The sequence below is a fragment of the Sminthopsis crassicaudata genome, chromosome 2 (genome assembly GCF_048593235.1).
Source record: "Sminthopsis crassicaudata isolate SCR6 chromosome 2, ASM4859323v1, whole genome shotgun sequence".
Taxonomy (NCBI): domain Eukaryota; kingdom Metazoa; phylum Chordata; class Mammalia; order Dasyuromorphia; family Dasyuridae; genus Sminthopsis; species Sminthopsis crassicaudata.
The window spans coordinates 437,105,610-437,249,788 of NC_133618.1; the positions used below are offsets into that span (position 1 = coordinate 437,105,610).

General features: G+C 37.4%; 3 protein-coding genes across 9 annotated transcripts in view; all 3 read right to left on the bottom strand.

The window, feature by feature from the left end:
- The window catches only part of LTC4S (leukotriene C4 synthase), a 2,465-nt gene extending 1,017 nt beyond the window's left edge, over positions 1 to 1,448 (bottom strand). The window contains exons 1-2 of the mRNA XM_074292364.1: positions 1,339 to 1,448; positions 119 to 218 (exon numbers count right to left, since the gene is read on the bottom strand). Of these exons, the coding sequence (XP_074148465.1) occupies positions 119 to 218; positions 1,339 to 1,405 (167 nt within the window). The 5' untranslated portion in view covers positions 1,406 to 1,448. The remainder of the gene's footprint in view (positions 1 to 118; positions 219 to 1,338) is intronic.
- A 20,113-nt stretch (positions 1,449 to 21,561) lies between these two features.
- MAML1 (mastermind like transcriptional coactivator 1) lies at positions 21,562 to 70,874 on the bottom strand. The gene is made up of 5 exons (XM_074292365.1): positions 70,377 to 70,874; positions 35,928 to 37,331; positions 31,656 to 31,925; positions 30,332 to 30,437; positions 21,562 to 22,889 (listed from the first exon to the last, which is right to left on the bottom strand). The coding sequence occupies exons 1-5, from the start codon at positions 70,734 to 70,736 to the stop codon at positions 21,913 to 21,915; spliced, it is 3,117 nt and encodes a 1,038-aa protein (XP_074148466.1). The 5' UTR covers positions 70,737 to 70,874; the 3' UTR covers positions 21,562 to 21,912.
- Positions 70,875 to 72,243: 1,369 nt separating this feature from the next.
- Positions 72,244 to 98,759, bottom strand: CANX (calnexin). Of its 7 annotated transcripts, XM_074292368.1 has the most exons (16): positions 98,283 to 98,327; positions 97,513 to 97,632; positions 88,301 to 88,504; positions 87,949 to 88,022; positions 87,399 to 87,457; positions 86,628 to 86,769; positions 84,871 to 84,952; positions 84,161 to 84,353; positions 82,797 to 82,986; positions 80,474 to 80,587; positions 80,080 to 80,236; positions 78,622 to 78,837; positions 77,713 to 77,832; positions 77,390 to 77,516; positions 76,684 to 76,763; positions 72,244 to 75,682 (listed from the first exon to the last, which is right to left on the bottom strand). In XM_074292368.1, exons 3-16 carry the CDS (start codon positions 88,499 to 88,501, stop codon positions 75,629 to 75,631), a joined length of 1,809 nt encoding a protein of 602 aa, XP_074148469.1. In that variant the 5' UTR covers positions 88,502 to 88,504; positions 97,513 to 97,632; positions 98,283 to 98,327; the 3' UTR covers positions 72,244 to 75,628. The 7 variants fall into 7 exon arrangements, with proteins under 7 accessions (XP_074148469.1, XP_074148468.1, XP_074148474.1 ...); XM_074292367.1 differs by lacking the exons at positions 97,513 to 97,632; positions 98,283 to 98,327 and adding an exon at positions 98,437 to 98,759; XM_074292373.1 differs by lacking the exons at positions 97,513 to 97,632; positions 98,283 to 98,327 and adding an exon at positions 98,335 to 98,429.
- Between the last annotated feature and the right edge of the window lie 45,420 nt (positions 98,760 to 144,179).

The window sequence follows — 144,179 nt, forward strand, 5'->3', positions numbered from 1 at the left end:
CAGAAGACCAGGAGCACGAGGTGCCGGAGCAGGATGAGATGCTCCTCAGGCCTCCAGGGCCAGCCAGCAGAAGGCTAGGGACATCTCCCTGGTTGTGCCCCAGGCCCTGTGGTCTTACTGAGCTCGGAAGACTCTCTCAAACTCGGGGGGGCCAGTGGTGGCGGGGGGTGAGACCCTGAACCTCCTCCTCGCTGTGATCACCTGCCAGGAGAAGTAGGCTGAGGAGGAGAGGAAGAGCTGGTCAGTTTTCCACCTCCCCCCTTCCCCACAGCGGGCCGGCTCTCGGCCTTGTCACCATCTCCAGGGGCCGCGGGAGAGAAGCCGGCTTCTGTTCTAGAGATGCCATTGTAAAGTGGGTTATGTGGCACTTCTGCTTTCTGGGGAAGCTTACACAATGGTACAGAGATAGGAGCTGCTCTTACTGAGTGTAATCAAGCTATCTCGGGGTCCCGCTCCCTCCCCCTGCCCGCAGACTGGTGGAGGGCCTTCCTGAGGAGCTACGAGCACTTTCCTGATGGTAGCCAGGTATAAAAACACTGAACACCCCCCTTCCCCCGCACAGGTAAGCTCCGGAGTCTGCACTTTGCCCTTCATTTGGTTTGCAAATATTTGCTAGGCCAGAACACCTGCAGCCTGCCGACATGTTTGGGGATGGTTGACAATATGGATTTCAGCCTGGTTCCTGATTCCTTCCACTGTAAGGAAGTCTCTAAGGTCTCTCCCCGTTCTGAAATTCCTTGGAAAATTGAAGATTTCTCTCCTTTGGGTGCATTTAGAAACACTCTCAATATCATGAATGGCAAAGGGATAGGAGGCAGGAAGACCTGCCTGGATTCAAATCCTGCCTCTGATACGGCGGCAAGTCAAGCTCAAGAGAACTACACAAGAGAGCATCCTCCCTGAGGATTCCCTAGAGCCAGGGTCTCTGGACCAGCGCCCCTTCCCAGTGTCCCCAAGAAAACAGAATAAAGACCCACCTCATTCAGGGGAGGAGGTGGCTGTTCTTGCCCCTAGCACTGTCCTGGGACATCCTCCCCCCACCCAGGGCACCAAATCTTGGAGGCTCTGAATGGGGCTCAAGCTAAAAGGGGAACTGAATCAGACTGAAGTTGTTGCCCTCAGACAGCCGTGAGCCCCCTCCCTGGCTGCAGCCTCCCCCCACCTGCTGCAGACGCATCCCCAGTGATTGCAGCCTCCTCTCCTCCAGGAGGCTCTGGGGGCTCCTTCCCCGTGGAGGCCCTGGCTTCTGCGTGGGGGAAGCTGGCTCTGGCGGGATTCTGCAGCTCAGTCTTTCTGGACTTGTGGGAAGTGGAGCTGGACCTTGGGGCTGGGCCTTACCTTGGAGCAGGACTCCACAGAGGGTGACTGTGGCCAGCAGGGCCACTTCCTCATGGGCCCCGTGCATGGTGGCGGCGGGCGAGAGCCTGCTTCTCTGCTGCCCTCCTGGCAGCTGGTTCTTAAGGGCCAGCAGGGCCCCACCCAGCCACCTCTGTTCTCCACCCCCAGCATTCGTTTCATCATGGAACAACCACCCACTCCTGTCCCTTCCTCCCCCTCCCATCTTCCTCGGAACCCCCGGCTCCTCTGCCAGGAAGGCCGTCCTGGGGAGGGTTTGAGGGAGGACAGAAGTTGGGACCAGCTCCCTCGGGTCTGCTTCCAAGCAGACACCTCTTTACGGAGTAAGCCCCTTACACAGGGCTTCCTGGATTGCACCCCTCACCTGGTGGAGCCCACGACGGAGGCATCTCCCTATTCAACTCACTAGTGCCCTTTTCAGAGCCCCTAGGCCTCCATGTGCGACCTCTGCCTGGACACTGCCTTGGGATGACGGGCCCAAAATAGACAAGGACCTTCAGGCTCGAGCCTTTTGAAGTAAATGTGCAAGATCCAAATCCCCATCAGACAGATGGGGGGTCCTCCCCCACAAATAAGGAGGATGCTAGATGGGGGAGGAGAGCACCTTACAGCATCCCATTCCCTCATCCCACTCAGCCTGGAAAATTTGCCTCAGAAGTGATAGATAGACAAACTCCTTGGGGGGGAGGGCTGTCAATCAATCTATCAACCATTACTAAAATCCAAATGCCAGGCATTGCATTATATGCTAGGCCTGGGGTGCAGTGAACACATGCCAACGTGCTTTGTTATTATTATTGGTGAGGCAGTCCAGGACTTGTCTAGGGTCACATAGCTAGTCTGAAGCTGTATCTGAACTCAGGTCCTTCTCTAACGCCAGGACTGGTGCTCTATCCACTGACCACCTAGGGGCCCTTAATCGTTCCTTATCTTTTAAAAAATGAACTTAATTTTATTTTCAAAATACTTGCAGAGATAGTTTCCAACATTCACCCTGCAAAATCTTGAGTTCCAAATTCTCTTTCTCCCCACTCCATAATTTAAACACATGCAATTCTTCTAAAGATATTTCCACATTTATCATGCAGCATAAGAAAAATGAGATCAAAAAGGAAAAAATAAAAAAAAGCAAAAAATAAAAAAAAGGAAAATACTATATTGTCACCCACATTCAGTCCCCATAATTTTCTTTCTGGATGTGGATAGCTCTCTTCAAAACAAGTCTATTGGAATTGGCCTGAATCACCTCATTGTTGAAAAGAGCTAAGGCCATCACAGGTGATCAGAGGAATTTAACTTAAAACACCCCTGCCCAGCAAGGACACCCCTTCCATAATTATTTGTGGGCTGCCCACTGTTAATCCTCTGACCAACAAACTCCCAGCATTTCTTTCTCTTCTTCCCTCTATTATGGAATCACAGGCTGCTGTGCCCTTTGTCTGTGTACAAACTTCCCTTCATTCCTTTGTCTCTCTCTGTATTCCTTCTACTAGCACAAGTCTGGCTTCCTCAGATAATTAATCGGCATACGTGACCGTGTTCTCCAGCACTGTGGTACCTTCTCTTCCCCTTCACACAGTTCATGTTCTTGGAGGGAGAATATATTCCCCTTGGTCACTTTCAGACTGTCCTTACTCAGCAATCTGTCCTGTGAAGTACCAAGAAATACCAAGTTGGTACCAAGTTCTTGGTACCAAGAAGTACCAAGTTTCCATTCAATTCACATCTCGGTGGCTGTTCTGTACTGCCTCCTTCTCTTTTTCCCAAGAGGTTCAATATCTAGCTCAGTCTCCCTCTCCTAATCCACTTCCTACTCCTATGCTAGGAGACCTCCACGTTACATTGATGTTGCTTCAAGCTCCCCAACTTTCCAATTCTTAGGCTTCCTTATATCTCATGACCTTCTCTTTTATTCAACCCCAGCCACACATAAATGTTTCCTAGACCGCATCACTAACCACAAGTGTTCCATTTCTTTCATCCCCAATTCTGACAATTCTCTATTGTAACTTCCTGTCATTCTACTTCTCCCTCTGCTTAAACCTATTCCCTCAGTACATCCTCAGGCCTTTACCCCTCCTCCGACTATACTTTTCTCCTTGCCAATTCAGCCTGAAATCCCTGATGTGTCTTAGCCCTGCTCATCCCTTGTCAAATCTCAGCCCCAAATTCCTCCTCCTATCTGATCCCTCTGCTTTTCAGCTGCTCTGGAAGAAGTCACATAACTGGGTCAATTGAGTATATTATAAATTCATGTTTTCCAACTTCATTTGGGTCCTCCTTGAAGCAAGAATCCGTTTATTTTCCCCCAATAATAGACTCCCTGTTTCTTCCCCTATAGAAGCTATTGCAAATTTTTTCTTAAGCCTCCCCAAATCCCTCCCTTCCTCTCTCTTTCTTACTCTCTTCTCTCTATCCCTCCCTTCTCTCCCTCTGTTTCCTCTATTCTCTGTCTTGCTGTCTATCTCTGTCTCTCTCTCCCCGCTCTCTTTCTGACTGCCTTCTCTCTATCCCTCCCTTCTGTCCCTGTTTCTTCTACTCTCTATATTTCCCTCTCTTTTCCTCTCTTCTCTCTCCATTCCTCCCTTTTCTCCTTCTCTGTCTCCGTATCTGTCTCTGTTTTTCTGTCTCTCTCCTAGTCTCTGTCTCCTTCACCTCTCCTCTCTCTCTTCATTTCTTTCCTCCAGTTTCTTTACCAATGCCAACCTCTGAACATGTGCTTTTCCTCCAAATCCCTTCCACTTCCCTTTTTTTAAAAAATTATTTTTATTCTTAACCTAACAACTACCAAATAAAATGAAAATTTCCATATACATAGTAAAACAGAAAAAGAGGATCACTATATGGAACCCCATTTCTATTATGCATAGCTTTCTCTTCTTAAGTATTTAGGAAGTTCCATCTGTAGTTTTCAAAGCTGTCCTTCCTGTTTGTGCTTCTTTGTATAAAATGCCTCTTTTCCTTTTCATTTCTTTTCTTCTTTCCTTTCATTAAAAAAAAAAAAAAAAAAAGGATTACTCTGTCCCTGTTCCTCTTTTCCCTTCCACCAGCACTCCTCCCTACACACTGGAAAAAGAAAAGAGAACCCTTGAAACAAATATGCATAGTCAAAACAAATTCTCACATTGTTTCCCCAAAGATTACATCTTATTCTCTGTCTAGAGTACAAAATCTGTCAAGAGGTAATAGTCTGTTTCATTATGAGTCCTTTGGTGTCATACTTGGTCATGACATTGTTTAGACTTCTTAAGCACTTCAAAGTTGTTTTTCCTTATAGAATCACAGATCCAAGTTAATTTGCATAAGCTTCTCCTTGGTGGAGATAATTGATTTCTTGATCCTCTGGGCTGGGTTGGTGAGTAATTAGGAAGGGAGATGACTTAGACTTCTGGCATCTAGTTTGAGAGAGAAGTCATTTTTTCATATTACAGATTCTCTGCAAGAAGTTCATGAAGGATTCAAAACTATCAGTAAAAATCATATGTAATGGGGATAAACTGGAACAATTCCTAATAAGATGAGAAACAAGGGTGCCCACTATCATCATTATTATTCAATATTGTATTAGAAATGCTAGCTTCAGCAATAAGAGATGAAAAAGAGATTAAAGGAATTAGAAAAGATAATGAGGAAACAAAATTATGACTCTTTGCAGAGGATATGATGGTATACTTAGAGAACGCTAGAGAACAACTAAAAAAACTATTAGAAATAATCCACAACTTTTTTTAAAATTTTTTTATTAATTTTATAATTATAACTTTTTTTGACAGTGCATATGTATAGGTAATTTTTTACAACATTATCCTTTGTACTCCCTTCTGTTCCGAATTTTTCCCCTCCTTCCCTCCACCCCCTCCCCTAGATGGCAGGCATTCCCATACATATTAAATATCTTATAGTATATCCTAGGTACAATATATATATGCAGAACCTAATTTTGTTGTTGTTGTTGTTGTTGTTGCAAAGGAAGAATTGTATTCAGAAGGTAAAAATAATCTGGGGAGAAAAACAAAAAATGCTAACAGTTTACACTCATTTCCCAGTGTTCCTTTTCTGGGTGTAGCTGATTCTGTCCATCATTGATCAATTGGAATTGGATTAGCTCTTCTCTATGTTGAAGATTTCCACTTCCATCAGAATACGTTCCCATACAGTATCGTTGTTGAAGTGTATAATGATCCCCTAGTTCTGCTCGTTTCACTCAGCATCAGTTCACATAAGTCTCTCCAAGCCTCTCTGTATTCTTCCTGTTGGTCATTTCTTACAGAACAATAATATTCCATAACCTTCATAGACCATAATTTATCCAACCATTCTCCAATTGATGGGCATCCATTCAGTTTCCAGTTTCAGGCCACCACAAAGAGGGCTGCCACAAACATTATTGCATATACAGGTCCCTTTCCCTTCTTTAGTATTTCCTTGGGATATAAGCCCAGTAGTAGCACTGCTGGATCAAAGGGTATGCACAGTTTGATAACTTTTGGGGCATAATTCCAGATTGCTCTCCAGAATGGTTGGATTATTTCACAACTCCACCAACAATGTATCAATGTCCCAGTATTCCCACAGCCCCTCCAACATTCATTGTTATCTTTTCCTGTCATTGTAGCCAATATGACAGGTATGTAGTAGTATCTCAGAGTTGTCTTAGTTTGCATTTCTCTGATCAACAATAATTTGGAACACAAAAGGTGAAGAATTACAAAGGAACTAATGAAAAAAAATCAAATGAAGGTGGCCTAGCTGTTCCTGATCTAAAACTATATTATAAAGCAATGGTTACCAAAACCATTTGGTACTGGCTAAGAAATAGATTAGTTGATCAGTGGAATAAGTTAGGTTCAAAAGACAAAATAGTCAATAACTATAGCAATCTAGTGTTTGACAAACCCAAAGACCCCAGGTTTGGGGATAAGAATTCACTATTTGACAAAAATTGCTGGGAAAACTGGAAATGAGTATGGCAGAAACTAGGCATTGACCCACACTTAACACCATATGCTAGATAAGGTCAAAATGGATTCATGATCTAGACATAAAGAATAAGATTATAAATAAATTAGAAGAACATAGGATAGTTTACTTCTCAAACCTGTTGAGGAAGAAGGAATTTGTAACCAAAAAGAACTAGAAATCATTATTGATCACAAAATAGAAAATTTCGATTATATTAAGTTAAAAAGTTTTTGTACAAACAAAACTAATGCAGACAAAATTAGAAGAGAAGCAACAAACTGGGAAAACATTTTTACAGTTAAAGGTTCTGATAAAGGCTTCATCTCCAAAATTTATAGAGAATTAACTCTAATTTATAAGAAATCAAGCCATTCTCCAATTGATAAATGGTCAAAGGATATGAACAATTTTCAGATGAAGAAATTGAAAGTATTACTAGTCATATGAAAAGATGCTCCAAATCACTATTGATCAGAGAAATGCAAATTAAGACAACTCTGAGATATTACTACACACCTGTCAGATTGGCTAAGATGACAGGAAAAGATAATGATGAATGTTGGAGGGGGTGTGGGGAAACTGGGACACTGATGCATTGTTGGTGGAGTTGTGAACAGATCCAACCATTCTGGAGAGCAATTTGGAACTATGCCCAAAAAGTTATCAACCTGTGCATACCCTTTGATCCAGCAGTGCTACTACTGGGCTTGTATCCCAAGGAAATACTAAAGAAGGGAAAGGGACTTGTATGTGCAAGAATGTTTGTGGCAGCCCTCTTTCTAGTGGCAAGAAACTGGAAATTGAATGGATGCCCATCAATTGGAGAATGGCTGAATAAATTGTGGTATATGAATGTTATGGAATATTATTGTTCTGTAAGAAATGACCAACAGGATGATTTCAGAGTGGCCTGGAGAGACTTACATGAACTGATGCAAAGTGAAATGAGCAGAACTGGGAGATCATTATACACTTCAACAATACTATATGATGATCAACTCTGATGGAAGTGGCTCTCTTCAACAATGAGAGGATCCAAATCAATCCCAATTGAACAGTGATGAAGAGAACCTTCTACACCCAGAGAGAGAACTGTGGGAAATGAATATGGACCACAACATAGCATTTCCACTCCTGTTATTGTTTGTTGGCATTTTTGTTTTCCTTCTCAGATTTTTTTTCTTTCTTTCTAGATCCAATTTTCCTTATGCATCAAGAAAATTGTATAAATATATATGCACATATATTGGATTTAACATTTAACATGTATAGGACTACCTGCCATCTAGGGGAGAGAGTGGGGGGAAGGAGGGGAAAATTTGGAAGAGAAGGTTGGCAAGGGTCATTGTTGAAAAATTACCCATGCATATATTTTGTAAATTAAAAGCTATAATAATGAGGAAAAAAAGTTCATAAAGAAAAAAAAAAAGAATGGGAAAAAGCCGGTATATATAGGAGCTAAATTCCTATGCTCAGCTTACTACACTAGAAACTTTGGGAAATTTCTTTTTGGGTGAGAGTTGGGACTTTTCCTTCAGGTTGAGCTGAAATTTCTCATTCTTTTTTTTTTTTTTTTTTTCCCCTGAGGCTGGGGTTAAGTGACTTGCCCAGGTCACACAGCTAGGAAGTGTTAAGTGTCTGAGATCAGATTTGAACTCGGGTCCTCCTGACTTTGGGGCTGATATTCTATCTACTACACCACCTAGCTGCCTCATATTCCATTTTATTTATAGAACAATTTATTTAGTCATTGTCCATTTGATGGGCATCCCTTAGTTTCCAGTTCTTTGTCATTACAGAAAGAGTTGTTATAAACATTTTTGTACATATAAATCCTTTTCTTCTTTGATCTTTTTGGGGAATAGGCCTAGTAGCTGCTGCATCAAAAGTGACTTTCTGGACATAATTCCAAATTGCTTTTCAGAATGTCTGGACCAATTCGCAGCTCTATCAACACTATATTAGTGTACCTGAAGCTCTTCCAACAATTGTCATTTTAATTTTTTGCCATTTTTGTCAATCTGGTGGCTGTGAAGAGAAATCTCAGTCCTTTAATTTGAATTTCTCTAATTATTAGTGATTTCAAATATTTTTATATGTCTATGGATAGCTTGGATTTTTTTTCCTTGGAAAACTGCTTGATAATAACCTTAATTATCTATTTATTGTGAAATGACTTTTGTTCATATAAATATGAAATAGTTCTTTATATATCTTAGAAATTAGATTTAAATGAGAGAAATTTTCTGCAAATATATTTTTCTATTGCCATTTTCATTTTAAGTGCATAAGAAGTTTATAAAAAGGCATTAAGAATTTTGTGTAACATGTAAAATGTATGGTATTGCCTGTCGTCGGGGGGAGGGAATAGAGGGAGGGGGGGTAATTTGGAAAAATGAATACAAGGGATAATATTATAAAATATATATATATATATATAATTAAAAAAAAAAAAAGAATTTTGTGTAATCAGTATTATCTTCTTTATCCTATTTCCTCTATCCACAGTTCTGAAAGGTAATTTCTTCCTTGCTCCATTAATTTGTTTATGTATAATTCATGTATTCATTTGGAATTTATCTTGATACAGTATATAAAATCTTGGTCTATAACCATTTTCTATCAAGCTGCTTTCATTTTCTCATCAGTCTTTGTTGAATAATGAATACTTGTCCCAGGAGGTAGGATCTTTGGATTTATTCAACATTACGCTGCTGTAGTCATTGACTTTTGTATGTTATGTACCTAATTTGTTCCACTGATTGCCCTCTCTATTTTTAGCCATTATATGTTTATTTTGGAAACTACTAGTTTTTCAAGACCTGGTAACTGCTGGAATTCCATGCTTTAAAAATTTTTTTTTAAAATTATTTTTCTGAGATCCTTCATCTCTTATTCCTTCAGGTGAATTTCATTATTATTTTTTCTAGTGGTACAAAATAATCCTTTGATACACTAATTGATATGACACTAAAAAGAAAATAATTTAGGTAGCCTAGTCAATTTCATTATAATGCTATGACCATTCATAAGCAATTAATATTTCATTTAAATTTTAAAATAACATATTATCTTTCTAATTCATGCAAAGATAGCTTTCAACATTCACCTTTGCAAAACCTTGGGTTCCAAATTTTTCTTTTCTCTCCTTGCCGTCCCCAAAGATAGCAAGCAATCCAATATAAGTTAAACATAGGTAATTTTTTTTTTACATTTTTAAAAATTAATTTTATAATTATAACTTTTTTTGACAGTAAATATGCATGGGTAATTTTTTACATTATCCCTTGCACTCACCTCTATTCTGAATTTTCCCTCCTTCCCTCCACCCCCTCCCCTAGATGGCAGGCATTCCCATACATATTAAATATCTTATAGTATATCCTAGGTACAATATATGTGTGCAGAACCAAATTTCTTGTTGCACAGGAAGAATTGGATTCAGAAGGTAAAAATAACCTGAGAAGAAAAACAAAAAATGCTAACAGTTTACACTCATTTCCCAGTGTTCCTTCTCTGGGTGTAGCTGATTCTGTCCATCACTGATCAATTGGAACTGAATTAGATCTTCTCTTTGTTGAAGATATCCACTTCCATCAGAATACATCCTCATATAGTATTGTTATTGCTGTGCATAATGATCTCCTGGTCCTCCTCATTTCACTCAGCATCAGTTCATGTAAGTCTCTCCAAGCCTCTCTGTATTTATCCTGCTGGTCATTTCTTACAGAACAATAATATTCCATAACCTTCATATACCATAATTTACCCAACCAATCTCCAATTGATGGGCATCCACTCAGTTTCCAGTTTCTAGCCACTACAAAAAGAGCTGCCACAAACATTTTGGCACATACAGGTCCCTTTCCGCTCTTTAGTATTTCTTTGGGATATAAGCCCAGTAGTAGCACTGCTGGATCAAAGAGTATGCAGAGTTTGATAACTTTTTGGGCATAATTCCAGATTGCTCTCCAGAATGGCCGGATCCTTTCACAACTCCACCAGCAATGTATCAGTGTCCCAGTTTTCTCACATCCCCTCCAACATTCATCATTATTTTTCCCTGTCATCTTAGCCAATCTGACAGGTGTGTAGTGGTATCTCAGAGTAAACATAGGCAATTCTTTTAAACATATTTCCATATTCATTATGCTGCACAAGAAAAATCAGATCAAAAGGAGAAAAAAAAAACAAGAAAGGAAAAAACAAGCAAATAAATAGCAACAAAAGTGGAAAATACTATGCTTTGATCTACATTTAGTCTCCATTGTTCTCTCTCTGGATGTACATGGTACTTTCTATCACAAGCCTTTTGGAATTGCTTTGAATTACTGAATTATTGAAAAGAGCCAAGTCCATTACAGTTGATCATCACATAATTTTCTTGTTCTTGGGTACAGTATTATCCTGGTTCTGCTTACTTCACAGAACATCAGTTCATGTAAGTCTCTCCAGGCTTTTCTGAAATCTGATTGCTGGTCAATTCTTATAAAATAATAATATTCCATTACATTCATATATCACAACTTATTCAGACATTCCCCAACTGAGGGATATGCACTCAATTTCCATTTCCTTACCAATACAAAAAGAGCTGCTACAAACATTTAGTAATTAATATTTCTATAATATTTAGATCTCTCAGTTTGTGTAAAAATCATTTGGTAGCGTATTCATTCTTTTGTGTGATTTGGTAGATAAGACTCTCAAGTATTTTATACATTGTGTGGTTATCTTGAATGGAATATATCTATCTCTTCTTGTTGGGCTTTGTTGGTAATAAACAACAATACTGATGATTTATGTGGATTTATTTACATTTTGCACCTTTGCAACACATAAAATAGTTTAGTTTTTAGTTGACTCTTTAGAGTTGACTCAATAGATTATCATATCATTTGCAAAAAGTGATGGCTTTTTATGCCATAGCTAGCATTAATAACAGTAATAATAAATACCCATGTTTTACCCCAGATCTTATTGGAAAGGTTTCTAGGATTTTGTTTTGTTTTATTTATATAAAATATTGACATTTGGTTTTACCAATTTTTTTTTTATCATTTTTGGAAAAAGTCCAATTTTTTTCTGTTTTACTAGAAAAGAGTGTTGGATTTTAATCAAAAGCTTTTCAAGAATCAACTGAAATAAAATAACTAAAATAATTAACCTGAAAAAATCAGGGGTTTGGGGCATTTTTTGTCATTAATACATTCTGTTATGTTTATATTCTTTCTTCTGTTGAACCAACCCTGCATTCTTGGTATAAATCCAACCTGTTCATAGTTGATAATATTTTTAATAGTTTGTTGTAACTTATTTGCTATTATTTTATTTAATTTTTTTGTACTGATATTCGTTGAATATATTGGGCTAGTTTCTTTTCTCTGTTTTGTCTCTCCTTAGTTTGGGTATCAAAACTATATTTGAAATAAAAAACAAAACAAAACAAAGACCATATTTGTACCACAAAAAGAGACTGGAACGATTCTTTTCCTAATGTTACAAATAGTATATATAATGCTAGAATTACTTGTTCCTTGAATACCTTATAGAATTGACTTACATATCCTTCTGGTTCTAGAGTTTGTGGGATTTTTTTCCCTTTCTTTTTGGGAGTTCATTTATTCCTTGTTCATTTTATCCTTTGATTTTTGTTCTTTAAATAACATATTTCTTTTCCTGTCAATCTGAGTATTTTATAATTTTGTAATTATCCATCTACTTGATAGATATTATTGGTTTTTCTGCATATTATTGACATAACTTTTGGTAGTTTTTTTGTTTCCTCTTTAGATGTTATGAATTATTCTTTTTAAATTTGGAATCCTTTGATTTTACTTTTTAAAAATGCAATTACCTAACCTTTTTAATGTTTTAAATAAGTGCTAGTTTTATTTATCAATTCAGCAGAACTTTTTTTGCTTTCTATTTTATTAATCTCTTACTTTTCCAGAATTTCTACTTTAGTGTTTAATTTGTAGATTATAATCTGTTGATTTTCTAAGTTTTTTTTTAAAGTTATATACCCACTTCATTGTCTTGTTCTTTGTTTTTTCATCAACAAAAACACATATAGATATACAATTTCCCCCATTTCCCCTAAGAATTGACTTAGTTATGTTTCATAATATGGTACATATTTGACGTGTTGTCTCAGTTGATAAAATTTCCTGTGATTTGTTCATTGATGTTAGTTTTCATTTATGATGATATCCAAGTCTTTTCTAGTCATGATTTTCAAGGAATACAATAACTCCTAATTTATTTCTCTTCAACCTGTTTTTTAAATTGTTTTTAAAACTGTAGATATTATATTTTCTTTTTTCTTTCTTTTTTGGGAGGTGGTAGTGATCATGGTGCCAGTCTTTTAATTTTGTTTTCATATTTCTTATTGTTTCATGGAATTTTTGTTTTCTATTTGATCCATTCTAAATTTCTGGGAATTCAATTTGTGGATAAAGTTTACTAAGTTTGAGTACTATTCCATATGACATATGATATTGTCCTTCATATTTTCTCCTTCCTAGCTATTCTGTTTTGTATTTGTTTCTGTTAGCCTTTATGATCAGGACACTTTCTTTCTCAGAGGCTCTGGTGAAGTTAATTATTTTCTTCTGGGTTTATCTCTTGGGCTTCTCTCAGTCCAAGGTATTTCTTCATAATATTTCATGTTCTCTCATGTTTATTCGTCTTGTCAGCTTAAGTTGTTGAATTGAAGGGTTATGTTTGGGTCAAACTCCACTTCAGTACATCTGAATGGTCTGTCTGGGCCTTGCTTGATCCTGTGTTTGGTGGGTAATAGTAGGCATAACCTTCTTTGGGAATAACCTGGCTTTGTCTTCTCTGGTGGCTAAGCCCAAACTGCTTGGATGCTATGTTTTCCTAGGGCTTCTTGGGTTCTGGGCTAGGTATATGCTGCCTAAAAGCTGCTCTGAACTAGTCTCTTACAGTGCATTGGACCCTTCCTTGTAAATACTCCAAACTAAACGTCTGCTCTGGTCTTGTCTCTACTGCTTTCAAGGATACCCAATTCTCCCCTATCTTGGAAAAAGCAAATAACCTTTTACTGACTTCTATTATCTGCTCAAAATATTGCCCTAGATTTCTTTTCCTTCTCTCAGCCCAAATCCTTGAAAAAGCTGTCTGCACTTAATGTACTCCTCCACTAATTCATCAGTTCTTTGCAATCTGGTTTCTGATCTCATCTCTCAACTGAAACTGCTCTTTGAAATTATCAGGGATCTCTTAATAAATTTGATGAGTCATCCTCAGTTCTCATCCTTCTTGATCTATTGTTGTCAACACTATTACCAATCTCTCTTTCTGAATATACTCTTTTTTTTCTGGATTTTCAAGACTCTTTTCTCCTTCTATCTATCTGCTCTTTATCCATCTTCTTTACTGGTTCATTATTTTTTTTACACTAACAGTGAGTATTCCCCAAGACTCTGTCCTTAGATCCTTCTCTTTGTCTCTGTCTTCCTTTCTTCTCTTTTTCCTTCCTTCCTTTCTTTCTTTCTCTTTCTTTCTTTCTTTCTTTCTTTCTTTCTTTCTTTCTTTCTTTCTTTCTTTCTTTCTTTCTTTCTTTCTTTCTTTCTTTCTTTCTTTCTTTCTTTCTTTCTTTCTTTCTTTCTTTCTTTCTTTCTTTCTTTCTTTCTTTCTTTCTTTCTTTCTCCTCTTCTCGCTTTATTTTTATTTTTTAGTGCCCACCTTCTCTAAATACCCTGTACTTTCCATACCAAAGAATAAATGTAAGAGTGGCATAAAAATGCAGAAATACTATGAGTAATATTAAAGTCAAGATTTAGCTGACATCCACCAAAAATGCTAAGAATAAAAACAATTCTTTTGGATATGTTATGAGCAAGAATAAGGAAGGGAGAGGCCAGCTGTTTGGTGCAATTTTAAATAAATGACAGAGGAAGCAGAACAATTCAAGTCTTTTCCTTCTCTCTCAACATTCTGATAACTGTTAAACTGTTATCTCACAACTCTCTTTCCTTCCTCAAATGACTTTAGCCTGCCCAGTCTTTCTTTCCTCTCCAACTATTCCCCCATACCAAAGTACCTGAATGTACATATTGATACTCCATCAAACACCCTAACTTTTCAGTTCTTCAACTTATTTATTTCCTTCTCCTTCCCACCTCAGCTATATATAGCAATGGTCATACCTTTGATCCTTGCCTCCTCCACCCTTGTGTTCCATTTCCATGTTCATAAACTTTAGAAGTTCTCTATCTGAGCATGATTCCATCTTCCCCTCTGCCTTATAGCCCTTAATCCTATTTTTCATTGTCACCATGACCTCCAATTCCTCCATTCCTGCTGGCTATACTTTCCATTATTCCTTAACTTGACCCCATCATGAACCACTCAACTCCACACCATCTTTTTTCTCTCAAATCCCTTTTCTCCTTATTCTATCATTGATCTTGCCCTGCCAAGTCTTAGCCTTGCTTGCTCCTATTATAACCTGCCTTCCCTTTTATTCATGTACTGCTGAACAAAACTGGAAAAAATCAAGAAGCTAATTTTTGCTACATAATCTGTTAGGCGTTCATTGCAGGAAAGCAATCCTTTTATATCTCCCTAATCAACATTATCCTATTCTCCACAATGACTCTTTCAAATTTTTTTTATCCTTCTCATGATTTCCCCTCTAACCATGCTCTCAGTGGAGGATGTTTTACTGAAAAAAAAAAAAAAATTTATGAGGCCATTCCCTGAGAGCTCCCTCTTCTCCCCATCCTTCCATCACCTCCTGCCATTTCCTGTCTCCCTGTCTCACCTGGAGAGCTAGCCCTTCTCCTTGCCATGAAAATCCTTCTGCATTTAGGCACAAGTGATCCAGTGATCCTATTTCCTTCAGCAGATTTATCATTCCCACTCTATCACATCTTTTCAATCTCTCCTAGACTCCTAATTCCTAGAGACACACATCTCCTTTGTGTATCCCCCCAAACCTCACTTGATCCACCCATTCTTGGTAGCTATTTATTGTCCTATGTCTCATCTCCCTGTTAGAGCGAAACATTCTTGAGAAGGCTGCTTAAAACCGATGACTGCATTCTTTTTAATTCTCTATAATCTGGTTTCTGTCTTCATTCAACTGGAAATGCTCTCTCCAAGGTTAGTGATCTTCATCATTGCTTCTTAATCCTTATGTTTTGTGACCTCTCTGCAGCTTTGACACTAGTAGATGCTGTTTTCTCTCTAGGTTTCTGGGACTACTGCTTTCTCCTACCTGTGTCAGGTCCTCCTTTGTTGCCTGTATTGGATCTTCATCCAGATCACATATACTAAAAGTGCTCTCTCCTGGGCTCTCTTCTCTTTCCCTTTATACTCTCTAATGATCTTTAGTTCTCTCAGATTCAATAATCATCTCTAAGCAGATATTTCTCAGATATTTATTCATCTCTAACTTCTTTCTTGACCTCCAGTCTTGCATCTCTAATTGTCTATTGGACGCTTCAAATTTGTCCAGACATCCTACACTCAACAAGTTTAAAAGTGAATTCACTGTCCTCCTTCCTAAGCTCTTCCTCCTCCTAACTTGTGTAGTGCTGTTGGAGTACCATCTTGCTCCATCTTCAGGGCTTGCATCTTAGATGTCCTACCCTTCCTCTCTCCATGTCTGATCTGTTGCCAAGTCTTGCAGAATGGACCTTTAACACATCTCTCAAATATGCCTCCTTTTCTTCTTCGATATAGGCTCTCACCCTCTCATAGAGCCTGGACCATGGCAATCACCAGCTGCCAGGTTTCTCTGCTTTAAGTCTCTTTGTTCCAATTCATCTTCCAATTGATAACCAATGTGTTTTTTCTAAAGTTCTTAAGTCAGACCATGTTATGTCAGCCTTCCACTTCATTATTAATCTAGGGACTCCCCATTATCTCTGGGATCAGTTAAAAAAATAATTTGTTTGGATTTCAAAGCCCTTTATAAACCTGGCTCCCTCTCTGCCTTTCTGGTCTTCTTAAACGTATTCCCATGGACTCAGAATTAGGGACATTGGCTTCCACGCTATTCCTTGAACATGACATTTTGTCTTGCGTTCTGTGCAGTTTCAATGGTTATCCTTCCTCCTCCTGTTTCTTTCCTGTTTTCATCCTTAGAATCTTCTCTCCTGGTTTCCTCCTGGTCTCAACTAAAATCGCACTTTCAGCAAGAAGCCTTTCCTGGTTTCCCTTAATGTCAGTCTCTTCATCAGATTTGTCCTGTATGTGTCTTTTTTGTATGTAGTTACTCCCATGTCTCTGTTAGATATATTGTGAACCGAGGACATGGACTCTATGTAGCAGTATCTGGCAGGTTACAAGCTTGGTGGCTTTGTGCCAGGGAAAATGGTTTTCAAATTGGACAGGCCAGAATAAGCAGAGGGAGTTTATGATAAGGTAGGTGTGGAGGCAAAACTCTTTTAAATTAATTTATATCTCCAGAGCCAGAATAATCTCATCCCAGGATCCAGAAAGGTTGGAAGTGACTGAACAGTTAAGTGAGGAATTTTGGTCGGTAGCCACCTGACAGTGGCTGCTGGAGATCCAACCCAGAATGGATCTCCTCTTGTGAGAGGGTGACACAAGGAGGCAGGTGCTGTTCTCTGACTTCTCTGACTGAGAGGCAGTTGCATTGTCTGACCTCTCTCCTCCTCTTCCCTCTGCTTCCAATTTATCTCGTTCTCAGTCTGCACAACCTGTGTCAGCAAAAGCTCCCTGAAACTCCTTCAGATGTTATGATCCACAGCTGTGGAGGCTCTCGGAGAATTGACCTGCCCCTTAACATTGTGGGAAGGAGAGATGATGGAAGATTGAATACAGAAATACTTGTTCCAATTTTCAGAAACGGAGACAGTGAAAGTAACACAACATTTTGAACTCTCTAAAAGCTGCTGACCTCAGGAGTCTCTTATAGCTTTGTGGATGATGGATGAAATGTGGGCTGGATAATAGTACAATTGAATGGATCCAGAGCTGCTCCAAATACCTGACAGAGGGATGATTAATAACAATTGTCAATCTGGAAGGAGTTCTCATTTAGTCTCCGGAAATGAATCTTCCCAACTTGCCCCTTTCCACATTTTATAACTATTTTGAATAGAAGGTAGATGTTCCATATCTGTGGGCAACTTGAAGCTGGAACAGCTATCCAAACCACGATCCAAAAAGGACTAATAGACTGAATAGTGAAGATAATAGCTGACACTTCCCCAGTGTGGATGGTGCTTTTTTTTTTTTTTTTTTAAAGCAAACTCTCTCATTTGTTTCTCCTAAAAGTTCTCAGTTTGATTACTACTGATATTATTCTATTTCGCAGATGAAAGTAAACAGTTCCAGAGGGATTAAGTGATCATGGAGCAGCTAAATGGCTCATGGGGTAGTGTCAAGCCTGAAGTCAGAAATACTCATAGTCCTTAGTTAAAATCTGACCTCAGGCATTTGGTAGCTGTGATCCTGGGCAAATCAATTAACCTCATTTGCCTCCGTTTCCCCAACTGCAAAATTACCTGGTGAAGAAAATGGTAAACTACTCTAATATCTCTGTCAGGAAAACCTCAAATGGAGTCATGAAGAATTGGATAAGACTGAACAAGCAGGTGTTAAGCAATGGAAGCAGGACTGTCCAGGTCTGATCTGACTCAAGTCCTGAGTTCCTTTCATTTTTATCATCCTGCCAAAATTCCTACATTTGGGTGCAAAAAAAGAAAAAAAAAAAAAATGTCCCCAGAGCACCAAACAAGCCGTAACTGGGGGCAGTTGTATAGGGAAGGTTTTCATGTCTTTCACTGCAGATCCCGAAGCAGAAGTTGCCACAGGGATGCCAGGCCCATCTTGGGCCTGGGGAAGTCCCCCCCCAGCACAGCAATGTGGCCATTCAGGTTCTGCTAGGAGATCCTCAGCAGGGGGAGCTTGCCACGCCCTAGACACTGTCTCCCCTTTGCCATGGCTTGGTTGGGGAGCTTTTCCTAGTCTACCTCCGACTACCCCACGGCCCCCTGGGGCCCAGTGGACAGTGTCTAATTCTCTTTGACCTGGAGGCCCTTCCAATGCTGAAAGCCCCCATTTCATCTCTCCCCATCTACCTTGTCATTGCTTCCAACTCAGTCTCCATTTGTCTATTAGTTTGCCTTCTTTTCTTTTCTTTTTTTCCTGAGGCTGGGGTTAAATGACTTGCCCAGGTCACACAGCTAGGAAGTGTTAGGTGTCTGAGACCAGATTTGAACTCTGGTCCTCCTGAATTCAGGGCTGGTGCTCTATCCACTGCGCCACCTAGCTGCCCCGCCTGCTTTTCTGTAAGACCTGGTTCAACCATTAATTTAGCACGGGGGCTTCTGAGATGGCCGGCAAACGCCCTGCAGATCCACTTCTAGGCCCCTAATTTTGACTTGGAACCCGATATTAGAGCACAAGGGAAAACTTGGCTCGGCTTACAGTCCTGCGGGCCAGGCCGCTGCCAAAACCTCGGGGGACACGTTCAGGCAACAGCACAACCAATTTTCATACTAGTAAAATACTTTTATTATTTCATATAATGATAAAACAGGAAAAGTGAAGGTTTCTTTTTGGTGTGTGCCAGAGTTAAGTGAAGTGGAAGAATTGGGGATTAATAGGATCTTTATACAAAAAACAGGGCATAAAAGGTTAGCATCAATTTCAACTGTTCTCCATTTACAGGCATAAAACCATACTCCCACCTCCCCCCCATATATAAAGAATTATACAGTTTTAAAATCTATAAAAAGTAAAAAATATACAGTCAAAAGATCTAACTCTTATTCCATCTTCAATATAAAACTGTAAACATTTATTTACACAAAGGAAGTGTGTATAACAAAAGTCTAAGCACCGTTTTATTCGAGTCTTGGTTTCTGGCAGGTGAGGATGTTACCTCTTCCTACCTCCTGACGAGAGTTCATAAATAAAGCCATGGGTAGTTCCCTGGGAGTTCCAGGAGTTGCATCTTATTGCTATGAAGCTAAAGCAAACGGGAAGCCCGACTGCATATTTGACAGCCACATGTCTAAGAACCAAGGGCAGCGAGCCGGCCGGTCAGCAGCGCCGTGCCCCAGACAGGGGCCCTTTGGCGGAAGGAGAGAGGGCACAAGCTGCTCAGCTCTGCTCAGTGCCAGGTACAGACACAGACTGCTCTATTTTTGGTAGTAAGGGGGCCAAAGCAGCCCATCTAGCCTTTCAGTTTATGGAAATAAACTGGGGGGCAGCTTCTTGGCTGTTCTGGCTGATTTGGCATTTTAAGAGCCAAATATACTTAATGAAGAATTCAGGAGGGACAGAAAAGCCGGAAGGCCCTGGACCTTCCGACTCCTTCCCCACTTAGGGCATTTCAAAGGGAAAATGGTGAATATCACCCTATAAAGGGTCATGGCTATTGCTGAATTTCTGAGGTCCCAAGCATCCCTAATGACAAAGGCACTGCTGGTGTGAAACCATTTCCACCACATTTACATGCTACAATCTTTTCTTCTAAACCCTGTCCTGGAAAGAGACGGAGATTTTTTACATTAAAGTTTTCCTTTGAAAGTAACCTTCAACCACATCTACTGGAGTTAACAAAAACAAAACAAAACAAAACAAAAAAGATAAACAATAATGCTAAGAGAGCCCAGAGAAACAAAGATTAGGCTTAATGTTGGATCACCTTTATAAATGCCTTCTTTGGCTCCTAATTCTATAACCAGCACTCCATTACTGGTTTCTAAGACAATGAATGGGGGCACAGAACAGTCTGTAAGGTCTGTTGTTAGCAGCTGGATGTGGTGGGAGGTGAGCATTCACCTTCATTTTACAAGTATAGCCCCATCAGGCAACAACCAAAAATCTGTCAAAAGGACCTGAAGTCATAGAAATCTATCTGATGCATGTTTGTGGGACTTAAAAGAAAAATTCATATGCATATATAGAAAGGGTTAAAGAAAATAGTAGTGTTAAAAAGCAGTTTTTTTTTTTAAAGTGCAACTTGTCTGATAAAAGGAACTGTAGATACAGCAATAAAATATAATTGTATTATCACATCTGTGCCATTCCTCCCACACACAGCTCCCAAACCAGCCTTTCTTTGTATTTTCCTCTGGTCCCACATCTCTGGGAGGCAGCCCTCCTCCATTCAGAGTTGTGTAGTTGGGCCAGGAGCATCTTCAGGAGTTTTTATTCCAATTTGAATATTTATCCAAAAGATTTTTTTGCTTTTGGAGCTGGAAGTTTACAGATCTTGGGAAATCTAAAATGATTATATGTTTAATGAGAAACATTTTCAAGAAGATTAAAGGAGGGAGGTTTTGATAACACAAGAGAACTTAGGAATCCTCAACACCTAATACTATCACTGTTTCTTTTACCCTGAATGAACCAAACCCTCACTAATCACACTGGTGATTTCTGCTATGCTTATGCTATTACACTGGCAGCATTTGTTGCAAAGGAATTTAGATTTTCTTGGGGACTGGTAAGTCCTCAGTCTTCCAGCCAAGAAGTGTTTAAAGGGAGACTTTTAAAGATAAGATAAGAGCCAAAAAAATAAACGCCAAATGTATTTCCGTAGCACAGGCAGCTGTTATTTGGACTATGCTTTGCTTTTGTTTAGCAGAGAAAGCTTCTTTCCTGGGCTTGGCCCCCAAAATGGGACTTTCACACCTGAGGCACAGGAGCTCCCTTTTAGGAGGGCAAGCCTTAAAAAACAATGGCAATAACAAAAAACAAAAACAAAACAAAAAACCCCTTTTCCCTCTCAAAATAAAGTTTCTCTTTAAACAAGTGAGAGAAGGGCTTGGCGTCCTTCAAGAGTGGTTACTGGCAACATCATTTGGCTACTGAAGGAAGTCCAAGGGCAATCCATCAGTGAGTTGATGCTAAACCTCCTTTTTGTCTCAACAATGAGCAGAAACTTCCTACCATCAGATACTCAAATGCACCATTCTTAGCCAGAAAAGAGGTGGATTTGGGGATGCTGGTGGACTAAGGTAAAATGATGATTTTCTCTTATATGCATCTCATCCCACTCCTTTCTAAAAATGAAAATAAAGGTTTGCCATTAATGACAGGATGACAAGTCTCCAGACTTGCTAAAACCACAAGTGACTTAACCTAACATTTGACAAAATACCTTTTACCAAATTTATGAAACAAATCGCATAAAGTCTGGCTACAAAACAATTTTTAAAAAAAAAGCATCTAAAAATATGGAAAATGGAGGGGGAAATTGGGGTTAGTCAACAAAATGGCACTGACTTTTTTTCTTCAATTTGATACTACATTTTTGGTCTTTTCAATATAAATGTACATTTAAAAGCCTTCTGTTTTTCTCTCTACCTTGTGATATAACTAACAGAATAGGCTCACTGCAATGGGCCCCACCTGTCTAGATGTACAACCTCATCCTACATGCATCCCATGAGATGTGGACTATGCATCAGAACAGGGCATTCAAGCTCAGTGGGAAGCAACAAGGGTCCATTTCCTGGCTATTTCCAATATATTTTCAAAGCTCTTCAATGCCACAGGTTTTTTTGGTCCAGTGGTTCTTGATGTTAAGAACCAAAATGTAGGTTGTAGCGAAACCAGGATACCCTGAACCCTATGTTAATGTGTTCCTAACAACTCATCCAAGTCATTTATCCACTCTTCTGAAGTCCTATTTTTCAGCAGAGAGTCTATGAGATCTGTATCTCCGGTTATGTTCTGTAAGCCACTGTTGCCCGGGGGAGCGCTGTAGGTAAAAGGGAGCTCTTGGTTTGCTGTCCTCACCTGGTAGCCCTGGCCACAATGCATGCTGGCTCGGTTTGCCAGCTGCTGGCTTGGATTCTGGCTGAATGCAGTCAGGTCTGGGACAGCTGAGCTCATCCCGGGCAGGACTTGCTGATTGGGCACCTGTGGCTGGGCAGATGTATTTGTCCTCTGCTGGGTGCTCATGGAGGACATCATGGGCCCTGACACAGCAGAGTTGATGGATGTCATTGGCCGGCTGGTGCCCAGGTTCACCTGGGGCCCTCCCTGGGGGAACTGCTGGCCGGGCATCTTAAGGTGGGGCTGCTGCATGTGGAAAGTGGAGGTGGCAGGAAAAGGCCCCGCCCCGCTGCCCGCCTGTGGCTGGCTGTTCATGCTGGGCACGCCTTGGTGCTGCCAGGATGGATTTTGGGGTCCCACAGCAGCCGGCACTCTGGGTAGTGACGGCTTCGATAGAGTGGGATTCAGGGCCCCTTTACTGTGCTGTGGAGGAAGCCCAGCATTGCCCAGGGCATTCTGGCTGTAGCTAGCAGACACGGCACTGCTCTGGCCAACGCTGGCCTGCCGTGGCATGTGGGCGTGCCCATTGGAGGCTTGGGGCGCATGCTGGGAGACCATTGGAGCCATGCCAGGGGCCACATTGTATAGGCTTCCTCTCTGAAGGCTCTGGGTGCCGCTGTACTGAGCCACACTGCGATCCTGTTGACTGGGATTCGAAGGAATGGAGGAAACAGAACCATGTCCTGGTCCAATCTGCATCTGAGGAAACATCCGGGGACTACCGGAGTTGGATGGACCCAAGTTACTCACTCCGGCCATGGCAGCTGGTGACCCTGAAAGACAAAATGGATGGTTCTCTTCATTAACTCTTCCAGTCAATGACTAATCCTTTACTGAATATCTAATACGTGACTCTGCACTTCAGGAGCTTACTCTTTATTGGGAAAAGAAGATAAAATAACCAGAGACAGCAGGCTTGTGCAGAGGCCACAGGCTCCTGGGCACTTAAAACAGGAAGAGAATGGTTCCTGTGCAGGGAGGCAGCCAAGATACAGGAGGCCAAATGCAGAGGAATCATTCCAGATGATGGAAATAATGCCATGATTCTTTGAGGACTGATAATATAAATCATTTGTGATTTTACAGACCAAATTTCCAAAATTTCCCACCAGCTACGCTGCTTCTGGATCTCTCTGGACCTTCCCAATGTGCATTCCTTCTTCAGAAAATTCACCATTAAGAAATCTTCATTATCTTTGAAACTGCATATTCTATCAAGTTAAATATTTTTGAAAAACCATGTAATAGCAGGGAGGGAACTCCTATTCTCTTGGTATTTCAATTAGATGGAAGACTAAAAATGTGGTGTTCTATAGGACATCAAATGATTGTTTTCTGTCACAACATGTTTTTATCAAAGATATCTATGATTGTGTATATAGACCATTCTCATGAAAAATTAATAGAATTGTGAAAATAAGCATGCAAGTATGTTGTTATTGAAACATACCCAACTGCTTTTTTTAAAAGTACCTCCCATGAATCCTTGTGTTTTCTCCAAATTTGCAATTTGAGACATTTTGTTGGGCATAGACTTCCCTATTTTTTGGTTAGGTCCAACTGTATTTTTGGACTTCATTTTTGCTATCTTTTCTACTCCCTTATTTGTTCTTCATATAGCAGCATCCCAAATTTTTTTTTTTTTTTTTTTTTTTTTCTGTATTTTTCTGTTTCTTTTGTTCCAGGTCAATCTTCCTTTTTTTTTTTTTTTTAATTTATTTATTTTTTTTAATTTTTTATTTTATTTTATAATTATAACATTTTTTGACAGTACATATGCATGGGTAATTTTTTACAACATTATCCCTTGCACTTACTTCTATTCAGATTTTTTCCCTTCCTCCCCCAACCCCTTCCCCCAGATGGCAAGCAGTCTTATATATGTTAAATATATTACAGTATAATTTAGATACAATATATGTGTGTAGAACCGAATTTTTTTGTTGCACAGGAAGAATTGGATTCAGAAGGTAAAAATAACAGTTTACATTCATTTCCCAGTGTTCCTTTTCTGGATGTAGCTGGTTCTGTCCATCATTAATCAATTGGAATTGGATTAGCTCTTCTCTATGTTGAAGAAATCCACTTCCATCAGCATACATCCTCGTACAGTATCATTGTTGAAGTGTATAATGATCTTCTGGTTCTGCTCGTTTCACTCAGCATCAGTTGATGTAAGTCTCTCCAAGCCTCTCTGTATTTCTCCTGTTGGTCATTTCTTATAGAACAATAATATTCCATAACATTCATATACCATAGTTTACCTAACCATTCTCCAATTGATGGACATCCATTCATCTTCCAGCTTCTAGCCACTATGAAAAGGGCTGCCACAAACATTTTGGCACATACAGAACCCTTTCCCTTCTCTAGTAGTTCCTTGGGGTATAAGCCCAGTAGTAATATGGCTGGGTCAAAGGGTATGCACATTTTGATAACTTTTTGGGCATAATTCCAGATTGCTCTCCAGAATGGTTGGATTCTTTCACAACTCCACCAACAATGCATCAGTGTCCCAGTTTTCCCACAGCCCCTCCAACATTCATCGTTATTTGTTCCTGTCATCTTAGCCAATCTGACAGGTGTGTAATGATACCTCAGAGTTGTCTTAATTTCATTTCTCTGATCAATAGTGATTTGGAACACTCTTACATATGAGTGGAAATAGTTTTAATTTCATCATCTGAAAATTGTCTGTTCATATCCTTTGACCATTTATCAATTGGAGAATGGCTTGATTTCTTATAAATTAAAGTCAATTCTCTGTATATTTTGGAGATGAGGCCTTTATCAGAACCTTTAACTGTAAAAATTTTTTCCCAATTTGTTACTTCCCTTCTAATCTTGTTTGCATTAGTTTTGTTTGTGCAGAAACTTTTTAATTTGGTGTAATCAAAATGTTCTATTTTGTGATCAATAATGGTCTCTAGTTCTCCCTTGGATACAAACTCCTTCCTCCTCCACAAGTCTGAGAGGTAAACCATCCCATGTTCCTCCAATTTATTTATGATTTCGTTCTTTATGCCTAAATCTTGGACCCATTTTGATCTAATCTTAGTATGTGGTGTTAAATGTGGGTCCATGCCTAGTTTCTGCCATACTAATTTCCAGTTTTCCCAGCAGTTTTTGTCAAATAATGAATTCTTATCCCAAAATTTGGGATCTTTGGGTTTGTCAAAGATTAGATTGCTATTTTTATTCACTATCTTGCCCTGTGAACCTAACCTATGCCACTGATCAACTAGTCTATTTCTTAGCCAATACCAAATGGTTTTGGTGATTGTTGCTTTATAATATAGCTTTAAATCAGGTACACTTAGACCACCTTCCTCTGACTTTTTTTTCATTAGTTCCCTTGCAATTCTCGACCTTTTATTCTTCCATATGAATTTTGTTGTTATTTTTTCTAGGTCATTAAAATAGTTTCTTGGGAGTCTGATTGGTATAGCACTAAATAAATAGATTAGTTTGGGGAGTATTGTCATCTTTATTATATTCGCTCGGCCTATCCAAGAACACTGAATGTCTTTCCAATTATTTAAATCTGACTTTATTTTTGTGGCAAGTGTTTTGTAATTTTGCTCATATAATTCCTGACTCTCCTTTGGTAGATATATTCCCAAATATTTGATACTATCGACTGTTATTTTGAATGGAATTTCTTTTTGTATCTGTTGCTGTTGGATTGTGTTGGTAATGTATAAAAATCCTGAGGATTTATGTGGATTTATTTTGTATCCTGCGACTTTGCTAAAATTCTGAATTATTTCTAATAGCTTTTTAGCAGAGTCTTTGGGGTTCTCTAAGTATACCATCATGTCATCTGCGAAAAGTGACAATTTGATTTCTTCATTTCCTACTCTAATTCCTTGGATCTCTTTCTCGGCTCTTATTGTCAAGGCTAGAGTTTCTAGTACTATATTGAATAGTAATGGTGATAGTGGGCAACCTTGTTTCACTCCTGATCTTACAGGGAAAGGTTCTAGTTTATCACCATTACATATGATGTTTACTGAAGGTTTTAAATATATGCTCCTTATTATTTTAAGGAATAGTCCATTTATTCCTATACTCTCAAGCGTTTTTAGTAGGAATGGATGTTGGATTTTATCAAATGCCTTTTCTGCATCTATTGAGATGATCATATGGTTTTTATTAATTTGATTATTAATATGGTCAATTATACTAATAGTTTTCCTAATATTAAACCAGCCCTGCATTCCTGGTATAAATCCCACTTGGTCATAGTGTATTATCCTGGGGATGATTTTCTGAAGTCTATTTGCTAATATCTTATTTAAGATTTTAGCATCACTATTCATTAAGGAAATTGGTCTATAGTTTTCTTTCTCAGTTTTTGATCTACCTGGTTTAGGTATCAGTACCATGTCTGTGTCATAGAAGGAATTTGGTAGGACTCCTTCAATCCCTATTTTTTCAAATAGTTTACATAGCATTGGAGTTAGTTGTTCTTTAAATGTTTGGTAGAATTCACCTGTAAATCCATCTGGTCCTGGGGACTTTTTCTTAGGAAGTTGGTTAATAGCTTGGTCTATTTCTTTTTCTGAGATGGGACTATTTAGACTACTTACTTCTTCCTCTGTTAATCTGGGCAAGCTATATTTTTGAAGGTATTCTTCCATTTCATTTAAGTTATCGAATTTATCGGCATAAAGTTGAGCAAAGTAGCTCCTAAGTATTGTTCTAATTTCCTCTTCATTAGTGGTGAGTTCACCCTTTTCATTTTCAAGACTATCAATTTGCTTTTTCTCTTTCCTTTTTTTAATCAGATTTACTAAGGGTTTGTCTATTTTGTTGGTTTTTTCATAAAACCAACTCTTAGTTTTATTAATTAATTCAATAGTTTTTTTACTTTCAATTTTATTAATCTCACCTTTTATTTTTTGAATTTCAAGTTTTGTGTTTGTCTGGGGGTTTTTAATTTGTTCCTTTTCTAGCAATTTTAGTTGTAAACCCAATTCGTTGGCCCTCTCTTTTTCTATTTTATGCAAGTAGGCCTGTAGAGATATAAAACTTCCCCTAATTACTGCTTTGGCTGTATCCCACACATTTTGGTATGATGTCTCATTATTGTCATTTTCTTGGGTGAAGTTATTAATTATGTCTATGATTTGCTGTTTTACCCAATCATTCTTTAGTATAAGATTATTTAGTTTCCAATTATTTTTTGGTCTATTTTCCCCTGGCTTTTTATTAAATGTTATTTTGATTGCATTATGGTCTGAAAAGGAGCAGCATCCCAAATTTGAATTTCTATTTCTATTACCATCACTTATGGGAATTAATTACAACAAAAACACAATCAAATCTATTAAATTTCATATCTATTTACTTCTTTCTTTCCCAATTCTTCTAAAAAAATTCTCAGGTTAATCTGGTTTAGGAGTACCATTCTTACTGAAAGTGTATTTTTTCCCTAACTTTATTTTTTTAATAAATTATCTTGTTTGCAGTTAATGAATCTCATTTTCCATCACAATCTGTAAGGTTTTCCAAAAGAAATCATAGATTAAGCCAGTGTTTTACTTGATTGCTACATTTTTGCTTGATAAAATGATTGTTGGTTGGGGAAGTTTTCAAGTTATTTTTATCTCCTGATTATGGCAATTGGTTTGTAATGGTTAATTGTGTTGTTATCTCCTTCATTTTCTTGTGTTCAATATAATCACTTAAAGGTGGAAAAAAAAAAAAAGAAATCTTCATTATCCTGCAAGACTGGACTAATATGGAAATATGTTTTACATGACTGCACATAAGCAAACTGCTTGGTGAATTGGGGAGGGGGAAGGAGAGGGAGAGAAAAGAGGATGTGGAATCACATGAAATTGGAAAAAAAAAAAGACTGAACCTGCCTGGTTGTTATATGTCTGACAGAGGGCAAGGCCAGCCACTCTGGGGACTCTCTATAAGAAGTCTCAGCCCATCTTTTTGCTATCTCCCAGAAGCTACATTGTGTTTGGATTCTTCTGAATTTACCACCATGTGAGATTCTTTCCCTTTGTCTCATTTTCAGCTTCTTTTTGTGTCTAAATGACACAAATAGATAGATGAACAGACAGATAATTCTGTGTGCATGTGAGAGAGAGAGAGAGACTGTGATTGTAAGTTCCATGAGGGAAGGAACCATAGTATTTGGATTTGGCTTCTCAGAACTTAGCATAATACCTGGCACACAGAATGAACTTAATAAAACTTTCCTGACTCGTTGACAGAGAGGAGATAAAACTGACTAACTTTCTTGTTTGCCATCTATGAGAGAAGTTTTAATAAAATTTTAAAAAGAAAATATACCCTCAATTGAGGCTTCATAAGTAGCTACAGTTAATAGATTCATTTTTAAACACTAGTACCAATTATTAAGAGCTGACCACACAAATTTCTCCACTGGCGCTCAATATTAAGTCAATAGAGAAAGACAATTTCTCTGGGACATTTTACAATGATGGATATCCAATGAAAGAAATAGGTTAGTGGATCAAAGAAATTATCAAAAAAAGCATATATAGGAAAAATACTACAAATATCAATATAAACTGCCATCCATATTGTAAAGTTTAACAAGTTCAATATTGACAATGCAAATCACACCTTGGTCAAGATGAGAGGCTATCAAATCATCAACAAATATTTACCAATTCTGTTAGGTGCCAGACACTTCTGGGTACTGGGGAATACATCCCTACTTTCAGGGAACTTATATTCCATAGAGGAGACATGTTCTATACAAATACATATGAGTATATATAAAATAAATTCAATATAATTTTCAAGGAGTGGCATTAGCAGCTGGAGGAGATCAGGAAAGGCTAATAGGAGAACAAGTATGGGTTGAACTTTGAAGGAAACTATTCTACGAGGCAGAAGGAAGAGCATGTGAGGAACAGTGACAATTAGCTGGCTAAATAAGAGAAAGGATGTGAAGCAAAATGTATTAGGGAATACACTTTCTTAAGTCTCTCCTCATCTTGGCAACAGAAACAAGTTATTGGCAGGTGGCTGTAGAAGCAAAGCAACTTCCTTAGGCTCCAGTTTCTTTTGGTTACAGGAAGGCACTAGACTTTAGCAAGAAAGAGCTCAGAGGAGAATACCAGAAACTTGTTAAAAATTCTTCATATATGTAGATACCGATCTCCCCCCATTTTTATTACAATAGCCTCTTCACAACTTCTGGAATTATAAGCTTCATACAGGAAATATTTTTCGAGATTAGAAATTCCATAATAATTACTATGTATTAATAAGGAACTACTATGTGCATGGTACTAGAGTTACAAAGACATAACAAAGATTCTTTCCCCCAATGAGATTATAATCTAATGAAGACAAATGTTGTCCTAGGGATAGGGAAAAATGAGATAAACAGAAAAGAGAAGCAAGAAAAGTAGAATGAAGAATATGAGATGGGTCCATGGCTTTCATGGGGTATGCTTATTAAGGAAGGCTTTACAGAAATGAGGTATGAAGAGAGCCTTGAGGAGAGGGAGGGCCTTTGGAAGATGGAAAAGGAGAGCTTGAGGGGGGATGGACATTGCTTTATAGGCATCTGCAAAGGGAGAGAGAGCAGGAGGAGAATGCAGGATGTTGTTTTACTATTGAATAATTATAAAGGAATAGTATATAACAAGCTTGGAAAGGTAGGCTAGAGTCAGACCATGGATAGGCTTGAATGCCAGGAAGTCTATACTTTATTTAGTCAGCAGTGGAGAGTCACTGGAAGTTTTTATGGTAAGTGAAATGATCAGTAGTATCCTAGGAAAATCATTAAAGGTCTCAACAGGAAAAAGGGCTGGCTCAGAAGTCAGAGGAACCCAAGATTATAGTTTTAGAGCCAGAAGATATGTCAGAGAGCATCTAATCTGCCTTATTTTACAGATGGAGAAACTGAGAATTACAGGTCACACGAGCAGTAAACATCAGTGGTAAGATTTGGACCTAGGAATCAGTGCTCTTTACACTGAACCATGACCCCATCTGGAATCTCTTCTGATGCTTACTATCACTGCAATTTTGGTTAAGTCACCTACCATCCAAGGACCTCAATTTCTTCATCTGTAAATAGAATAAAGTCTCTCGAGGTTTTAGCCAGCTCTGAATTTATAATATTATGAGGAAACAAACACATCCAGAGAATTCTAGTTTCTACTAAACACAGCATAGAATTTGTTTTTGTTAACAACAATAAGTCTCTTTTTACCTGTAAACTGTCCAACCTGCTGGTAAGTGGTTTGGTTCTGCTCTTGGTACTGAGGGGGTGGCCGGGTCAGGTGTCTTTGAAACTGCTGTTCCTGACGCTGCTTCTCCTAAGAAAAAAAGAAAAACAACAATAAACAGAATTGGGCAGGGGAAAAAGCAGAAAGTGAACATCCTCTGGGTTCTTTCAGACTAGAAGCTCTGGGCCACTTTGGCTGATGTGACAAAAGTTTATTCCTTTCACTTTTATGTTGGCTGTAGAAGGGAAGTTATATTTGGGGAACAGTGAGCTACAGGCTAGGCAGTCAGAACTGTAACAATAAAAGTAAATCGCATCTGTGTGTACACTAGTTAAAACCTTGGAAAACCCAAATCTGGAACTGTTGCAGTAAGTATAGGTTCCTAAATCACTCCCATAGATTACCTATCACTTCTGGGTTAAAATATAAATTTGTTTATTTTTTAAAGTTCTCTACAATCTGATGCCAACCTAACTTTGTCTCATCAGACATCACCAGCCACCCAGCTAGAGCTCTTTGATTTAGCCTAACTGGCCTGCTCTCTATTCCTTACACCCAAACCTCTGCCTCTGTAATAGCTCCTCCTCATACTTGGGATTCACACTTTCTCATTCCTCATTTTCGTTCTCCATAAAACCTTTGCTGATTCTGTCCAACTGCTAATGCCCTCCCTCTCAAACTACTTTGAATTTAATTATTTTTATATATTTGTATTTATTCATTTCATATTATATTTATATATTTACACTGTGGGGCTCCCCACCTAAGGATTCTTTCATTCTTCGTACTTTTCTCCTCTAACACAGTGCCAATAATAAATGCTTTCTAACTGAATGAATAATTACAAAAGTTGAACTCTTCTAAAACAAGGACATTTAGTTCATTTAAATGTCTTAGTGACATATAACACCTTGAAAAATGTCCATTTACATAGCCTGAGAATAGTAGATGACCACAGGGATTATCAAGAGAGTGGGTTGGGAGGACACTAACCCTCAGGTTCAAATGGCCTATTTTTAGATCATTCAGAATGCCTGGAACCTTCAAAAGTGTAAAAAGCCTAAAGAAACCACTGGACAAAATGACTGATAATATGTGGTATGACATAAGCCACCATTTCCATAGATTCCACGTGATGGGCTTGGTGAATAAGGGCAGGAAACTCAGTTAAGGAAATGATAGATTTGACCATGGCAGCTTATATTCAAAACACTATTATCTCAGTAAGTGATAAATAGTTGGCCCTAGTTTTGAAAGTGAAGCTGGGGAACCATATTAAGGAGTCAAAGCACAGTCCCTCTTACTGACCTGCTCAGCCAGAAGCTGTTGCTGTCTCTGTCCCATCAGGAAATGCTGCTGCTGCTGCTGCAACTGCTTCTGTTGCTGTTCCCGCTGCTTCTGCTGGTCGAGTAACAGCTGGTGCTGCTTCATTGCTGCTGCTGCTGCTGCTTGTTGTTGGGTGTTGAGATAGGCAGCAGTGCCATGGGTATTTGCCATGGATACAGCTGGTGGCTGGGTGCCAACACTCGATGCTGGCACAGAGACTGGGGCACGAGGAACATTAGAAGGGTTCTGGTCCTGCCAAACAGATGGCACTTAGAAGTTAGTCAGGGATACTGCAGAATTTAGAAATTCTGTTCAAAACAGATAACCTTTAATCAAATACAAGCACCTTTGGTATTATGAAGGAAGACTTAGTTCCCAACTTAGAGAAGAACTGATTTTAAAGGCTGTTTTTTAAAAACAAAGTTATTAAGCATTCAGCTGTATATCTGATACTTTTATTTATGTATAGAATGAGGTTTCATTAGGTTGACCATAAATAAGCCAATAAAAGTGCCACTTTGTAATGGATTTGCATCAAATATTGTTTAATGGCAATTTTCTGTTAACCTCTTGGACTGCAAATAAAATAAATGCTGAAGGGAGCCAAAAAATTTTAGCTTTTAAAGTTACTGTTTAAAAGAAGTTCTGTAGAAACTCAGAAGGTTTCCATCTTAGTTTTTATCAATGTGACTTTGCTATTAAAATTACAATAACAAAAATTTGTGAAGTAGCCCCAAATTCATGGATTAATTTGAAGTAAGCTCTATCAAGTTTAGACTAAGATCGGATTCTGTTCATTAGAGTCAGAGTACGCTTTTAAAAAAACAGGCTAAGAAACATATTTGTGGCATGAGAGAATAATTTACTTTCCTAATAATCATGAGAGGAGGACCCAAATTAATGGAGTTGATAAAAACATCAATAAAAGCAATGGTTTGTCTCCCTCCCAAAAAAACCCAAATCCTTGATTCAAGATAAACTGAGTCTTGCAAATAAGAAGAAACTTTGAAAGGCCTCCATTCAAAGGACATCTTAAGTTTTAAATGCCTACTTTGTACAAAACACTGCAGAGAAATAAAGTGTAGATAAAAGTCCTTGCATTCATAAGGCTTGTCAATTAGTGAGAAATGTACTGAAGAGATGCAAAACAATGTGGCAGGTGAGGCCTGATAAGGAAGTTTCAATTTTTAAAATGTGAAATATCCTAGTCAGTTTGCTTTTAAAGGTTTTTTTTAACTATCTAGGGAAAAGAACTAGCTTTCACATAGTGCCTACTTTGTGCCGGGCACTATATTAAATGCTTTTTACAAATATTATCTCATTTGAACCTCAATTCTTACAGCAATACTGCTAGGAAGATGCTGTTATTAGATTCTTTTTTTACAGTTAAGGAACCTGAAGCAAAGAGCGGTCAATTGACTTGCTCAGAGTAGTTTCTCAGGCTAGATGTGAATTCAGGTCTTCTTCCAAGCCCAGACTCTCTCCAATGTGCCCCAACTGTCCAACTGAGTCTTGGCTATTAATTTAATTAATATATTAATTTTACAGATATAAAAATGCTCAATTACGAGTGTTTACATGATGCTTGCTTCTCTCTTCCCTAGGTCACAGGAAAGGCAAGGATGATACAAACACACACAATTTCATGAGGAAAGGTTCCTCGAATAATGAAAAGTTGAAATTGTTTGTTTACTAAAAAATCAGGGACCATGTGCCTAGAGACGAAGAAACACTAAGATAAACTGAAGCAATGAAGGAAGCAAGTTAGTATTTACCAGTTTCTATAAAGAGCCACAACCACAATTACTGAAGTGGAAACCACAGAACATGTGAAACGCCAATGATGTGACACAACAGTTGTGTTTTTGAAATGATTATGGCCAATTTGAATCACATTTTAAATAAATGAAGAAGGTTCCTATTTAAAGGAGTTGCATTTTATCAGTGGCATAGGTTAGGTTCACAGGGCAAGATAGTGAATAAAAATAGCAATCTAGTGTTTGATAAACCCAAAGATCCCAACTTTTGGGATAAGAATTCACTATTTGACAAAAACTGCTGGGAAAACTGGAAATTAGTATGGCAGAAACTAGGCATGGACCCACATTTAACACCACATACTAAGATAAGATCAAAATGGGTCCATGATTTAGGCATAAAGAACGAAATCATAAATAAATTGGAGGAACAGGGGATGGTTTACCTCTCAGACTTGTGGAGGAGGAAGGAGTTTGTGTCCAAGGGAGAACAAGAGACCATTATTGATCACAAAATAGAAGATTTTGATTACATCAAATTAAAAAGTTTTTGCACAAACAAAACTAATGCAAACAAGATTAAAAGGGAAGCAACAAATTGGGAAAACATTTTTACAGTTAAAGGTTCTGATAAAGGCCTCATCTCCAATATACAGAGAATTGACTTTAATTTATAAGAAATCAAGCCATTCTCCAATTGGAAAATGGTCAAAGGATACGAACAGACAATTTTCAGATAATGAAATTAAAACTATTTCCACTCATATGAAAGAGTGTTCCAAATCACTACTGATCAGAGAAATGCAAATTAAGACAACTCTGAGATATCATTACACACCTGTCACATTGGCTAAGATGACAGGAACAAATAATGATGAATGTTGGAGGGGCTGTGGGAAAACTGGGACACTGATGCATTGTTGGTGGAGTTGTGAAAGAATCCAGCCATTCTGGAGAGCAATCTGGAATTATGCCCAAAAAGTTATCAAAATGTGCATACCCTTTGACCCAACAGTGCTACTACTGGGCTTATATCCCAAGGAAATACTAAAGAAGGGAAAGGGACCTGTATGTGCCAAAATGTTTGTGGCAGCCCTTTTCATAGTGGCTAGAAGCTGGAAAATGAATGGATGTCCATCAATTGGAGAATGGTTGGGTAAATTATGGTATATGAATGTTATGGAATATTATTGCTCTGTAAGAAATGACCAACAGGATGAATTCAGAAAGGCTTGGAGAGACTTACATCAACTGATGCTTAGTGAAATGAGCAGAACTAGGAGATCATTATACACTTCAACAATGATACTATATGAGGATATATATATATATTTTTTAATTTTTATTTATTTACTTATTTTTAAATAATGTTATCCCTTGTATTCATTTTTCCAAATTACCACCCCCTCCCTCCCCTTCCTCCCCCCAATGATAGGCAATCCCATACATTTTACATGTGTTACAATATAACCTAGATACAATATATGTGTGTAAATACCATTTTCTTGTTGCACATTAAGTATTAGATTCCGAAGGTATAAGTAACCTGGGTAGATAGACAGTAGTGCTAACAATTTACATTCACTTCCCAGTGTTCCTTCTCTGGGTGTAGTTATTTCTGTCCATCATTGATCAACTGGAAGTGAGTTGGATCTTCTTTATGTTGAAGATATCCACTTCCATCAGAATACATCCTCATAGAATACAGAGAGGTTTGGAGAGACTTACATCAACTGATGCTGAGTGAAATGAACAGAACCAGAAGATCGCTGTACACTTCAATGCTGTATGAAGATGTATTCTGATGGAAGTGGATATCTTCAACATAAAGAAGATCCAACTCACTTCCAGTTGATCAATGATGGACAGAATCAGCTATACCCAGAAAAGGAACACTGGGAAATGAGTATAAACTGTGAGCATTTTTTTTTTGTTGTTGTTGTTTGTTTGTTTTTCTTCCCAGATTATTTTTACCTTCTAAATCCAATTCTTCCTTTGCAACAACAACAACAACAACAACAAATTTCGGTTCTGCACATATATATTGTACCTAGGATTTACTATAAAATATTTAATATGTATGGGAATGCCTGCCATCTAGGGGAGGCGATGGAGGGAAGGAGGGGAAAAATTCAGAACAGAAGGGAGTAAAGGGATAATGTTTAAAAAAAAAAAAAATTACCTAGGCATATGTATTGTCAAAAAAAAAGTTATAATTATAAAATTAATTTAAAAAAAAAAAAAGAAAAGAAAAGAAAAAAAAAAAAAGTTGCATTTTTAAAAGTTAGGGTATTATTCCCCAGTTTATCTGTTTCCCAAGTTGGGATTTTTATATATTGGATTTCCTTTAACTAGATACACCTTCAGTATGTAATAAACTGATAGTAGTTACTAACTTCCTTTTATTCCCACAGCTTTCTCAGAAGCCTAGATTTTCCCACTATTTACTTCAATAGTTGATCCTATTACAGAGGAACACAAATCCAAATCTGTTTACCTGGCTATGGGGAACCAGTGGTCTGTAGGGAATATTTCCAGGCTTCGGTTTCAACATATACAATGCGTTTTGTTCTTCATTCATATGAGGCAGCTGCTGTGGCAGATAAGCTAACATGGGTGCCTTATTTTGGCCAGATACTTGTCCACAATCAGCTTTGTAATGGGAAAGAGGTTTGGTGTTGCCATAGTCAAGCATAGACCCTTGGCCAGCCACAGAGTTTTGGTTCAAGGTGTTTGGCTGGTGAGTCAGAAGGCCTACGTGGCTTGGTTGGAGATAATTACCTCCAGTTCTAGGTGAACTCTTATTGGTCATGGTGGACATCATGAGTTTCTGGTTATTGAAATCTTGCTGGTAAACTGAAGGGCTAGTTGGGTTTTCCACAGAGTATGGGACGGCTAATGGACTATGAGAAGGACCAGATGGTGGCCAGTTGGCCATTTGCCCAGGTTGGTGAACTTGCTGAGTTTGCTGTTGGTTTTGAAGCATTTGATCTCTCTTCTGTTTGGCAGCTATCTGCTGGAGCTGATGGGCAGAGGACATTTCTTTGCCCCCTCCAGAGCCCTGACCAGGTAATAATACATTGGCTAGAGGCCGCTGTACATTCTGAGACTGGCTTGCTGCCTGCATCATGGTCTGATTGGGATTTTCAGCCCCTGGCTGACTAGAAGCTTGGAACCCAGTCTGAGAGGTCCCTATAACTGGGGAGGCTGTACTCACAGCTACAGAGGAGGACCCAATGAAGGTCTGTCCTGAAGATGTGGATCTTACTTGCGGAGACCCTAATTGCTCCTGCTCAAAGGTTGCTGGTGAAAATTCAGTCTTAATATTGATGTCTTGTGGTAATGGGGTTTGTGTAGTTGAACTTGAAGTCTCTGTATCCTTTTTCTCCTCAAAATCTTCATTAAATAGATCCTTCATGTCTTCATCAGGTACTGATCTATTAAGTTCATCAATAAGCTCCTTCCACTCCTGCTCATTAAGGTTTAGGTCAGGCATTAAATTGTTTTGAGACATAGAGCCGCCTGTTCCAGAGATCATACAAGGGAGGTCATCTACAGGCTCTTGTTTCATTTCTTTATTCAAACTTATTTGAAACGAATCATTTGCATTACTGCTGCCATTTGAATGTAGATTAGTATCTGGAAGACACTTTTTGTTGATGGAATCTAGACCCAGTGAATGTTTTCCATTGGGCTGTAAGGCATCTCCTCCAGATGACTTGTCAAGATGAGGCAGTGGAGACAACGGAGGCATCCCATTGGAAGAGACACCAACCCCAAGAGTATCGTCATGGCGTGGTTTCTTGTGCACAGAAAACATTTCTCCATACCCATTCTGTTGTTCTCCATTCTGAGGGGAGCCAGCACTATCACGATTCCTCTTCACTGATTCATGGAGTTGCTGAAAGAGATTTTAAATAACTGAGTTACATATTTAATATCTAGTGCCAAGTCCCTCCTGCTTTTGTTAGTAATCCAGCACAGTGGCAACATTTCCCCCCCTATCAATGAACACCAGATATTAATGACGATCTTGCTAAGTTTCAAACTAACAAAATTTGTATTTTTGTGTTACCCTAATCCCAGTTCTTCCCTTTCCTTGTACTCCATTCCGTTAATCTGTTCATTATCCCTTTTCCCCATTCCATACTTGTTTCTTCTCTTGTTCAAATGTCTTGTTCTACTGTCATCTTTTATAACCTAGCTCAAATCCTGTATCTTCTTTAAGTCATTCACTCCACTCCATTATTCTCCTGATCCATTAGAATCTTTCTTTCCTTTGAAATACTACATGTCTGCCCCATAAATTTAACACTTAGTCATATTGTTCTGTTGTAATAACTCAACTGCTTCCCCAATTAGTTGTTCTCTACAAAATTCACAATAATTACTTATGGAGCTCCACCTAAGTAGAGGGAGAGCTCTGAATAAGGGTTCAAGGTGAGTATAGATCAATGGACAGTCTAGAAATAGAAATTCAAGGGTGAGGTCACTGTCAAATCAAGAGGCAAGACATAATGAATATGATTTAGATATTTGTCTGACTCAAATAATCTCCTTGAAGCTTCAGGCTTTTATGGAAGTGGGATAGATATATTTCTTCCTCTGTGATGAAGTACCTACATGGTCATGTGTCAGTTAATCTGCTGTTAACACCTCCTGACTCAGCTATGCTTTATGAAGCTATGGGTTTCAAATAACAAATTTAGGTTAAATGCCACATAAGTGAGTACAGTATAAACTATGTACTAACTAGGAAAGAAACCTGAGGAGTAAGAGATATATGTAAATTGTGATGGGGGGGCATGTTTCATGAAAAGAAAAATATGAGCTCAACTTTGAAGTTGATTTCCACAGGGAGAGATAACTGGGAAAGGCATTTACTGACCTGAACAACATATGTTTTAGAACTCAGGAAAAGGAATAGGAGGAAAAAAATGGTAAAAAGATACTCTGAAAGTGGAAATAATAATCTTTGTTTTAATAATATTCCAACTTTCTTTACAAGATTGTTGTAAAGATTAAAAGGACAGATACAAAAGACCTTGAAAAAGTACTATAGGATAAAAGTGTATAACACTAATGAAAATCCCTATTAAAATGTGAGATATTATGGTACCTCGTGATATAAACTTCAATCTTTCAAAAAAGACCCACAAGATGGAAGTTAAATTCAGCATCTGGCACTCCTCATTTTCATCTTCTTTTCCACAATTTATGTTGACCCACACATAAATTCTTGTCCAGCAGATTGCTAGTACTTTCAAGACCTGTTGCCTACGTTTTGAGGTCAATTCTGGGATACAGTGAAACAATAATTTAGGACACTGATTTGCTTGCAACTCTAAGTTAACTGGTCCAGCCTCTGCATACACATATTATAAATAGTGAGGGTGGAGTCAAGATGAAGGGGAAAGGTAGGGAATTGCAGGCTGTATCAGTAAGACAGCAGGAGGCCTTAGAGGTGTTCTGAATCAATGATGGAACTCCTAGAACTCTCAGTTCACAGATGGTGGGGGGGAGGACTCAAAAGGGGACCCTTTGCTGGCAATGGGTATAGGACTCTGCTGCACGACTCACATTTGGTTCTGGGTTGCAGTCCCAATGTAAGGAAGAGGACCAATACACCAGAGCAGAGACCAGGAAAGTAGTAAGCACACTTCTTTGATTATGCTACTTTAGAAGAACTAAAAACTTATAGAACCCAGAACTAGGTCAGAAAATAATTGCACAAAAGGCCTGAAACTTGGGTAATTTTAACATAAAGTTAGAAGTCAATATATGAAATGATGCTAAATGAAGTGAGTAAAACCAAGGAGAAGAGCAATAACAAGATTATGTGATGATCAAATAGGTTGGGTTTTGCTCTTTTCAACAACACAGTAATTCAAGGCAATTCTAATAGCCTTGTTTTGGAAAGTGCCATCTACATCCAGAGAGGGAAGGATGGAGAATTTGTGGATCAAATCACAGTATATTCAACCTTTTTGGTTGTTTGCTTGTTTTTTTTTTTTTCTTTATCTTTTCTTTTTTTCTTTTCTGATTTGTGCTACATGACAAATATGGAAATGTTTAGAAGAATTGCACATGTTTAACCTATATTGATTTGCTTACTGTACAGGAAGAAGAGAGGGGGAAAAGGGAGGAAGAAAAATTTGGAATAAGGTTTTAGAAAGATGAATACTAAAAACTGTCTTTGCATGTATTTGGAAAAATAAAAAAAAATGTCAACATTAAAAAACAAAGTTAGAAATCAAGAAGTAGACTCCAAAAATGAACAAACAACAAAATAGGGAACCTAATATTATAAAATTACTATGATGACAGGGAAGCTCAAAAGACAACAAAGTCAAAACAGCTACATGCAAAGCTTCAAAGAAAAGATGTAAATTGGTCTCAGGTTTTCCCTACTTCCCGCCAATGAGAATTCCTAAAAGAATACAGAAAGGATTTTAAAAATAAGATGAGAGGCAGAGGTAAAAATGGGAAAAGAAATGAGTGATGCAAGAAAAGCAGGAAAAGAGAGTTAACAGTTCGGTAAAAGAAATTAAAAAAAAAAAAATAGTGAAGAAAATAATGCCTTCACAAACAAAATAGGCCAAATGGTAAAAAGAGGTATAAAAATTCACTGAAGAAAATAATTCTTTAAAAATCAAAATTGGACAAGTAAAAGCTAATGAACCATGAGACATCAAAAAAGCAAAATCAAAAGAATAAAAGAAAATATAAAAAATGTGAAATATCTCATTGGAAAAACAAATAACAAAAAAAGGGAAATACTTTTGAAAATACCAAAAGCCATGATTAAAAAAAAAAAACCTAGAAATCATATTTCATTAAATTATCAAAGAATACTAGACTGTTTTCTAGAACCAGAGGAAAAACTATAAATGGAAAGAATCCACCAATCACCTCCTGAGAGATATCTCAAAATGAAAACTTCTAGGAATATTATGGCCAAATTCCACAGCTTCTAGATCAAGGAGAAAATATTGCAAGCAGCCAGAAAGAAACAACTGAAATATGAACTAGGAATACACAACATTTCTACATTAAAGTACTGGAGGGCTTGGAATATGTTAGTCCAAAGGCAAAGGAACTAGAATTATAACAACCAAGCATCATCTTTCCAATAAAACTGAATATAATCTTTTTTTTTTTTGGGGAAAAAGATGTTCAATGAAAAGAGGCCTTTTAAGCATTCCTGATGAAAAGACCAGAGGCTGAATAGAAAGTATAACTTTCAAATACAAGTATAACTTTAGAAAGGGAAATAAAAGAGAAATCATAAGGGATTTAAATAAGCAGCTTAGTAACCAGGGGATAGATGCCAGGCTGGGTATCAGGAAGATATGGGTTCAAATATGGCCTCAGACTCTGGGAAAGCCTGTTTTCCTCATCTGTCAAATGGCCAAACTACTCTGGTACCTCTTCCAAGAAAACAGGGTTGTGAAGACTTGGACAAGACTGAAATGACATAACAAACTGTAACAATATCACTTTGGGGGCAGTTGGGTGGCAGGGTGAATAGAATGCTGGGACTGGAGTCAGGATGACTCATCTCCCTGAATTTAAATTTGACACTATGTGATCCTGGGTAAGTCACTTAACCCTATTTACCTCGGTTTCCTCATCTGTCAAATGAACTAGAGAAGAAACTGGCAAACTACTCCAGTATCTCTGCCAAATAGGGTCACAAAGAGTTGGAATGAATGAAAAACTGTTGAATAACAAAGAATTAAATAAAAAGATATAATTAAGAAACAATTGCAGGAAAAAAGAAACAATTACAGGTTCCCCCAATTTCAAAAGCTAATTTTTGTTTCAGTTTCCTTAAAGAGCTTTTGTTACAAAAGAGCAACCAATCTGCACTGCTAGAAGGATTTTCCTATCCTTATGAAATCACATATCTGAACTTTAAGAAATAAAATACCAAGTAAAGTTCAAACTTGTTTTCCTGGAATAATCTGGCACTGTTTATTTCATATTCTCTTCTATAGAGTCTAGTTTCAAATTAGATGCCTCAAAATTCTGTTAACTATTGTTTACTGAGCTCCAGGACACTTCCCTTCTCTGCTCAATGAATTCAATGCTTGGCTGGCTCACCTCTTCCACAACTCCTGCCCTCAGACATTGGACTTCAACATGCTGATACTCCTTTAACATCTTAATACCATAGTTCCTCAACTCATTTTCCATGGCCTACTCCTCTATCACTCACAAAGATACCACACTTCCATGTTTATGAACTTTGAAATTCCACGGAGTTTCTCTCTCTACTATCTCTACCTCTGGGCTTTCAAATCTTAGCTAAAATTCCACCCTTTAGAAGAAGCCGTTCTTGATTTCCTTTAGTTCTGGTGTCTGCAATCTGTTGATTATTTCAAATTTATATATAGCTTCACTGCACAGAGTTGCTTGTATGTTGTCTCCTTCATTAGGCTGAAGGACAGGGACTCTCTTTGTATCTCTAGTACATATATTGCATAGTAAACACTTAATATCTATTGGCTTTATTACCCCACATTAAAAAAAAACCCAAAACCTCTAGATTAAAAAACAAATCAATTTTAAGACAAAGGGAAGCATGGCTTGAGTGTAATTCAACTTAAAAAGATATGTCAGTTTCAGATGAATTCATGCTTAGCTAAAAGCTCAACATGAATCAACAGTGAGATGCAGCTGTCAAAAATACATAAGGTAATCTTTTTTTTTCCCCTGAGGCAATTGAGGTTAAGTGACTTGCCCAGGGTCACACAGCTAGGCAGTGTTAAGTGTCTGAGACCAGATTTGAACTCAGGTCCTCCCGACTTCAGGGCTGGTGCTCTATCCATTGTACCAACTAGCTGCCCCTACCTAAGGTAATCTTAAGTTGAATTGAGAGATATGATGTATGTATGCCTAATCAGGACATGAAAGCCTCAAAATACTCTGGGATCAGATCATCTTATGAGTACTATGTTTAACACTGTGACATGTCACAGTAAATGTCCTGAACAGGGCAACCATTCATTTAATACACATTTATTAAGCACCTATTATGTATTTGATGGGTAGCTTAAGTGGCCTAGTGATAGAGTGTGGGGTCTATAGTCACAAAGATCCAAGTTACCTAATGTTATTGTTTGCCTTAATTCACTAGAGAAGTAAATGACAAAGCACTCCAGTCTCTTTGCCAAGAAAATCCCTTGGATAATACTGGTTCGTTAGGATCCATGGGGTCCTGAAGAGTTAGACATGATTGAATCACAACAATGTCCCAGGCACTGGGGGAGACAACATACAAAGTAACCTATCTACAGGATAAATAGGAAGTGATTAAAAGAGGGAAAGCACTGGAATAAAGAAGGGTTGAGGAAAGCATCCTATAGAGAGTGGGATTTTAGCTGGGACTTTTAAGGGATAACCAGAGAGAAATGCCCACAGTGGAGAGTCTGCTCATGGAACCACAATGGTATATTGTCTGAGATCATAACACGAGAATCCATAAGCTGAACAAAGCAGAAGAACTGCATCTTGGAAGAGGGATTTGTCTCCTATCCAATGGATAGAAATCACAAACAAGAGTTATGTTTGAGCTAAATAAAAACTTCCTAGTAATTAGAACTATTTGTTGTTCAGTTGTGCCCAACTTTTTGTAACCTCACTTAGGGCTTCCTTGGTTTGTTACTTCCCTCTCTAGATCATCTGACAGATGAGGAAACTGAGGCAGATGGGGTAAAGCAATCTGCCCAGGGTCACACAATTAGAGCTTGCCAAAAGTGGAACTAGCTCCTCACTAAAGAGCTTTTAGCAAAGGCTGGGTGAGTGATGTCAGGTGTGTTATAGAGCTTATTTTTCTTCAGCTATAGGTCGGACAATTCTGGTAAAAATTCCAGAATACCTCATTTCATTGCTTACTTCAAACGAGTTCTTTTGTTAGCTACTGCCATCTAGTGGGGAGGAGACAAAAAGAGTAGTCTTTTGTATAGAGTCACCTTCAAGGGCTCCACAACTGGGAGCTTCTTTTTAAACTCATTGTCTAAGAATTCTAAGGACAGGCAAAACTTTACCAATTTGATTGGTTATGAGGAAATACAAGAACATATTCCCCTCACCCCCACCCCCGAGGCTGGGGTTAAGTGACTTGCTAGGAAGCATTAAGTGTCTGAGATCACATTTGAACTCAGGTCCTCCTAACTTCAGGGCTGGTGCTCTATCCACTGCGCCACCTAGCTACCCCATACAAGAACATATTTTATTTCTAGACCTTTCTTATTTTGAAGTTCCTTCTCTTCCCTTTCTCTTTTTGGTAAAACATTTACCCAAGAAAACCTGGCTTAATAAACCTTGCTTATTGTCATCAAGTTGGCAGTTGTGTATTCCATTTTCCAAGAGAAGCCTGAAGGGTAAGGAACTAGCCAGAAGTAACATAATGAGTCAGCTGCTAGGCCCAGATTAGAAACAGGATCCTCCTTTGCTCTAACCATTATAAGACACCACTCCCTCAATAACCACATGCAAACAGATTTAGATAGGCTTTGGAAAGTTCCAAAGTAACAACTACTTCCTAATAGGAATGCCCATCCACTGCCCCACCATCTCCAAACGATTTTCTCAGCATTCCCAGAAATGTCAAATTAAATGGATATTACTGAATCTTAAAAACTTTCAAATTGCAAATGCTTATGGAGTATTTGTTACAGAAAAAGTAGTTTGGGGGAATATCAACCTTGCCATAAGAGAAGCTAGCATAGAACTGGGGGTGGGGATGAAGTGAAGGGTGCCAAGGCTTAAGAACCAAGACCTCCTATGTCACAATACATGAAAGACTAAAGTTATGACAAAAAAAGATTAAAACACTGTGCACAAATAAGGAAGGCACTGGATAGTACGGGTATTTGCTGCCTAAAGTAGGTACCTGTACTTTGAATGATTTCACTTTGAACTTCTACTTTAAAAAAAATTTCTACCATTCAAACACTGACATCCATATTTCTATGCCTTCCTATATATTGAATGATTTTCTTTTCTTTTCTTTTTTTTTTTTTTTGAGGCTGGGGTTAAGTGACTTGCCCAGGGTCACACAGCTAGGAAGTGTTAAGTGTCTGAGACCAGATTTGAACTCAGGTCCTCCTGAATTCAGGGCTGGTGCTCTATCCACTGCACCACCTAGCTGCCCCCCTATTGAATGATTTTTAATGAAAATATTGCCAACTATTAGGAATACTTATCACATGGCCTTTACATAAATAACATAACAGCAGCTCTAATTCTAGATCGATGTAGTACCAAGCATGGCCCAAGCCAATCTTATCTCATGCCAAATTCTCCAACCATTTAGTAGAGGGGCAATATTTGCCAGAGGTAATAGCTAAACAGAAAACCTCCCATGACCCAGTATCACTTCTCACCATAAGCTTCTGTTCTCAGTCTTGAATCTTGCTCCTCATCTCCCTCCAAAACAACTACTCACATTTATATATCACTTTAAAGTTTGCAGAAAGTTTTCTTAGTAACAATCCTATGATGTTAAAGGCAGTGCAAATATTATCCCCATTTTACAGATATGAAAGCTGAGATTCTAAGAGTTTGTCTTACTCATGATCACACTCAGAGGATATTTCTGACGTGAGGTATCTGAGATAGGATTTGATCCCAGGTATCTTTACTCTAAATCTATTAACTCTATCCATTTTGCCACCCTATGCGAGAATCCCCTAACTCTGTCTACCCCTCTTTATTGCCATCTCATTGTTTCTGCAGATCATTGGAATTATTACCTAAAAAGTGTAAGGAATTTTTTAGATGCCCAGATGGGGGGGGGGGGGGGGAGAAAGCAATGTCTCTGTGTTGCACGTTGAAATTTTAAGCAAATTTCTTATGAAAATATTGCCAATAGGATTAGGATTTAGAACAGAGTTTAACAGTTGTCTGGAAATGTTCAAAATACTGTTTTTAATGGGCAACATATTTTAAGTTCCAAATAAACTTTCAGGACAACACAACTGTAAATTGGTATCCTATTCTAGGTTCTAAACTCCTTAGAGGGAAGGATTATGCTAAAAACACAGCCCATCATAATCACTACTCCCCCTAAAATGCAAAGGAAATACTTGCTCAGATTTCTAGGTCACATGCACTTTTTTTTCTTAATCACAATAAATTAATAATTACTAGTAGGAAAACTTTTTTTTTTTGGACATGGTCAATGTAGAAAATTGTTATGATAGATTCTACATATTTATAATGGGTTTTATTTTTCTTTTGTCCTCATTTGGGGGGAAGATTGTCATGGGAAAGTTGAGAAACAATTTTTGTTTTAAAAAAAGCCAATTCCTCCATAGTCTAATGCTATCCGCAAAAAAGAAAAATTAATATATGACTGATAAATGTGAGAAGGCAGACAGAAGAAAACAAAAACAAAAACAGTGGCTTTGCTTTCAAAAAAGTTCACAGTCTAATTGAGAAGACATGCCTAAAATAGACAATTCTAAAACAATAGGGGGAAAAATGCAAACTTGGGAAGACCCACGAACTGGTGCAAAGTAAACTGAACAGAAACAGGAAATTTTTATACAAAGTAACAGCAATATTATAACAACAACAAACTTGTTAAAAACTTGGCTATTTGATCAATATAATGATCCAAGACAATTCCAAAGGATCCTTGATGAAATATGCTATCCATCGTCCAGAGAGAGAAGTGATGGACTCTGAAAGCAGACAGAAGTATAACATGATAATATGATTAACATGGAAATGTTTTGGATGGTTTCACATGTATAATTTGTATCATACTGCTTACCTTCTCAATGGGTAGGGGATGGAATGGAATGAGAATTTAGAACTCAAAGTTTTAAAATGTATGCTAATAAACAAATTTATGGAAAAAGACTATGTAAAGTAATTGTTAAACTGTGGTGTACATACCCATTGGCTATACATGTAATGATATGGTATCATGGGGAGATATGCCAACTGGTAGAAAGCCAGCAGTAGCAAGTATAACCAGGAAAACAATATACACAATGGAATAAAACAGCTAAAATGAAATCCTATAAAATTACAGCAACCAAGCTTGGCTCCAGAAAACAAGTATAAGAAAATACCTTTGCCACTTCTTTGCAGAGATGGAGGCTATAGTTATGGAACACCATATAATAGCAGACTGATTTGATGTGTTGTTTGTTGTGCTGAATTAACTTTCTTTCTTTTTAAAATTCTTAATTATAAGGGATGTTTCTCTAGAAAGTGAAGAGGGATACAATGATATGTAGGTGATGTAAAAACCAAAGCTATTAGCTATCAGCCTGGCTTCCTTCACCAAAGATTTCCCTGAGCTCAGAAATGTTGCAGAACAGATATTTATTAAAATCTGGATTGGTACTTAATGGCCTCTGAGGTCCCTTCCAAGACTCCATGAGGGAATAAAAGATGATTATAGGATTTTGACACTGGATGATAGTGAAAGCACTGCCAGAGACACGGTGAAAGGGAGAGCTGTTTTGCACAACTTGTATTTGAGGCAAAAGTAGAACATCCAAAAGGAAATGTCCAGCTGGTAGCTGGCAATAGAAAAGCAAATGAGATATGAAGCCTGAATAGGTCAAGTGTTACTGGAAGAACAAAGATTAAAAATAACAAAACCCCAGATCAAGTCAGTCTTCAAGAATCCACTAATGTTATATATGATTTTAAAAGTTCTGTTCCAAGGTAGACATCTAGCTTTTTCTAATCTAATATCACTTCCTGAATAGTTGTAAGATGTGAGAAGAAAATCTATTTTTTTGGTCTGTCAGAAAATTTAAAAAAGGCATTTTGGGGTTTACCAAATTCAAAAGAGCTCATTATAATTACTAAGAATACAAAAATTCTCACCCAATGGACAAATAGATTATTTACATTTTTTCCTGTGCTGAATGTGGAGTCTTAGAAGCATAATATAATGCATAATATAAATGATCCCCAGAGACAGAAATCTGTAATACGGATGGTTAAGAGTCTAGTGAAATAGGGCTGGCTTTCGGATTCAGCCAAAATGAGAAAAATGCACTTAGGTCAGCTCCAGCTAGAAGAGACCACCTCCCTTCAGCTGTCCTTGAAAGGGGAGGGTGTTCTTCTAAAGAAGTTATATAGTTCAGTTTTTGGTCTCTCCACAGAGGACTGAGAAATGTTTCAAATTTATTCTCAAGTATGAAGTTAAAAGAAATATGTGAAATCCACATCCACTCATCATTAATATCTCTAATTTTTAAGATCTTTCTAAAATAGCCACTAATGGAATAAAATCTGGACATGTTTGATCATTAACCTTGATTTGAACATTATTTGTTAAAAGCTGTTTATTCATGTACTTGGTATTCACTGAGCAAAGAAAGGTTTCTATATAGCTCATTTCCCCAAATAACAGAAACTTACTCAAGTGCCAAAAACTTGTTTTATTTTAACCATTGTGGATGTAATTCTTTATAAAACATTACATATTGCCCTGTCCACTTAAAGAAAGAATACTAGATATAGCTAAACCTCTGTCACATTTGTTTTCTACCATGAGTTATTTCTCATTGCTGCTCTGTGCCTGCTTGTAGCAACCTTCTTCTAAGTGGGTATTGACTGTGGGATGAGAAGTTGGATAACCAATTATGTGACAGCTATGTGTTGTTGTTTTTTGTTTGTTTGTTTGTTTGTTCTATTTATTTATTTATTTGACAGCTATGTGTTAAATAAACTCTTAGTTCTGTGTTTGGACTCTCTCCTGAAGTAAAGTTCATGAGGTTTAATTATGTGGACTATATGTCACCAAACTTGTCAGCTAAGAGTCCTGTTTCAGTGCCTTTCTACTAGCTCTTAGCAAGGCTTCAAAAGGAAATAGTCAAGTAAATGAGGTATTATCATATATTCATTTCTTTGGCACTTTAGGAATAAAGAAAACAGGCTATACTACTTAATGGAGGGATTCTTTTTTTTAAATTAATTTTTTATTTTCAAAACATATGCATGGATAATTTTTCAACACATCTTTGCAAAACCTTGTGTTCCATATTTTTCCCTCCTTTCTTCCCATCCTCTCCCCTACATGGCAAATAATCCAATGTATGTTAAACATTTAAAAAATATATATATAATTAAATCCAATTTATGTATACAATTTCATATAATTATGCTGCACAAGAAAAATCAGATCAAAAAGGAAAAAAAAATGAGAAAGAAAACAAAATGCAAGCAAACAACAAAAAGAATGAAAATGCTATGTTGTGATCCACACTCAGTTCTCATAGTTCTCTCTCTGGGTGTAGATGGCTCTCTTCATCACAAGATCATTGGAAGTAATATGAATCATCTCACTGTTAAAGAGAGCCACGTCCATCAGAATTGATCATCGTATAATCTCGTTGTTGCCACGTACAATGATCTGCTGGTTCTGCTCATTTCACTTAACATCAGATCATCTAAGTCTCTCCAGGCTTCTCTGAAATCATCCTACTGATCATTTCTTATAGAACAACAATATTCCATACCATTCATATACTATAACTTATTTAGCCATTCCCCAACTGATGGGCATCCAATTCAATTTCCAGTTTCTTGCCACTACAAAAAGGGCTTTTATAAACATTTTTGCACATATGGGATCCTTTCTCTCCTTTATGGTCTTTTTGGGATACAGATCCATTAGTGAGATTGCTGGATCAAAGGATATACACAGTTTGAGAATACTTTGGGTATAATTCCATACTGCTCTCCAAAATGTTTGGATCACAAATTCATAACTCCACCAACAATGTATTAGTGTACCAGTTTCCCACATTCCCTCCAATAGTCATTATCTTTTCCTGATATCTTAGCCAATTGGAGAGTTGTGTAGTGGTACCTCAAAGTTGTCTTAATTTGCATTTCTCTGATGAATACAAATTTGGAACACCTTTTCATATGACTAGAAATTGTTTCAATTTCTGCATCTGAAAATTATCTGTTCATATCCTTTGACCATTTATCAACTGGAGAATGGCTTGAATTCTTATAAATTTGAGTCAATTCTCTATATATTTTACAAATGAGGCTTTATCAGAACCCTTGACTGTAAATTCACCCCTCCCCCCCAGTTTATTGCTTTAATGGAGGAATTTCTTAACCTTTTTTGTTGTCATAGACCTCTTTGGTAAGTCTAGTAAAACTTATTAACCTTTTCTCAGAGCATTTTTTTAAATGTTTAAAATGCATAGGATTACAAATGAAATTAATTTTATTTAAAAGTATTAAAATATTTTAAAAAACAAATTCATGGACCCAAGAGTTAAAAATTCCCTATATAAAGCAAAATAAATCTCATGGTTTAAGTGCCAAAGGTTTTCTGGTCTCTTCTATAGGTTTTTTTTTTTTTTTTTTTTTTTTTTTTTTGGTGGTCTACAAATATGCCGAGTAGTCTTCCTTTTCTTTTACTAAACAAACAAGCAAACAATAACTTCACTTGACCCTGATATTCTTTAAAATTAGCATTCCTCTGTAAAGTTCTCTTTACTTTCATTGCCAAGAGCCCAGAAAAAGTGGCTTTTATTTTATGTGTCCTTTTCTTAATAATTTATCACCACTATTGACACATTGTCTCTTAAGATTATCCATGATCTTAATTGTGAAATTAAGTAAATGAGATAATTTAATACATAACAGGCAATTATTAACTTTTTGTTCCATTCGATTCCCTTCTCTTCAGCAGCTTTTAATACTGCTGCTTTCATTCCATTCTCCTGGATAAGATGTCCTGGTTCTTTTCCCTATCTGACCACTTTCTTGGTACCTAATCTATTTTTCACCCCTTAGATATGTACCTCTCTTTAAGGTATCCTCTTGGGTCTTTACATTCTTTGGCTAATGATCTCATTAGCAGTGAAAGCATATAGATTAAATGATTATCTCTGCAGAGATGACTCCCAAAGCTATATACATCTTTTCTCTTCTGAATTAATTCACACAGTGTCAACTGCTTCTATACATTTCTATCTTCGGGTTTCACTGCTATAGCAAACTCAGTATGTTCAAAACTGGATTTCATTTTGCTACCCTAAACCTGTCCTTCCTCTAAACTTTGCTATTTTTTGTTTTTGTTTCAGATACTTTCCTCATACAAGACACCCACCCCAGTTTATAACCTTTTAACATCACCCTTGACTCTTAACCTTTCCCTTTTTCACATTTAATTGCCAAGTCTCATTAGCTCAACAACATCTCACATATGTTCCTTTCTCTGTACTCACATAGCTAGCACATTGTTAGGCCTTTAACGGATATTCCCTGGACTATTTAAAAAAATACTGATCTCCTTGTGTTCACTCTTCCTCTTTCAATTCATGCTCTATCAAGTAATCTTTCACAAGCACAAAGTCTGAAGATGTCACTTCATCTGCTCAAAAGCTTCATTGACTTGTCACTACTTCTAGGACAAACCACAAACTCCTCTAAGGCTGGAATTTAAGGTCCTTCACAATCTGGCTCAAATCTACTTTCCAAGTTTACCTCACATTGGACTCACTGGAACATTCTACTTTCTAATTGGACAAGATCACTGGCTATATACCCCAAACTTAGCATTCCATCTTCCACCTCCAACATTTATAACAGCCATCCTACAAGTCTGGAACTAGACGTTTTCTTTTTCCTGCATCATCAACCACTTCTTCCAATGCTCAGCTTAGGTATCACTTTCTCCATGAAGCTTTTCCTGGGGTCAACACTCTACTCCTTTTCAAGTTAACTTTTATTTTTCTTCTGAGTACACTCCTTAGCTCATACCCCCTTCTTTCCAGGCCAAGGACTATTTTAGTTTTGGCCTAGCACAATATCAAGGCACTTAATAAAATGTGTGAACTGACAACAACGAATAAATTTGAAGTCCTTTAGAATGGGATGATGTAGTGTCTTTTGAGAGGCATTGACAACACTAACCTGTAAAACATCACATAATTACATTTTTCTGATTTTATTAGATATCTATAAAGACAGTTAAAGAGTAAAACAAGGTTGTTAAAAGTAAATTAGAGTCAAATCATTACCACCAGGGCTTATATCCCAAAGAGATTTTTAAAGAAGGGAAAGGGACCTGTATGTGCAAGAATGTTTGTGGCAGCCCTTTTTGTAGTGGATAGAAACTGGAAACTGAGTGGATGCCCATCAACTGGAGAATGGTTGAATAAATTGTGGTATATGAATGTTATGAAATATTATTGTTCTGTAAGAAATGACCAGCAGGATGACTTCAGAGAGGCCTGGAGAGACTTACATGAACTGATGCTGAGTGAAATGAGCAGGTCCAGGAGATCATTATACACTTCAACAACAATAATATATGATGATCAATTCTGATGGATGTGGCCCTCTTCAACAATGAGATGTTCCAAATCAGTTCCAATAGAGCAGTGATGGACTGAACCAGCTACACCCAACGAAAGAACTCTGGGAGGTGACTATGGACCACTACATAGAATTCCCAATCCCTCTATTTTTATCCGCCTGCATTTTTTATTTCCTTCACAGGTTAATTGTACACTATTTCAAAGTCCAATTCTTTTTATACAGCAAAATAACTGTTTGGACATGTATACATATATTGTATTTAGCTTATACTTTAACATATTTAACATGTATTAGTCAACCTGCCATCTGGAGGAGGAAGTGGGGGGAAGGAGGGGAAAAATTGGAACAAAAGGTTTTGCAATTGTCAATGCTGAAAAATTAATTACCCATGCAAATATCTTGTAAATAAAAAAAATAATCACCACCACACACAACTACAAAATGAAATTGACTTTCTTGTGTAAAAAGAACAAAGATAGAGTAATAAAAACAGACATGTCTGAACTTGTGGCAACAGTATTTTCAGGCCTAACACTAAGTGAACATCAGAGTCCATTTTATGAAGGTATAAATATGAGATCTTCAGAGCAAAGGATATCAAATGTTGTGTGATATAATCCGTGTGAGAACATTTATAAGGCAAAAGAAGTTTATGGAGATGAAATAAGCAGACCAAATGTTTGTAAATGGCACAAAAGGTTAAAAGAAGGTAGGAAAGATGTCTACAAAGCTCAATAAAACAGTGAGCCAATGAAAATATCAACTGGATCCTAGAGTTACAATTGAAGATACTCATTTATTATGTATACAGATATTAGATTTAACATATATTTTAACATATTTAACATGCATTGGATTATCTGCCATCTAGGCAGGTTGGGAGGAAGGAGGGAAAAAATTGGAACAGAAAGTTTTGTAAGGGTCAATGTTGAAAAATTACCCATGCATATGTTTTGTAAATTTAAAAAAAAATGAAGATACTCATTTATTTCTGACATCAATGGTATCATTGATGGCCATTCAGATCAATTATTTAGATATTTTGAAGAATCTAAGATTTTATGGGATGAAAGGAATGCTTAATAATTGTCTTATTATAATGACAAAGTTCTGGTTTACAGTGCTAAAGGATGTTCCAAATAAATTATCATTCAGTTTGATAACTATAGAGACATAAGACCAATTAACCTTTCTTTGAGAATGGATTTATCAATATCCATCCATTTTAGCTTTCTTATCTGTGCTCTTTTATTGTCAACCCTCACTTTCTATTTCCCTTAATTTGCAAAAGGAAATAAAAGCCACTTACATATACATAGCACTTTATAGAACACTTTCTTCCTAATAGCCCTATTAAATGGGTAATGAAAACATTACCATCTTCTTGATTACATTCTTCTTTATGGATAATTCCTTAAACTGCTCTCTCCTCAGTTACTTTCTACCTATCTGGAAAACCCTTAATTTCCTTTTATCAGGCTTCTTCCTTGTAGGTATATTCTAAGGTACAAGGTACTGTCCCGAATTCTCTCTTTCTACATCTCTTTCAGTGATCTCATCAACTCTCATGTGTTCAATTATCTTTACAGAGAAATCCTAGCGCTATATATCCAATTCTAGTTTTTCTCCTGACTTACTTCAACAATACTTCTATTCCACATTTCTCATTGAATATACAAATATACACTGATATACAAATAGCTAAATAAAGCATTTAGCATTTATAAAGACTTTAATATGTTGCAAAAACTGTATATCTCAAACATGTCTAAAACAGAACTCATTATTTTTCCTATCAAACTCACTCCTTTTCTTAACCAATCACCATTCCCTCAGTCAGCCTTCCAGACAGTCTTAATTTTTCACTCTCCCTCACTAACCCACAGATCCCATTATCTAGTCAGTGGCTGGGTCCTGTGGTTTCTAATTTCACATCATCTCCTTCATTCTTCCCTTTCTTTCTATTCACAAGGTCTCAATTCTACATCAGGCCATCTATCATTTTTTTACCTGTGCTACATAACCTCCTAATTGGTCTTTCAGCTTTCTGTTTCTTCCCTCTCCAATGTATCCTTTAGAGTAGCTTAAGTGATATTCTGACAAAATAGGTTTCATTATGTCACTTTCCTGCTGAAAAAACTGTAGTGGTTCCCCATTGCCTCTAGAATCAAACTTTTTTTTGGCATTTAAACTCCTTACAATTTGGCTATTCCTTGCCTTATGAGAATATAGTCTAGTAGTGGAATTGAAACAGATCAGTAAACATTTAAATGACTACTAAATGCCAAGCACTCTAAAGATCCTAGGGATGCAAAGAATCAAACAGTCTTGGCTATCAGAGAGTTTATCAGAGGAGACAACATGTACGCAAATAAGCATATGGGGTATGTGTGTGTGTGTGTGTGTGTGTGTATACATGTGAAAACTTCAAGGTAATTTTGGGGAAGTATGGAACTAGAAGTGGAGGAGGCCCAAGACAAGGAGAGTACCATGACACACTTTCATGTAGGTGATGCTTGAGATGTCTTGAAGGAAATCTTTTTTTTTCTTTTTTAGGAAATTTGTATTGGCAGAGTTAAGTTGGTAGTATATTACTGACATGGGGAATAACCAATGCAAAACTGTGTATGAGAAAGAGCAAGAAAACAATTTTGGCAGGATTGTAGAGTGTGGGAAGGAAAAGAATATATATTAAGGCTGCAAAGATGGGCTGGGATTGGACTTTGGGGAAGAGCTTTGAATGAAAACTGAATTTATATTTTAGGACAAAAAGAAGTTACAACATTCTATGAATCGAGGAGTAAAAATGGTCAGATGTGTGTTTTAGGAAAATCACTTTGGAAGCTATACTTCTATAGAATATAGAATAGAAAGGGGAGGCACTTGAGATAGTGAAGCATCAATTACTATAACACACAAGATAAGAGGTGATCAGAGTCTAAACCTAAGGGGTGGTTGCATAAATATAAAGGGCTGAGTGTAAGAGATGTTGTAGTAGCAACAGCAGATTATATGATGATCAACTCTGATGGACATAGCTTTTTTCAAGAATGAGGTGATTCAGGCCAGTTCCAATGGTCTTATGATGAAGAGAGCCATGTGCACCCAGAGAGAGGACTGTGGGAACTGAGTGTGGATCACAACATAGTATTTTCACTCTTTTTATTGTTTGCTTGCATTTTGTTTCCTTTCTCACTTTTTTCCTTTTTAATCTAATTTTTCTTGTGCAGCATAAATGTGGAAATATGCACAGAAGAATTGCACATGTTTAACATATATCAGATTACTTGCTGTTTAGGGGAGGAGGTAGAGGAAAAGGAGGGAAAAAATTTGGAACAAAAGGTTTCGCAAGAGAGAATGTTGAAATTCATGCATGTTTTGAAAATAAAAACAATTTTACTTAAAAAAGATGTTGTAGATGTATTAATAATATGTAGCAAGTGAATGGATATATGGGGTGAGAAAGAATCCTGAACAACTTTTAGGCTATGAATCTGGAAGCCTGGAAGAAGAGTGGTGGGTATCAGGAGAAATAAGGAAAATTTGAAGAGGAATAGTCCTGAGGTTCTCTCTGGGTTTGAGTTCTGAGCTTAAAATGTCTATGAGACAATATTTTTCAAAAAATATAAACAAATTTTTAATGATATTTTTGTTTCTTATAACATCAGAATATCTCATGTATCCCTCCTTCTCGCAGAGTTATCTCAAATGACAAATATTTTTTGGTAGAGGAAAAAGAAAAAAGCACAACTGATCAATACATAAAAGTCCAAAAACATGTGTAATGTGCTATACTTATAGGCCTCCTACTTTCACAGAGGTGAGTTGGAAGTGTTTTTTATATTTCTTCATTTTAATCCTGCTAGATCTTTATAATTTTGTTACATTTAATATTGATATTTTTGCTATGTCATTCTTCTCGTTTATATCATTGTAATTACTATGCATATTACTTTCTTGATTCTGCTTATTTCACTCTTCTCATTAATTCACATAATTCTTTCTGTATTCACCATACACACAATTTCTGACAGCATAGTAATCTACTATATTTGTGCACTAAGATTTGTTTAGACATTTCCCAAGTAATGAATATATTTTGTTTCTAATTCTTAGCTATCACAAAAAGTGCTGTTTTAAGTATTTTGGAATACATGAGGACTTTTTTCTTATCAATGGCGGGCATTGATAATGACTGCTACCATTTTTGTTTATTTGCAGGATATAAAGCAAAATCTCAAAATTATTTTGATTTGCATTTTTCTTATTAGTGGTGTTTTGGAACAATTTTCCCCAAGTGGTTATGTATACTTTGCAGTTCTTCTTTTGTTTGTTCAAACAAGGTTTGCAAGGGTGAATGCTGAAAACTATTCACATATTTTGAAAAACAAAAAGGTATTACTATTAAAAAAATAAAATGGGGAAATAATAATAATAGAATTGTTAATATCCTTTGACTATTAAAGAATGGCTATCATTTTCATATGCATTTATTGTTTATATGTCTTTGAAACTAAACCTTTATCAGAGAAATCTGATAAAGATTCTTTTTCTCATTCAACTACTTCCATTCTTATCCAAAATACATTAATGTCATTTGTGCAGGCACTTTTCAGTTTCAAGTTCCCTTTTCTGGGGGTAAACAGAATATTATATTCCTTCAGTTATTTTAATCTTTTTCTTTTTTAAAGGTGATCCTTTCCCCCTCATCTCTGAGCCCGTTTTTTTCATTTAATAGTCTTCTTCCTTTTCTCTACTTCAGCTAGTTCTATCTATTCCTTAGTTTTTCAAATTTAATTTTTTGTGGTCCTTTTCAAAAAGGTTTTCTTTCACTCTTTGTTATCCATCTTTTTGTTTCCTCTAGATCTTCACTTTCTGATTGATGATCCCTGTAATTATCTGGTCTCACTCTTTTCTGTTTTCTTCATGCAATCAAAGCTTCCGAGGTATCCATTCTAGGTGCTTTCTCCCACTGATGTGTAGGTCTTGTCCTTTGATTCCCCCCCTTTTCCCTGCCCCCTTCTTACATTTGCCTGGAAATCTGCTCTCTACAACTGTTCTCCCACTCCTCCAGGTGCCAGTTGCCTACAGGAATCTCTCTTTTCCTCCCCACCTCCCCTTCCTGAAAGGGGATTTTCCAAGCACCAAATACCCCAGCCTAATCCACTATAAGGTACTCTCTATCTCCTTCAATGACTATCTTTTTTACCCAGAAGACCATTCATTAGTGGAACCCCTTCCTACCCCTAATAGTCCTTCTTCCTTTCCCCTCCTTTTTCAATCTTTCCATCCTTCTTATCCAGCTCCTTGTAGGCTCTCCTCTTTTTGACTAGAGAACATCTTCCTGTCACTGCTAGCCCTTGATTTAACACCAGCATGTCACTCTCTAAACTCTTGCTCCCCTTCTTGACTTTATTTATATGCTGTAATATAGTCCCACAAAACAAAGAAAGCATTGATTCATCTGAAGACAGAGTGTTGACAGATTCTGTTCATAATACCCACTGCTATCTCTGCAGTGGAAAGATGTCCAATTTCATCCCTGTCTGCTTATATACATTTAGAAAGAAGTCTCTTACTTGTCTCTCTGTTGTCACTGTTGCTGTTACTGCACCTGCTTGCTGCATTCATTTGTTCACATTTCTTATATTTTTCCATTGTCTGAGAGGCAAATAATCCCTTCAATTCTGATTTTCTTTCTAAAATGGCTTCAAATTCTTCTTTATTAGTGGATATCCATTTTCCCCCCTACATGGTTAATCTCAGATTTGCAGGGCAGGTCACATTAGATTATATATTGAACACCACTGCTTTTTGGAATAATTTCATTCTCTCCTTTTCTAGTCTTGTATTATTTGGATTTTTATTCCTTTGTATTAAAAGGTCTTTCTCTTGATGGTTTAGCAGAACTTATTTCTGAAAGGAATTGTTAAATTTAACCACTGTGTTTTGGAACTTGCTGCCCTAAGGGTTTTTTTCCCCCCTGGAGGTGATGTGTGAATTTTTTCTATTGGAATTTCATTTTATATGTTTTGAAGTTCCAGGCAGTTTTCTTCTGTTATATCCTTCATTATAGTATTATAGATTTTGTCTATTGTGTTCTTCTGAGAGTACCTTCGGATTGTTTCTGCATGTCTTGCCTTCAAGTTCAGTATATTTTGCTTGCATAATGATCACATTTTTTTTTTTTTTTTTTTTGGAGGCTGGGGTTAAGTGACTTGCCCAGGGTCACACAGCTAGGAAGTGTTAAGTGTCTGAGACCAGATTTGAACTCAGGTCCTCCTGAATTCAAGGCTGGTGCTCTATCCACTGTGCCACCTAGCTGCCCCCACATTTTTTTAAATGTTATTTTAAAAATTCTCTTCTTCTAGAGTGTCCTACATTTTTTTCTATTTGTATTTCTAATCTATCATTTTCTCTTTAATGAGGTATTATCTTGCTGTATAGGACACAAGTTCTATTTAAAACCACCAAGGAATGATGTGCTGTGGTTCCATGTTCTCCTCAAATTCCAGAGTTTTCTGTCTCATCAAGCATTTTCCTTTATTTTGCAGCATTTATTCATAGATGCCTCAACTTGTTTATTAACTCTGGAGATGATGTTTTCTTCTTTTTTTTGCTATCTTCCCTGTTGACTCATCTATGTTCAAAGTATGTTTTCTTTTTCCTGAAATCCTTGGTACTTTTAGTCTTTCTTCCTCCTTAGCTTCCTTATCACTCACTTCCTGACTCTTTCCCCTCTGACTATGATTTCCTGGAGAGCTGGATCTCAAAGAGTCTCTTGTCTTCTTCCTCCCTGGATATTTCACAGTTCGTTGGTCTAGGTCTCTGCTCCAATTGACTTTTGAGTGGTCAGAACTGTCTCTAGCGGGATGCCATGGTTGTTCTCTCAGTCTTAGTGAAGTGCTGTATAATCACACACATTTATAGTGTCCTGTTCTGGTGATTTGTCCCATTCCTTCTGTTTCTTAGTTCTTTGGCAGGGCACCAGCAGTTCTCCCAAGCAAACTTCTATAGTATGGACTCTCTAAGTGTTCTAAGGAATTAAAAAGAGGGAGAAAAGACCAGGAAGCATTCTGATGTATGTCTGTGTCAAGTCCTTGGGGGTCTGCTAGTGAAATCTCACTGAAGTAACATGGAAGTTAAAAGAGGAGTGCTGAGTGAGCTCACAGTCAGTATGTTAAGATTTTTTTTTTGTTTCTTGTTTTAACTTTTTTTTAAATTCTGGTATCCCAGATCACTAAGCCAGATAAGCTGCTTATCTTTGGCACATATTTCTGTTTTGAAGTGTCTGAAAGATTGTGAAGAATTCAGTCCACCATCTTGTTATTCATACCATGCCTTTACAAATTTATGTTACATAACCTCAACTGGCCCTTCACTGCTGCAAGGCAGCATCCTTTTATACAAAGATAACCAATTTTAAATTTCTGACAGGCAGATGTGAAACTGAACCTTAGGGGGAAAAACGGGACTAGATAAAAGATGATAATCAAGCCCACAGAAACTTATGAGATTACACAATGAGAGTATACAAAAACAAGAGATAGTTCAGGATAAAACCTTAAGGTACATTCACAGTTAACGGAAGGAATGTAAATCAGCAAAAAAGTTAAGAAATGACTAAGGCAAAATGTAAAAAGGTTCTCCCTTCCCACTCCCAGCCCCCTTTAAAGGCATCTGGGAGTGAAAGAAACTAGTCTAAATGGAGACAGGGTCAAGTGAGAGGCTTGTTGGTTAATTTTTTTAACAGATTCAAATGAGGAAGCTTGGTCATGTTTGTAGGAAAGGAAGAAGAAGCTACAGAAAAACAGAAGATTAGAGAGGAAGGAGTAGTGAATGATTGTGGAAACAATCTTCTAGGGAACAGGGAGGGAGTGTGACTAAGAATGCATGTAAGAGGGGCTGGACCTGACAAAGAGAATTACCACTTCTTGAGAGATTCAAGGAAAGGGTTCTAAGGAGTAGAAAAGAGAGAAAAAAGGAAGATCATCAAATGTTAACTTTTTTCCAGTAAAATATGAGGGAAGGTCCTCAGGTGAAATAATAAAGAAGAGAGTAGTGTGAGGAGCTTGAGAGAGGAGAAGGCTTGTACCAATAATCTCCAGAGAAGGGGAAAGAAAATCAACTGGGGAGAAGCAATTGTTAGAGCTTATTTGAGGTTAGATCACATAAATCTGTGGCCAGGAAGTCAAGTTGCATGACTTATTCCAGGACTGTTCAATAGCTCATATGAACAGAAGTAGATAGGAGGAATAATCCAGGGTTGGGGCTTAGCAAGGCATTAATAATTAATTTAATTTCAAGGTTGAAAATAAAGACGTAATTATTTCCCATTCAAGTTCATGGATTCTCTCAAATCTATCCCAAGTTAACCCTGGGTTAGAAGATGTCCTCCCACTAGAAGTTTTCAAGTAGAGACCAAACTATTTGTCTGAATATTCTCCCTGAATCTAATTTTTCCACTACCCAGTCCTTTCTCTATATAGCTGAAAAATTGGTATCCCTAAAGCATAGATCTGACTGTGCTAGCTCCAGTGGCAACTCAATTCCTATAGAATACAAATCTCTATAAAATCTCTAGTACAAAGATTATCATAGTTTGGCTCTGGCCTGTTCTACTAAGCTGATTATACATTTATTTCTTCTTAAATGTTCTACATAGAGGCAAATTGATCTGCCTGTCATAATTCTCATGCTACACCCTCTACGCCATCACTGTGCTTTTGTTCAGGGTTCTTTAACCTGGGCTCCAGGAACTTGCTCTTCCTTTCTTACTATTCTGATAACTGTATAATAAATTTTCTTTGTAATCCTATCCATGTCATTTTATGCTGTTTAAAAACACATTATGAGGAGCTCATAGCGTTTCCCAGACTCTCAAAGGGGTCTAGGATACAAAAGGGTTCAGAATCCTGACCCAGATGATCCTAGGTATAGAGCAGGGGTTTTCAAACTACGGCCAGCGGGCCAGATGCGGCCTGCTGAGGATGTTGCACAGGTTATGGCAAATATGGCTGAGGGGCGGAGACAGAGAGCTTGTTTTTACTATAGTCCGGCCCTCCAACAATCTGAGGGACAGTGAACTTGATGAGGGTTGGGGTCCCTTTAAGATTCCTAATTGCCCAAACCATGACTGGCCTTGATTCACAAATCCTGGTCAAAGGCACCCTTTGAATATCTGGGCCCAGCCCCCCACTCTCAGCTCAGCTTCCCCTAGCCCTCACCTGATCTGGGCTAACTGAAAAGCCCACCAGAACTGGGTACTGTCCATCATCTTCTAGGTATAAAAGAAACAAGCTGGAACGCCCTCATTGCAGGAGCCCTCCCAGCCAACACATGGCTTCCATGTAAGAGTCTCTTCCCACCCAGTGGCCACCTTTGGCCCTGGCGTCTTTCTAACTGAGCTTTACTTCCAAATTCCTACAATAAACCTTTTATTTATCAATCTAGGTTTTCGGGTCTGTAAATTCATTTACATGCGCCTCATGGGATCTATGCGCCGACAAATGGGGTTCCCCCTTTCCTTTCCCTCATTAAACTGGTCCCCTATTTTAAAAGTTTGAGGACCACTGGTATAGAGTGCTCCTGGTCCTTACCTCTGCTACTTGATACATTCCTAACTCTCTTCAAAGTCTAGTGCAAGTGCTGTCTTCTTCAAAAGACCTTTTAGGATTCATCCAGCTGTTGAGTCCCTTTTCCTTTTGACTTTAAAAAATTTCATATTGTTCTTATTGGTGAACACAATGTATTCCTCTTCTGAGGAAAGAAACTATTCCACTTTTATATGTTCCAAGTGTCTGGCATACAATAGGTAATGTTTGTAAATACTTATTATAATAATTAATGTTTGTGAACTGGATTTGGAAAATACTGTAGAAAGGATTCTGTCAAGTAAATATTGGCCTACATAGCCTTTGAGATTCTTTTCAACTTTTAAATTTAGTGACAGGTCACTGTGAATGATACAGGTTAGAGAGTTATCTGCATAGAGATAGGAATGAAAGCAAGAAAGAGAGAAACTTTGCCCAAGAGAGACCTCGGGCCATCCAAATAAAGTGAATGGAAAGATGAGAGAAATATGGAGGAGAGCAGAAAGACAAACTGCTGATCACATAATTTATAAGAAAGTACTTTTAACTGCTCTGCACAGTACTCTTTCTGTTGTTTTATCCTGTGATCTGAAAGTGGACCATGACATGCAAGTGAGTTGGATTAAAGTGAAGGAGAACTGTGCAAGATCACCAGTCTTATCTTCTCCTTTAGTCATTTGCGTCCAGTGGCAATATAGATATGGCCCTGGATGCAGTGGGAAAACTTGGCCTTTTTAAGCTAAGGTCTTTAACAGTTTGACTGGGTCAAGGACCATTTGGTGATTAAGCAAGGAGCAAGGCAAAGATTGGCTTCTTTTACCTACTTTTAAAAAAATAATCAACCTGGGAGGAAAAACGCTCAGGGTTTTGGACCAAAATAGAAATAACTGATATTTACATTCATTCTGAATCAACTGGGCTCCCAAAAATGATCAATTGGGGCCTGGCTTGGGACCTATAGTACTCTTTCAATAGTGTCAATGTAATGCTACATTTTTCCTCTTAATTCTTGAGTTTTTCAGAAAGCACCAAGTCTAAGAAATACATGAAAAGGTTTTTTTAGCAAGCTAAACAAGGAGTTTGGAAGGAGGCCTCAGGAAGCAGATATCTCTCTAAGCATGCATTCTGTATCCAAATTAGTTGACCACCTACAACTGAGTTGTTAGCAGAACTCAGTAATTAGGAAACTAACTATAGTGATGTGATTCTTTTGTACAACATTAGTATAAATGGATTATGATATTGCCAGGTTCAGAAGGGGCCACTTGATCCCTCAGCAAAGGAAGCAAAAGGGAAGGAACTGGGACAGTTGGACGTTCTGCACCACATTATTACCTGTGCTGAATTCTTATCAGCAAATGATCAACCTGTATTTCAAGGGGGCTAATTAGGAAACATGTTATCCATCTCATAAAAGAGTAGTGAAAATAAAAACAAAGAATTAGACAAATTAGGGGCTGAGGGGGGAGATCACAGCCTATATGAAAATTTGTTTTCAATAACTAATGTTTATAATAGGTTTTATTTTTCTTTTGTTCTCAATTTAAAGGGCAGCAGCAAGGGTGAAAATGTGAATCTTGACTGAATAAAACAAATTAAAAAAAAAAAATCAGTTCTTTCTCATTTTTATCCTTACAATAATATTGAGAGGAGAAAGGTGTCCCAATTCAAAAGACCAGAAACTTACCCAAGATTAACTATTTAAAGTAAAAGCTCCAAGGAAACCCATGATGAGCGATTATTATTCTACTAACCTGTGGATTGGATTAGACCTGCAAAACTGGCCAAATGAGAAGAATGCATAACTAATTTTAACTCACCAAGCCCAGACACTAGTTGATTTTTAAATGCTGAAAACTTCTAATCTCTCCAGTGAGGAAACAACTTTGTTTAACCCAACAGATATGTCATCCAAAAATGTGCAGAATAGGTATTAGCCAAATATATGAGAAATTGGATATAGAAAATAATTTGCTTATTTGGAGTGACTATATTACTTTTCCCAATAAAGTTAATGATTAAAAAGTGAATAAGGCAAAATCCTCCATTGCGATGCCTCCTTGTTCTCAAAGCTTATTCCATAAGAGTACAAATTGGCAGATCTAACATCTGAGAACTAATCTTAAAAATGGAGACATTTATTCCCACAAAGTGGTAATCCCTTATTACAGTGAATTGTGAAGACAATCTACTAGGGATATAGAGTGGTTCTGATCTGCAATGGTATGAGTGAAGTATGAAGTAGTTGCCTTTTGTTGGTTCTAATTGCTATATGATAGCATAGAAACAAACTATTAAAGTATGGAACAAAACAGCTAGACAAACTTAGATGAAGCAATATGTAACCTAGCAAATAACTGTCTATTTTAAAGTAGTACAAATGGTAGTAAAATTTCTAATATTTTAAAAAATGCAAAACATTGGACTTGAAAATCTTTGGGGCTTGTTCTCCATCAAAAAAACAGTGCAGACTAGGAAGAATTTAGGAATTAGAATACAAAAATATATGAGTTAAGAGGAAAGAACCATAAGTTCATAGAAATGAATTCTAACTAATGGTGATTTGTATATATATATATATATATATATATATATATATATATATATATATACATATTTTTTTTTTTTCCCCTCCTTGAGGCTGGGGTTAATTGACTTGCCCAGGGTCACACAGCTAGGAAGTGTTAAGTGTCTGAGACCACATTTGAACTCGGGTCCTCCTGAATTCAGGGCTGGTGCTCTATCCACTGCGCCACCTAGCTGCCCCTGTACATTTTTGAGGTTCCTTAAACTTCCATTTTCACTTAATTCCTAGGATATCACATGTTCAAGATTGGGCAAAAGTATTATGGAAATTAGGGATATACAGGTAGTTCATTTCAGAATCAATATTAAGGTACTTGGCACTGGAAAATTAAAAGTCTATGGTATAATTGAAAAAACCCTGGCCTTTCTGAAGAGTCAGAAGACCTTCATTCTAGTTCTGATGTTATTACTACCTCACTATATGGCACTGATCAAATGACTATAAGCTTCAGTTTGTAAAATGATCCTCAAGCACTTAATTTTGAAACACTCTAATCTCTAATTTTTATGACTATCACAAGTTTTTGACAGGAACAGCTTTAGAAATTCCCTCTACTCTAGTTCATTCACAAAGAGGAGATTAATACTGAGCAGTTATATTTATTATTATGTCAAGTATTTATCATTTAAATTTCAAAATTCTATTTAACTTTAGGGTTTCCTATTAATAAAGTTTCATCTTTACACACCTCCTGCCCCATCTTCCCTTTCCTTTCAATGTTTTTCCCAGAAGGGATCATGTGATTATCTAAGTTGATTTATATGATTTTTTTTTTTTTAAAGATCAAAGTCAAACCACTGAAATCATGTTGTCACTGTACAAAGGTAAATATTCTGAAGCTTTTGGAGGCCGGAACTACTAAAACTATTCCTTTTTTTTTTTTTTTTTTAAAGAAGAAAGGTCATAACAGAACCTAAATCATTTGACTTTTAATGACGTAGAATAGAGATTTTTATGGAAAAGAAAACTATTGTTTCTATCTTGTACTTAATGCAGAACTATAAGTTTTCTCTCGACATAACCCTTTTCAAAATGCATTTTCTAAGCTATTATTGTAAAATAGAATTTCCCCATTCACCACCACCAAGTTAAGGCTAGCATTATCCATTGTGGCTCTTTTTGTTAAAATCCAGTTTCCAAAAATAAACAGCAAAATACCTTGATGTTCAGCTTAATAGTTTATAATTCATTCAAAACTTTCTTAGTAGATGGTTTTATGCTGTTAACTAGGGGTCAAATTCTGTGAAAAGCCTCTCACCCCCCAACACTTACAATTCCTTAAATGACTGCTAATCCTTAATAAACACTTCTGTAGTTCTACAACCTCATTCTTTTTACTATTTTACACAAAGAAGACTTAGTAGGTGTGGAACTGTTTAGAAAATTGTGAGTTTATTTGCAAATTATTTATTTAAAATATTTCCTCCTGTAATGGACTCAAAGTGGAATGAGACATGTATTTGTATATGTGTATGTATGGTGAATGCTAGAATTCATTTTCCTTTACTATGCATATTTATTACAAGGTTTTTGTTTCTTTTTTTCTTTTTCAATGGAATGGAAGGTAGATGGGCAGGAGACAAATTTTTGTTAGTTGAAAAAATTAAGTTAAAGTAATAAAATGCTTCTTCTTTACAGAATCAGTATCAAAGTTTTGTGAACTGAAAACTAAGAAATGACAACACTATCTTCCTAAGGAAATTTGTTTATTTTCAATCCCTTTATTCAGCAAATTCCACATCTTCAGAATTGAAGTAAGAGTTGAAGAGACCATTTCTAAACTTTTGTAACACTTTACTAAAAGGAAGTGCTTAAGATATTTTGAATTATTATTTTTTGTTTATAGAGTGAAGGTTGGTGAACATTCCAGGGCAAAATTCCACAATCTACTATATCCATTGTAAACAACTAAACCTTAACTCTCAGTGTGCTTCTCTGGCTTTTTTTTTTTTTTTTAAGGGAAATATAGACACATCCTCGAAGCACTTTAAAAGAAAAAAACTTAAACTAAAATCTTTTACTAACTCAGGACTTGCTAGTAAATTAAGCAATCACTAAGTAGTCTCTACCTCCTCATTTAGTGATAGAAGGAAGTTAAACGCTCTACGGGAAGGAGTTTTTCAAAAGCTATGCCCCTTTTTTGCTGTATAAAATGGTTTGCTAGTTAAAGCTAGAGCTGAGGTAGTAGATTAAAAAACAAACAGTGAGGTCTCACTAAAAAGAAATGTAATATGATCAAATTCATAGATGAAGTTGCTGAAAAAAAAAAAGAATCAAAAGATATCCTCAGTTTTCAGTCTCAAGGATCAGAAATAGGTTTTAAGTGCTAACTATACTTAAATAAAATTTTGAAAATCAGAATCATCTCTGCCATACTGTATTACTAACAACAGCTCACATTAAAACACTTCGGTATTCTTTACAACACTCCAGTAAAGTATGCAGTATTCCCAATTTTGCTTGAGGAAAATGAAGAAGGAAATTAAGCGATTTCCCAGTTCCAGTGCTCCTTACGAATACCCATAATTTTATTCTGGGTATGAAAAGCAAGGAAAACCTAATTCATCTTCTGATCACAGATATATTTAGGGTTGCATCAGAAAGGTTCTTATCCAGAATCCATGGCTCTGAAATGAAATAGTTAATACAACATAAGATAGCTCATCATAGGGATGACAAAATAATATTTAACACAATTCTACAAACTCATAATTCAACTGAATTCAATCCATCACCTCCAAAAAACTATCTATATGCAATCACATATCTTTTTTTGCTTTTAAGGCTCCCAAGGGTTTAATGATCACACACATTCATAGACACAGACACAGACCTCTTTCTTTCACGAATACTCTCTTAAGCCTTATCTACCAATTACCTATTGGGTATTTCAAACTGCATGTCCTCAAACATGTCCAGCATAGATCTCATTATCTTTCCTTTCAAAACTTCCTCCTTCTAAATTTTCCTAGTTTTGTGGAAAGCACTATTTCAGTCTCCTATATTTTAACTTTAGCATTCATCTTGATTGCTCACTCTTTTCATAGCCAGTATATGAAATTAAGTTACCAGATCTTGTTTCTACCTATCATACCTCTTCTCTTCATTATCTTAGCTTAAGCTCTCATCACCTTTCACCTAGATTTACTGCAACTATCTCCCAGTCTTTCATAGACTTCTCTACACCAGTCCACCTTATATACCTCAGCCAAAATAATTTTCCTTAAGCATTGATCATATATTTCTTCTCACTGAATAAACTGCAATGGTTCCCTATTACCTCTAGGATAAAATATAAATTTTCTTTAACTTTTAATACCAATTGCCACTTAGTACCTATCTACCTATCTTTCCAACCTCACTGAACATTCCTCTTTGGATCCAGTCAAACAGATCTTTTATGTTCTTCACTCATGATACTCCATGTCTCCTTTGTTAGTACCTTTACACTGCCTGGAATACCCTGCCTCCTCATCCTTGAACCCACCTCAGAAGTTCCCTCTCTCCTCCTTTAAGATAATGTACCCAAAACCTTTTCTGATTCTCCCAACAGTATTCCTTCCCACAGTTATCTTGTATGTAACTACTTTGTAGATATTTCTATTTATTCACTTAATATGACACATACATATACATATTCTTTTTGCATTCCCATATCCCTTACAATGTAAGCTGTTTGTAGATTTGTATATTTTCTTAGCACAATGTCTGTCACTATAGTAGGAGCTTAACAAATAATTTCTGGTTGTCTTAAAACAACAACAACAACAACAACAACAACAACAACCTCATCAATTTCTGGAACAACTTCTGATTGAAAATTTTGTAGAAGCTGAATTCAGACAATGACTTTAACGAAGAATACTGTCTTTCAGAATCTACTAAATCAGCTAAATTTAAGAATCTATCAAATCTACAATGTGATTATTGTTCAAACTGTCTAAAATGCATCCAAGGCTATAACCATCTGCTTCTAATTAGAGATAAATGTTAATAAGTTTTTAATAATAGCACTTTAAGTTTGCTACAGGTCCTTCTTAATAACACTGTATGGTGGTGGAGGTATTATTATCATCTCCATTTTGAGGTTAAATAACTTGCTCCAAATCACACGGCTAGCATTTGTCTGTCAAAATTCCCATGCAAATCTCCTTCTAGGTGCTATGTTGTTTTACAAGTGTTTGTCTAAAGAGTACCATTATAAAAGAACACAATCATAGTACACATTGTGATCTATTATTAAAACCAGTGCTACTTACTGAGAAAAATCATTTTCAGAGGTTAGTAGAGAGCATTTGTTCACTGAGTATAATTCTTGGATAAAAGGAAAATCCTTAACAGCAACAAAGAGTTATGAGGTGGTTGCATTACAAGGAAGGTATGAAAGGATGCACATTAGCTTCGACACTCAAAATGCTTACAATCTAACTAGAAAGACAAAACTGTCAGACAAAGGAGTTACAAGATTGATGTAAATGATTAGAGTGGTGGGGTGGGGGTGTGTGGAGTGGAGTGGAGTAAATGACAGCTTCAGGAATAGAAAGGAGGGAGGGAAAAATCAGTGTGGACTCCAAAATTGGGATAGGAAGTGAGCTGAGCTTTGTAGCAGAATAGGATTTAGAGAAGCATAAATGAAAGGGAATAATGGACCAATATTGATGTGGGGAATAGGAAAGGCATAATGGGGGAGGAACAAAGTATTTCAAGGATGGCTGGAAGTGGACAGACAGAGACAAGTAATGAAAATTTAAGATTGGAAAGATAAGATTGAGGCCAAATTATACTTAAGTCTTGCAGACTAAAGATTTTGAACATTAACATGTCAGCAAGTTTTCTGATGAAAAAGGTGGTTTATGAAGATTACTCTGGCTTTAGTGAACAGCTGGAATGTGAAGGGAGAAATACCAGGTAGGAGAAAGATTAAGCAATTCATCAATCAACTTTACTAAGTGCCTAATAAGTGCCAGGCACTATCATGTTTTGATCCAGAATTGCTAATTGAATGAGGGTGAACAAATGCCATATTTGGTCAAGAATTCCTCATTTTATAAATTGTGAACTTAATTTCAAATATTAGCAAAACCAATTAAGCTTATATTACAACTTTTGGTTGTAATTCCATGTTCCTTCTTTGCAATTATTTAATCATTTAAAAAACAAAACAACCAAGAAATCTTTCTGTGCTTTTCTCTTGTTTTATTTTTTCCTAGGAAGAAAAAAAAAATCCTACATCAACAAAGTTTACCAATATATGCTGTTATCCCAAAGGATATGGCTATAAATTGTCTTTGAACACTGGGTTATAAATGTGACTACAAATTATCTTTCACACTTGGGATTCTAACTGCATCTATAAATGTTACATTGTCACCACTGAATCGTGGTGGAAATTACATTCAAGCAAAGCTTGAAATTGACATTGATTACAAAAAGGGGAGTTATGCTATTAGGAACTTTAGCATAATAGTGAGCATCCTAGTTTTCTGTGATGCTGCAATAAAATTACATTTAAGTAACTTACTTTCAAAATATTTCATATTGTCTTATTCCTACAAGCCTCCTTGACTCAACTAGTAGTTAGGTTCTGAAACTATTCTACAATTCAGTTCATACTTATGTTGTAGGCAATGTTTACATTAAAAGGAAACTATTCACAGAACTGTTCAGTGACACCATGTTCATTTCAATCTCTGTGGGAAAACATAGGTAAAGTGTAGGTTAAAAAAATTCTCAAAGGACTTTCTGTGGTTTCAGTCGCCACTTCCTAAAAGTCTGACCTTGAACAAGAACATTGTTTCTCGGACTCAGTTTCTTCCTGGGAAAACGGAGATAACTTTCACTACCTGCGTTGGGGTAGATGTAAAGAAGGTATTCTTACAACCCCTTAAAGCGAGTATCAATGTGAAAACATAACTTTGGAAAAAACAAGTATGGAATAATACATTAATCGATACAATTCCCTTCTCCGGGGGGAACGAAACAGCTGAGTCCACCTTCCATGTAATCTAGGATTGGTTACGAAATCGCGACCTACGCTGTGGAAACAGACTGGAGAGTCGCACACTTGGACAAAGCACTCCGGGGAGCGCCTCCCGACACGTCCGGTGCGAGCACGGCGCCTCTCTCTTCACCGGGCTCCGGCTTCCTTCCAGCCCTGGAGGACTTCACACCCACACATTAGGCAGGGGCAGCCTCCCACTTCTCAAATCAGAATCAGTTTCGTCACTTTCCCTGAGCCCCGGCGGTTCTCACTGGACCCTGCACCCGCCCTGCTGCACTCCGCTATCCCCAGAACGCACAAAGCAGCGGTGTTTCCCTCGCAGCCTTCCGCGAAAAGGGGCGACGAAAAGCGCCCGAGGAACGCAGCCGGGAAGTGCCCCCCCCAGTGAAGCCCGGTCCACCCTCCCACCGCCCCTGTCCCGGCTCGCTCACTCACCGCGATGAGGGCGCTGCCGGTGCGGCTCTGTTCCGCGGCGCTGCTGTCCGAGCCCTCGACGGCTGCCGCAGGGGCCGGGGCCGGGGCAGGCGGCGCGGCGGCCGGGGTTGGGGCGGCCGGGGCGGGCTGCCGGTGCTTACCGGCGCGTTTGGCCTTGGCCTGCAAGCAACGCTGGTGCAGAGCAAACGTGTGCTGCCGCTCCAGCTCCAGGCGCTCGGGCGACACGGCTTCGTAGCGGGCCTCGCAGGTGCTGTGGTGCCGTCGGCACAGCTCGATGCGGCGGCGGAGGCGCTCCATGACCGCGCTGTGCCGCGGGATCGCGAACTCCGCCATGGGGCAGGGGGGCGGCAGCAGCACCATGGGCCGCCGCGGGCGCCGGACCGCGCCGCCTCCTCCGCTGTCCCACCCGAGCGGCCCGAGCCGGGTCGGGCCCCAGTGGTTGCTTCCTTCCCCTTCCTTTCCCTTTCCCGGCGGCGGCGGCAGCAGCTGTTCTTACAGTCGAGCCATAACCCCGAGGCCGGCGCCGCGCACGGAGGACGAAGCGGCGGCCCAGCAGGCTCGGGAGCTGAGCGTCTCCCCGGCGGAGGCCGCAATCCCCCGCTTCAGGGCCTGGCCGACCCCCACAGCCCAATTTCCATTGTTTTCCGCGCCGCCTCCGCCACCGCCATCTTGAAATTGTTCGGGACGCTTTCGGGAGGGGGCGGGCCCTCCGCCGGCGGCGACTGAGCCTACGTTCGACGTCATGACTTGATAGACAGGTCTTTGACCAACCCAAGAGGAGCGGGACAACTACGCACCTGGAACTATGTGTACGGGGCGGGATGTAGACTCGGAAAAATAGCGTTTAAAAGGAACTGGAGGGAAGAAAAAAGAAGGCAACCAATGAGAAGACGAAAGTCTGGAACGGAAATAGCGTTTAAAAGGAACTGAAAAGAAGGGAAAGGAAGGCAACCAATGAGAAGGCAAAGGTTTGGGACGGAAATAGTGTTTAAAAGGAACTGAAAAGAATAGGAAAAGGAAGGCAGCCAATAAGACGATGAGAGTCTGGAACTAATTAAGGGTTGAGACGGGAGGGGACTGGTTGAGTAAGGAAATGATTGACATGGTGGACGGCGAGCGAGAGCAACCTCTTCCCTTATCAGTTTCCAAAGGCGTCTTCCTTATAATCGGTTTGGTGGGATTTATAATCTGAAGGCGCGTACAAAAGCTGGCCCTTTGCGGCCCGTCACTCTGGCATAAGGTAATGCCAATTTCCAAGGGTCCACTTTGAACCCGGTGTACGGTCCATTTCCAAATAAGGGGTTTTCTTTTTTCCGCTATTTTCTCGAGACTAGAAAAGACCATTGTTAAGTATCCATCAATCCCATGCAAGGAAAAAACATGTCTTGTACAGCTGAGGGTTAACACTAACGGGAGAATGAGGAAAGCGGGAAGTCCAATTAACTCCCCTGGAAATTAAATTTGTGGAAACCTTTAGTAGTTTTAAAGTGACAATCTACTTCGCCTAGAAATGCTTGACTTCAATAATCAACTTGCAAATATTGTTAAGTCTGCATTAATTCTTTCTAAATGAATAGGTAGATAATGGAGACTTTTCTTTCAAAACCCCAAATTACATCCAGAAAGGGGTTATTGTGAAGAGGCCTACACAACTCGTCTAGAGGAGCACATAAGAGATGAATTAAAGCAGAAGACATCTGCTGCTTCTGTGCAGAAACAAAAACTTGGGGGTATAAGATTACTTCATTAAATTGGGAGACTATTTCTGTAAAACTAAAAACTTGTTTCTTTGCCTCCCTTGGGGTACTAGGCACACCCCTATTGCTCAGGTCTGGTGCCGATTCGAAATAAAAAGGGAAAAGCTGAATAGATTTAAATTTTCTTTATTAGAGTAAACTGTTACATTATAACTTATCCAATATATTTATATATGCATATTGCATCTATAATTATCCTTCCACAACAGACATGGGAGCGGTTGCTGAGAGAACAGTTCCTGTTTAGCAATACAAGGAAACTGCTCTCAAGGATTCATGGAGGCAATACTGGCTTGAGATTGTGTGGGCCCAAATAAAAGTCACTGGCTAAGAGCACCCTATTTACTGCCCTAAGTAGAGGCATGAGAAAGAACCTACGTTGCAATGACCACCACCTTTATCGATACCATCCTTGTTCTCCAACCTTTCTAAGGTCAAGATACATCTCAGGGCAGAGTTCCTATTAATTTGCTGGAAATGGTCTCCATTTCCTCGATTTAAAGATAAAACCAAATGAGAGCCAGTAATGAGAATCATTTTCGCTGCATCTATATGTATCCCCCTCCTTTTAGTAGAGCAACATAAAAAACCCCTGCATTCATAGAAAAGCTTCCTTTTGGCATAGTTTTATACTCCTAGTATCAGAAACTAAAACTGGAGTCTAATATCTGGTTTGAATTAACAATGGTTACTTTTTTTTGGGAAAAAAAAAAAAGTCATAACTGGCCCCCTAAATCCTACAACCTACAAATTAACAGTTGAAAATATTTTGAATTCTATGATCTAACCAACAAGACTAAACAAGTTTCCTTTCCTGAACCCAAATTCCAGCTACAAAAAAACCAAAAACTTTTAAACCAGTTCCTAATACTTCCTGTTGAGAGCGATATTAATTTTCCCACAGTGTTTTGGAAATTACGGGGAAGACTGACTTTAAAACACCCTTTCCCCCTCAAAGTAGTGCACACTAAAGGAGAAAACATGCACAATGAAGGTAAAGAAGCTTAGTCAAAAGCAGAGATTAACATGTAGCTTTAATGCAACACCATTTAGTAGCTTGACAAATGGAAAATAGCACTTTTTCTGTGAATGGGAGAAACTGAGGAACACATCTGTAGGAGGACAGGAATTTGCACATTAATGAACCAGACACTGGAGTGTAAAATAATTAAATATTGTTGCCTCTTGTTGAGCTGCTGTGCAAAGTGCTGCTGGTCATCCAGCTGTCAGATACTGAAGTAGCAGGCCTCACCTTACACTGGGAGAGTAGAGAGAAAAACCAGGAAGAGCCACTATTTGCAAAAACACTTGTTAAATAATATGGAGTAGTGGGACAAGTCCTGAAAACTTCCTGGTCATGTAGGGTGCACAAAGATGTCTATTTTAAAGAATCAAAATAATGCAGGATCAACTTAAGTTTCAATAGGCCAGGTGGAAGAAAATCACCAAAACTCAACTAGAGGCACATAGTATGTTCTGAAAATACAGTTGGAAGTGCAATGGTCCCATACTTTTGCTTCAAGTAGATACCTGTAAACATGCTTTCAGGCCTTTACTAAACAAAGGTTTATTTGCACTGGACTTCATTGCTACATTTATGGCCACTTTGACCTAGCAAGATAACATGAAAGGAGATAGAACTGAATAGGCAGAAAAAATATTGTCTACTCTTCCACTAGTTACCTCTCAACTTTTAAAGGTGCCAGTCATGGAGCAGGAGTCTACAAAATAAACTAACACCACAATTCCTTTTGAAAATTTCTAATATTGCCCACTGCTGTTCCCAATAAAAACACTGGAGTGTTTTACATATTCAGTGCAAGGACAGTGAATCAGTACATTTCAAGCTATTCTAAACAAGTAGAGCTAAAATACCAACATCCAGCTCCCAATATATTTCAGTAGAATATATCATTACAAAGCACTAACTCTTTGGAGTAAATGCTCAGATAAACTTCACCAAATTTTAATTCCCCCTCCCGCTAAGATCAGTAATACACTAAGCCATTTAAGCAACTTTTTGTTTGAATTGGATTCCCCTACATTCAGTATACTTAATTTTAAGAGCAAAGAGACTTGAAAAAATTTGTTATACCAGGTAGCTTGTGCTACAAGCCCCAGACAACCCCACTAGTGGTTCAGCCAAATACTTTGAACAACTGCATTCATTTTGAAACCAAATATGAATCGGCATGTTTGTTCTGACCACTATAAATCTCTAAAGACATAAATGGAAAAACGTGGGATTGACTATGCTCTACTCTGTATTTGGACACTGATGACACTGGGTCTTAAAAAAAACAAAAACCCTCTTTATATATATATAAAAACAAACACCACTCGAGTTTAACACTGTGCTGAGCATAAAATCATTTCCAGCAACGGAGGGCAAGCTGCACTCTGAAGAAACTGCATAGCAGCAGGGAAAAGCCTGGAATAGGGTAAACTATCAACAGAATGGAGAAAGAAATTGTTAAAACCCCACACATAACACACTCACACACCCCCTGACAGCCCCAATGAGTAGTGCTCAGTCTAGAGAAATCACATAAGGTTTGAGCCCAGACAAGCAGCCTGGGAAGCCTGAATGCCTAAGTACCAATGGGAAGTCTTTCCACCTATTTATTCTTGGTGCCAACTATGGAACATTGGGAACTTAGCAGTAACCAAAGGCAACACAACACGCACATATTGTGGCCTAATCATGCTCCTTTCCAACAGAGTGGAAAAAGAAGGGCCTTTTTTGTAGCTCTGTTTTTAATACAGCTTAATCAAACAGCATCTATTATGGTTTGGAATTCTCCCCCAATCTCAAATCTCCAGAACATGTAGAATGAAAGAGTGGGAGAGAGTAATCAATCCACACAAATGACTTCACTTTAAACATGATTATCAATTTTAAGGGACATAGACACTTCAATGTTTTAGAATATCGAAGTTTATAAAAAAAAAAAAAAAAAAAAAACAACCCCAAAAAAAACACCCTACGTTATAAAAACTGCATTTCATCACCTAGCATATTTTCTAAACTTTGCTGTTATTTTTCCATGAATAGATTAATACATTAAATTAAGCCAAGGTTCTTGAAGATTGGCAATATTCTAACATTCTAATTTTTAAAAGTGTTTTAAAACCAAAAACCAAAAAATCAAAAATCAAAAAAACCCAACAGGTTAGTTGCTTCATGTTACACATCCAGAATCCATATCCCATACAATAAATGCTTTCTTTCTACAGGAATGGTGGTGTTTTTTTTTTTCTTTTTCTTTTCTTTCTTTCTTGCTTTTTTTTTTTTTTTTTTTTTTATCACAATTGCAATTAATTACTGCTAGATGCTCAAAATTTCATTGGATAGTATTTGACTGGAATCTGTTGATAGTGAAGTCTTGAGGTTTTTCTGGGTTTCAACATATAGGGTGTATCCCAGGTCCTCTCCTAGGATCACATCGAGGATATGGGGAAAAAGGGAATCACAGATCAAGTTCTTAAACTCTTTCAATCTCTTCGTGGCTTTCTGTTTCTGGGTGATCTGTTCAAAACTTCATCTTCCTGTTGGTTGAAAAGAATTTCATAAGAAATCCATCATTATCATTAACAAAACAGTGAAATGCTTGCTAGAGTGCTTAAGTGCCTAAGTGATTAAAGACTAATCTATCTTTAAGGGTCATTCAATCTAGTTAAGAAGAAAGGTCATATCCTATTAATCTGAATATATACACATTATTTTTCTCCAAAGTCTGAGAGCTGAATAAGTGTCACCTGAAAGACTTCCGTCAATGACCAATTTTAACAATGATGGATGGTTTATGCTGGGAATACTAGGAGTCCACTGGGTCCATGCTTGAACAAAACTTTTCCAGACAGCTAAGTTCTGTGCTTAATTGTATTGTCTGTCATTTAGCACTTAAGGGAGTGTCTGGGACCAATAAAATAACACACACAAAGAAATAAGCAATACAAGGGCTTTGGGCTTCAAATGCCAGGTGCAGAAGAGAAAATGAAAAACCAGAAGTTTAAAGGTAAAAATTACTGTTGACTAGGGTCATCAGTGAGGGATTCACAGAGAAGATGAGAGCAGCTAGGTTTGGACATAAGGCCAAGATTTAATCAAAATCAAGAAGGTATTAGTATGGGACACTAAGGGGACAATGAAGCACTTATATGACTGGATTTATCTGTTAGGCAGTGGTAAAAGGCTGTACTAAGAATGACATTGGCCAGAATTTAGGACTAAGAATTTTTAATGGAAAGAAATAATGGAAAGAACTAAATTTTTTCATTTAGATTGGGACCAATCTTTAAAATCTTAGGAAAACTAAAGATTTTATCTTTCATATGAATTATTGTGAGAATTGATTTTGGTATTTGTACTATAACTGTACAACCCCAAAACAAGTAAAATTGGATTCCTTCCATGACTAGTCTACTACACATATAATCTGCAGAATTCAACAGGTTCTAAATGCAACTTATGAAACAACTATAATTGTTTAAATATTAATTTAAAGAAATGAAAATTGCTGTTAACTTCCAAACTGGCCTTTACTTACCTCTGCTTTAGGTTTTCTATCTTCATCTTCTTGACTTACAGTACCTGCATCCTCTTCAGCATCACTTTTTTGCTTCTCTTCTGGGAGAGAAATTAAAACAAATTCAGCAAAAACCATCAAGGCTATGCTATGAGCCTCTGTTTTGTGCCCAGACTTTAAAGGGGAGTGGGGTAAAGAGAAGTCAAGAATAAGAATTCAGCAGGGAGGGAGAATATAGCAAAAGCATGGAGTGAGCAATGAGATGAGGACAAAAAAGGAGTGGTACCAGAATGAACAAGAATAAAAATGTTATTTGGTAGATAATAGGCAACCATGAAACATTTTTTTTGAGAGCAGGAGGGAGATTAAAAAAAGAAATTAATCTAGTAGCAGTTTTGAGGACAGAAAAGAAAAATGCCTAGAAACTTTTTCTTGGGAGTTTTTTTTTCCCCCCTTAAATGTGTTTACTTTTGCAGCATGGCTAATATAGAAATGCTTGTATGACTTCACATTGCTTGTCTTTTCAAGGGAAGGGAAGAGGTGGGAAAGAGAATCTGGGTATCAAATTTTGTAAAAATGAATATTATTGCCACAGACTAATAACAAAAGCAAGAACAGATTTAGAAGCAAAATCACATGGAATTACAAGCAAAAAACTTTTGGAAAAATCAAATATCCCATTTCAACTTAAACTATTCAGTGCTACCAGTCTGAAATGTGTTCTCACCAATTTTCTCTTCAGTTTCTTCTTCTTCATCTCTCTTCTCCTTTTCCTCCTCTTTCTCCTCTTCCTCTTCCTTTACATCAGGTTGAGGAGCATCAGTCTTCTTATACTCTGCAGCACTGGGCTGTTTCTGAAACAAATAAACTCTCATAAAACTGACTGAAGGCTTATACATTACCACATTACTAGGAAACATTACTTGTGAAACTGATGAGCCAGATTAGGGAAGAAACTGTAGTCCTTTTAGCTTTATTTCTCCTTTAGCTTTAGCTAAACCACCAATTTAAATTTCTTTCTAAACAATTTCCTCTAAGGAAATCCCATACCTTTCCAGAACAGCAGAAGAGGATCACAAGGAACAATGGCAGTGCCACAGTGAGAATATAAACCACCCAAAGCCATGGACGTTCCTCAGCTGCTTCAAGCATTTGCCCCATGACACCAGGCTGAAATAGAAGTAGATGACATTCAATTTAAATTTTGGCTATCACCATACTCTATAATTTATTTCTTTTTGCTAAGACAATTGGCATCAAGTGACTTGCCTAGGGTCACGCACCTAGGAAGCATTAAGTGTCTGAAGTCACATTTGAATTCAGGTCCTCCAGACTTCAGGGCTGGTGCTCTATCCACTGTGCCATCTAGCTGCCTCTCATACCCTATAATTTAACTAGCTTGTCTCCTTGGATTAAACTGTCCTCACTTCTACTTCACAGCACTCATTTGGTCCTCCAAAACTCAGTTGAAGCACTACCTTTTTATATGAAGACTCTTCTGATCCCCAATTGTTTAGGTCATCTCTACCCTTTCACAAATTAACTTTTATATATTCTGTATTTTTAAAAAATGTGCTTGTTCCTCAAAATAACACACAGCACAGTAGAGATTCTTAAGAAATGCTTCTTGATTGAGAAGTTCACTCAAATCTGCTTGAATCCTATAATGTCTACAGTGTTAAAAGGAAAGTCTTATGTTAAAGGGAGACAGTATTCAACTTGAGCTTTTGACTTTTCCAAGTGTAATTTACAAATCAATTTAGTTGATGGGAAGTTCAAAAATTGAGCTTTAAGTTCTAGAAGGTCCAACTGAATTTGCCTCCATTTCCCCTCTTTTGGAACCTCTGCTTTTCTGCATGGGATAGAGAGACTCAAATATTCTAGTCCCTTTGAATATTTTGGTGACTGAACCAAAAACACTTTTGTGAACTTGTGTCTTCTAAAAAACACATCACAAACCTCTGCAGCCCCATCAGCAGCTTTCTTCAGACCCCACCCATCATTGGCCCAATCATCTGCAACTCCTCGGTCTGAGCAAATAATAAAGTTGTCAAAAAAGATGTCAGAGGTCATGGACCATAGTTCCAGACCCACAGCACTGAAAGGTGTCATTTTGAAAGGTTCTAGATCTTCAAAGAAATCTGGATTTGGAATCTTCCTGGGTTTCCAGATTCCCTATAATAAAGAGAAACACAAGGAAATTAAATTTGAAGTTAGAACTTCTCTTTATACTCCTTGTAAAATAACCAAGGTAGATACATTTAAATGAAAACCATCTTGCATCATGAAAATAAAAATTTTAAGTATTCCCAAAAAAAGGAGCAAACAATTTTATAAGATTATTAGAATAACCAGTAAGTGAGGAGGTAATGAATTTTCAGTATATTTTTAAAAAGTCTACCCAATCTGATTCAATCACTAGAAATATACAACAGAAAAAGAACACAAAAGTTTAACATCTTACACTTATATATAAACTCTCAAAGGGAAATGCCTTATGTGGTTTAAATGAAACAAAGTTGTACCTAAGGTCTATGTATGCCCCAAAGAAGTCATGATTTTACTTTTATTTCAGATCCTATTCATTAAATCAGAATGACCCTTAAAAGTATTGAGATTTTTATTTTCCTTACTCAAACATTTCTATCTTCTCAAATAATCTTACTTTCATCCCTTTAATAAAACCATTCTTTTTCTTTACATAATGAAAAAAAACCTTTCCTCAAGACAAACTCTCTTGTATAATGAACATGTAGTTTTAGAATTCTGAAAAACTTTTATGCCAAATAATCAAACGTTCAAAAAAACAAAACACAATATATGAGAATGAATTAGAATATATTTTATTTGCCTAAAAGCTGCCCAACAAGTACATTATCTCTTTTTAATCTATTATTTGATAATGTTTAAATTCAGTTTAAGGAAGGTAGCTTTTAAATAAGAATTTAAACAATTTAATACAGTCTCATTTGATCCTCATATGCCCTGGTAGAAATTTCCCCAATTTTTAAGTAGAAAAGGAAAACAAAGGCCAGAAGAGGTCACATGACTTGCCCAGGTCTGAATGATTGGGTAGAATAAGAATCCAGACCTCCTGATTTCTAGTTCAGAGATAAGTTACAAGGTTGAAGGTATCACTGCCATCTGGTGGTAGCATTCTTAAACAAACAGTATGGGTTTCAAAGGAAGAAGGGGACAAATCTGTTCTGCAGTTGTAAATTATAAAGTGATATGTCACATTCTAAGTGGATAAGATTTAAAACCTCAACTTATCTCTGATTTAACATGAAATTCTGTTTCATCTTGAACTTTGAATATTTTCAGAATCAATGAAAGACACCACACAGCCATTTCTCAACAAAATAACCATCTTCCAAGTCCCTAAGACAAAAGAGAGAAAACCAACAGGAGACGTACCTGGTAGTTAGGATTGTCAATCATAGGGGCTTTCCATTTGCCCTTGTAATTGGGATTGTCGATGGTAGGTCTTTGCCAGACACCACAACCAGGGGCTGACTCACATTTTGGGTTTGCAATTTGGGGAGCTTCCCACTCTCCATCCATATCTTCATCCCTAGAGATAAAATTTTAGGATTTTAAATATATTCTGCCTCATGTGGAGTACTCAAACTTCTGCACAAGACATTGTTTAAAAAAAAACAACCTAACTTTCTTTAGAGTGCTGCATTGCTTCAAGAGTTTAAACATACTTTTAATGACAGATTCTCAACCCCAGTGAAATTGAAAAATTAAAAAAAAAAAAAAAAAAAAAAAGAAGAAGAAAAGGAGTAAGGAATAGATTTAGACCTACCAGTCCTCTGGCTTCTCTGCATCTGGGTCAGATACATATTCAGGCTCATCATCCAACCAGCCTTCAGGTTTTGTAGCATCCTCATCTGGAATCTTAGCAGGAGCAGACTCATCCCTTTTAAAAGGGGGTTTGGGGAGTGGAGTGGAAGAAGAAACAGATATTAAGATTACTTAATATAGTATTTGTGTCATGCTATATCCAAATCTACTGATACCATCTTTTGCAAAACATTTTCCTGGAAATCCTCTGTAAATAAAGCAGTACAAAATTATCCTCAATTTAAAGATAAGGAAGCTAACTCAGGCATGGGGAAGTTAAATTTATATAGTTATATTAAGTTATGAAGGACAGGATTTCATTCCAGCTTTCCTGATTCTATATTGAGCATTGCTTCTAGGACACCAAGTAATTTTTATTTTTAAGCTCTATTCAAGGAAAGAATACAATGGGAGAGAACCAGGTGTGTTCTGTGTGAGCTTTTCTGCCCTGACCCATTCTAGCCTACTCAAATTTTCTTAAGAACACTTCATCCTGACCTCCTTACAATCCATTTGTATAATTCTTATTTGTATACAGAGCCACCATGTTTGTAGGTCTTCATCTCATCTCATATGGTCTATTTTAATAGTTTCCTTCTTGGTTTCCCTGACTCTAATCTTTTCTTAATCCAAAGCTCCACATAGCCCCTAAAAATGACTTTCCTAAAACATATAGCTGACCATGTCACTAACAACAATTCTACCTACTCATTATTTCTGTCTGGTCTTTTAAAGCCCTTCACAGTATGGCTCCAATTTATATTTTCAGTCTCATTATATACTCTGCTCAATGCATCCCACCTGAGTCTAACCAAACTGCCTTTCTAGCTGTTCACATTATGCTAATCCTTTATGCCTCTAAAAGTTCTTTGTCCTCAATTAATACCTAACTTCCTTCAAGATTTAACCAAAGTATTTCCTTCTACATGGAACCTTTCCTATCCTGCCAAATTCAAGTACCCTCTTCATTACTTATCAGCTTTGTATATTTGGTGTACCCGTGTTGCTAAATAGAAATCATTTATAAATGCTTCATATCAACCTCCTTCCTGAGCATATACTTTTTTTTGTGCTTAGGCAGTTGGGGTTTAAGTGGCTTGCCCACGGTCACACAGTTAGGAAGTAACTTTGGTCTGTGACCAAATTTGAATTCAGGTCCTCCTGACTTCAGGGCTGTGCCACCTAGCTGCTCCTAGCATATACTCTTATAGAGAATAACTCTCCCTCTCTCCCCCATCTAGCAGACTACCCTGAAAATCATAAATATTTGTTAAGTGACCTAAATACTCTTGTTCTTTAATAAAGTTAAATCAGAACAGATAAAGAAGCTTTGTTGATATAATCTAGCTTTGCTTAGTTTCTCTAAAATATAATTCAAAAGCCAGTAAAATATAAATGATTGTATCCACTTAGCAAGAGCTACAAACTTGCTAAAAAACTCTGCATGTACTTTTATCCAGTAATACCACTACTGAATTCATATCTCAGTGATCATAAAAAAGGGAAAAGAACCCCATGTGCACAAAAAATATTTCTAGCAGCAATTTTTGTGGTGGCAAAGAATTGGAAATTGAGGGGATGTCCATTAATTGGAGAATGGCTCAACAAGTTATGGCATATGAATGTAATGGAATAATACTGTTTTTTAAGAAAAGATGAGCAGGCCGATCTCAGAAAAACCTAGAATTACATGAACTGATACTGAGTTAAGTGAGAAGAACCAGGAGAACATTGTACACAGTAATAGCAACATTATGTGACAATCAAGTATGATAAGTCTTAGCTCTTCTCAGCAATTCAGAGATCCAAAACAATTCCAAAAGACTGATGGAAAATGTTGACTACATCCAGAGAATTATGGAGTGAATACAGATTGAACCATACTATTTTCATTTTTCCCTTCTTTCTCATTCTGTTCTCTTTTGTACTGATTCTTCTTTCACAACATGATTAAGAGAGAAATATGTTCAACATGATTGAACAAGTATAACTGTATAAGACTGCTTGCTGTCTTAGGGAGGGCAAAAAATTTAATTCAATATCTTTATAAAAAAACAAATATTAAAAACTATTTTAAAAAAGGATTAGGACAAATGTACAATCAAGTGGGGGAAAAAGAAATTCAAATCACTGAATTCTTTTTTTTTTTTAATTATGAATTTATACAACAAAAGTTTCCTATCTATAATCAAGTATTTATTATAATCAAGACTGATTACCCTAGGAGTAAAAAAAAAAAAAAAAAAAAAAAAAAAAGTGCTTCAAGTCACAAAACCCTCACTCACCAGTCATCTGGTTTGACAGCATCAGGATCTGGTATCTTTGGCCTTTCATCCCAGTCCTCAGGTTTCTGGTCATTTGGATCCTCAATTTCCCGGGGTGGATTCACAGGAGGAGTCATATCATTCAGTAGGTTCCCACTATTGACAACTGTTTGATCAACTAATATTTCAAAGCTATTATCTGGATTCAAGACTATGAAGAAAAATTATAGAAAAATATTATCTAAGAGGAATTTTGCCTTTTCTAACACTTCCAACCATTGCTCAAAATATAATAGTCCTTATTGCTACTGCTTCCCTCTTAAACAAAAGGACTTTACCACTGAAGCATCTATTAAACATTTATATACCATACAAGACCTGATCAACAAAAAATTTGTACAAGTGTTTTATCCAACAGAAAAACTAAAGAATGGAGAATGGCTTATATTCTACCTCGTTCACACCACTGACACCACAAACTGTTACTCTCCAAGGCAAGACAAGGGAATTTTTAAGTCAATATAGCTCTAGAGGGAAAAGGTATATGAGATTTGACTGCATCACTTATCTTCTTAATGTTAAATTAAGTAATGGAAAAAAAAAAATGTTTTAAAACAGTGGGAAAAATACTCTGCTCTTGCATATTTCTGTCACTTAAGTAACCACATTCAATTTGTCATAATATTATTCGAAGACCAACAACAAAAAAAATCTAAGAGAAATTAAGGTGAAATCTAAGGAATTAAAGTTAATTAAGAATTAAGATGTGGAAGTTAAAGTGGGAAAATGGATAATGCGCTGAACCTGTAAGTCAAGACCCATCTTCCTGAATTCAAATCTGGCCTCAGACATGGCTTAGCTGTGAATACATGAATATATAATTATGTACACATTACACAAAAATGTAATTCATATTCCTTAGCTCTGGGCAAGTCACTTAACCTTGTCTGTCTCAGTTTCCTCATCTGTAAAAGGAAATAGCAAAGCTCTCTAGCATCTTTGCCAAGAAAACCCCAAATAGGATTTCAAAAGAGTTGGACATTACTGAAAAACCAAATGAACAACAAAAGATTAAGAGGAGTCACCCAGTGCTCTCTTGGAAACATTCATTCTGGGACAAGAAATTTGTTCTTCAAAAGCTTAAAATCAACTATTCAACTGTTAAAATCAACTATACTGTCAAGACAACTATTGTTTTATCTCTAAAAAATAGCAAACATACATGATTTCTCCCCTCAAGCTACTGACCACTTGATTCTATCAAATAAATGTAATTAAAGGAAAACGACAGTAGTGTCAATATAGACTTCTTACTCCCTTGTTAGGCAGCTCTCATCTAAGAGAATTTCTGATACTTCTACTAGACTCAGTCTCATGGCTGTTACCTAATGTATACAGATGTGTTTTCTTATCAGTAAAGTAGGCCTTCAGATCTGTGTCTGGTCTCTTAGCATGTTTCTCTTCAAAGATGCCTGTCTTTGGATTTTTATGCCGGAAGATGAAGTGCAGTTTATAATCCTCTCCACATTTATCAGGACCAAACATAATCGTGTAAGGGGTCTTGTCATGGAACTGATCCTTTAGAGAAAAAAAGCAAATTAATTATGAAGGATTATATTATGTTTTAGATGCCTACCCTACCTTTATTCCCTTTATTCAATTTACTATTCAGTTCTTTAAACCTCAATTTGTATTGTGAAAGATGCAATCAAAGTAAAGGAAATGGAGGACAAGACCAAAGAGTTAGTGGGTGAGTCTTTAACATATTTCCAAAGTCACCTCCAACCCAAAGATGTAAAGCAATCAGCAATGATTATACAAGCAACTGTATGCAACAAAATGTTATCAAGCCATTCTAACTGGAATGGAACTAAATGGAAACCTTAGGCATCCATATTAGAGAGAGGTCATCATTTCTTTCCTCCTAATGCTTTGATTTCACTCAAAGAGGGAAGTCATAAATTGTTTTTAAAAATACTTATGAAGTTAGCATTCTCATATGACTTAAAATAATTCCTATCCCTAGAAATTCTGGAAGGGAAAAAACCCAACAAAAACCTTTCCCATCAAGTTACAGGAAATGAAAAATACCTACCAGATTCAATTCTGGGGTTCTTGAAAGCAATTTCACATAGGCACCACCACATTCTATTCCATTTTGAAAATTTACCTCATACCTGATTTAAAACAGAAAACCAGAAGACTATATAAACATTTTTATTTTTTTTTTTGGATAGAGAAAAGGAGGTAATTTTGAAATTAGATTCTTCTTTCTCTCTAGTGTTAGCATTCTGGAAAAAACTTGTTCCCTTTTGCTGGCAACAAGTAAGTGAATCTAAAACAAATCATCTCACAAATTATGCTGCTAGTTATAGGATGATGATTAACAACATAACCCCAGCTCCATACATATGGAGGAGAAAGTCTCAAAGCTCACAAATTCAGCAGTCTCACAGGAACAGACATTAAAAAAAAGCACTCTAACTGGAATACTTATAATACAATTTTGGAGAGGCATTGTGACATGGAAGATAGAGGGTCACAAAATGCCATCAAACTCTGCATCTCCTTTGACCCAGCAGTGTTTCTCCTGGGCTTATATCCCAAAGGGCTCTTAAAGGAGGGAAAAATGTTTGTGGCAGCCCTTTTTGTAGTGGCAAGCAACTGGAAACTGAGTGGATGCCCATCAGTTGGAGAATGGCTGAATAAGCTATGGTATATGAATGTTATAGAATATTATTGTTCTGTAAGAATCGACCAACGGATGATTACAGAGAGGCCTGGAGAGCCCTACATGAACTGATAAGTAAAGTAAGCAGACCCAGGAGATCATTGTACAAAGCAATGAGATTATGTGATGATTAATTCTGATGGACATGGCTCTTTTCACCTTATGAGTTATTGTATGGTCACTCTTATCTAAAAGGGATTCAAAACTCCTCCTTGGATCCAATGTTTGAGACCAAGAATTTGTTTTTAAGAAAATGTCATGTCTTTACTGCAACTTCTGAAAACTTTACATGGCTCTTTTCAACAATGAGATGATTCAGCCCAATTCCAATAGACTTGTGATGGAAGAGAGCCATCTGCACCCAGAGAGAGCACTGTGGGAACTGAATGTGGATCACAATATAGTATTTTCATCTTTTTTGTTGTTTCCTTGCTTTTTTCTTTCTCATTTAAAAAAAAAAAAAAATAGGATTTTTCTTGTACAGCATAATTGTGGAAATATGTATAGAAAAATTGTACATTTGACATATATTGGATTGCTTGCTATGTAAGAGGGGGTAGGGAGAAGGGAGGGGAGAAATCGGAACATAGGGTTTTTCAGGAGTGAATGCTGGAAAGTATCTTTGCATACATTAAAAGCTATTACTAACTTTTTTTTTTTTAAATCTTAATAAATGGGGGGAGGGGGAGGAAGACAGAGGGACAGCTGTAGTGTAATCAAGCCTTGAGAGGTTCAAATGTAGTCTGATTATTTCCAGTTACTTAAATGCTCAGTGCTTCAGGAATCTAAAATTAAGCCAGAGAACATATGCTCATTTATACCAGTAGAAAGGATTTCCTACACTAATAGAATACCCCTCCAAAAGTAAAAAAAAAAAATTAAAACAAAAATCCTTTACTATTCCATGAATTAATCTTATTTTTATACTCCTCAAGCACTTATTTTAGTGCTCTATATCAGACTTTTAAATATCCTACTTTTGGGAAAAGTAGGAAGGCCAATTAACAGTTAAAATGAATAAAACAAGCATTTCTAAAAATGTACAATTTTTAAGTCAAAGATTTTAAAGTATCTCCCTCTCTATCCTACTTCCAACTTCAATCAAGTTAGTTTTCACTTACTGAACGATGAGGGGTTTAGTATCAAATATAAAAGGCTTGTTCAGCCTCACGGAGATGGCATGATGTTTGGCCCGTGACAGCAACACAAGCCCTTTATCTCCTGGAAGTTTAGATTCCTTCATTTCTTCCACTTCCCATTTACCTGCAAGACAAAACATGTATTTCCTTGAATTTAAGGATTCTCTAGTCATGTTATTTCTTCTGAATAACAGAATCTAAAGTGCAAGGACAATTTTGGAGTACACCTAGACTAATCTAATTTAGGAGACAGGCATGATGAAATACAAAGAGGACTGGCTTTAAAGTGGGAGTTAAAGGGGGAAAAGAAGGGGGAAGGAGAAATGAGGGAAAGGCATCTGGGATCAAATGTCTCTTCAGCTACTTGTCAGTGATAGACAAGTCATATGACCTGACCCTCAGTTTCCTTATCTGTAAAATAGACAACTGGATTGAATGCCTTCTAAGATCCCTTTTCAACTCTAAATCCTTTGAACTCTCATTTTACAAATGAGGCTGTAATACATTCTATTAAAAGATAAGATTTTTGATATCACATGCTACAAACAAGCTTTGAGTTTTATGCTTTTAAACTAGAAAGGCTCATTCTATCAGATAAGAAAGGCAGAAATACAGTAAAGATTAAGCTAATGCCTAAGAGATCAACTTCTCTGCCCACACCACTTGCCTTACAAATGACAGTAAAGCAAAGGCAAAGAGTTATTTTTACTAAGTCATAAAATTTCAATGTATTAAATTAGAAAGAATTCTCACCATCATATTTGGCAATCTCATCATCAGTATCATCCTTCTTGGCTTTGGATAAAACCCATCTGCCGTAAAAACAAATCCAAACAAGCACTAAGATATACCTAAAAGTTAATCTTTGAAAATAATTTGTTACATATGCCAGCACCCATCGCTGGTAAAGCAAGCAAAGTGTAGAAATATCCACATTTCTGCTATTCCCATTCTTAAAATTATTTTGAGTCAGTAATTCCACTGCTAGAAATTTATTTGTAAGAGTTTAAAGGTTCCTTTTATCAACCAAAATAATTAAAATAAACTTTTCAATGTAGCAAAGATGTAAAAGCTACATAGGTTTCCATAATCAAGAATAGGATAAACAAATTACAGTAATACATTTCTAAACTTGTAGAAACAATAATTATTAAGAGTTTAGAAACCTTTGGAGATACATGAAATGATACAGGTAAAGTAAGCAAACCCAAGACCACACCAAGTACCATCAATCATAACAACTTAAGGGTTAGGGTTATATATACATATATATAAAAATCCCTCACCCCCCAATCATGCTTACCCGACCAGCATTCCCTTGTCGAAGGCATCAACAAAGTAAACATCCCCTTTTGGAACTGGGACTTTGTAGGTAACCTGAATTTAACAATAACAAATAAAAATCAATACTAAATCCTCAGTGATCTATTTGGATGGCAACTGGTACTTTCTTTGCTTGTTTTCAAGAAAACTCAAAACTGGCCAGATTTTCCTTTTGGGGAATTTTTTTTTAATTTAAAATTTAAATTTAAGCTTGCTTTCTTGCAGGGTAATTCTTATAGATGCTCAATACATATTCTTGATTTTGAAATACAAAGATCCCAGCTTATCTTAAACAATAAAAGAAAAATGTTTATTATTAAAGATGTCCCAACCTTTGGTGATGGAGGTGGAAGAGAGGCACCATCTCCTGGCTTTGAGTCTTCTACTTCGTCCATGCCATCTTCCAGGTCTTCTTCTACATCAATCACATCATCATCATCATCATCCTCATCGTCATCATCATGTCCATCATGTGCCTGAACCACTGTTCCAAGGAGCAGCAAAACCATAAACAACCACCATTTTGGTTCCATGGTCTGTAGAGGCAAATGGGAAAACGAAGAATATGACCTCTCTTCCACTTTATTTTCATGCTGAATGTAAGGGATTCACCTAGGCAAACTCCTTTATGATATGAGATAGCAGAGGATCATGAAAAAAATTATTTGTCTAAGGTTATAATCATACAAAGCTAGGTAGAAAATGCAATAAGCACACATGAAATAATTTTGTATACACACCACACCTATACATATAGAAAACAAGAGGCTGCAAAAACTTAGAAAATAATCAAAGTACATTTATTTCTGGGGGGAAAAAAATAGCCTTTTATAAGATTTCCACCATAATTTAACCCATAGCTAACTAGTCATTTTCTAAGATCATAATCACCATTCCCCTTCCCCTCCATGGTAAACCTTTTAGTTTTCTTAATTGACAAAATTAGTCACACCAGAATCATGCTAAGTCTGCAGTTCACTTAAAATCTCCTGGTCTTTTCTCTATTAAGTTTTGGCTAGCTTATACTCTCTAGAAGATTTTTAAAAGAGGTTTTTGGCTTTTTAAAAATGGCTTTTTATGTATTTTTATTAAAACTGTCTCTTGGCACAGTAATGTATGTTATCATTCCTACCTCCCTGTTAACTTGAAAAATCTGATAAACCCATTCTTTCTTTTCTCTGGAGCATCTTCCTTTATAGAAGGTCTGAATATTCACACAATTTAGAAAAGTTTAGTTATTCATATTTACTCTTTGAACAATATTGATGCTATTTACAATATCAATATTGTTCTGCTCATTTCATTCTTCATTTTTCTTACAAGTCTTTCCATGTTTTCCTAAAGTCAACCTGCTCATCATTTCTCACAAAAGAGAATCATATACCACAATTTATTCAACCATTCCCCAAATGATGGGCATTCCTCCTCAATTTTCAGCTCCTTGTCATTCCACAAAGAGAGCTGCTTTAAATATTTTAAAAATACATATAGGCATCTTTTCTTTTTCCTCAAACAGACCTTTTCTGGGCCAAAGAGTATACAGCTTTACAACTCTTAGGATATTATTCTACACTGTTCACTAAAACGATTCAGTCCATAGCTCCATCAGAGTGTTAGTATCCCACTTTTCCTACCTCCTTTCCAACATATATCATTTTTGCAATCTGAGAGATGTGAGATAGTACCTCAAAGTATCAATAATGATTTAGAGAATTTTTTCCATATATATAAGCTTTGATTTCTCCCTTCAAAAACTGTTTCATCATCTCCTTTGAACACCTGTCAAATGGGGATAAAATCTTAAAATCTGGTAAAATTCTCAAATGAGAAATTTATTTTAAAACTTTTATGCATAAATGGTGGTAAGAAATATATTCCATGTTCTAATTTATTTAATCTCTCATTATGTCTAGTTCACGTATCCATTTTTACTTTACCTCGGTAAATGATGTAAAAACATCAGTCTACAATTGGTTTTTGTCAGAATACTTTCCAGTTTTCAACAATTTTTTTTTACCCAGTGAATTTTTATCCTGAAAGCTGAAATATCTGAATTTTTCAAACACAAGGCTATTATAATAATTTTATTACTGTGTATTGAACATCTACTCTATTCCACTGATCCATCTTTCTACTTCTTAGTACCAGATAGTTTTGATAATTACAGCTTATAATACAATTTAAGGTGTGGCACTGCTAAATGTCCTTCCTTTATATAGTTTTCTCATTACCTCGATCCCAGTTCTAATACAATTTCTCTTTCTTAATCACTTTCCAACTATATAAGTTGGAAAACATTTCAAGTATTTTATACTGTTATCATCTCTGTTAGCACAAACTTCTAAGGTAAGATTGGTCTGACTACTTCAGAATTCTGTGTGCTTTACATATATTATAGATGGCACAAATGTTTGTTGATTGAACTTACTACAGGCAATAAATAAGCCAATTTCTGAAAACTGAAGGCTTCAAACACCATGGAGGCTCTGTCTAGGCCAGACTCTGGCAGACAATAGAGAGCTTCATTCCATTCACTCCACACTACCCCAAAGGCTAAAAAGGAAAGTCTGTTTAAGTGTATGCCAAAGAGCCAAATATACATTCTTCAAAGTGCTGAAAGGGTCCCACCCAGAATTAGTTGTTTCCCTTAATAGCTAAAAATGAATTGCTCATTTTGGGGAGGTTATTACTTTTTCTTGTTTTTCTTCAAATAAGTTATCCAACAGATTAATTTTTCATTTATAAAAAGAATTAATTTTTTGGATACCATAAAGTTCCAGTACAACAAAACACTTAACTATTCCATGGAGTTTTTATAATTACAAATAAATCTCCGTGGGTAAAACAATCTAGTTCCCACTACATAAATTGTTTTAAAAGACAACATCTGAATGAAAATAAAGTTTCCCCAGCTCTGTAAGGTACAATTTAGTTCACAAGCTTCATATCCAAAGTCTTGTTAAAAGAGAAAAATTCATTTCCATATTAGCTTTCAAAGAACTTCATGAAATTGTATTTTGATGTAGTCATAATGATAGTCAAATGTCTTAATTGCAAGAGAACACTGGAAATGTTTTTCTTTCAAGATAAGTTTCATCTCTAGTAAAAAAACAGACCAACCTGTTTACAACAGCAGAAATATACCTTCTTATCAGATACAATGTCCTAGACGAGTTTTTAATTTGAGTAGGGTTTTGATCAATCAATCTGGAAGTATGAGAAACATGAGTCCCACTTTCTAGTGCTTTCTAGTCCCACTGACCAGAAGCCTGATTCAAAAATGAAGCTTAGATTCAAGTCCTTAAAAGCAATAGCTAGCTGGGCATCATCTCTTATGTTCGTCTGGATTTAAAGACTAATCCAAATGGGGTTATGGAAGAATTAGAGCTTTGGCTTTACAATGCCTCTTTCAATAGCTACAATATTAAAAAGCACTCAAGTCAATTAATTTTGGCCACTTAAATTTTGGTTTCCATGGCTCAGCACATTTTTCTAAAACTAGTTTTCCAGATAATCATCCATTCTAACTACTAATGGTATAAATGCAAGAAAAGGTAATACAAAAGTTGAAAAAAAAAGTTAAACCAGCACAGAAGTCTCCAGTTCTCAAATATAATTTGTAACCTGATTAGTTTAACTCTACTACTTTTAAGTTCATCACTTTAAGGTGATCTAGATTCTTGAAAGGTAGGCCAAAATAAGCTGACAGGTACAATTTGGAAGGGTTTTGTTACTGACCTCATTACTAAGTTAATTGAGACTTAATTTTTTTGTCATGGCAAATCTTAAAAGACCATAACTTCTCAAGGAGCTTGTAATCAGATAGAATAAACACTCCTATTGATTTTTATCTGGAAGATAACTAAAAGTAATTTATTATTCTTTTATGAGCACAGGGTTTTTACTCACTATATCTAAAACCTATCTAAAATGCACTTCCCTGTTTTACTTAATAATTGGGTTATTAAAAACTTTGTGTAAATTTTGGATAATTCAAAAGATTCATGATTTAAATTTTGGGTACTCTCTCCACTACTGCTTCTCTATAATTAAGCAGACAAGTTTGATGTATCTCTGTGGCCTAACCCTCTGTACTTAGCTAGGCCAGTCTCTTTATAGCATATTGTCCACTGTTAGGCTCATATTTAACCTGCCAAAATCTTGTGCTCATTCTACTGACAGTACTAACATTTCTTTTTCATTCACTCTCACAGCTTGGGGGAGGTTTGGGACTTTAGGATAAGGTTATTCCATACATATTATGGGAAGTTGATGAATTCAAAAGATTCCTCTAAAGAGTTAGGTATTCTCTTTAAAATGAGTAAAGTTCTGCTTCTTAATTACATATTTATATAAAGCCGATTTAAGTTGGGTTCCCAGAATAAGCTAAGAGTAGCTGATCTTCCAAGTTCAAATCAAAGCTGTATTCATTAATTATAAGCCCATTATCATAGCAGTTAACATCTTTACATCCACATGATTACCACTTTTTAATACAAATGAAACACTTCTTCAAAAGACAACCTAAATATAATTATAAAAATAGTCAATTACTTAGTCCTTTGTCCTATAGGTAATACCCCCCCCCATTGTAAAAATAAATCACTGAGAGAGGGCATCCCTATTTGAACTTCTCATCTGATTCCAAGCCCAACATTCCTTCCACAAAGACCCTACTATTTTTCACTGTTTTAGACTACCATGAACTATTAATTAGTGAAATCTACATTCATTCACTAGGAATATTTTATCACTGTCTACATGGTCAAAATAATTACTAAGGCTTGTCATACCTGCTTTATGTGGTCTACTATAGTCAGTCAAGCACATTCAAATACTTGTCAATCATAACCCAGCATGAATTTTTTGCACATTGTGTTTTAATATTTTAATTTTCCCCAATTACATGTGAAATAATTTTTTGTTTACATTTGTTTTTAAAACTTTTTGAGTTCCAGATTCTCTTTCTTTCTTCCCTATCCCTCCCTCCCTGTTGAGAAGGTACGTGTGAAGTTAGGCAAAACATTTTCATAAAAGCCTAGTATGTATTTTTCAAAAAGGAAATATATTGGGTGATTACATTTCTTAGGTCAGCATACCAAAAACGTTATTTAGTTCATAATGAAAAGAAAGTAATGATGCTATATTGTTAAGCAAAACAAAACCAATAAAAGTGATTTAGTTGAACTGAATACTTATTTGTCAATGATTTCAAAACATTCTTTAATACATCTTGATAGAACCAGAAGCCCAACCAAGAATATAGACTAATTAATAAATGAAGACAAATTTCCAAGTAGAAAAACTTCACTAAGGGTTGCCTACTAATTTTGGCTGAACTTCTCTTTAACAGTTTTCATTAAGCAAATATTTATTTACTAAACACCTATTTAAGGTGAGGAGAATGGGTCTATAGGAAAAGAAAGGATAAAAATGTTTTTAGGGAGTTTAGAACCAAAGAAACAAGAAATTTCTGATCTTAGTGGGAAAGCATAGTTCAGGAAAAAGAAGATACTGAAGACTTGTAGACTATACTGAAGCCTCAGGTTTCTATATATTATTTTCAAGAAGATAATTGGTAGGCACTGGACAAAGTGAGCACCAAATAATACCACAAAGAACAAAATAGATTGCATATTAACAGATAGGAAAAGGCTTGATAATTATGTAGGAGTTATTTCTTAAGGCAGCTATGTACACTCAGTCCACTGTCTTAGTCAGAGTTAAACTCAGAATTAAAAGCAAAAAACAAACAAGACAAATGGGGCAGAAGGGGATGGGGGAAAAGGAAGGCACACAAGTCAATTTAACCGTGAACCATTAAAAAAAAGTAAATGAAAATAAAAAATTAAAAAGAGAACAAAAATGACACTGACTATAAACGTTTTTAATAGAGAAATTTAACGGCCACAAGAATACCAAAATAGCCCAGAAAGTGCCTTAGTCAGCAAACATCTGACAGCGTGCCAAATAAAAAAAGATGGCTGATAAAGTTAGAATAAAAAAGTGCATCATGTGTGTTCATGGAGGACAATTAATGCAGAGAGGTGAGTGAGGTAATGTCTTGTAAAACAGCAAAGCTGCCAGTGTGGCTAACCTACATGGGCATGGGTGAGAAAGATTCAATAAAGTTGTAAAAGGAGTTCGTTTAAGGACTTACAATGGCCAATAGGACTTTATATTTGATCCTTATGGTTAAAAGAGAGACCCTTGAATTTACTTAATAGGAAGACACTTACTTTGCAAAATCTTACAAATGATTATAGATTATGAGCAGGGTTGTCTTCATAAAGCAGAGAAGCATTTGAGGTTTAAAGAAAGCTTGGCAAGACATCCAAGGACATTCAGAGATTGGATATGGGAGAAAAATGGTAAAGAATTGCAAAAGGCATTATAACAAATTGTTTCATTTATTGCCCCCCTAACATAACTGTTCTGGGCTAGAGAGAAATGGCACTAAAAATGGCAGTATAAAAATATAAAAATAACAAAACTGGGAAAGTAACCAGATTGAACCAAGTGTATAAAATGTGATTCTGTGCCAGAGACAGTTAAACTGAGGAACCAATATACAAGATAACTGAATTGAGAGGAAGATATCAAGATATGTAAAAAATATAGCTTATATCCCAAGGCCATAATAAACCACAACATAAAAATTCCAGATTGGTTAGTTATGGGAAGAAGATGGCTTAGTGTGGATATATGAGGGTGATAGTGGGTATTTTAATTCCAAAACTATAAATTACTTTATCTCATAGAAGCCTTTCTTACACCTCAAATTTAGGAAATGGTCCACTTAGCACCAGATTTAGATAAGCAATTTGCTTGATGGTGGTATCTTTGAAAGGAAATCTTTAAGCCTAAACAATAATGCCACAGACATTTCAAATAGCACTGATGACCTACCAATCAATCTTTTTCTTGGGGGGGGGGAGGGAAGGGAAGCCAAGTTTTCACAAAATCTAATATAATTTATGTGGCTAATGAATATCTATCCCTCACCACCAATATATTCCCAGAAAGCATTTTGGAAGCTCAGAGATGATTTACTGAACTAGTCAAGGTGACTTTTTAAAAATGTTAAGCTACCAAAAAACTGATTTAAAAAAAAAAAAAAAAAAAAAAAAAAATCTTGGATCCTCTAAACCTGAAATGTCAATGCAAAGTCCCCATATCACTTCAAAATGCACTCAGGGATAAAAATGCAATAGGGAAATAGTTAATAAAATAAATAAAAATAGAACATAAAGTTAATGTGGTTTTTCTAAGTCAATCTGTGGCCCCCATAAATCTTAATTGGGTGTGCTTCTATTTGAGTTTGACATCACTGCTTTAAACAACAGTGAAAAATTTGAGCTAGATTAGATACAACAAAGTCTTTTTTCCACCAGTAACAAGATTTTTTCCCCCTACCATTGACTAATCAAACATAATTAGGTAATCAAAAGAGAATCACTGTCCTCTGGAAGCTTGAAGTCTAAAATAACAAATGTATTTGCAGGAATGTCAATTATAGTTCACTATACATTACTAGTTCAATGTCTCTTAAGAAACATCACTAGGTTAAAAAAAAAAAAAAAAAAGCAGTTTTGTCCAGATAATGGTTCTCTTCCTGACAAATGTGGTCATTTAACTCTGGACCTCAATTTCTTCATCTATAAAATACTTAGATTGCCCCATCTTTAAAAGAGAGGGAAAAATCCTGTCTACAAGTCTCAAATTTAACTCATTAAATGCAAATGAGCCATACAACTCACTTTAATTAAACTTTTAGGATTTTTTTTAAACCAAAATTGATTTATCTACATTAGGTTGTGTAAGGTAAGACAGTATCATGAAATTTGCAATTATTCTGGGGGGAGAGGGGGAGGAAGGGAAGCCAGATTGGGGCTTGAGGCAATTGAGGTTAAATGACTTGCTTAGAGTCACAACTAGAAAATATTGTCCGAGGCTGGATGTCAACTCAGGTCCTCCTGACTCCAGGACTGATGCTTTATCGACTGTGCAATCTAGCTGTCCCTACCATTACCCGATTAAAGCCAAAGGAAAAACTACTTCAATCCATGGCTCAAGAAAGATCCATTTTATATTTGCTAACAAATCATCTCGATATTGTCCCATTTTTAAATAAAAAACCCCAACAAATTTGACTCCAATGCGCTATTCAAAATCACACAAAAATCTAATTAAAAGCTAAAGAAATGTGGAGTTTCCTTTTCAGCATAGTTCTTTTCCCATATTGTAGGCAGATGAAGTTTCCTTCAAACTGTCCCTTAGTGGCAAAGTAAGGTTTACACCAACTCCAAATTTATTTTTTCCTTCCTCAGCAAAAATGCCTTTGCTTATGGTAAACATCTGAATTTCTATCCATCCTATCTTCCCAACATCTCAAATGTGATATTTTCAAAGTACTTTGCACAGTGCTTCACATAGCAGGTGAACAATAAATGCTTGTTCCCTTCCCCAAACATTAAGTACCTACTAATTAATAGCAATGGGGTGTGGTAGTATCTATCCTCTCAAAATCTAGAGAAATACAACACCAACACAGCTTAAATACAATATTATGTAAATACCCTGAAGAATTAGAAAACAAAATGCTACTAGAAGTCTGAGGAAAATGTGTTTATCAAGGAAGGTTTCCTTCCAGGAGGAGGTAACATTTAAATTGGGTTTTAAAAGATCAATATAATTTCTAAAGGTGTCTAGGAAGAGGGACAACTTTAAAAAAGGCACAAAATTGGGTGCACTACTGTGCTCAGGAACACAAAGTTGCCCAGTTTGGCTGGATTAGAACATGTTAAGAGAATGATCCCAGGTTTGGAATCTTAAATACCAGGAAGATTTGTTTAAGTTTACTCAGTAGGCAATGGGGAGCCACTTAAATAGCTTTTGGTTATAAGTGTGGCATGACCATATAGATCCATTTTCAAAGACCATTTTGGAACTGGGATGAAGGATCGAAAAGGGCTAAGAGTTCAAGAATGGATTCTAGAACACCTAGTCACAGATTGACTCCAAAAATTTGAATCGATTCAACAAATATTTATTAAACACCTGCCAGTACAAAAGGGCTTCTGCCCTCAGGGGATTTTCAAAGTTACTCACAGGACAGATTAGGTAAATAATGGTAATACAAAGCTGTGGTCAGGTTGTTTTGACAAAAATATAATCTGCTTAAGGACACATGGGGTTCTAGGTACTTGCAGGATACACAGGTGAAGACATTCCTTAAGGATTTGGTGTTGTGTCTGGAGCTATAAATTTAGGAATTATCTGCCCAAGGTCAGAAGCTTGGAGAGCGGTAATTGTCAAGGGAGAACTTGTAGAAAGGAAGTCTTAAGTACAGAGAGTCCCATGGGGAATACCCCATATCGTAGTGGGACTGAATGGAGAAAGAGAAATATAAGGTCTGAAACTGGGAGAATATTATTTCTAGTATTTTGTCAGAGCTTAGGGGACCTGGAGAATGGGGAGGGCTTAAAGAGTACTTAATTAAAGAGTTAGAATAATTAGTTCCATTTCCAGCTTTGACAATTACCTGGCTGTGTGACCTTGGGCAAGTTGCTTCCCTTCTCTGGGCCACTAAAACGGGGATTGGACCTGGAAAGGTGCCCTTCCAGAGTTAATTTTTCAAACTCTGTGGCATACTTAAGGTTCTCTAAAGATAAACGAATTCTGATTAATAGATAGATAACCCTACGAATAAGTTTTTCGGCCTGTCTTCTAGCAGTTTCTTCTCCCAACAGGTTACCTAACCTCACGATGGAGGCTCTTTTCCCATCCTCCTCCCGTTTCGAGATCGTTGGTTTCCCAAACCCCAGCCACCTCGTGCGCGGGAGGATTTGGCTTCTTCGTCCTGTCCGTTCCCGGGTTCTTGCCCAGACTATGAAGATGGCTTCTCTCTCCTCCACGCCGCCCCAGGCCTATGTCTCTCCCCAGAGGCCTTCTTACTCGGGTGAGCCAGACCACGCAGCGCCCGCCAGAGAAAGAGCGGAAAGGAGGCACGCGGGCCTCCGGGGCGCCTGGGCCACCGCCCGCAGCGACGAGCCGGGCCCGGAGGTCACGCCCCCCTTCGAGCTCCAGCCCCACTGACCTCCCACCTCCCTTCACAGGCCGCCTAGCTCCCACGAATGTCGGGACGGACCCAGCTCCCAGCTTTATCCCGCTCTCCGTTAGGCAGCCCCACACCCCGGCTCCCAGGCCGCATCACTCCCACCCGTCCCCAGGCCCTCAGGCCTCTTTCCCCCACCGTTCAATCTAATCAGCCTAGGCTAGCCTTCCTCCGCCCCTGACGGGAAGCCGACCTACCAGGCCCCGGCTATCCCCGTCCCCAGGACTAGGACAGCTACGTCTGTCTCACCTCGTGCTTCACAGCCGGCGCCGGCGCCACTTCCCACCCCCTCGCCCCACGCCCAGCACCGCGGATGCTGCAGCGGATCGGCCCGAAGCGAACGTCACGTGCCTCAGGACTTGGAGGACGCCGAGCGAGCCCCACCGTGCGCGGCGCCCTGCCTAGGATCCACCCTTAGATGATGATTGGCCAATGCTTGATCTTAACCCCGCCTCTTTCTCCTCGTGCTAGTGCTCCGTTGGTTGATATGACCATCGCTCCAGATACCTCCCCACACGCCTCCTAGGGATACTCTTCGTGGAGGATGCGGATTGGCTGAAAGTGAGGACAGGAAGTGCCTGATGATTGGCCAGAAGACCGCTAGTGGGGGAGGGGAAACAAGAGCAAAGAGGGAAGACTCTCCTGACTGACTGTTGGCCCGGAATAGACTAGACTGGGCGGTGACGGCCTTTGAAATGTAGCTTTGGACTCCACCCGTCGGCCTCCTGCGGAGGCCTGGGATTGGGAGATTAGTAGGGGTTGGGTTGCCCTGTCCTCGGCCTGGAGCTAGTGCAAGTTCCCCAGGATTTTAGTTTCCCCTTCCCCCACTCTCTACTTCTCTCTTTCGATTTCCCGCGCGCGCGCGCGCGCGCGCGCGCCCACGTTCGTGATTGGCTCGGGGTCGAGAAAGGCTGTCCAGTGCAGTTTCATGGGTCGGGCGGGGGTGACCAGGACGAGAGTAAGAAATAAACTGCCCTAGACTTCTTTCCCGAGCTCCCGCCAGTTTTCCTCAACCTCCCCCAGGTCATTCATTTCTTTTCTGTGAGGGCTCGGAAGCGCGGCGCTTTCTCCCCGCTCTCTCCCGTTTTCTCATTAACCCGTTATGTAGATTAGAAAACTGGCCTAGCTGGGCACTCGGCACCTGTGTCGATATCACTTGTAAGGTTTCAGAATCCACCTCCTTGTGATATAGATTAATACTTTTTACAAAGGAGCAAAGAGGCTTAGGGAGGCAAAAGCTCTGATAGCGATTAAGTGAGGTGGTCAGAGTTGGAATGTTAGGCGTTTGGGCAGGTGGATTCTGTCCCGTGTTTAATTCCTCCTTTCCTTCAGCACATGCTTCCTTCTGCGGGAAGCCCTCCTGGCTTTAGAAGTATTTAACAAACGACGAGTTAGATTTATTTGTATACATAAAATTGGACAAAACGGTTAGATCCACGGGTACGTTGGCTAATCCCATTTCTTTTGTTCTTGAGGTACCTAGATCTCCCAAAACATTTTGGGATTAAGAGTGAATTAGGAGAAATTTCCCCACAACTTTAGGTCACTTCAGTGTCACGGAAGCTTTTAGGCTTTTCTACGGAATCGGAGAACTTTACAATTTGACAAATACTTTATCGAAACAGAACTTGAATATGGAACTTTTTTTTTTTTATTATTTTGAATATGGAACTTAAAAAAATTCCAATTAGTGTTCTCAGTTCAGGTTTATATAGCAATTTAAATTTTAAAATATAGCAAATTAAACATTGGAGGTTGAGATACTTTCCCTTGAAATATTATCCTTTATTGGATTATAATAAACAACAAGACTAAATCTTGGTCCTCTCCTGCTTTCTTTCTCTAGTTGAAGGAAACACACTGGGTTACCCACAATCCCTCTCTGCTTTGGAAAAGAGCTACTCTTGTTCTTTGATGTCTCTTGTTGATGGAACTAAAAAGGAAACATTGGGATGTTTCCCAATTATTCTGTCTTTCACTTGGTGCACCTTTTTAAAATGAATACATATCTAAATGTCTACAGAATGCCTCTACTTAGAAGCAATTCCAAATTTGTCTAAATTGGAACTTGTCACCTTTCCCCTAAAAACTGACTGCTTTGACATCTTAGTTTATGTCAATGGCACAGCCTTTCGATCTATTATCCAGAATTAAAACCATGTAACCTTTGACCCTCTTTTCTCCTCCCTCTCCCTTCTATTTGGTTAAATATTTCACATCTGTTAACTCTCCATTTCTGTTTCCTCACCATTTTAGGCCCATCTTCTTGGCTGTTTCAGTAGCCTTCTAATTGCTCTCCAAGCCTCAGATTTCTCTCCAATCCACTCTGCACACTTGTGTGCTCTTCTAAAGCAATTTCCCTAATGCACAGCCCTGATCATGTGGCTAAATCAACAGTATGACATAGCAGCCAAAACAGCACAGAGTTGGCTTGCATTAATAGAGTGAGGGAGTTGGCAGTACTTGCACTGGTATGATCACATCTTAAGTATTGTGTCCAATTCTGGGTGCTATATTTTAGGAACCCCATTAACAAACTGAAATAAAGTCTGGAAAGGAGGATGGTAAAGAAAGTTTAAAATGAAAATTGAAGGAATTATGTATGTTTAAACTACAAAACAAAATTTAGGGGAGATTTTTTTTTTGACCTATGATTTCATCAGTGTGAGGAACTCTCCTGTGACAGCGGCCTGTACTGAAGTTACTCATCAGTAATTTCTGTAATCAGAAACATTGAGATAAAGTAACTTGCCTGTGGTTACATAACCACGTTGTGTTGAGGTAGAATTCCAATAGCTAACTCAATGATTAGTCAAAGTTTTGCTTAACTATCCACACCAGAAAAGCCAAGTGGATGAAGAATGTCTTTTACCCTAGATTAAAATATAACTTTGGATGGACACCCATAGAACTAAATATATATATCCGTGCATAAGTGTTAGGTTCTTACTAAGTCTAATGAGATAATGAGATATAGGTTCTTACTAAGTGCTAAGTCCGTACTTGACAATTCTCTAGTTCCGGCCATGACTGGGAGTTTTACTTGTGAATTCCTGGGGAAGAGCCATGCTTAGAAGGAGCAAGTTCATTGGTTGAAGTAATTTTTCCCAGAAGCCCTTGCATTATCCCATGCCCATTCTCTGGGAGGATAAAAGAGGGAAGTCACTACTCTGGACCAGAGTTAACTGCAACTGTCTAGAGACAACTGTTCTCTACAGGAAGAAGAATCTGTCCGAGAGATTTGATGTATGTAAATCTATCTCAAATAATACAGATGGACAATGATTTGAGCCTATAGTTGAGCAGGCAGAGAGGACACACTGGTTTGCCGTCTGATTGACCTGAGCTTATCAAAGCAAAGACTCCTCTTTTAAATATTATCATTCTACTTGTGTTGATGTAAGATAGTAAGAGAAGTAATTCATTTGGATTCCTACACTGTTCCAATCAGTATTAATCAATTTGATAGAATTATATCAGCATTCTATATAAGGCCCCAGAGCTGTGAGGTGAAGATTCTAAGTTCAATTGCTTAACTGTAGGAAGTTAGCTAAAGATCCTTCACCCTTGTTTTGCCTTGTGACAGTGATCAAGCCTAGCTTGGCAGAGATCCCAACTCTATGGCAAGTTCCCCAAAATATTTTTGTACCTCTGGACCACTTGTCCAATAGGAGCAGATGACCATCTTGGGACCACTTAGGTCACTGACTATGATACCTTGTACAATTTCTTCTTGCCTAAATTAAAAAGAAACCTGTCAATTTTAGAATACAACAGTCTCTGAAGAATATAAAATAACTATCCTGATTTGCTTAATAACCTAAACCCAAAGATTCCAGTTATAAAGGATTCACTATTTGAGAAAAACTGCAAATGTCTGACAAAATTAGTTTTAATTCACTTCTAACTACGTATCAAGAAAAGTTCCAAATATATAAACCATCTAAACATAAAACATGAGAAGAACAAGAAAGAAATTAATGTAATCATGGATAGATGAGTTCATGCCTAAAAAGAGATAAAAAAGGTCATAAAGATAAAATGGACAATTTTGATCACATAAAATTGAAAAGTTTTTGTCCAAATAACTCCATTGCCACTGACTTTAACTCAGAAAAAAAAAGTCTGTAGCAAATTTCTTTGATAAAGGCCTCATTTCCAAAATGAATCAATTCAAATTTAGAAGAAGGAAAGTCAGTCCTTAGTAAAAGGTCAAAGGAATTAAAGAGGTAAATTTTTTTCTTTTTTGTATAGCTTTTTATTTACAAAACACATGCGTGGGTAATTTTTCAACACTGACCCTTGCAAAACCTTCTGTTCCAACTTTTCCCCTCCTTCCCTCCCACTCCCTCCCCTAGATGGCAGGTAGTCCCATTCATGTTGAATATGTTAAAGTATATGTTAAATTAAATATATGTATACATGTTTATATAGTTATCTTGCTACACAAGAAAAATTGGATTTAGAAAGAAAAAAAAAAAAAAACCTGAGTAGGAAAACAAAAATGCAAGCAAACAATAACAGAAAAAGTGGAAGTGCCATGTTGTGGTCCACACTTATTTCCCATAGTTCTCTCTGGATGTAGCTCATTCTCTTCATTACTGAACAATTGGAACTGGTTTGGATCATTTCATTGTTGAAGAGAGCCAAGTCAGTCAGAATTGATCATTGTATAGTCTTGTTGCCATGTGCAACGATCTCTTGGTTCTGCTCATTTCACTCAGCATCAGGTTCATGTAAGTCTCTTCAGGCCTTTCTGAAATCATCCTGCTGGTCATTTCTTACAGAGCAATAATATTCCATAACACTCATATACCACAGTTTATTCAGCCATTTTCCAATTGATGGCCACCCATTCAATTTCCGGTTTGTAGCCACTACAAAAAGGGCTGCCACAAACATTTTTGCACATGTGGGTCCTTTTCCCTTCTTTAAGATCTCTTTGGAGGGGCAGCTAGGTAGCGCAGTGGATAGAGCACCAGCCTTGAATTCAGGAGTTCAAATCTGATCTCAGACACTTCCAACACGTCCTAGCTGTGTGACCTTGGGCAAGTCACTTAATCCCAGCCTCAAGGGAAAAAAAAAAAAAAGATCTCTTTGGCATATAAACCCAGTAGAAACACTGCTGGATCAAAGGGTATGCACAGTTTGATAACTTTTTAATCATGGCTCCAAATTGTTCTCCAGAATGGCTGGATCTGTTCACAACTACATCAACAATATCCCAGTTTTCCTCCTCTCCAACATTTGTCATTATCTTTTCCTGTCATCTTGGAGCACCTTTTCATATGACTAGAAATAGTTTTAATTTCTTCATCCAAAAATTGTCTGTTCGTATCCTTTGACCATTTATCAATTGGAGAATGGCTTGATTTCTTATAAATTTGAATCAATTTTCTATATCTTTTGGAAATGAGGCCTTTATCTGAACCTTTGACTGTAAAAATGTTTTCCCAGTTTATTGCTTCCCTTCTAATCTTGTCTGCATTAGTTTAGTTTGTACAAAAACTTTTTATCTTGATATAATCAAAATTTTCTATTTTGTAATCAACAGTGATCTCTAGTATTTCTTTGGTCACAAATTACTTCCTCCTCCACAGGTCTGAGAGGGAAACTATCCTATGTTCTTCTAATTTATTTATAATCTCATTCTTTATGTCTAGACCATGAATCCATTTTGACCTTATTTTGGTATATGGTATTAAGTGTGGGTCAATGACTAGTTTCTGCCATACTAGTTTCTAATTTTCCCAGAAGTTTTTGTCAAATAGTGAACTCTTATCCCAAAAGCTGGGGTCTTTGGGTAAAGAGATAATTTTCAAGGAAAGAAATTCAGGATACTATGGCAATATTAAAAATGAAAACTTCAAGCTATTGATATACGAAAAAATTATTGAAAAGATTGCAAATTAAAACAAATATGAAGTTTTATCTCACAACCATCAGATTTCTAAAATTGACCACAGAAAATTAATGTTACAGGGTTTTTCTGTAATGTTCTTCTGTTCTCTAAATTATGATCCTTCTCTTGGGGGCAGGTTTCTTGGGGAGCTTCTGGAGGGTGGCTTGGCTTCGGTTCAGTTCCAATAATCCCAAAATGCAGCCAAGAGTTAAAGTCCGGATTCTTTATTGTGTCCTTCAAAATCCTGAATCTTTTCCTGGGGCCTGGTTATCTTTAAGTAGAGGCCTATCTCTCTTCTTGACTCTCAAGAACTCTTGTCAGAATGTCACCAGCCAGCAAGAATGTCGAAGTGGGAATGAAATCTTGACTCTTCCTCCCTGAATCCTGGATCCTTATATCCTCCCAGAGAATGGGCTTGTGGGTACTCCCTGGGCTTGTGGGAACTCCTTAGAAGTATGCTCTCTTAAAAATATGAAAGGTGTGAATTCTGAACTAGAGAACTGTTAAGTACCATGCTAAATTAGATAATTATATTCATTTCAGTGACTTAGCACCTTGTAAGAATCCTAACATTTTTCCATAGGGAAAAACAGGTATACTAAAGCAGTGTTAGTGTTGTGAATTGGTACAGCCCTTCTAGAAGAAAGTTTGGAACTATGTCCTTCTAAAAGTTAACAAATTGTGCCTATCCTTTGTCTCAGTGAGCTTCTCTATTTAAAAAAAAAATTCTTATAGCATGTTTCTTTGTAATAGCAAAGAACTAAAGGAATGCTTATCAACTGGGGAATGGCTGACTAAATTATTTTTAAAAATTTTTAATAATAGCTTTTTATTTTCAAAATATATGCAAAGATAATCTTCAATATTCACTGTTGCAAAACTCTGTATTCCAAAACTTTCTCCCTCCTTTCCCCCATCCCTCTTCCTCCAGACAGCAAGCAATCCAATATAGATAAAAGGTGTAATTCTTCTAACATATTTCCACATTTATCATGCTGTACTAAAAAAATCAAATCAAAAAGGGAAAAATATGAGAAAGAAAAAAAAAACAAGCAAACAACAAAAAAGGTAAAAATACTATGTTGTGATCCATATTCAGTCTCCCATGTCCTCTTTCTAGATAAAGATGGCTTTCTCCATCACAAGTCTATTAGAATTGGCCTGAATCACCTCATTGTTGAAAAGAGCAAAGTCCTCCAGTGTTGTTCATCACATAATCTTGTGGTTGCTGTGTATAATTTTCTTGATTCTACCTCACTCAGCATCAGTTCATGTATCAGGTCATTTTTCCAGGTCTTTTTGAAATCATCCTGCTAACCATTTCTTATAGAACAATAATATTCATATTCATATTCATATACCATAACTTATTCGGCTATTCTTCAAGTGATAGGCATCCAATTTAGTTTCCAAAAAGGGCTGCTGTAAACATTTTTGCACATGTGGATTCTTTTCCCTTTTTTATGATCTCTTTGGGATACAAATCTAGTAGTAGCACTGCTGGATCAAAGGGTATGCACAGTTTGATAACTTTTTGGGCATAATTCTAGATTACTCTCCAGAATGGTTGGATCTGTTCACAACTCCACCAACAATGCATCAGTGTCCAAGTTTTCCCACATCCCCTCCAACATTTATCATTATCTTTTCATGATCATCTTAGCCAATCTGACAGGTGTGTAGTGGTATCTCAGAGTTGTCTTAGCTGAATTAATTATGTTATATGAATAATGAAATATTATTGTAAATTGATTTCCCATTTCTTCCTACCTCATTTCAGTATTTTACTCTTCTTCCCACCATGAGCAAAAAAAAAAAAAAAAAAAAAAGGAAACCTTGAATGATAATCAGTATTGGTAGTCATTTATTCTACTAAACTGAATGTGCCAAGCACAGAAAGTCTAAGAAGGCAACAGAGGAATCTGCTATTATTCCTAACTTTATCTGAGTTTTAAGTTCATACATTTGGAACATGGAACACATCTATCAAAGTTCACTAAAGGTGTCCCTTTAGGGAACACAAAATTTTGGGCTTATTGATCCAAGAGACTTGATTCCTACTTTTCTTTCGCCCTTAGACATATAAGTAATTATTACTGTTTTATTATTAATAATTACTGATATTAATATGAGCTTTTATAAGTAGCTATTATGTACCAGGCAATGTGCTAAGCTTGGGGTTACAAATGCAAAGAATGAAATTCTCTACTCTCAAGAAGTTTTTATATAACATAGGAGTTCTCTAAGGGGGAGATGCCATTTTTGCTTTTCTTTGGATCCCCTTTGGCATAGTTCCTGGTACATGTTAAGGACTTAATAAATACCTGTTGACTGCTCTACTCCCTGACATTCTAGAAATATGGCATAATAGAGAGCAGGCCTTAGAGGCAGGGAAATGTGATTTCAGGTCCCTCCATGATATATTCTGGCTGTGTGACATTGAGCAAATCATTTAACTACTTATCAGTGAACTCTAGTTATAATGCTTCTATTAATTGGTTGCACCATAGTAGCATCTGCATTAGTCATGGGAGCTTCCTATGCCAAAGAAAATATAAATCCAGATTATGGACAAACGAACAATAATTCAAGTTCTTTAGTCCCACTGGCTCAGTTCTATAACTCTCTTAATGATTTTCTGTTTAGCCGTTATAGAGCTTCTTTGTGCATATTTGTTAGCTTGGTTTGCTCCTCTCTCCCTTTAACTTCTCAGCCCCAACCTTCCCGGTAGATTGTGACCTCCTTGAGGGCAGACCTTGTCTTTTGCCTCTTTTTGTATCTCTAACACTCAGCATGGTATCTGGCACATATTAAGTGCTTAACAAAATTTTTATGGGCTGCTTGTCTATAGATTCATTAAGAAATAATAATGATGCTGCTAAATTGGAGGGTTTTCTGCTGCAAGTTTGTTTATATAAAGGATTTCTTTTCAGTGCAGGGGGCCAGTATTGCCAGGAGGGAGACATCATAGGTTGTTTGGAATCATCTATCTGGCAGTACTAGATTCCCAACTTTGAGTTAAATTTCTGTGGAGACTTCACAGAAACAATTTTGTCATGTATTGACTTAATTTTTGTGTGCAAGATTTATGAACAACAATTGGCATAATCTCAAAATAGAAATACTCTATTATTCTGCAGTTCACTTTTTGGTAGCAATAAAAATTATTTCTAATGAATTTGGTCACTGGTGGGATCTTTGATCTCTTGAATTGCCAGAGAATAGCACCGGCCAGAAACTTATTACTGCTGATCATAATAGTTTATGGGAGCATATGTTAGAAACATACATCAGACCTACTGACTCTTCCCTGAACTTGGCATTTCCTTTCCGGAATGTGATCCAAGAGACTTAGTTCCCACTCTGATTTCTTCCCTTGGACACCTAGGTAACCTGTCTGATTTGAATATGAGCTTTTACTTTTTAATCAATCAGCCAGAAAGCATTTATAAGTGTCTCCTATATGCCAGACATTGTGCTAGGTTCTGGAACACTTGCTCCTAGAATCTCCAAGTGGTGCTCTGTGCCTGGAATTGCTCCCTCCTTACTTCTGACTCTTAGCATCCTGATTTTTTTCAAGGTTCAGTTCAGGTGCTCTTTCCTACAGGAACCCTTTCCTAATCTTCCTAACTATAAGTGCTTGTTTCCTCCTCAAATGATAAATATTGACAGATTTAAATATTGTATCTCCCTCAGTAGAGTGTAAGCTTTTTGAAGATAGGAACTATTTTCTATTTTGTCTTTGTAGCCTTAGTGCCTAGCAAGGTACTTTTCATATGATAATTATATAGTAACATACATTTGTTGGCTTGGATCAGGTCAGATTAGAAACACAGAAATGTGGTATTTAATCCATTTCAACAAGGAAGAGGCATCATAGAATACTGGATGGAGAACTAGCTTCAGGATCAAGAAATCCTGGACTCTAGTCAATGAATCTCATGGTGTCCCAGAAAACTCTCTGAAATTATACTTTTCAGAACAATTGCTGATCTGCACTGTAAGCAGGAGTTTCTTTATTGGGAGTTACTTACACTGATATATTTCTAAGTTCTACCAAAAAAAAAAAATTTGGACATTTGCACAGAAACATGACAGTACCTACTCAGGAATAGGGAAAGACTAACTCTACAGAGGGGAAGGAAGGTAGCGGAGTGGATAGAGTGTGGGGATGTAGTCAGGAAGGGTGATCTTCCCTTACTCAAATCTGGTCTCAGACGGTGTGTGACAGAGCAAATAGCTTAATTTTGCCTTAATTTCCTAAAGAAGGAAATGGCAAATCATTCCAGTATCTTTGCCAAGAAAACCCTTAAGAGGGTCACAAAGAAAAATTACTGAACAGACTTTTTATAGGATTTAATAGAGGGTGTGTGAAGTGGTCTAACCAGCCTACACTGTTTCTATAGAGGAAGGAGGAAGCACACATAGAGGGAAAAACTCAGAATGAAGCTCCTGACAATATAAGAACCTAATTCCCAGCTTGAAGGGAACTGCAATGGAATTCACACAAGACCACATTTTAGATAGTAGGCAGGTTATTCAGTTTATTTTTTCCCAGCTGTGCCACTAGGGGACTCAAGTAAAATTCCAAATTAGTAATTAATATTCAAGTTTTTACTAACCCAGGCCCTAAATCTGTAGACTGTCCTATGTGGGGTTGGGGACAGTTGGGCCGAATCACACAAAAAAATGATTTAAGAAACGGAGAGAGGGGGAAAAATCTCAAAGATACTTTTGACTCTACTCTCAGGATGCACAGACTTGAAAATTAAGGCAAAGAGAGGTATTTGGGGTGAAATTATAATGCAATACAGCTCCCTAATTGAGATAAAGACATCTGTGAATTTAAGAAATAAAGTGACTCATATCTAGGAGCTAGGGTCCCATCTCTTGAAAGATAATATTTATGGGAACTCATAACCAATAACCAATGTTCGTTATCTGAGGAAACCATAGATTTTATTTTCTTTGGTATAAAACAGATCAAACAGTACTTTTCTTGTTTTAAACACAGGAATTATCTATGTGCATTGTATGTGCATCTATGATCAGCATGCAGAACCATAATAAAATAAATGGTGAAGCAAGGCAGATTTTAGGGAAAGATGAATTCTTTTTCCACCACAAAATCTGAATCCAATCCCCTAATTTTATGGACAAGTATAAATTTACTTAGGCCTGTGTGTATCCTTACCTGGCTTACTCATGATTGATGAAGTCATAGATTTAGAATTGAAAGTTGAAACCTTAGAGATTATCTAATCCAAACCCCTAATTTTACATAAGTGCTACATGTAGCATAGCATAGGCTATCATTGTGCGGTTTACAGGGAGGCAGAATAAATATCTCCAAGGAAGGGAAGAGGTTGGGGTCAAAAGCTTGGCCACTTTGCTCTACTCTCGGGAGACAGGGCAACTTGCTAGAATGACATCTATTTGCTCCCTTAAATATTATTAGTTTAGGGTGATTTTCAGCCTCAAACTAAGCTTCTGGTCACTATTTGTTAATGAAGAGGAATAGGAACCAAACTCTATATCTGCAATTATCTCTTTCTCACCAATATTAGTTCCAGAGAACACACATATAGCAAATAACAAAGAAACCTATCTTCCCAAGTTGGTAGTAAAATATAAATCAGAGAAAGTGTATATAGGAGATAGTAATCAGCATTACTGAGAATTCTGGTGGTTGCCACACCTTTTTAGATTTCCAGAGATTGGTAATAAAAGAAAAAAATTAAATATGATTAAACAGGTCTGATTTTACAAGTGGTAACAGAAGAAAGAAAATAATTTACTCAATGTTGCTTTTTAAAGTACCCAGGCCATTATGGTTTATTGACTGACATTGTACATACCTGAATGTCATTTATAAAACCTTCTTCCTATTTCCCTTTTTTTTTTTTTTTTTTTTTTTTAGGCTGGGGTTACACAGCTAGGAAGTGTTAAGTGTCTGAGACCAGATTTGAACTGGAGTCCTCCTGAATTCAGGGCTGGTGCTCTATCCACTGCGCCACCTAGCTGCCACCTAGCTGCCCCCTCCTTTTCCTATTTCCAATACCAGGTTTACTACAAGTTGAGTTATTATGTATGTATGTAACATTCAAGCCTCTTAACAGCATAGGAAAAAAGGCAACAGAATGGCATCTTAGCAAGTCACAAAAAAACTTTTTATAAATGTTTTTAAGAGTTCTGAGATTTTTCCTGCTTTTTAAATTCCTTAAATGGTTATTTTGTGAAGCAAATTTAATTTTTCTAGAAGATTAAGCTCCCTACATATCCTCCTGAGTATGAAACAGCAGTGAATTATTAGAACCACTTAGTCTGTTGTCCCTGGGAGTGCAGATTACTCTGCAATTAACTGTATTGTTTCCTATCTCAGTGGCCAGAATTGATCTGATCACCACACCATCCATTTTGTCTCTGGTTTTGTATACTATTGATATTGTGTTCTTGAGATGTGAGGAGTATGAGAAGTTGGGTTTCCACAGATATTGTCAAAACAGGAGGAAAGGAGAGGTGAAATATCGTATTAACATAGCTCTAGCCAATCACTGTGTGAGTCAGGGGAATTGGCTTAGCAACAAAATTCTGGACAAAAGGGCCCAAGCTTAGGCCCAAACCTAGGGTCTAGGGTCAGTGACAGAGTAAAAGCCTTTTGACATTCGGAATGGGTGAATAAAAAGGATTGTAAATCCGACTAACTGTAAATCTGACTGTAAATCCAATTTAATTGTAATTCGGATTGTAAATCCAACCAATTGTAACTAATTATAAATCTGACCAATTTTAACTAACTCTGATTGTAAATGTGACCAGTGGTAACTGACAGTAAATCCAACCAATTACTGAACACTTGAAAGGGGGAGTAAAAAACCAAACTAACGATATAAAGCTTGTTCCTGCTTCAGTATCCTTGGTGTCACATCCATGAGTATACCTGCTTCTCATGAGAATCACTAAATAAAAGATTCTTCCCTCACTATAAAAGAACATTGATTGTAATGCTATTCCTAGACTACTTTGCAAGTGGGGAAGCAGTGGGCAGGGGGTGCAGCTTACTCTCCAACCCTGCTGAATATCATAGAGCCTTTTGATAAGAGATCTAGATCCAGAATAACTCAGAATGGGTATTTTCCTGGCATAGATTAAGGTAAGTTAGGTTCTCACGAGTTAAAAAGAAAATTAGCTTCCTGTTTTTCTGTCCTTTTTTTTGCTCATTTCCCAGACCCCCAAGAAACCCAGAGTATTGGTTGCTCTGTTTTTTTATGAATGGAAGAATATATAACTTTCTCTGGTACTATATCTAAGGATGAACTGAGTGAAGTGAAGGCAGGGGTGTGCTGGGAAATGCTTACCTACTGAATGTCTGGGATGTACTGGAATACACACACACACACACACACACACAAAAAGCATATATACATATTCTTTTAAAGTTAATCTGCATTATTAACAACTCCTTAAGGCTAGACAATCAACAAAATAATAAATCAAGACCTGATTTGTACCCACTGCCAATTTTTGAGGTGGAGATGCTCCTATTGAAAATTTAACAATGGGTTCTCACAAGCTGACACCAAGATTCCCTGGATGAGGGTCTCACTCACAGTTAAGCTCTGGGAGCCCACACTGACTTTAGGGGGTTGATTAATTCTTTGTCAAGTATTTGCTGCTCATCTACACTTTGGAAAATGGGTAGCATAGTATAATAGAGAGACCAGGACACCAATCAGAATATCTGGTTTCTCATCCCCACTCTGTCACACACTTGGTGCGTGATCTTGAACAGGTCTCTTCCCATATCTGGGCTTCCACAAAATGGTGTGGTGATGTTGCCTTCTTAAGCTTTTCACCCCTTTTCACTCCAGAAATTTGTATGTAACACTGGGTGTATATAGGTATGTAAAGTAGCTCTACAAATTAAACATTCAGTTATAAGACTCCATATGGGGTTGTGACCCACAGTTTAAGAATTTGGGAACTAAATTATGACTCAGGTTCTAAGTTTCCTTTCCCAAATCTGTGATTCTAATAGTAATACCACTAGACATGGACTGAGAGAAATCTTGAATGCTACAAATAGATGAGAGAACATGTGAGTTAAAGTGGTTGGAAAGGCTTCCTGAAGGAAATTTTTTATTTTGTGCATATAAGTCTTCATTTTCCAACTCCACTGAAGCTTCAAGACTACATCTTGTCTTTTGGTTCCCTTCCCCATCTCAGTCCTTCATTTTCAACATTTCTTGAAGGACTTGAGCAGAAGGTCACAGGATGGAAGTATGCTTTGGAAAGAATAGTCCAGAGTTATAGTTAAAAGGAGTAAAGAGATCTGATGTTACCACCTGGGATGTGAGGAAGGAGAAAGGCTTGGACTTGCCAGTGTAACTGGCTCTGAGCTACTCTGCAACTGTAGTGGGCTCCACAAAGCCAGGTAAGTGGTCAGCCATTGTGAGTCGTATAAGTCAGGAGCTTGGCTGACCTGGGAGCTGAGGGTGTGAGGCCCATGAAAGAAGCTGAAGCTGAGTATTACAGATGAGTTACAAGGGGTAGAGATGGATCAGAAATCAGCATTCTCTTCTGAGGAGATGGCTCAAACCCCAGAGTGTCTTTGATCTTGTCCTGCTGTTGGCTCATGGAGAAAGATGTCTTATGTCAGCAGAACCACAGTCTTGTGAACTTGAGTACAAGAAGGATTCCCTTAAATAAATGTGGCTCAGTAGAATATATATCCCTAGAAGTGTTAATAATCAAGTGAGATCTTCATAATTTACTGAGAGTTCAGTCCCAGTCTCATTCTTCCCCGTCATATCTTAGAGAGAATCTATATCTCCATGGTGACCTGGCAGCAACTATATTATTAGGTTTTCTATGGAGTGATCTATCCCCCAAAGGACAGTCTACATGATTCCTGAGTTTTAGACAGTCTGAAAGTGTAAACTCCCTGAGACCATTCTATATATATTACAAATTCCTGTGTCATGTTTTATAGCAGAACTAGTGAGAGAATACAGGAATGGTCAAGGGGCAGAAGAAGCTAAAGGGATATGGATGGGACTAAGGGAGCCAGATCAGCCTTAGAAATCGGGAAGGGATTCAAACCCTTCTTAGCCCAGGGGTTACACTGTGCTCTAGGTCTAGACTTAGGGTAGTCTGAGATCAGAATCGTAAAGATTTAGAGTGGAAGAAACCTTAAAAGCCATTAAGTCCTGCTCTCGTTTTATATTTTTATTTATTATTAATTTCTCTCTCTCTCTCTCTCTCTCTCTCTCTCTCTCTCTCTCTCTGTGTGTGTGTGTGTGTGTGTGTGTGTGTGAGAGAGAGAGAGAGAGAGAGAGAGAGAAAGAGAGAGAGAGAGAGAGAGAGAGAGAGAGAGAGAGAGAGACAAACAGAGAGACAGAGAAAGAGAGAAAGAGAGACAGAGAAAAGAGAGAGGGGCAATTGGGGTTATGTAACTTGCCCAGGGTTACATATCTAGTAAGTTTTAAGTAGCTGAGGTCACATTTGAATTCAGATCCTCCGGGGTTCTATCCACTGTGCCATCTAGCTACCTTGAGCCCCCTCCTTTTATAGATGAGGAAACTGAGATGCAAAGGATTAGATGATCTTAGAGAGATAATAAGTGTCTGTGGTGGAATTTAGACCTAGTTTTCCTGTTTGCCAGCCCCATCCTTATATATAAGGAAGATATAGGAAAGGAAGAAAAAGGCTGGGGTGAGCAGGCAACAGAATAGGGGCTACTATTAGCAGCCACAGGGAGCTTCCCATCTTTGGGAACAGAAGGGCAGGGAGAATTATTCATCCTGATCTTATTTTCCCACAGAAACCTTTGGTACTTACCCAAGACCCAGCTGCTTGGCCTTTAGAGTGATCTCCATTCTGCGGCTCCCCTCCAGACAGCCTCCCCCTCAGCAGCCATGGCCAGTATGTGGGCCCTCCAGTCTTTACTCCCTTCTTCCCTCAATCGGTCCATTATTCCCTGGTAGCTGGGATTCCTCTACCAGAACTCCTGGAAAAAGCTCATCCTCCATCCTGATGGATCAGCTCTGGCAGTTTCCAGCTGACTACTTATCCCACTGTTTCACACTCAAGTGAACTCCACTATGCGGTATGTCCTCCATGTCCACCTTCTACCTTTTGGACCACCATGCTCGCCAGGCTGAGTTAAGTCTCAATTACAGTCCTCCTTGCACTCAGCTCAGTGACCAGGCTTTTATCTTCCAGGCTGGGAGATGGATGATGGAAGTAGGGTACACAAGTAATTTGCAACCCTTGAATTTCACTGTCTACTGGGAGCCTCCTGTCCACCAGGGTAAGAACAAGATATTGCAGGAAGAAAACAACTATTTGAAGCTCCAGCAAGAACTGCTCATGGATATGCTGATGGATGCCACAGGCTGGCTTCAAATGCCGGAAAAGAAGCTAGATATGGATGTAAGTCCTTTGGCTACTGCCTAAGTCTGGCTGAAGATGAGAAAGGAATGGAGTGCGATTGGTAGAATCTATGGCCTTTTTTTCCAGGTGATGGACAGGGGCACCCCTATTCCCCAATCTCTGGTTCTTGGTTGTATGATTCAGATATTATCTTCCTGAAGTTTACAGAAAGCTAAAGTGTCACTTTATCTTTGATGGAATGAAATGTCTGATTTTCCCACCAGATGTTCTAATTGGTCCACAAGGCCCAGCCTTCTAAGCAACGGTCTGGCTCTTGGGTTTAGATAGTTCTTTCCTAAGTATGCAGTATCTGTTCTGATGCAGTATCACAGCTCTGCAGTCAGAGCCTGCACATGCCTCAGTTGCTCCCACTAATGTAGGCTATGCACTAGTTGGGTATGAAATTAAAGTAGGGGATAAAATCTAGTATTCAAACTATTAAATTGTGAAATCTATTGTCTGTACCTGATTTACAGCCCCTCCTTTGGCTGGGTTTTGAGGTCTTAATTCACAGCTTATTGCATGGACAGACTCAGATTGAGCAAACTGTGATTGGGAGTTTATAATACATGGAATAGGGTGAAAAAGACACTAAAACAAACACTTTCTAGTGTAGAAACAATCACTTCCAAACATTTCCTGGCCCTCCTCTTTGTTCTCCTGAGATCTCTTCAGTCATGGAAAAGAAATAGCAAGAAAGGGGTGTTTTCTCCCTATCACAGCCTTATGAACAAATATAAAAAAGCCTGAAAGATATTTTCTCTCCTGTCTCATATTTCTCAGATAGATGGGGGTCATGCTGTTGCTAGAGCACAGTTGCATCTGGATGGTGCTAATCCTGACTTTTGACTGATGTGAGATGAGGAAGAGAGGCAAAAAGGGAGCTCTCAGTAAATGGCCTCAATATTCTCCATGAAATAGAAAGCAAAGTTACTGGCCCTCAGCAGAGAGGATTGATAGAGAAAATCCATGAGGCACCATCTTTAATTTCTGCTTCTTTACCAGCAATTTACTAGCAATTTGGCTAGGCTCCTTGAGGTGGTCAGCTACAATAGGTGCTTCCATTATTTCCTCTCACTTTTTAAAACTCTATAATCTGTCATCACCTCATCTCCAAAGTTGTCAATCACTAGATCTAAAATGACCTTTCACAGCCTTCATCCGTCTTGATCTCTTTGCTGTCTTTACAATTGCGGGTCACTCTCTTTGATATTTTCTTCTCTCTAGGTTTTTGTGACATTACTCTTTCCTTCTTCTCCTCCTAGATGTCTGACTTTCCTCAGCCTCTTTTGCTGAGGTTTTATCCAGGTCATGCCCTTCATTGGTAAATGTTCCCTAAAGTTCTGTTTCAGATTCTCTTGTCTTTTCCTTTATGTTATTTTCTTGCTTTAATGTCATGGACTTCCCTCTGTTGTTTATTTCTAATTTATCTTGTATATGTTTTTTTTCTGTAAATAGCTATTTTCATGTCTCCCCATTAGACTGTCATTTTCTAGTGGATTACTTTATTACATCTATGCTGATGAATTCCAGATCACTCATCTAGGCATAAGTTCTTACTTGGCCTCTAGTCTCACATCTCCAACTGCCTATTAAACTTCTTTTTAAAATTGTTTTCTTTTTTTCACTTTATGTGTAATTAGAAAAAATAATACAGTTTTCAATATTCAATTTGTAAAATTTTGAGTTTTTTCTCTCACCTCCTTTCTCCCTCAGACAGCAAGGAAATATAGATTATACATGAACAAAAATTTTAAACATGTCCATATCAGTTATGTTGTGAATGAAAAATCAGAACAAAAGGGAAAAACATGAGAAAAAAATTGAAAATAGTATGTTTTGATAAGCACTCAATCTCTATATTTCTTTCTCTGGATGCAGATGGCATTTTCCATCCCAAGTCTATTGGAACTGGCTTGGATCACTTCATTGCTGAGAAGAGCTAATTCTATCATGGTTGGTCACCACACAATGTTGTTGTTGCTGGGTACAATGTTCTCTCCTGGTTCTGCTCACTTTGTTCAGTATCAGTTCATCTAAGTCTTTTTAGCCCTGTCTAAAATCAGCCTGTTCATCCTATCTTATAAAACATTTTGAACCAGATATCTCAGATATCTTAAATTCAACATGTCAAAATCTAAATTCATTATCTTTCCCATTAGGCCTTCTCTTCTTTCAAATTTCCTGTTCTCAAAGGTACTGCCATCCTTCCAGTCACCAGATAGACAGCGTAGGGGTTGTCCTGGACTCTTCCCACTCTCGGCTCCCTTGTAGCCAATCTCTTGCTAGATCTAATTGATTCCACCTTCATAAGGTCTCCAGTGTGCCTCTTCTCTGTCTGACACTGCTATCACCCTAGTGCATCACTTCACGCCTGCTCGATTGCAATAGCCTTCTAGTTGCTCGATTTCTTTGCTTCGTTTCCCCCCACTCCAATTCATCTTCTACTCAATTGTCAAAATGGTCTTAAAACACAGTCCTGACCTATTCCCACATTTACCCCGCCCTATTGAATCAACTCCATTAGCTGCCTTTCATCTCCAGGCTCAGATATAAAATCTTTTGTTTTTAAAGCTCTCCACAATTCAGCCTTTCCCCTCCAATCTAACTTCTCCCATATAGCATATGATGCAACGACACTGACTTCCTTATTCTCCTAACTCTAGAAAGAGCTTTCTGGATCCTGTTTAATGTCATTGCCTTCTCTCTGTTGCTTATGTGTAATTTATCTTTTATATAATCTTTTCTGTAAATAGCTATCTGCATGTCTCCCCTATTGGAACCTTTTGAAAGTAGGGACTATCTTACTTTTCTTTGAATTCCATGTTTAGTACAGTGCCTGGTACATAGTAGGATAGACCAAGTGAGGATATTGTGATGATGGGGGAGATATGGGTGTGTTTGCAGACAGTAGGGAAGTAACTTATAAATTGGGATAGATTAAAGATTAGTGAGATAGTTTGGGGAAACAGAAGTACTCTGCTAGAGAAGGCAGGAGAGAATGGAATCACCTCTGCAAATAGAGGAGTTAGCTTTGGCAAGGAGAAGGGCTAGCTTCTTGAGTGAAGGAAGAGAGTTAATGGAAAGGGATGAGGAGATGGTGAGAGGAAGGGGCATGGACTCAAATTTTTTGTTCAGTGAAATATGAGGCAAGTTTACATGAGATATGAGGTAAGCAGATATTTGAGGAGGAATAAAAAAGTTTGGAAAAACTGTTGTAGTGAGTAGAATATTGAATCATTTAGAGTTAGCATAAAAAAATTTCCTTGCTACAGTGAGAGCCCAACTGAAATTATATAATAATTATATAATTATAATACGTTTGCAGTGAACCCAATCAACATGGTTTTGTGATTTTTCCAGCCTTGTTCAGTAGCATGTGAGTAGGAGCAAAGGCAGCAGATGATGAGAATAATCTGTTGTTCATGAACATAAATCCTCAAATCTGAAATAATTTTGAAAAGGTCATTTGGGAATTGGAAAATGAGTGGATACCCATCAATTGGAGAACGGCTGAATAAGTATGGAATATTATTGTTCTATAAGAAATGATAAATAAGGTGACTTCAGAAGAGCCTGGAAAGACTTGCATGAACTGATACTGATTGAAGCAAGCAGAACCGGGAAAACATTGTTCCAATAACAGCAAGATTTATGATTGATTTGTTTGGCCTTCACTCTTACAGTAGTATAGTCTTTAATAAATCTAAGGACTTCAACTCCTGGGATAAAAACTAACAATCTGATAAAATTTAGATTAGAGGTCAGCAGACTTTTTTTTCTAAAGGGCCAGATAGTAAATATTTCTAACTTTGCAAGCCAAGAGGCAAAAGCAAGGATATTATGTAGATACTTACATTACAAAAGAGAACAAATTTCTACAAAATTTTTATCAATGAAATTAAAAATATACAGTAACAATAATTGATATAAGTTTTTGATTTGTTCTTCAGTCATTTTTCAATCATATCTGACTCTTTGTGACCCCATTTAGAATTTTCTTTGAAAAGATATTAGAGTAGTTTGCCATTTCCTTTTCTTGTACTTTTTACAGGCAAGAAAACTAAAGCAAACAGAGTTAAATGACTTGCCCATGATGAAACAACTAGGATTTGTCGTCATATTCCAGTTTAGACTTCCTGGCTACAGGCATGGAACTCTGAATACTCTAAGCCATTAAGCTACTCTATAATTGATTTATATTTAGATTACAACTAATGGGATGAATTGAATTCTTTTTTTTTTTAAATAATATTTTGTTTAATTGGGGTTCAAAGTGTTCCCTTTTATCAGAATTTATTACAGATGTTCAACTGTTAATACTAATATATAATGAGATTTTTTTTATTCAGTCCTTTAAAATGTCTTTTCATACAGATAGGTACTGCCAAATACTGACACTTCAGGGGAAAATACTATATTATTTATTACCTATTAATATTGTTTAAACTTCCTTTTTTTTTTTTTTTTTTTGGTTTGGAAATTGTATGTCATATTCTCCTCAGAGACCCTTCAGGGAAGCCATGGTGCTTGTTTTGGGTCCATTCAAATCTTGGGTTTACCCAATAGCTTGTTTTTTGGTTTTGCCCTAGTTTCATTATCTTACCTGCTGATAAGCATTCAAGCAAACTGACTTTGTGTGCTAGTAACCTCATCTGAACTCTATATAATCTAAACCTCACCAAGAGTTGAGAAGGGAAGCAATACCATTTTTTGGCAAAGGAAACTCTGACAAATGACAATAAAATTCTTTCTAAAATTTTTTCAGGTTTTGAGGTTTGTTCTTGACTGACAATATCCAGGAGCTTATTATTTTAATTAAGCATATTCATTTCTTGGAAGACATTTGTAGAATTCTATTAAATTTATCTATTTGCCTTTTAGCACATTATTACATGGCAGTTCAATCACTTCCAATCGACACTAGTGGAATCTCCTTAATTGCACAGTTAAATAACTTATGAAATGCTCACATTTTTTTTGCACTTGCATTGAGTTACAAAGAATGATGTTGGAAAGTGTAATTTGATTCAGGAAGCATATTTGCTGCAAATTTGTGTGGCAATGGAGATCTGACTTCTTTTAACTTTTGGCAGCATAGGAAATATATAAAACAACTTGACATCACTTGTGATTCAAACTGTGTTAGTTGTCAAACTGACATTAGTATAATATAAGTTTAACATAGAAGCACTTTTTTGCCTTGTAATTTTTGTCTGAATTCATTAAAAAAAATTAGCAAATCTGTAGCAAAACTAATTTCCAAAATCATTCAGTGTTAGATGATTCTTCTTCAGAAAAATTTCAATCTTGGCCCTAAGGTCAAAAAATTGTAATAAAATTTTCTCTCAGGGGCAGCTAGGTGGCACAGTGGATAGAGCACCAGCCTTGAATTGAGGAGGACCCGAGTTCAAATCTGGTCTCAGACACTTAACACTTCCTAGCTGTGTGACCCTGGGCAAGTCACTTAACCCAAGCCTCAGGAAAAAAATAAATAAATAAAATTTTCTCTCTTTGAGTTTTGATATGATGGATATTCATTGGTAACCAAAAATTATCATGTTAAAGTGACATACATGCTTACCATGCATATCATGGTGCTTGAAAAACTTTTTGACTTATTACTTCAATGCAGTTTCTAGTGTGCTTAGTAGCAATTCAGAGCAAGAACAGGAATGTACCACATATGAATGGTCTACGTCACAGCTGCTCAGCTCCATAGTTGTAGTATAAAAGCAAACATAGAAAATTTTCAAAAAAAAAATAAATAAATGTGATAATATCCCAATAAAGCTTAATTTGTAGATACAGATATTTGAATTTCAGATATTATCATAGAATATTATTCTTCTTTTTGATTTTTTTTAGCCATTTAAAAATACAAAAGTCATTCTTTGACTGAAAGCTGTATAAAAATGTTGTTTATTAATTTCCAACTCCTTGTGACTCTATTTGGGGTTTTCTTGTCAAAGATACTGGAATAATTTTCCATTTCCTTCTCCAGCTCATTTTACAGATGAGCAACTCGGACAAATAAGGTTAACTGATTTACCCATGCTCACACAGCTGTTAAGTGTCTAAGGTCAGTTTTCGACTTAGAAAGATAACTCTTGTTGAGTCCAGGCTTGGTACTTGATCCACTACATCACCTAGCTGCCTTTATATAGAAATAAGCAGGTCAGAATTAGCTGATCCCTGATCTAGATATAAATGATTATATATTATATTATATTATATATTATATACAATACAATATTATATATTATATACTATATATATATTATAAACAAATTTTGAGAGCAAAGAAATACTTTTTACAACTATGAATAACGGAAAAGCTATAGATTAAGCAAGAAGTCAAGAGGCTGACAAGATATAAAATGACAGTTTGGATTATGTAACATTGAAAAATTTCTACAAACAAGATCAATGCAATGGGAATTAGAAGGAAAATAATTAATAACAAGATAAATGCAAATTAAAACAACTTTTGAGTTTCCATCCTATAGCCAAAATAAGGGGTTATAGGAGAATATGACCACTAATAGACTACTAATGAAATTATAAATTGATCCAACCATTCTGGAAAGCAATTTGAAATTAATTGCCAAAATTCACTAAAGAAATCTCAAAACTTGAAAAAAGTTTTAGAAAGAATTTTATTTGGTCATTTGGCAGAGAAGGCTCCCTTGAACTTCTGTGATGTTTAAACCAGCACAGGAATGATAGGTAGTTTCCAGAAAAGGATAGATTAAGAAAGAATCTAAGTATTCCCTACAAATCTCTGACTTCCCTGGACAGGTCTGTGAGGTCAGCCGGACCTCTACTGTAAACTTTGGATTACACAATTTTCTAACCATGTAAAGCTAGACTCAGATAATATCAAAATCAATAGCATTAATAAATAATAAAATCTTTCTCCACAACTTACCTTTTGATCCAGTGATGTCACTATTGGATGCAGATAAAATGGGATGAATTAGGAGAACTGAAGCACAGTGAAATGATCAGAACCAGGAGACCAATTTGTACAGCATTGTAAAGGAGACACTTGTAAAAGATTTAGAAGTATGACCTACTACAAATTAATCTAGATACCAGGGGACTGGAGATGAATCATATTTCTCACTTTTTGGAACTGGAGCCTGGAGATGTTCTTGCTTTTTCAGATGTGGCCAATTTGTGATTTATTTTGCTTGATTGTACTTATTTGCTATAGGAGAAGATATTTGCAGGAGAAATTTTAAAAAATGTTAAAGTATGTGTTAAATACAATATATGTATACATATCCATACAGTTATTTTGCTGCACAAGAAAAGTCAGATTTAGAAAGAAGGTAAAAATAATCTGAGAAGGAAATAAAAAATGCAAGTGAACAAAAAGAGAGGGATTGGGAATTCCATGTAGTGGTTCACACTCATTTTCCAGAGTTCTTTTGCTGGGGGTAGCTGGTTCTCTTTATTATTGAACAAATGGAACTGATTTGGTTCATCTCATTGTTGAAAAGAGCCACGTCCATCAGAATCGATCATCCTATGGTCTTGTTGTTGCTGTGTATAACGATCTCCTGGTCCTGCTCATTTCACGTAGCATCAGTTCATGTATGTCTCTCCAGGGCTTTCTGAAATCATCCTTTGCAGGAGAAATTAAGAGAGAGAGAGAGTAGTGATAGTAATAGTAATAGTACTACTGCCCCCCAAAAAAATAAAAAGAAGAAAAAGGTGAATTAATGAAACATTACCAAAAAAACATAGAAAAAAGTAGAAGGAAATCTAAAGGGGACAGTAGAAGCAGGGTTGAAATCATTGTAATATAACTGTGATAAGAAACTTGCTGCACATAATAGAGATTCATGGTATGACATGCAGTGCTCTTTTCTGCTCTCTTGTGTAGGAAAATGCTACTATTGTTATCATATTTGTAATAATGAAAAAAAGAGAAAAAATTTAAAAGAAGTTCTAATCATGTGAAAATAATCCAGGAACCAGTCAGGAGAAATATTCCATGAAAATCAATGAAAATAAATGCTTTTATCATCTGAATATATTATAGATTTAGACAGACAGATGCCATAATAAGGAGCCTATTATACAGATCACAGTTCTGGAACAGAGGCATGATACAATAGCGTTCAATTATCCAAACATCTATTTCTATCTAAACATTTATTTCTCTATGACAAAAACAGAGGAACAAATAATTTCTTGATTTGACAGTGATAATTTCATCTTTCAAAAGGCTAATCAAAAAGGGAGAATTCTGTTATTAGGAACTTTAAGAACTAGGGATATAAATGATAGGAACCTTTTTTTTTCCCCTTGGGGCAATTGGGTTTAGGTGACTTGCCCAGGGTCACCCAGCTAGGAAATGTTAAATGTCTGAGGTCAGATTTGGACTCAGGTCCTCCTGACTTCAGAGCTGGTGCTCTATCCATTGCACCACCTAACTGCTCCATCTCATTGATTCTTAAAGAATACTTTTGTTGATTTTTGCTGAGCTTTTACATTAGTAGTCAATCTGTAGTTGCAATTCAACCATGATTAGATAAATGAAATTGTATTCCAATCTGTTAACTTTATTCTCAATAATTCTAAATAAATAGTAAATAGCATATATATATATATATATGTATATATATAAAGGAGAAAATGAGAGAGAGAGAGAGGGAGGAGAGAGAGAGAGAGAGAGAGAGAGAGAGAGAGAGAGAGAGAGAGAGAGAGAGAGAGAGAGAGAGAAAGAGAGAGAGAGAGAGAGAGAGAGAGAGAGAGAGAGAAAGAGAGAGAGAGAGAGAGAGAGAAGAGAGAGAGAGAGAGAGAGAGAGAGAGAGAGAGAGAGAGAGAGAGAGAGAGAGAGAGAGAGAGAGAGAGAGAGATTACTTTGTACCAGGCACAAAACACTTTACAATTGAGTTTCTTAACAACCCTGAGAGGTAAGTGGTATAATTAGCTCCATTTTACAGATGAGGAAACTGAGGTTTAAGTGACTTACTCAGAGTCACACAGCTTGTAAGTATCTGAGGTAAAATTTGAACTCAGGTCTTTCTGACTGCAGGCCCAGAGTATTAGCTGTGCCTCTTAGCTGTCCCTAAATGTACATTTTTTTTTTCTTCACTAAAACTGATATGGGATATGCTGTTAAATTATTTCTCATCTTCATATAGATTCTATTCATTAAATTTTATTTTCAGCACTACTGATGGTAGTTAACTATCTTTTTAATTTCTTATATAGTAGGAAGAATTAGAATATTGTTTGATTCTGCATTATTACCTACCAAATCCTGAAAATTGTCTAAATTAACTTCATGTTTTAAAATTTCACTTAAATGAAACTTTTTTTTTCATCACCTATCTATAATGAGATTTGTTTTCTGTTAGGCCAAATCAGTGGATCTAATAAATCAAAATAATTAAAATTGCTTTTATCATTTCTGATTAAAGATACAAATTTATATGTTGATTTATAATTTTATTCAGTGAAATATATTTAAACTTATTAAATTTAATCAGCTCTTCAACTTGCAATTCATTCTTTCTAGCACCAATCTTTAAATTTTCCAAAGCTCTTAGGGTATGTTTGGTTATTTTTTGTGCTTTCTGAATGTTAATCTTGATCGCAATGCATTTGAAAGGAATGAAAATTCTTCAAGAATGTCAATCATTCTGTGTGACCCTGGGCAAGTCACTTAACCCCAATTGCCTCAGCAAAAAAAAAAAAAAAAGAACCCCAATCATTAAAACAAGATCTTGCAAGAAATGAATGTTAGTTAATCTTGTTGCCAAATCAGAATAAGAACAGAAAAAAATGAATATATAGCACAGACTGTATATTATATACATTCTGTAGTAATAGCAGCTGATAAAACACATATCATCCATATTTGACCAAAGGTTCGACCAATTTTAATCATTTTAATTTCAAATTCTGTTAATAATCTTTTACTAATTTTAAGTTCAAATTCAAATACTAAACTAGTATCAAATCAAACTGGTTTGTAGTTTAATTTGATACTAGCTCAATCTAATTTTTGTTACCTTGATGATAAATAGGATACATTTTATCCAGAAATACTTTTAAATGATTAATTTGCTTTATTTTGAAAATTAAATCAACAAATGGTCTTTGCAATTGATAATTTAAACAGTGTCTAATGATGATTTTTAGGAAACTTTTCTAATAATTTCATAGCTAATTGCAGATTTTCTTCCCAGCACTGTTAGCACCACAAAAAGAATGCAATTAACCTTTCAAACAAAAGTAAGCTATCTAGCTCAGACCAGAATTTTCAGTGTGAGCATTTGTTCCTCAGAAATCAACAAACTCTACAAATCTGGGCTCAATTTATTATTTTGTTGACTATGGAGGCTTAAGAAAATGGAAGAGAAAATGGTTTTAATGTACAATTGAAATTAAAAGTGTGTCCCTCTTACATTCCCTCCTTTGGAAAGCAGGTTATTTAGCACTTCCCAGAACACCCCTGCTTCCAAATAGTCATTATTAAAACCACAATCATTTAAAGTAGACAATGTATTAAAAATATACCTTGCTGTGGTTGAAATCAGTTCTTTTAAAGCATCAAATTTAGGAGCTGGGTTTAACAACTGGCTTGCAAAATTCCTGAAAATTTAACTGTGGGTTCTTTTGACCCAGTCTGAACTGACTCCAGAACCCTACTGCATCCCTTCTTGGTTTTAGGAGGACATATTTCAAGGGATTCAGAAGAGATTTTATGAGGAAAGTCGGATATATATATGTATATATATATGGAGATTCAAGAATGAAATTCCACTGGCAGATGCTAGTGAGGCATTCTGTCCTGCACTTGCTCTTGGGGTTTGTGGCCAGGGTTTACTGCTCCAGCCTTGGCTGCCTTCACCATAGGGGATGTCACTCTAAAACTGACCCCTCCACTGACTCTTCTCCCATTTCGACGACTGTAGGAACGGATGCTTGGACCTCTTGGCTTCTTGAATGCCGCCTTCAGGAGAACTGTCAGTCAGAAGCTGCTACTGCTTCTGGAGGCTTTTATGGCTCAGTGACCACTGAGGGAGGAGGGGAAGAATGGGGACTCCAAAGAACAATGAGTCACACATACAGCAAAGGCTATCTGGGCTTGCGCCAAGGTGGGGGCAGGGCTGGAAACCAGCTACACACTGGGGGAAATCCTAATAAGGAGGGAAAATGGGAATTCTTTGTAGAGAATGATGTTTCTAGGTAGAGAATTCACACACACACACAGATTTTTCAAAGATATGGGAAGGAAAATGGAAGTTGAGTCAGAATACAAACCATGATCCAATCTTGTGAGAATAATTTTAGGAGTTTTATAGTTTAGATTAGAAGGATGAGTGAACTTAGTGAAAAACCGAAGGACAAATTAAAAAAAACAAACAGTGTTTCTGTGTTTTTATAATGTTATTTTGGGGCAGAGGGGAGGATTGAAGGAAGGATAAATTTTCTGCCCAGAGTGAATACAGACAGTGATATGTGACCACAAGGAGCTGGCCAAGATGCTCATTTCTAATTTTACTTTTTAAGTTTTCCTCTGTCAAGAGAATAACCTTGGAAAAAAAAAAGCTAATAAAGAGTTAACCCCCTAAATAAGTGAAGAGATAAGAAAGCACTTAGCTGCCCTTGATAATTCAAGTCTCTTTGATGAGGTTTGGTGCAGGGCCGGTTACCCTCTGCTTGTCTCAATATCCTCATCTGCAATATGGAAATAATAGCATCTACCTCACAGATTGTTTTGAGGATAAAATGATAAAATATTTGTAAAGCACTTTGGAAATATTAAGCACCATTTCAATATTAGCTGTTATTATTACAATTTGGGTTACAAAAAATGACCTAAGGGAATGCTGAAATCAGGGTCTAATATTTGAAAGGCTGTGGAAAACAGGGTAGGTACTAGAAAGGGACAAACATTCCAATCTTCAAAAAAAGGAAAGAACACTTTTTAATCAGTGACTTGGATAAAGCCACTAATGGGAAATCTGTCAAATGTTCAAATGACACAAAAACAGAGAAAAGAGATAGTTAACATACCAATGAATGGAGTCAGATCCCAAAAGATCTTGACAAACTAAAACATTGGGTTAAGTGGAATAAGACAAATTTTTTCCAATGTTATTTTATATTCCTAAATACATGCAAAGATATTTTTAATAGTTATTTTTGTAAAACTTTGTATTCCAAATTTTTCTCCTTCTCTTCCTTACTTCTCCTTCCCCAAGACAGCAAGCAATCTGATATAGGCTAAATATGTGCAATTTTTAAAAACATATTTCCATATTTGTCATGTTGTGCAAGAAAAATCAGATCAAAAAGGGAAAAAGTCATGAGAAAAAAACTAAGGAAACAAATAATAACAAAAAAGAGGTGAAAATAGATCCATATTCAGTCTCTACAGCTCTGGATGTGTTTGGCATTTTCCATCCCAAGTCAATTTTAATTTCCTTGAATCATTGAGAAGAACCAAGTCCATCACAGTTGATCTTCACACAGTCTTGTTACTGTGTACACTATTCTCTTGCTTTTGCTCACTGCAATCAGCATCATTTCATGTAAGACAAAATTTAATAAGGATAAATTGTGTAGTTTATACTTTATAATGGGACTTGAGGAGCATGCTCAGATAACCTAAAAAAGGCTGGGAAGAGATATACTGCTGCTTTCTCACCCCCTGGGTAGAAGCAGCCTTTTTGCTACAGCTGGAACAGGCTGTGTGTTTAAAGCCACCAGACTGGGACAATCTCTCTGTGTCTGTGTCCAATAGGGCATGTGCACTAGGAAATTAAGCTGGGTTAGGGGAGAAAGGCTGCCTTCTCCACTGGGGTCCCGTGAGCCTGAGAATTGGTCATAGCAGTTTGATCTATTTCATTTATTCTTTTTTCAGTTCTAGGTACAGGTATTAGGGGCTCTTGATCTTAAGCTTGGGCCACAAAAATTTTGGATTCAGAATTCCAAACTGGATGCTGCTGCAGCCCATCAGGAAAACCCTGAAAATTTAGCCAGGGAACCAGGATAGAAGCTGAGGCGGCTTTGGAGTTAGAATTTATTGTTGCTGAGTGATGGATGACCAACTAAATGGGACTGTGCTATATAGAAAGTGAATTAAATTATGAAACTAATCCCCCACTGCTCCCCAAGAATTAAGGTGGGTATGAGGGAGAAATTATGTCCCACTTCAGGTGTTGTGAGAGATGAGGGAAATAAACATTCCAAATATGTTTGGTTTTGTTATAACTCTGAAGTAAATATTCATTTGTAAAGATGATCTTAATGTAAGTGGTTAAATGGAACTAGAATGCATGGAGACTCCTAAAATTGGGGGAATGCAATCAGTGACGACCAATGGCAAAGAGCCTGGACACCTCAAACACTCTTAAGGGTGCTGGAGAACCTTGGAGAAGGTGTGAAATGTAACATATCTAACCTTCAAGCAGTAGAGGCCAGGGTAATCTCTATTATACTTGGGTTGATTAAATTATCTTTATAAAGTAGAGATGGGGAAGTATTTTTTAGCAATTTGTCTGAAAGTGATATAGGGATTCTACTGGATAGCAAATATTCATCAACAGTTTGATATAGCAACCAAAATGCTAATGCAATCTTGGGACTACCTTAAGAAATGCATAGTTTTTGGGAATAAGGATGCAATAGATTCTCTAATCTGTCCTGATCAGACCTACTAGAGAAGCTCTTAGGCATTTTTAAATCTGTCTTTTAAATTCAGCTAGACTTCTCCATGATTGCATGAGTTTCTGAACTCATGGGGGCTAGAAAATTCCTTTCAACCCCAGCCATATCCCCATCAATTTGTACCTCTATAAAACAATCTAGGGACTCCACTTAGCAAAACTACAAAGAAACTATGTGGAGTCCCGATGATGAGTTTCTTTTCAGTCTCCCTAATGCCCCTGGTTGCTAGGTGAATGGACGAGGAACTGGTGACCTCTACCATGGTTCTTTTATTCTACATTCCTATCTTTGTTATACATTCCTGGCAACAACGAAATTTCTGATCTCTGCACAGGGATAATGACAAAATAAAATTAAACAAAAAAACCCATATATTCTGTAATGTAAAAAAGCCAAGGAATAAAAAATGAAACATTATTGTCAGCTGAAATTGAAAAAGAAGTAAAGGAAGGAAACAAAAAGATCAAATAATTTGGCTATTGAGATTTATAAAAGATACAGGCAGTTTAGGTGGCACAGAGTCCTTGGCTTGGAATCAGAAAGATACAATTAAATAACAACAAAATTTATAGAAGGTAACAAAAGCCTCTTGTGAGATTCCCTTGACAAGGTTAACTTACAATGCCTTTTTTTCTTTTATTAACGACATTTCTATAAGATATGTTATCTCTTCTTTCCCTGAATGCTTATTGATTTTTTTAAGGCCTGTTTAAGGGTGATTGATTGGTTTGTAGCCAATTCATATACTTTATTTGGCCATTGGCCTTGGCCTTTATTTATTAAAAAATTATTGGAAAAAAATTTTTTCAGTTTCAAATTCTCTCCTTCCTTCTACAACTCATTGGGAAGTCAAGGGTTACGATACCTATTACACATAGAAAATGGCCTTGGTTTTAATTGGCCCAGAGAACAGATGCAATCAGAGAAAAAGAATCAAAGAAATATGTGAGAAGCTCCTAAGATCCAATTTATATAGATCAAGAGCTTCAGTTTTGACACACAGGTTATACGTTAGAAAAATTAAAGGAAATTCAAGTTTAACAGAAGAAGCAAAGGGTAAAAAAGAAATCATTTATAAAAATGTAAAGCAACAAAGAATTTTTTTAAATCTCTCCATGGAAGATCTACAAGCAGAATAAATATAATTGAGCAAAGATCAACAATGGTCAATGAGAATAAAATCAAATAGCAAGTCTGAATTGTCACAGAAATTTCAAAAAATACTAATGTAATAACAATATAAGATAAAGTAGTAGATCTGCTGATTTTTTTGTGTGCAGCATGATAGATGTGGAAATATGTTTAGAAGAATTGCACATGTTTAACCTATATTGGATTACTTGCTATTTAAGGGTTTCAGGGTCCCATCCTCTGGGGAGGTCCAAGTCAGAAATCCAAGTTGTATCAAACCCCTGAGACCTATCCCCTCTAGGAGCCTCCAGCAGTCTCACCTTGCCATGATGTAAAAAATGTCAGTCATATCTCAGAAGTTAATTTTGCCCTATAAAATCTACTTATGGGCCATCACATGGCTGCTGCACTCCTTTGGGTCAGCCCATCACTCTGCTCCGAGGTGCCCCCAACCCCATGCTAGGTGCTATCTCCCCTAACTCCACCATGCTTCCCAACCCCACTTCTCCTCCTCATAGCTAAATCTTTTATCTTTCAGGATTTAGCCTGCCAGTTAAGGACATTCCCCAACCTCATGGAGTGCTCCCTTTCTACTGGATAATTATGAGTTCTACTAAGGAACTTGTCTTTCATGTGCTCTCCTATTCTATTTCATATTTACTCTGCCCGGTGTCTGTTGTATCCTTTCATTTTGTCTGTAATCTCTTCCCTAAATAAATTTACCTTTTGCCAAAAAAGAATGGCCATTTGCTGTCTACCATCATCTGGTATCTACATCACCTACATCAGTTATACATGTAAATTAATTTTTTAAAGACACATTTCTTTATAAATCATGTGGGGAGAGAAAAATCAGAACAAAAGGGAAAAACCATGAGAAAAAAAACATAAGAAAAAATTTTAAAAAGTGAACATTAGCATGTGGCAATTTACATTCAGTTTCCAGATAGCATATAATATTGATGAGAATTTTCCCCAAAACTTTTTAGTGATCACATAAGAAAGACAAAATTGGCACCAAAACTTTTATGAAAATCTTAAAATATATAGAATTGATTTGGGAAATTACATATGCTGTAAATTTGAACATTTTATTTGAAAGCAGGAGAAGGACTTGGAAAAAAAAAGACCAAAAATTCAAAGAATATATTTTTTAAATTTCACAGTAAATGTATACTTTCAGATGGTTGGTGGGATAAGACCAAACCAAATAGTAGGATAAAGTAAGTCTATCACTAACTTTAAGGTTTTTATGTAACCCTGCTCTGTGAAATACAATAAAATGGAGAGGTTTTGGCCTTCACTGCGCTAGTCATTTGCTTTTAGAATACAGGAGGTCGCTGAATGCTGAGTTCAGGAACACAGAGTTCTTGAATGTGGTGATGAGGGAACCCTCACACCTTAATTTGGAGGCTTTTCACTGGGGAAATAGACCTTATTGAGCCCTAGTTCCTTCCAAAAGAATTGGGGAGGATCCAGTAAAGCAGAGGTTCTCATTGTGTGGTCCAGGTAGTTTTTGAGACTCTTTCAGGATGTGCAAGGTCAAAACTATTTTCACAATAATACTAAGATATATATAGAAATATACTTCTCCTTTTTGTAGTGTTAACCAAAAACAATATCACAAGTCCATAAGACACATATTACAGCTGGATTTATTATAGGGGACCCATAACAACAGCTATATAGCTTTAGGAGAAGAAAATGAAAAATGGAATAGGAAATGGCAAACCACTCCAGCATCTTTGCCCAGAAAACCCCAAATGAGGTCAGGAAAAGTCAGACCCAACTTAAATAGCTAAACAACAATAGCAGCTATTTTTGATTGGGTTTTCTTCATATACTTCAGCAAAACATATCACAACAGGAAGGAGAATCCAAATTCTTCTATTAAACTAAGCATTAAAGGAATTCACAAACATATATAAAACCGCCATTCTCCCTAATTTTTGTTGTTTTGGAAAATATATTATTTTAAATAAAATATTATGTTTATGTTAACAGGTATTGGATTTATCATTATTTCAATCAATTAGTAAGTTAAAATTTTATCAATTCTAATTTTTAATATATGGCAAACCCATATAAACAAAAGCTTTTTGGGGTTCTCAATAATTTTTAAGAGTATAAAGAGTTCCTCAAGACCAAAAAGTCTGGGAAGTGCATCGTTAAGGGGATACAGTCATGACTGTACCCAAGTAATATTGAATTGATCTCACTTTGTCCTTCTCCCCACCTCCCTAGGCAATCCCATTTACATTGAACACTAAGCATTAATTCCAAAGAAATATTTATCATGTAGAGGTTCCAGAGTCAGGCATAGAAGAAAAAAACTCACTTAAAATCTCAATTGGACAATTACAAAATGGTATAAAAAAAGTGAGTGAAGAAAATACATAATTGAAAATTAGACTCGAACAAGTAGAAATGAATGACTCAAGGAGAAATCAAGAAGTAGTCAATCAAAACCAGAAAAACAAAATAATTGAAAAGAATGTCAAGTACCTTATTGGAAAGACAACAGAGCTGAAAAACAGATCCAGGAGAGACAAGTTGAGAATAATCGGACTCCCTGAAAAATGTGAGGAAGAAAAGAGCCTGGACACTATTTTCCAGGAAATTATCAAAGAGAACTGCCCAGACGTTTTGGAAACAGAGGGTAAAATAGACATTGAAAATTCGTCAATCACCTACTGAAAGGGACCCTAAAATCAAAATGCCAAGAAATATAGTGGCCAACTCAAGAACCATCAGACAAAGGAAAAAATATTGGAAGCTGCTAGAAAAAAAGCAATTCAGATATGGAGGAGCCACAATAAAGATTACCCAGGATCTAGCAGCGTCCATATTAAAAGAACGAAGGGCCTGGAACATGATATTCCAAAAGGCTTAGAAAGTTGGTATGCAGCCAAGAATAACTTACCCAGCAAAAATGAGCATCGTTTTCCAGGGAAGAAGATGGACATTTAACAAAATAAATGAATTCCATCTATTCTTGATGAAAAAAACAGATCTACACATTGATCTTCAAATACAGAACTCAAGAGATTTCTAAAAAGGTAAAAAGAAATCTTGAGAACTATACTTCTGCCATAAAGATATGTAAAGAACACATGTATAATTTATCCTAGAAACTAGAGGTGGAAAGGAAATTATATCATAAAAAAGAGTAAAGTGGTGGTACTATATCTCATGAAGAGGCAAAGGTAACCTATTATATCTGAGAGAAAGAAAGGAGGGAGATGAACATAGCGTGTCTCAATAGACATATTTGATTTATGGTGAAACTTCTTCCACTTCATTGAAAAGTGAGAGGGAAGGAGTAAGCTAAGGGGAAGGGAATACAGAAATTGTGAGAAAAAGGGGTAAAATAGAAAGAGGAACTTTAAGGTGGGGGAGGGATACTAAAAAGGGAGGGCAAGTGAAAAGCAAGTGGTGTTCACAAGTTTAATACTGGGTAGGGGGGTAAGAGGGAAGGAAAGGAGAAAAGCATAAGCAGGGGTTAACAGGATAGCAAGCAATATAGAATTAGTCATTCTAACCATAAATGTGAATGGGGTAAACTCCTTCATAAAGAGGAAGCAGTTAGCAGACTGGATTAAAAGCCAGAATCCTACTATATGTTGTTTACAGGAAACACACCTGAAACAGGGTGATACATTCAAACTAAAAGTAAAAGGGTGGAGAAGAATCCACTTACTATGCTTCAGGTGAAGCCAAAAAAGCAGGGGTAGCCATCCTCATCTCAGATCAAGCAAAAACAAAAATTGATCTAATTAAAAGAGATAAGGAAGGGCATTATATCCTGCTAAAGGGTAGCATAGATAATGAAGCAGTATCAATATTAAACATATACGCACCAAGTGGTGCAACATCTAAATTCTTAAAAGATAAATTAAGAGAGCTGCAAAAAGAAATAAACAGCAAAATTATAATAGTGGGAGATCTCAATCTTGTATTCTCAGAAACTCTTAGAGAGTAAAGAAGGAGAGAAGTGACTATGAGAAGTCTTTGGGCTGGCATCTTCACCTTTTAAAGAGGAGGCTAACAATAATACACAAGAAAAAAGGAAAGGGATATTGTATATGTTCCCTGTGCCCTTCCCTAAACTTCGGGTTGGCCCTTTAGTTGTGTATTCATGAATCTACAAGAAGGGATCTATTGTAGATAGGACAGAAGTATCCCTTTGAAAAGAGTCAGAAACAGAGAAATTAAAATGGAAACATTGGAATGTAAAGAGAAGGCTTTTAGATGCAAAATAGAAAGGGTTTGAGACTTGAATAACTCAACCACACAAATAGAGGCCAGCTGGACAATGAGCCCCTGCATGCACGCCACATTCCTGTCTTCGTGGGAAGCTACTGGTCTGACATTGGACTGCTGGGCAGGTGCAGAGGATTTAGAGGTCAGATTTGGTCTCAGATACTTATTAGCTGTGGGATCTTGGGCAAATCACTTAACCTACTTGCCTCAGTTTCCTCATCTGTTAAATGAGATGGAGAAGGAGCTGGCCAGTTATCTTTGCCAAGAAAATCCTAAATGGGGTTGTGAAAACTAGGACAGGACTGAACTCCAAAAACTCATTTATGAAAGACTCCCAAAGAAAGGTGGGAAGTAGAAGTGACTAAATGGAACCTGGTCATCCTAAGGCAATGATGCAATGGAATATTTTCTGGGAAATGGGGAGGGAAGGAAGAGTTTATCCTGGACAGCCTATAGAGAGCTACATTTTTGTAGCTGCCTACAAGTGACAGAACATGTGGAAACTGAAGCTCTGACATAGTCAAAGAGGAGAGACTTCATTCAATCCTAGGCTTATTCCCTAACTGAAAGAGGTTTGTGGCTGAACATTCCAGCTCAATAAAGCATGGTACCATCCATCCAAATTAGAGGCCGAGGGTGGAAAAGACTCTATAAGGCTGATGCATTCACAACCAATCAATAAAAATGTAGAAAGAGCGTGCTTTGTGCCCGTTGCTGTGTTAGGCACAAGGGATACAAAAGACAGGCCCAACCTTAAGGAGTTAACAGTCTGCCTGTGCAGCCGGTTTGCTCTGAGGAGAGTCCTGCCTGACTCAGCCTCACTATTCAGGAGCAGGACGGCCTGCTGCTCCCCATCTGACTGGACCAGCAGTGGACAGGCTTACGCACTTGCCAGATCTAATTCTTGGAAAAATAAAGCCTGCCTTGCTGCTGGAGCACTTCAGCCAGTGACATGCAGCGACTGGCTTAAAGGCTCTCTGGATAAAGTGCATTGATAAAGCCCATGGTTCCGAGCTGCCTGTGTTTTGTCCATGAATGGTGCTTTACAACTGCTGTACTTTTAAGGTCAGGCTTACTCTTTCCTTTCACTGGGTATAGTTTTTTATTTTCTTTTTTCTTTCTTTCTTTTTTTTTTTTTTTTGCTGAGGCAATTGAGGTTAAGTGACTTGCCCAGGGTCACACAGGTAGGATACCTTAAGTGTCTGAGGCCAAATATGAATTCAGCTCAGGGCTGGTGCTCTAACCACCCAGCTGCCCTTCAGGCTATACTTTTAAGACAGTATTTCCTCTAAATTGGTGGAAGTGTTTTGTAATTAGTTCTTTTGATGATGTTGGAATAAATACCTTTGTTAAAGTTAAAGAACTAGGTCTACTGGCTGATTGTTAAGGGGAAGCATGTATTAGAAATGTCAAATAGGTTGTTTTTAGAAAACTTGAGAAGACTTATATGAACCGATGCAAAGTGAAGTGAGCAGAACCAGGAAAAAAACCACGCATTGTAACATCAATATTGTATGATGATCAACTGTGAATGACTTAGCTTTTCTTAGTAATATTCATTGATTCAAGACAGTTCTGAAAGACTTATGATGAAAATTCTATCCACCTCTACAGAGAGAACTGATAGAATCTGAATACAATTTGAAGCTTAATTTTTTTTTGTAACATGGCTAATATGAAAATATGTTTTGTGTGATTTCACATGTGCAATAGATATCACATTTCCTGCCTTTACAATAGGTGAGGGAGGAGGGAATTTAGAACTAAATAACAATTTTAAATAACAATAACAACAGATAATGTTTCTAGAGTACCTACTATGTGCCAGACTGGCAGCTAAGTGATACAGTGGATAGAGAACTGGACTTGGAATCAGGAATACTTATCTTCATGAATTCAAATCCAGCCTCAGACACTCAACTAGCTATGTGATCCTAATTTTGTTATTTAATCCCATGTGTCTCAATTTCCTCATCTGTAAAATAATCTGGGGAAGGAAATGGCACTCCAGTACCTTTGCCAGGATAGTGATAGAGGACATACACAAAGAACACATATGATGTGTTTAAGGTTCAAGCACCAAATGATGAAATTTTGGAGAACAAATGGCACCAGAACTTCATAACATATGATCAGAAATGGATAAAAATGGATAAATATATATATATATATATATATATATATGTGAAAATATGTGTTTACATGATTTGTCTCTCATGAGATTGCAAGCTCCTTGAGGGCAGGACCATGAAGAGCCGAACATAATTGAACAACATTGATGGAATAAAAGAGTAGTAACCATTGACTGGTGAGAAGACTGGACACATTCTTGGTGATTTGCCTTAAAAAGCAAATTTGCTAACTCCTAGGGCAGTCTGAGGTAGGAGATGGCTCTGAGGTAGGTGATCTTTGGCAGTACAAAAGAAAGCCAGGTTATGGGAGTTGGAAGGAGATAGGAATCCCCTCATTTCTCCAGAGAGGAAGTGTGATTTCTCTCTAAAGAATTAGGTTCTTCTCTCACAGTTCTGATTATCTGACAGTGTTAATTATTTAGAAATTATAGCGTTCTGTGATTTGAGACCTAGAGCATTCCTGGAGGAATATAGTTGTTTAAAAGGTGAGACTTTGTATCAGGTAGCAGCCTGCATGGAGGCAGTACTTGAAGTATGCTTATGAGCTCTCTTGGAGAGGACATAACTACAAGGACAACTCTCCACAGCTTGCTGGCATGGGACTAGCTGTGCCTGATGTTAAGATCTGTAAATAGCAGCAGTCTCTGTCCGTTAGGTGACCAGAGTCTGCTCTGAGTCTCTGAACATTTAATTTTAGAATGATGAACAAAGAGAAAGTGAAGTGGAAAAGTTTCTGGCTAAGTATGAGGTGAAGAATAAAATTGAGGTTACCAGTTTAATAAAGGCTTATGGGTTGATTATTAATTGTTGTAAAGCTGCCTGGATGTGTTAACCTATCCCATGTAGATTAATGTAGAGAGAACAATCTCCAGGGCTTGGTATTTCAATGTTCAGAGGCTTTGAATTCCTGATATTACTTGCCATAAGAAGAGATTCAATTTGCAGCAGCTGTCCTTGTATGAGTCCCAGCCTGGATGGGTTCAGTTTTTAAACTAAGAAGACCAGGATCTTTGCAAGACCTGTGACTCCTAGACTAAAGTCCAACCCTATCAGCTTTGAATAGGGGATCCAGGAAGTTTGCAATAGTCCTTTGGGTAGGATTTAGTCCTGGTATCTGAGATATTTCACAGGCCAAGGTTATAGGTGGTACAGACCAGGCCTTTTCAGTTTACAGCCTTTATAAAATAGCTAATGATGTGAGGAAGAGGGAAGAGCAGGGGAAGGAATTCTATTGCTTATCTGGCTTTGGAGTCCCCAGAAGCCTATTTACTGTTATTGGTCAAATAACAGTAAAGGGAGGGGCTTCTCAAATGAGGGATAAAGGTTCTTCTTCTTATCTTGGTTTCCACAGGCCCAAGCACAGGGGTGATACACTTGGCTCATATTTTTAGTATATTATCAGAGTCTGCTATACCTCTCTGTGGTAGGAGCAACATCTACTCTAAACAGTCTAGGATAAATGTAAGAGTGTGTGTGTGTGTGTGTGTGTGTGTGTGTGTGTGTGTGTGTGTGTGTGTGTGTGTTTATGTGTGAGAGAGAGACAGAGACAGAGAGAGGGAGAGAGCGACAGAGACAGAAACAAAGACACAGAGAGACAGGGAGAGACAGAGAGAGAGAGAGAGACAGAGAGGAGAGAGAGAGAGAGAGAGAGAGACTGAGACTGAGAGAAAGAGAAAGAGACAGACAGACAGAGAGTATGTTTTCCAAAAAGGGAAGGAAATAGTTCTTGAGATATAATTTAGTCCATTAAACTCTGAGCATTGACGAAGCTTCCCAGTTGCTTAGGACATAAAAAACCCTAACCCACAAGGAGTCAGACCCTCAGGCTGATGGAACCCTTCCTGCCACATGAGGCAATCCTAACTGGCTTATCTTCCTAAGCAGAGGATCCTTATCCACTTCAAACACTGCTATATCCTTGCTGAATATCCTTCCTTTGTTGTTGTTAAGAAAATGCCTAATGGTTTACAAGTGTCAATCCTGAACTAGCAGGCCTGGCCTAGATCGGCCCCTTCCCTCCCACCAAATTTCCCCTGCTCCCCTTTTTGTGGCTTTGACAACAGGACATATGCCACAAGGCAACAAATGCCAACAGCAGGTGCTCCGTCCAGATAGAATTTTCATTTGAAAGGTGAGTTCTCCAATAATTAACCAAGGCCCAGAAGCTCAACTCTACATTATTCTTTCCAGAGGTCAGCCAGAGAATTCCTCACTTAGAGTCTCTGATATTGAGGCTCTCTCTTGCAGTTTTTAAAGAAACTCAAGGTGAGGAGGGGATCAGAAATGCATTGCTATAGTTGAAGTGAAATATCCTAAGAATTCCACCTCCAAATGGCTAAATCAGAACACTTCTCTCCCTCCTAAGGTCTCTACAGCTCTCCTAGGTCCAAGCTCCTGGCTTCAGGACAGCTCAGAGGTGCCATTTTATTTATCTCTTAACTCCACATTGTTTGTGTATGATCCCCATTAAACCCAATGACAGAAAGGAAAGGGATCCTCGGATTCTAATGTTGTTCAGTCAGCCCAGTCATATCCAACTCTTCATGACCTCTTCAAGCAGCCCCCCAAATTCATTTGGGGTAACAGGACGAAGTTCTCATCTTCTGTAGTTACTTCAAACTGACAAGGGGCCCAGAGTTGTCCCTGTGTTCCTTGAGGGTCCAAGCCAGGAGTTTGCAGCAGCTCAGGCCAGGAGATGTGCAGTGTCCCATGAGCTTCAGGCTGAAGGAGTAGTTAGAAGTTTGTAGCTTGGAGCCTGGAGGAAACAGATCTCAGGAGCATGTTAAAAGTAGGGTGGAGATGGTGACGTTTGGGAATGGGGCCTTTGCAAATAAAGCATCAGGCCCCATCTGTGGGCTGCCCCAAGGATGCTGCTGGCCCACCCAACAATCCTGAACGCCCCCACTGCCCACGGAGCTCCCCAGCTGAAAGGCTAAGGAGTTAATTGCTGGCAGGGATGTCAAGAAAAGCTGAAGAGAAAATGCCAGAAGCAAAGTTCACATATGCATACGTGTAAAGTCCATTTGCCAGTCTTCCCCGGGCGTGTGCTCCTTCTCTGAACAGGCTTCAGGAGACGTCTGACCGCTCCCTCAGGATTCCCCTGGGCACAAACTGGGCAGGCCTGGCAGACCTGCCTGATTGTTTCTCCTAGCTTGTGATCAGGGAAAACGCGTTTCACCAGGGGTTGGAGAGCATTTCTCCCCAGGTGTGTGGCCTGATGGAGGCCAAAGATCAGTTTCCCCTGGCCGGCCTCTGGGTGTGAGGCTGTTTGAAACCAGCCAGAAGGAGAAAGGATGTACTCCCTTTCTTCTGCAAGGTTTTCTCCTGTGAACTATCCTCACAATTACCAATAATGTCCCCGATGGGTGGAGTCGGGGAGCAGGGTGGTAGGATTTAGGGTACGGCACACCTGAGAGTCAGGTCGGGGGTATCTTACAGGAGAGCTGATATCCATTACGCCTCCCACTAACCAGCCACTGCTGCCCTTTAGCAGCCCCCAGTGAGGGGTTAAAGCCTCTAATGGCTGTCCCAGAGTTAGTTTTGAGGCTTCTTTAATCAAAAGGGCTGTGGCAGCCACCACTCTGAGGCAGGAGGGCCATCCTAGGGAACCCGAGTCCAGCTTCTTTGAGAAGTAGGCTATGGTCTGGGGTCAGGTCCCAGGGCCTGAGTTAGGACCCCCAGGGCCTCGTCCCGCCTTTCATCCACATACAGAGTGAAAGGCTTTTTTTTTTTTTTTTTTTTTTTTTAAATTTTAATTAATTAATTAAATTAATTTTTACAAACATTTTATGCATAGGTAATTTTTCAGCATTGACAATTGCCAAATCTTTTGTTCCAACTTTTCCCCTCCTTCCCCCCACTCCTTCCCCAAGATAGCAGGTTGACCAGTACATGTTAAATATGTTAAAGTATAAGTTAAATACAATATATGTATACATGTCCATACAGTTATTTTGCTGCACAAGAAGAATCAGACTTCGAAATAGTGTACCATTGGCCTGTAAAGGAAATAAAAAATGCAGGCAGACAAAAATAGAGGGATTGGGAATTCTATGTAATGGTTCATAGTCATCTCCCAAAGTTCTTTCACTGGGTGTAGCTGGTTCAGTTCATTACTGCTCTATTGGAGCTGATTTGGTTCATCTCATTGTTGGAGATGGCCACATCTATCAGAATTGATCATCATATAGTATTGTTGTTGAAATATACAACGATCTCCTGGTCCTGCTCATTTCACTCAGCATCAGTTCATGTAAGTCTCTCCCGGCCTGTGAAAGGATTTTCTAAGTTAGGCAGGGCCAGGGCAGGGGCGGAGGGTCAGTTTGGCCTTCAGGATTTTAAAAGCCATTCAAAGGGAAGATTACCAAGGCCTTGAATATAATCACAGGGAGGCTTGGCAATAATGCCCAAATCAGGAATCCAGATTCTGCAGAAACCAGTCATGCCCAGGAAAGTATGCAGCTGCTTCTGTGAGGCAGGGCCTGGAAGGCCTAGAATGGTCCATTTCCTTTCCTTGGTTAGAGAGCGAGAAGTGGGGGTGAGATTGTGGCCCACATATTTGAAAGACTGGCAGGCAAGGTGGGCTTTGGTAAGGAGATACTGTAGCCCCTCAGGGCTAGGAAATTTAGGGTTTTCATGGCTGCATTTAGGGACTCCTCTTTGTTGAGACTGCAGATTAAAATGTCATTCGAGTACTGGATGAGACTCCTGTTAAGCAGCTCCAAAAGTTTGCACTTAAGAAATATCTCACTCCTGGCTAAGGCTGGGGCAGAGAAATCTATTTTCTCCCAGATTTCAGAGGAAGGACAGGAGAGCTGTGGGAGCAGCACAAAAACTGCTTCTCCTAGGGGGCAGAGGTTAAAATCAGTGTCCTGAGGAGGAGAAAAAAGGGTCCCCTCCATGTATCAGAGGGATTGAGGAGTGGGGGCTGGGCGGCCTCAGGATCTGGTTCTGGTGAGGGTGGTAGAGTTAAAGAGATATTATCAGACATAAGGTCCTGTTCTAGAAGGGATCCAGAAGCCTCTGATAGGGACTGCATAGGGGTGCAGAGGAGGGCTTCCCTGAAGGAGCAGGGAGGAGGGAGTTTGATTTGCTTCCATCGAGTTTAAGCAGCATCCTGCAGTGCTGATTTAATTTAAGCTTTTTAGTTTGAGATCTTTCAAGCTGAATTTGCCTCTGCCTAAGGAAGGATCCTTAGAGGTGTTCAGTCCCATTTTGACACAAGCCTTTGTTTCCCTGGTTCTATAGTTCCTCGTCCTTCTCTAGGCATTCCCAGAGACGGAGAGATAACAAAATGCTCCCTGGTTAAGGGGACTTTTGTCAGAGAATGCAGGAATTCATTTCAGGCATCCCTGAGAGAATTCTTCTTGAGCTTGCAGCTCCAACGACTCAAATCTTCCTGGGTATTGGAGTGTCCTAGCTATAGGATAGCCAAGAAAAGGCTTTACCTCCTCCAGACTTATGGGGATTCCTGGTTAGGGAACCAAAATGATGAGGTCAAATGATGAGGTTATGGGTGGTTGGGATGAGGTGCAAGAATTGGAGTGGGAAATCCCCTCTGGTTGGTGCAGATCCAATGAGAAAGAATTCACAAACCCAAAATCTGTGTGGCAAAAAGGAATTTATTGTCACTGAGAAGCCAGCTTGCCAGGAAGACAGACTTCTTAGTGGGCAAAAGGTCCTGTTAGGAAAATAGCAAAGGTTAACACTGAGAAAAGAATATCTTCACCAGTGGACAAAAGGGCCTATCAGGACAGCTTGCTAAGAAGATAGCTTCCTTGGCAAGCATAATCCTGTTTAGGACTTCTGCAAAGATATCTCGGTATGTAGCCTTAGATATATTGGGGCTTGCTTTGATCTTTGGTCCTGTTAGGAAGATAGCAAAGGTTAACACTGAGGCATGGCTTCCAGTAGACCCCTGGTATAAATCCTAGTTTTTGGACCTCTAATTTCTTTCTTTTTTTTTTTTTTTTTAAATTTTTATTTTATAATTATAACATTCTTTTGACAGTACATATGCATGGGTAATTTTTTACAACATTATCCCTTGCACTTCTATTCAGATTTTTTCCCTTCCTCCCCCAACCCCCTCCCCCAGATGGCAAGCAGTCTTATACATGTTAAATATATTACAGTATATTCTAGATACAATATATGTGTGTAGAACCGAATTCCTTGTTGCACAGGAAGAATTAGATTCAGAAGGTAAAAATAACAGTTTACATTCATTTCCCAGTGTTCCTTTTCTGGATGTAGCTGGTTCTGTCCATCATTAATCAATTGGAATTGGATTAGCTCTTCTCTATGTTGAAGAAATCCACTTCCATCAGCATACATCCTCGTACAGTATCATTGTTGAAGTGTATAATGATCTTCTGGTTCTGCTCGTTTCACTTAGCATCAGTTGATGTAAGTCTCTCCAAGCCTCTCTGTATTTCTCCTGCTGGTCATTTCTTACAGAACAATAATATTCCATAACATTCATATACCATAGTTTACCCAACCATTCTCCAATTGATGGACATCCATTCATCTTCCAGCTTCTAGCCACTATGAAAAGGGCTGCCACAAACATTTTGGCACATACAGGACCTCTAATTTCTATTCTGAGTCTCATAGGATTGTAGTTTGTTCCATTTCCAATACTCATTCCCTTTAGGGCAGAAAGAATGAACAAAGACGCACCCTATGTTCACAGACCATATGGTGGTAGTAGGTAGACAAAGGTAAGGTCCCAAGACTTGGTCCCTCATGGAGGCATATTACATGTCTTCCCTCAATGCCACCAAGGGAAGATTTGGCTTGTGTGCATCATTATCCTGCCCTCCCAATGGAAATCAGGGTCTTCCTCTCCCTTCACCTTGGTTTCAGCTGAAGGGGAGCAATATTTCCCATTTATTTAAGGCAAAAACCTCTTTCTTTCCCCCAAGAGAATCCTAAATTACTAGTACTATTTTGGTGGCTTTTAGCTTTTGTTTTGAATCAGAGGGAACACATTTATTAATTTGGGGGGTTTATTCTGAATTTGATAAACCTAAATAATATGGGCATTAACATACATAATGTGGTAGAAGAGGATTGGATATGAAATTGTGGTTCTTTTTTATGGACAGCTTGTCTCTCTTTGAAATATGGAATTATTATGATATATAATAATTATGATATTGTATATAACACAATTAAATAATATTATATGATATAATAATATGATGTATTATTATATTATTATGGAATAATATATTCAACCTATAACTTTTAAAACTGTCCTAGCTGTCTATGATTCTTTCTGACATTCCTTTTGTTCTCCTCTGTGTATTAAATACTTTTATAAGCAATAAAAGAACAGAAAATAATTGGGAAAGAGTTTATTTGGAATGCTAGCTACTTACTTGGAGCTGAAACTAGTAGGGAACAGAATAACTTCCTCCTTCCCTCCTCCCCCATCCAGGAGGGAGAGAACCAGGAATTGAAGACTTGGGTAGTTTACTAGGTAGTATACCAGGGCTGTTGGAAGCCATGTCCAGTGGTGTCCATAGTTCTAAAAAGGAACCCAACCCAACAGTGGATCAACTAGGTGGCCAAAACAAATATTATGTCTTGTAGCAAAGGAGCAACTTTTACCTCCCTTAAAAAGACGAAATTTAAGCCTCAATTTTCTAAGCTTAAAGAGACATGATAGAACCTGCTCTTCTGCTTAGGGAAAAAGATAGTGCCTCAGCGTTCTGCTGATGCTTGAGTTGGAAAATGAGAGAAGTTCCCCAACTATGTGCCCAGTAGAGCCTGGTCTAGCATCAATCTCGAGGCCAGACAAATAAAATTGTTATTGATTTGTGACCAATTCTATGTGACCCCATTTGGAGTTTTCTAGGCAAAGAAAGTGGATAGAAGATGCCTTCTCCAGCTCATTTTGTAGATAAGGAAATTGAAGCAAGGCAGGATTAAGTGCCCAAGTGTGTGACATTGGATTTGAACACAGGAAAATGAGTTTTCTTGAATCCAGACCTGGCACTCTTATCTACTGCACCACCTAATTGTTGCACAATAAAATTAGCTGTACGAATAGTCTGAATGAAAGTAATTTTTAAAACTTTAAAAAATATATATATATTTATATATTTAAATAAATGAATGAATAATAATAATTTTAAATGACCACAATCCAAACAATTTTATCACATCTGTTCAAAATGTGATAAAATTTAGTGTATAAATATGACAAATAAACAGTCAATAAAAACTTCTGCTTAGAAAGAAAGCAGAGACTATAGCTATTAATAAACACAATATAGGCAAAATATAAAAACAAATGTGCTAAGGGAGTCCAGAAGGAAGAAAATCCAATAGTATAATGACATCGTTGTGCCACAGTTCTCTTTTATTGTCTTGATTCAGTTTCCCTAAATTGTTCTGCCTGGGTTTCCCTGAATTGTTCTGCCTCAGTTCCTAATTGTTCTGATCAATCCAGAAACATCATCCCTCTCTCCTAATCATTATGATTCAGATAAGGAGAAAGACCTTCTATCTCAGACATC

Excerpts from the sequence above, each read along its gene's own strand:
- MAML1 (XM_074292365.1), bottom strand. The coding sequence starts at position 70,736 with ATGGTGCTGCTGCCGCCCCCCTGCCCCATGGCGGAGTTCGCGATCCCG. Across the intron at positions 31,926-35,927 it reads CACTGGTTCCCCATAGCCAG|GACCAGAACCCTTCTAATGT; the intron begins GTAAACAGATTT and ends TCTGTTTGGCAG. Across the intron at positions 30,438-31,655 it reads AACAGCTTCTGGCTGAGCAG|GAGAAGCAGCGTCAGGAACA; the intron begins GTCAGTAAGAGG and ends TTTTTTTCTTAG.
- CANX (XM_074292367.1), bottom strand. The coding sequence starts at position 88,501 with ATGGAACCAAAATGGTGGTTGTTTATGGTTTTGCTGCTCCTTGGAACA. Across the intron at positions 86,770-87,398 it reads TGAGATTGCCAAATATGATG|GTAAATGGGAAGTGGAAGAA; the intron begins GTGAGAATTCTT and ends TTTGTCTTGCAG. Across the intron at positions 77,517-77,712 it reads TCTTCTGCTGTTCTGGAAAG|AAACAGCCCAGTGCTGCAGA; the intron begins GTATGGGATTTC and ends TATTTGTTTCAG.